Raw genomic sequence first — 142995 nt, forward strand, 5'->3', positions numbered from 1 at the left:
TTAAAATTCTATCAGGCAGCCACAAAACAGTAACTTCTCATGCAAGTTCTCCCATTCATCCTCGATGGACTGAGTAGTGTCCATCTCTAGTCACCAGGAACATTTCGAGCTAGGCCCTCATCAGCCTTTTCCTCCTCAGCTCTGCCCTGTCTGAGGCCTGCTGGATTTCTCTGTCCTGCCAGGTATGTATGTTTTTAATCTGTTATCGAGCCACCTCAGCCATGTAGTCAGATAATTCATTATGGTTCCATTAGGATAACACAAAGCCAAACAAACAAACAAACCAACCCTGTTCAGCCCAGAGAAAAGCAACAAAACCTCTAAACCTCTTCAGCTGACTGCATAGGGCAGGTTGGGCTCACGTGAATGGCACATAAATAGAACTCAGGTGCAACTGAAGCAAACCCAGTGAATTCGGTAACCACTTCTGGGAATATAGGTGGGACAGGGCTGAGCAGCTCCCAGCTGGCACAGGGTCGCCTCTATTCATGCATCTTTGCTGGCAAGGAGATGCTCTTCTCACTGAGTCCTGTCCAGCTGATTCAGCAGCACAAGGTGTCATTTGCCTTTTTTTTTTTTTTTTTTGAGTTAGCAGTGCTTGTTTTACTTCTGTGCAGCTTGTGACAACAGGCTTTTATTCTGCTTCTGCAATGCTTTTTGTAGATAGTTATTTTTAAATACGTGCTTCACTGTTGGACTTCCTGAGTGTTGCACTTTCACTTGCATTTGTTTTTATTTCACTTCCTTGACTTTGGAACATTTGCCCAATTTATCAAAATCAGCTTGAATTCTTATCCCCCAGGGTACATAAAAGCACTGACTGCTTAACGTTATCCACAAACTTTGCAAGCACTCCATCTAGTTTATCCTCCGAGTCATTAATAAAAACAATGATTAGAGCTGCCCTCAGGTCTGGTCCCACAGGACTGCATTTGCAAGGTCCTCCTTATTTGACAGTGAACCCCTGATAATTATTTATGAGTGTCGCCTTTCATCTAGTTGCACACTGCTCTAGGAAGGAAAAAATTCTCTAGCCCCTGCCATGGTTTGCAAATAATATATCAAATAGCTGTGCCAGAAGTTTGACTAAAATGCAAGGTAAATTATATTTCTCGCTTCCCCTTATACAGTAGGCCATTACCCTGTCAAAGAATGAAACTTGTTTTCTTTGACATGATTTATTTTCAGCAAATCCATGCTGACTATTTCTTGTGAACTGAGAAGTTCTATACACATTGGTTGCTTAAAAGCGTGTCCTGCATCTTCTCGGGTGCTAGAGTTAGTCTGGCCAGTCTTGCAGAAGGCTTTTCTTTTCCAGGAATTATATTATTCAAGCACACTAAGTGCAAAGACACATTAAACCTCCCCATACTCTTTTAATTCACTGTGATAGTTGCTAATTATGCAGAGGTGGCTTCGACTTGTTCTTTTGGTACTTGTTTAAGCAGATGTGGTCCGCCTGAAGACATCAAACTTACGTGCTCTTTAACCTGTTCTTTGAATTATTTTTAGACTGTTCTTTAACATTTCTTTCCCTTCTCTGGCCTTGCTGTGGTGAACAAAGGAGAAAGCAGAAAAGCAGCAGGGCTGTCCTCCCCTGTGAACCTGTAGCTTCTTGCTTTTTGTTACTTTTGATGGCATCTGCTGGCGGATATGGGATATGCCACCGCAAGGGAGAGAGAAATTAGTTCACGGGCTGTCAGCAGGAATATTTGCACCCTCAATGGCGGAAAGCAAAGTAAGAAATAACTCTAAGGACAGGGACTGCTTCCTCTGTCCCCCCACCAGGAATAAGCAGGCTAACCCCAAAACAGAGAGATGCTGAACCCACTGGGTAGTTTGGAGAAAAGGCAGCAGGACCAGGAGGCAGAGGTTGGGTTCAGGAAGCCCTGCCTGCCTCCACTTTCCTCTCTCTGCTTGGATGTCTTCCTCCAAGATGTAGGGGCATGAGGAAGGCAGGGAAACTCGAAAACATGGTACCCCTAAGAGGCGATGGATGCTAATATTTTCATTATTTTTATGCTAAGCTCTTAATATTTAAGGTTTGGTCATCTGTACTTATTTTTCAACACTTGGAGAAAAAGCACTGCTACGAACATTGGCTGCTAAGAGCACTTTGTTCCTTGAATTATGTGGCAGATAAAAGAGAGATGTGATTTGCCTCATCAAGTGAAGAGTATGTAGGCACATTATAAAAAAGGCATTGGGAATATGCCTGTCAAAGCAAAGGGTATGGAAAAGCAACACCAACAGAAGCGAATGATATTTGTTTCCAGGAATCGGTGTTCAGAGACAGAGAGACTTGGAGTGTCAGTCCCAAAACGTATGCCACTGTTCTTGCAAAAACTTCCCTGAAAATTATACCTGGAGAAACCACTGGCAATGCTTATGCTGTATTCCCCATCCCACATCAGTCCTCCCAAAGACACAAATTATTTAAACACTCGGGATGAAATGAAAGCAAGTGTAGGTACCATTCTGTGCCTCACCACAAAGGCTAAGGACTGAGGGGCTGTTAATGCTAATGCCAAACATAACTATAAGCCATCTCTGGGATACAAGAGATATCTGAGTATTAAAGTCTGCCCAGGACTTGTACACGAAAGGTGGAGACACTCAGCCAGCTGACAGTAAAAACCCCTGCTCCCTGCTCCTGAGGCTGGCTGGCACGGTATGTCCTTGCCCAAACTTGTCCTCCAAAACTGGGACCATAGTGGAATAGTCTCTGATGTTCATGATTGAACCAGGTTTGGGATTTGTGCTAGGTGTCATAAACCAGCTCAGTGCCATGGACCGTGCTGATGGGTCACCAGTATGAATGACCAAGCAGCTGGGATGTCCCCCGGCACTGTCTGATAGCAGCCAGGGGGAAAGGAGCTCTTAGGTGGAGGCAGCATGGGCATCTCTCCATCTCTGCACTCCACATTTCTAGATTCAAATTTTTTTAGAAACTCCAAGTTTCTAAAATACACAGTTATTCCGAAGCCCTGCATGGAAATGATCAATGAAGCGGTTTCCCTTTCCTCACTTTTTAGCTCTCCTGAACTACCTGGCAAATCCCAATAGAAAATTCTGCCTTAAAAAATCGTGAAGATGTAAAAGTTAGTCCCTGCAGTTGTACTTATGAATGCTGAGCTTTAAAGCTAGACAAATTCAAATGATAAATAGGATGTATTTTTGCCTTAGACTTTATAAAACTGTAAAACACCAGATGGCTTTTCTGTTGGTGTGACCTGCCATGTAAAATATATTTTTAACACTTTCTGATTTCACCACAAATAGGGCACAAAAATGATCTGCAGCTAATTTCAAAGTAATTTTACATGTGAACTTGGCCAGGCTGGACAGAGTTACCAGCAGGCTGGAAGATGCCTTCCCACCACTGGATGGCATTCAAGGGCCATAAATACACTCACATCAGGGTCCGCAGCAAAAGAAAATGCCTCTTAGAAAATTAAATCATAAAACGCCCGAAGCCTTTGGATCCTCAGCAATGCTTCCATAATATATATTCATATTTTCAAAATCCCAAGAAAATAAATCTGGAAAAATGAAAAAAAAAAATATCTGAGGAGAAAGGAGCTTTTCTCTGAGAAACAACTGAATATACATGTAGGACACAGGACTGGAGAGCTGAGGGATCAGCTCTGAAAGCAGTATTTCATTTAGCAGGATTTATGTGGTGAATTCTCCTGACTCCACCTATGTCAGCATCAGTAGGGGTTGGCAGGAGGTAACTGGACAGGGCTTTTCTTCTCTCTTCCAGATATGGACACAACTGGGAGAGAAAAGATGAGATGTTAACCCGATCTCACATGAGCCTGCTGAGAGCAGGAGCCTGAGCTGGGGGCCTCCTGGGGTCCTTCCCACACGAACCACATAGCTCTTCCATGGCTTCATTAAGAATAAAGACACTGTAATTTTTTATAAAACAGCAGAGCACCCACCGAGGTAACAGCATTTGTGCATCTGAGACCATGAGCAAGATCATAACCAGGAGAGAGGGGTAAGTTTGGGAATAGATAAACATTTAGATCCATCACTAACCCATGTCCCTTACTGCCACAGCCACAGGTCTCTGAAATACCTCCAGGCATGGGAACCCCACCACCTCCCCGGGCAGCCTGTTGCAATGCTGGCCACCCTCTCCATGTGGAAATTCTTCCTGATATCCCATCCAGACCTCCTATGGTGCAACTTCAGGCCATTGTTGCCTTGCGTCCTGTCACTTGTCACTTGAGAATAGAGACAGACACCCTCCTTCCTACAACCTCCTTTCAGGTAATTGTAGAGAGCAATGAGGTCTCCCCTCAGCCTCCTCTTCTCCAGACTAAACAACCCCAGTTCCCTCAGCCACTCCTCATAACTCTTGTTTTCTAGTCCCTTCACCAGCTTTGTTGCTCCTTCTCTCCACACACTCGAGCAACAAAATATCCTTCTTGTAGCCAGGGGCCCAAACTGAACACAGTACTCAAGGTGTGGTCTCGCCAGGGCCGAGTACAGGGGGACAATCACCTCCCTCGTCCTGCTGGCCACTCTATTTCTGATGCAGGCCAGGATGCCATTGGCCTTCTTGCCCACCTGGGCACACTGCTGGCTCATGTTCAGCCAGCCGTTGACCAGCACCCCCAGGTCCTTTCCTGCTGGGCAGCTTTCCAGCCACTGTTCCCCAGGCCCGTACCCAGCATGGGGTTGTTATGACCCAAGTGCAGGACCCGGCCCTTAGCCTTGTTGAATGTGGTGCGATTGGCCTCGGCCCATCGGTCCAGGCTATCCAGATCCCTCTGCAGAGCCCTCCTACCCTCAAGGCAGATGGGCAGTCCTGCCTAACTTGGTATCTTCTGCAAACTTACCGAGGGCACACTCGATCCCCTCATCAAGAGCACTGATAAAAATGCTAAACAAAACTGGCCCCAAGACTGAGCCCTAGGGAACACCATGGGTCACCAAGACTTTATGTCTGAAAGAGCACAGCAAACTACACGCTAACCACAGGCAAGGAGTGTTTGCTGAGTTTCATCAAATTAAAGACTGTTAAATAAGAGGATATTTTGCACCTCTGTTAGTACAAAGAAAGGCTCGAATGAGGAGAGGTGACAGTCACAGCTTCTGTGGTGTAAAGACAGGGTCGCAGCAATGAAGTCTCACCAGGGAAAGCCGTGGTATTCTAGGAAAACAGTGTCTCTGCCAAGTCTGTCATTTCTGCTACAGAGCCTAGCTATGAACTTCAGTTCCCACTTCAATTTTTGCAAATCTGCCTTGTCATGGCCCAGGGGATAGCTGCCTCAGGATAAAAAGGGGGAATATGAGGATAAGTAAGTTAAAATGGGATCTTCTCCAGTTATAATATAGGGCACTTTGTAACAAAGAGAAGTGTACAATTGATGGGGCTTCATATTTGCACTGCACTAAATGTGTGGTCAGGCAGTTCATCCATCCCTCTATCTACTTACCTATCTATATTCATGTCCCTGGACATGTCCTTTGCTCAGAGAAGATCCCCAGTGGTGCATGGCATGCTCCCCTCACAACACGCTGATGCTACCTCAAAGCCCAGCAATACACAGCTTTCAGGGGTGTCTGGTTGCTGGTTTTCTGGAGAGGATCATGTTGGTCTTTGATATATGATAGCAAGTAGTTACCTCTCTGATACAGATTATGATGTCTAAAAAGAAGGTGATGGAGTTACAACAGTCCTGCACGTAGTACCTTGTTCTTCTAGCCTTTCCCCTTTTTTTTTTTTTCCACAACAGGGCTTAAGGGTAGGGAAATGACTGCAGGGTACAATCTTTTGGGATTTTACACCATCTGATAAGAGGACTCTATCAGATACAGAACTTGTCCAACCCTCTGTCCCCTAAGGCCGGTTTTATGTCACCTGAAGAGGTAGAAGTGGGTGCTGTAGTTTCTAGCCTTAAGCTACAATCTACCATGCACAAGATTTTTTACCCAGCCCATTGAAATGATGTTTTAAAATAGCAAAAGCAGAAAAACATGCTTATTTCCTGGAAGAAAACAGTAACTATTTTACTTGATATTTTATACTACAGTGTAATATAAAACAGAAGAAATGGGAAATATCAAGGGCAGAGTTTCAACTGTAAGTATCAAAACAATGACTGCAAATTGGGTTTTAGAATCTACAAAGCACAGTCCAAATATACGATTGTTTCCCAACAGACATTATGTATACAACAAAGGCATTATAGTTTAACACATTCCTCATTTAAGATTCCTGGTGTTTTCTTCGCCCCTTAGCCACTCTGTAATCAAGCAGCCCAAAAGGAAAAAAACTTTGTTATTACCTGTGCTGTGTTCATGGCTACATGGACATAGTGAGTCACGTCAGCCACTAGGAAGTGTTGTCCCACGGTCATCAGCTTCTGCCTGCAGCACCCAAACACCCAGTCCAAAAGTCAGGAGCACCAACTCCTTCCTGAGCTGATCCACAACACAACCACGGGCCGACCCATAACATCACCACCCTTCCTGTTTCCAAGCCCTTCAGAGAAATCTATTAGACTCATGACACCAACAAAAATCCAACAGGCTGATGGTGCCCAAGGATGAGGAGCCATCCCGAAGAGCACAGAAAGGCCAGTCATCATGATAAAGCTTAACACTGTCCCCCAGGCTACCTTATTATTGTGAGCGCTCAGCTTTTTTTCCAGTCTCATTTTGCTCCCCGCTACCTGACAATATATCCAGAGTAAGATCATGTTTTCTGCTGTGTTTGGGACAGAAAATATTCAGTAAGACTAAGAAACTAGAAAAGATCCTTGTTAGGAACCCTGTATCACTAGGAACCACTGTATCATCACCCCAGGAATGGATAATATCTCCAAGGAAAGGTAAATAAATAAATAAGTAAATGGCAAAATGAAGAAAAAATGGCCATGAAATAGCATTTGAGCTGACCAAAAAACACACAAAGGAAAACATTGTCGCTAATGCCTACAGGGCCAACTTCCTTCTTGAAGTGCTGGATTTGTTTATGCTTGCCATTATCTTTGCATTCATAGCTGCAAATGTTACTAATGGCCATGCAATTACACATTTCTTTTAAACGTTAAATTAGAGCAGTTTCAGACACCCACCTCCAGCCCTCCACTGTGAGGCCCTGTCAGCTGGAACCCCTTCCCCTGGGCTCCTAAGCTCCCTTTATGTCTTTTCAAAAATACACAGTCCAATGTTTTGCACTTTAATTTATTTGGTGACTTTTTGGAATTGCTTTGTTGTTATATCCTCCTCTGGGAGGATATTTGCATGAAAAGAACACTATGAACCGCTTAGGATAAAGATATAAAACAACTGAAATGACAAACACATGTTAAAACATAACTATTCCAAATCAAGCTAAAGCAAAAGCTTTCAGGGAAAAAAAATAATAATAATTCTCCCTTCGTTCCCTTGCCTGGCCTTATCTTACTTGGCAAATTACTGACTGTACACTCTTGTAAAGGAGTGAGAACAAGGAAGAACAACCTCGAGCCTTGTCTGCTGAGCATGAGAGCTGATGGGCCTCTGCACTCACCAAAGTATCACTATGGAAAAGATGGGCAGAGAATGACAAAAGGGAAAAAATGGAAAAGAAAAAAAAAAAGAGAGAGAGAAAGAGCATGCTGGCTCTTCCTCTTTCAGCACTAGTTAGCTGCGACTGTGCAGTGGAAGTTCTTGTGTTGATATAGGCTAGCAGTAACTTACTATAATCATTTCTGGAAGGAGGAGAAGCAGGGACAGGAGCTGTGGTCGGAGCAGTGGTTTTGTTTCTGGCCCCATTCTTCTCTGGGCTCGCTCCATGCAGAGGTGTTGGAAGTGGAGATGCAGCCAGGAAACTTGGATCCTGCTTTCCCCAAGCCTAATTACAGCTAGGCTTGGTCCAAAAGAACATACCCACACCGATTTTTCAGGAAAGAAAAACGTGCTCCACTGCGAGCAAACCTGACCCCAAACCCAATGGCAGAGTAAAGGCAGCTGTTCAGACTGTATCAAATAGCACTTTGAGGCAGCTTGACCTGGATGCTAAGATGTGGGGTGTTTTACAATCATAACAACACAGAGAATGGAGACATGCCAAAATAATGCTGGAAGAGCATTGTTAAAGAAACTTAGGTTGCCACAGGGTTGGAAGAAAGGCTTCTCTTATGATGTGAAAGCTGGCTAAAGGATGGAAAATGAAGGATAGGGCTTAATGTGGCTTTTCACTTTTCAAGTAAAACGCTGGAACCAGTTTTGTTCAACGTATTCATAGGAGATCTGGTGAAGGAAACCCACAGTCAAATTTCCAGATTATACTAAAGTCTTTCAGGCGGCCAAATGTTATGCTGATGAAAAACTGCAGAAAGACCACACACAGCTAAATGGGCAACCATACAGCAGATTAGCTTTGGAGGAGATAAATGTAAGGTAATGCAAGCAGGGAAAAATAATCAAGGCCACAACTATGTGATGCTGGATATGAAACTAGCAGCAGTATGTCAAAAAAGAAAAAGATCTTAAAAGTCATCGTTAACAGGTCCCTGATCATCAATAAAAGCCAAAACAGTATCAAGAAAAACAGTCGCAAGAACAGGTCTGAGGGCATCATTTTGCTGCTACTTATAACTCTGGATTAACCACCCTCGAGCACAGTTCATGGTCTGCTCTCTGCACTTGAGCAAGGATGCAAGAGAGTTAAAACAGGTACAGAGAAAAACAACTAAAATGATCAAGCAGCTGCCTGACAGCGGAGAACCTAGAAATGCTGGGCTCTCTGTCATGGAGAGGAAAATGCTAAGCAAAGAAACATTTGAGGATTACAAAATCATGAAGGCAATATCTAGGAGATAGTTTAAAACAGATTAAAGTGTGTTTTTGTTTTGCTTTTTACAATTCTGTAACTTGTGACAGGAGGTTATGGAGGCAGATAATAGCAGCAGCTTCAAACAGGACTAGATAAATTCATAGAAAAGAAGTCCACAGGTAGCTACAAAAAGGACAAGGAAGAGAAGTAACCTGTAACACCCCCATAAGACAAATGTGGACACTGGGGGTGACACAAGGGGAACTGACTACAAGAAGTGGCCAGCCTCATGTGCGCCCTTAAGCAGCATCTGATATGGCCAGAGTCAGAAACAGAGTCCTTGGGCTTGATGGATGAAAGCTTTGACTGGAAAGGCATTTCTTATGCTTTTAGAACAACCAAACTGTGGAGAGAGACAGATGTTTTCAAGAACAAATTATCAAATAAATAAAAAACAAATTCCCAAGAAACTGCACTGAGCTGAAACCCTCTCACAAAGTGAATTTGCTGGCTTTTTTTGTTTCCCTCAACCAAATGAAAACTGGTTTCTATCATACCTCAACACGCTGAATGGTCTGGCAAGACAGTGACTGTGACATTTACTGCTCACATGTGTACATATAATGCATAAGCAGAGAAGGAATCTTATTGCAACCTGACTGCGGGCCACTTGGTGGGTTAGCGTGTGCCAGAGACATGGGAAACTGCAGAGCTACAGGGAACCCCTTAGAGGAGGAAATCCTCCAGACACTAATGAATTGTTACTTTTATTCCATCACAAAATGTGTTTACACATTTACTAAAGTTATTTTCAAATCTCTCTTTGTTCACGGCGATGCTCTTTGACATAGCCAAACAGCCTTCTCCCCACTGCAGGAGGCTCCTGCTATATATAAATATATTCAGCTATCTTCCAAACTAGAAAGAGCAGCCTTCTTTCACCCAGCTTGTAGTCTGTACTTAGCCAGCCCAGGTCCTGGGATAAGCTTCTCTTTCCCCCTCACGACTGTTTAAAATCATTGTTTAGACAGGGTGACAGGATGAGGAATGGAAGGCTACTGCTAATTTGCAGCCTCTCAGACTTCCTAAGAGTAAGAACGCCTGTCAGAAATTTCATTTCATTAAAATCCCTACAGCTCGAGAGCTTTATCTTCCTACTGAGAGCTCACCCTTCCTGATCTTGCCAGCTGGGGACTGGAAATTGCAATCTCTCTGAATCATTGGGAGGATTTTTCGCCTGGCACTTTACAGCACGGAGGCACTCACGCCGTCTGTCCATCCACACATCTGCTTCTCAGCAATTGTGTAACCCTTTGCTCAGTTTTGAGCATTTTTCGGTGATGGGTAAATACCTCAGACCTCTGCAGGGAGGCAGGCTTGCTGGAGGACATGACAAAATGGGTCTTCAGTGAGTCTGGGCACAAACCCTCAGGAAACAGAGCTTGGCTGGTTTGCTTCTCTCCACACAGAATGAATTTGTTATTAGGGCGTTGGTGATGTAGGTTTATGTAGGTCACTGTGACAGTAAAAATGTATCATTTATATCTTCAGCCAGTTTGATCTTCAGCATTTTTAATCTGCAGTATTAGCCTGACTGATTTATTGCTACTTATAAACCACACTGACAAGGACTTCATTTTATCTCCATCCTCAAACACCCTGTGCCTGAAATACAGAAATGCACATTGGCTATTGGCGTAAACGAGAGATTAGTCTCTCTTCTGATCTTGTGATGTTGTCTCTCAGCGCCCTCTTGAATATATATGAGTGATCTAGCCTCTGCCCCAGCCATCTTCTAATGTAAGGAAGCTGTATTATACTTTTCCATTCCTCCTGTAAATCTGGTATTTAATCTCTACATGTATGAGTCTAGACTGCCTTCCAGCCTACATTCCTACTCACATCCCAAGCAGCTTCTCAACCACTTATTCTCTATTACAGTCAGCCACATTAGCTTTCTTATGACATGTAGCGTTGTATTTCCTAGCCTGGACTGTGTACGAGTTCACTGACTGAACACAACCACTTTCCTGGCTACGGCCTTGGTTTTCACACTCACATGCGCACATAAACAATTTAATTCTGACCTGATTTGAACAGCTTCAATGTCGAAAAATGTATTTGGATAGGGGGATGTTCAGGGTTGGCTGCTGAATCCTGTGAACCCCAGGATCCCTCCGTGCTGAGCGCTGTGGCCTAGCCGGAGTACCTGGGGACTCAGGGGTCCCTCTGTCCCGGGCAGAGGCACGGACATCCATACACACAGAGGGCACTAACAGACGGCCACACAGAATACCAGCTGGAGCACTGCCATGAAAGCCAACAAACTCACTTGAACCTAGGTACAGACAGCCCAGTCCTGCTCCCCTCTGGCTGATCAGGACAGAAATTTGGGGGGGGGGCGGCGAGGAATAAACACAGCTGGGTATTGACAGGTGCTGGTGTTTAGACCTCTCCCACATAAACACCCACCATGGTCCCTCCAGCTGCTGCCACCCTCACCTCTTGCATTATCGATCTCTCCAGTTGCTGGCACCAAGGCCTGCTTTCTATGGGTCCTTCCTCCAATTGCTAGCACTTAGGCCTTGGAGCACTGACACACAGGACAGTGAGTGAGATTACACAGAAAAAAAAATAGCTAAGTAAAGGATCTAATAGGATAGACTGCAGTGATAAAGCAGAGGGCTCAGTCAGACAAGCATAGTGACTGGCAGCTTGCTTACAGATGACCTGCCCTTTGATACTGCTCTCCTTTCTGTTTTCCCATGCTTGCTCCTCCCCAGTCCACCCTGGACTGACCACCACCCTTCTTCACCTCTAGTCCTTCCTATAAACACCCCACAATAAATTTTGCGCAGTCCCACAAGCCCCTCCTGACACCCCATAGACAGCTTTTCGCCATCAAGCCTCCCTCAGATACCTCCCCGTGCTTAGGTCAGGCTTGTTCCCTCCTCAGCAGTCACAAAGCTCAGACAGCCACCACCACCACCGCCACCACCACCACCCCCTCCACGGCAGAGGCAATGGTCCATCAGTCAGTGGCTGAAAGAGGTCTGGTTTCTGTTATTGTCTCCGTTATCACCTGCTGTTAGGTTTGTGTATCTGCATGTTTAATTTATCACCCTCCTTGTTATGCGGGGTTTCTTTTAAACTGCAGGGCTTTAACCAGATAATGAAGTGGATGCTCGCACATTCCACACGCCCCCACAATAAACACTTTGCCAGCCCTTGATGCATGAGGTCCCTGTAGAGGGGAGAGGGACCCATGAGTTGAGAAGTTCACGAGTAAGTAGTTTTGTACAAGCAGGAGAGAAAGGCCGCCGAGAGTGAAAAATAGAGCAGGCATCCTAGAATGAGACAGGGCTACACCATCTTTTCAGGGCTACATCATCCCGTGTCTTCTCTAAAGTATGGGTCTCACTCTAATTTGTTGCTGTTTCTGAATATTTCTATGGTTTTACAACGAAAAATACGAAAGCTTTTTCAGAACATGCAAACAGAAGTTTATCACATCACCAACCTGCTGTCGTGGACAGCACAGGAATGGATAGACAAGCTAAAAGATGCTGCCAGAGGAGCTCACTTGAGCAAGAGGCCATCCAAGGAGAAGTTTGGCAGGGCAAAAAGGCACATCTCCACCGTGACTTCAGAGAACGTGTTTCCCTGCTCTGCATCTCACTCCTGTCAAAGTTATGAGAAAACGCAATACCATTCCCAAAGGCAGTTGGCTTGCAGCTTCAGATGACTCCTCTCTCGTTGCCTGGAAATCCCAGGCAGGACCTGGCTCCCCTGCAGAAGTATCTGCATCAATCACATTTAATAAAATCGCACAACAGGTTGGAATTGTGAGTCAGCTTTAGCAGCTGCTTGACATGTATTCCCGTAATGTCTTGAGCGATGATCCAGAATGAGAAATTAGACTACTCCATATGAAAACGTATTCTGCTGATGTTATTAAACTCATCCTAAAGACCACCCTACTGGACTACCTCCCCTTTGACCAAAAGTAATATTGAAGCAAACAAGTCATAGATAAAACATTACCAAAAAAAAAAAAAAACTTTCCAGGAGAGGGATATTTTCTGGCATAGCAACAACAGTGAAGCAACAGGGTCAGTTCCTTTGGCAGTTTCAGGAATAACCACTGGAAGTTTGCTCAAGAGCAAGTTAGGCAAAACAGTTCCCAAGAACAGCTCAGTACAGCTGATTCTGTGCTAAGACATGGGACTGGATCAAACTGGTAGTTCTGGGGGTGAGGCTGAATCAGAAGGGGTAAGGCATGGGGATCAGGCTGATGAGATTTACTGAACATAAGCTAAATAATTTTTCTTTGAGATTCAGATCTCCTCGTTCTATGAGAAATCTTCTTTGCCACGAAGCCCTATGATCGTATTAGAAAACAGCAGTGAATTTACACCCTGGTAGACAGACAGGGTGGGTGTATAGTGGATGTAAACCATCATTAGATTCTGCCAGTCCTGGGCTGTTCCAGGGCCCCGTCACAACTCAGCCCTGGAGGTCTGCCTAAATCACTGCAGTCACTTAGGACTGCAGCAGACATCAGCCATGACCATACCCCAGGACAGAGCAGCCACCCTCACAGCCTCACCCCAAGGCAACCTCCCCTTTCTCCATCAGAAACTCTGCGATGGATCCTTACTGCTACCCTCACAGCACCTGCTGCAGGGAAATACCCCACAAATTGATCTGAGGCTTTTTGGGAGAGCATATTTAAATCCTTGCATCCAGCAATCACTGCAGGACTGATGTTCTCATCCCAGATATTTAGTCTAAGAGAAGTGGAATTCATTTACTTCAGTTCCTATGGGCAAGCACCAGACTTGAAAGCAGACGCCCTGCTCCAATCCACTGCAACTGAACAAATGCTATCTCTAAAATCCCTGTCTACGATTTTAAGGTCATGTGTTCTGAATACATATTCTGTGGTCCACTTCTGACCTAACACAGCCTCTTGCCTTCCTATTTGTATATCTCGGTCTGACACATTGCATTTGGGAATTACTAAAGCCCAATACCATGGTGCTCAGCCACACATTAAATAGCTAATACAGTTGCACTATGCCTCTCTTCCACCGTTGCTAAACCAAACTGCACAGTTCTTTCTGACATATCATTCTGCATCTATTTATCTATACAGGAGGAGATTCATTCAAAGAAAAATCAAACATGGCACAGAAAGACAGGGCAAGATACACAGATGAACTACTGTTAAGCTTTCTACCCACAAGGTAAAGAACAAAAACAGAAGAGATACAGCAAAAACAAAATGTTGAGTCTTCCAAAAAAATCCAAACATCACTAAATGAATAAGGGGAAATTACTGTTTCTTTTTCTGCCCACTATTCCATCCCTCTCTTTTCTTCCTTCCTTCCCTCTCCCACAAAAATAAAAAAAAAAAAAATCTAGAAGTTAACTCCAGCAATTCAGCATTTTTTTTTGTTTTAAGCTATTAAATCATCATTTTTCCTCAAGAAACATTGATAATTTAACTGACAGTTTATTTTAAAAATAAATCAAGCCTTTTGTTGTCATGCAAGTGCCATATTTTATCCCTAATAGAAATAGTTAAACTTACTTAAATGCATGAAGAAGCAAAGAGGAAATAAAACAGCCATCCATCTTATTCGAGGGCCTACTCAGTGTCTTGACCAGAAAATATAAGATTTTACACAGCAGTGCTATAAAAGCTGAAAAACAAATATTCCATTCACCGTTGTCCTTGATCATTAACAAAGAGACAGGCTTTAGGATTTATGATAGTAGCAGGTACTGCAGTGACAGTCTGTGTGGTTCTCTATCTTCACATTGTCCTTAAGGGTAATCTTAAAAAAAGAAAACACACACATATGAAAAAATAATTAGGATTAGCTACACAGTTAAAACCACATTCACAAGCAAAAGATTTCTGAAGCCTTTTTCTTAACCCCAAGCAGTACGGAGGCTCTTTGGAGCACATGAATTAGAAGGGCCTCAGAATGCCAATGTGTGAAGCTGCATCATCAGTGGCTTTCGGAGCCGTAATGAGTTGGTTTTCAGTAGCAGCATGCAGCCTGATGTCCTTAATTTGGCACTTCTTCATGTGCCTATTTTTCAAAAAATGTCGAGTAACCAATCTATGAAAAATCAGGAAGTGCCCTTAGAATACTTCACATGGAGAATATAAAAACAGAGACCATAAAACACTGTGAGTTATTTTTAATCTCAACCAAATTCTGCCTGCTGCTTCAGGGCAGGTGTAATGTTGGTGGCCTAGAAAAACATCTGTGCTCTACTCAGATGATGAGGCAGGATGGGTTCAGCTGTAGGGGTGTATAGGTAAGTCAGGTATTTAGCTCTCATTGCAGACAGTGAAGACTTTATCCAGCTGCACACACCAAGAGGTTGATTGACATTTGACATGGGAGAGAGGGTCCCACCAAGCCTCCAGCTGCCACTCCAGAAGGTCTTTTAAGGGTCCTGTGTCTGTCAGCCATACACAGACGTCTCAGGTACCCCAGGGTATCTCAAATAGCACCAAATCTGTGAGTGGGTAACTGGACTGAGCGTCTAGTCAGCACACTCATTGATCCTGAGTCAGATCACCACAATGATAGATACCTTAGCTTCTATCAACTAGCTCACCATCGATTACATCAAATTTAAGGTTTCTTCACCTGGAGCTGAATCACTCCCAAAACAATCAACTTTAGCAGAACCTTCCAGATGGGACTGTTAGATGCTCAAAGTAGTTGCACATGTTTACAGTTCCTGCCTGGTTATACTATTAAAAGTAAACACAATCTCAATTAATCTAATGAGTACAGATGGTTTTGGTCCCTCATTCCCATATATGCAATTGATAGTATTGACCAGCCACCTTCCCAGAGGACTCCTGCCTATGCAGGAAAGAAGCAAGGAAAATGACTAATTAAAATAAAATCCACACTGTATGACATTTAAGGATGGGGTACACATCCAGTAGAGTTAAAAATGAGGGGACAACAAATCTACCACCAGACCTTCACACGTTTTAAGTCACAGTAGTTTCACTTAAGTCAATGGCACTGCACCAGTTTCCACATCCCAGCTGAATATCAGACTTGGTCAACACTTTAATTTCCTCTGTAGAAAAAAAGCATGAACCCAGGCACAAATGATATAAATGCTAAGGATGTTTCCTTCAAATAGCTGTTCAATGTCCTCCAGCAAAAACATATTTATTTCTATTCACTGCTTCAGCTAAACATTGCATCCTAAAACGAGTTTAAATGGTCTCATCTACATCCTCACCTTGGTGAAAGCCTTTGCTACACAGCATGTGGCTTCTGATGTAATGTTCTTTGGCACGAGCATGGTCTTCTTGGACCTCATTGGAGTGGGATAGGCCCGGGAGAAACAGCACCCAGTGCACTGGTAAATGGGTGCTCCTGGTTTTGAAAAGAATCTGTTCTCCCCTAGCTTGCACTCTGGACAACCTGCCATAAAAATATACAGAAAAGACTTTTACTTGATGGCCAGCTGTATTTTCATTTTCAAAAAGAAAGGGAAAGTGCAAGCATTAAGTGGAATTACTGGCTGCATTCTGCGGTTTGATGTGTGCAGAACAGAAAGGCACAGAAACAAAAGCTCTCCTCTTCAGGGTCCTTCAACTCTGCAACATCCACTATTTGTAAAACGAGAGGGTGGCTTTCCAGGTAAGGCACAAGCATTGCTTTTTTTCTATTCTTCTGATTTAATTTTGTTGACAACTCTTTTTTTGGCATTTCTACTACACTAGCTCTCCCTAAAAAAAACTACTAGCTAAGGGTAGTTAGCTAGCAACAGCAGTATTTGTAGTGCTTCTTTAGACATCACTTGTTTTCAGACAAGGCTCTATTATCAAGAATGTTTAAAATACCCAGTGATTCTAAGATTTTTTTAGCTTGCACTTTTCTATATTCAGTTCAAGGCTAATTAAAGAAACCCAACTGGCAGAAGGCAAATGCTCAACACTATTACAAAATTAAATCATTTTAAGTGTGAAAATGTTTTTTATCAAAGTACTTGTATGTTAAATTATGAGACTAAAGGTTGAATACAGAGACTTGGTGATGGAGAGGAACAGGCAGAGGATGGCAGGCAGAGGAACCCCTCCTAACCTAATCATTGAAAATTGAGCACTCAGTTCTCAATACCAGCAAATGAAAAGTCTTAGTCTGATGGCCCTGGTGGGAAGTAGGTTCAGGTGCAACTGGAGGAGACCAAGATCTTGAGACCTGCTACTAGACGGAGGTGAGCTTAGAGCAAGGGTCTAAGCCCAGCTACTGGAGGGACCCATACCGTGTTCATGTGTATGAACACTACAAACCTCAGTCCTGGTCAGCCAGAGAGGATGATCAGGACCAAATTGTGTTGTTTATGTTTGTGTGAGGATTGTTTGTTTCTGAGAGGGTGCTAGTAAAAGCACTCTCTCTCTGTGTTGATCTACAGCACTGGCCTTGTTAGTGAGGAGTGTGCACGTGTCCCTACTGGGAAGAGGCGCTCAGCATATTGTGTGAATTGGAGGCTAGACTGAAGCCTCCATACTGCTGGGAATCTCTGTGGTATACTATTGTACACAATAGCTTTGTCCCAGTAAACCCATCTGGGTCTTTCAGAGCCAAATCTCCTTGCAGCTACAGTCTGTACTAGGTGACTTCTATGACACAGAAGTTTCTGTGGTTGCACCACAGTGTTCCTAACCCTTGAATCCAGTGTGAGGTTCTAGAGAGGGATAAGGGTCATACTTCAATGGTATTTATAAGCTTGAGATCAATTTCACAGAATCATAGAATAATTTGGGTTGGAAGGGATCTTAAAGATCATCTACTTCCAACCACCCATCCATAGGCAGGGACACTTCCCACCAGCCCAGGTTGCCCAAAGCCCCATCCAGCCTGGCCTTGAACACCTCCAGGAATGGGGCACCCACGGCTTCTCTGGGCAGCCTGTGCCAGGGCCTCACCACCCTCTGAGTGAGGAATTTCTTCCTAATGTCTAATCTAAACCCACCTTTTTTTTAGATTAAACCCATTCCCCCTTATCCTACCACTACACCCCCCTGACAAGGAGCCCCTCCCCACCTTTCCTGTAGGCCCCCTTTAGGCACTGGCAGGCCACTATAAGGCCTCCCCAGAGCCTTCTCTTCTCCAGGCTGAACAGCCCCAACTCCCTCAGCCTCTCTTCACAGGAGAGGTGCTCCAGCCCCTTGATCATCTTCCTGGACCTCCTCTGGATTCATTTTAATAGGTCCACATCCTTCTTGTGCTGGGGGCCCCAGAGCTGGACAGAGTGCTATGTGCATTAGCATAGAGCATACAAAGGAAGTGGAAAAAAAAAAACCCTCAGACACTCCAAAATCTTCCTAATATGCCTCTTTTACAGAATGCTACTGTCCCAACACCACATATCCTGGGATCTACTGAGGAAATATATTCCTCTACTGAGGAAATATATGATGAGGAGCTATTGTTTTGCTATTCCTGGTGTTATGTTGCCACTTTGATGTCAGAAGTACAACAAAATGAAACATTCCTATTTACTAATGTTTCAAGGATTAAGATCACACACATCGACATGAGGAAACTCATTTGGGAGACTTGTGACCTGGAGAAGGAAGAGGAAGGATACTTACAGCAAAACTATTTTGATTAATTAAATCTTTGTACCTCAGCATCAATAAATGCAACAGAATGATAAGATTTATGATCACATCTATAAAACAAATTTAATTACTACTCTTCATAATTGTCCTATTTCTGAACACTGAGAGCAGCTTACCATGCATGAGAAACTCTCCATCTGGGAAAGAATGAAGAAGATGCAGAAATACAGATAAAATGGTCAAAGTGACAGCTGCATACTTCCCGTAGCAATCCATGATCTTCCTGGAAATACAAATAAACACATTTTTGAAGGACTGTTTCACACTGGGTATGGTACCAGGATCTAGGCTATGCACTAATACAGCATTCAGTGCAAGTCACAGAGACAATTTAGAAGCAAGATCAGAAACTGAAAACGTACTATACTGATGTGCATTTTATAGCCTCAGAAAATTGATTTCATCACCACCATCATAATAAAAATGTGCCTTTCCTTCTGGCCTTAACAATATTTTCTGAATATTAACATAAACCATATCACATAAACTTCAAATATCACAACTGCCTAATATTTATGGTAGAGTGGAGAAAGACATCAAACACTTATGGAGAAGACAACAGAATCTGCAGCATCTGGGCCATGGAAAGACTAATTTCAGGGAAAATAATTTCACATTAGGTCATAATTTCCTGAGCCAAGAGTCAGATTATTTGTCCAAATACTGACCTCTTCAGTGCCCAAGTCCTCACGAACAGATTTACGGAGTCCTGTCCCTTGGTGGAAGAAAGCTCCTGTGACCTCTGCAATTACAGAAAACTGGAGAGCCCAAGGGGACGTGGTGCCCAGGGAGAGCTCAGAAGGGCTTTCAGTAGCTCCAAGGCCACTTCTGTGGTATAGTGGCCTTGTCAGGAGAGTCTCAGGGAGTTCAGAGTCACCCTCATCTTTGGGACTGAGATTTCTGTCAGGCTTTGTTTTACTGACACGCCAAATTGGGTTTTGAGTTCTGAACAACAGATCAAAAGTACAGAAAGCTAGTTTGGTATAAACACACCCTGCTTGGCTCAAACTTTAAAAAAATTTTTTTCAGTAGATTGATTTTGTGCAAGATGGCAATATATCCTGCACAGCACATCTGTTCTTGTACAGCTAGCACATGAGATGAAGTGTGCATACATATTGTATCACATGTTCTCTAGGTTATTCAAACAGACATGCAGTTGTGTGGCTGTATTTTATTCAGACCAAAGTTATGCCACAGTTATGCATATCTCTGGTATGAATAAATGGGGGAAAATAACATTAAAGATGTAGTGCATATAAGCTATGGCCATATGAATATCACCTCAATTTCTCTGCTCCATTTTTTAAAATGAATTTTTTTGCTTTTTTTTTTTATTATTATTCCCAGTAAGATTTCATGGAGGAGAACACAAAACCTCAGTTCTCTCCCTAACCATACTTCAGGTGCATTACCTAAGTAAAGGTTACACATAGATCAGCAGGATGCTTTTTGCTAACTGCCACAGGACCTTTCTAGTCATTCTCAAATATTTTGTAACAGCCTGGCCAGAGACAAAAAAATAGTTGTAAAGGACAGTGTTTCTTTTCAGCCAGACAAGTGTTATGCGCCTACAGCATGACCTGGGAGGACCTCCCTTACTGAAAGACAGGCAAGATGTGAGTTGGCCTAAAACAAGTGTAAAGATACCATGTGTGTTTTCAAAGCTTCATGTTATAAACATCTGGTCAAGTAACGCCACTTTCAAGAATCGTGCATTCATCTGAACTATGAATACAGAACCTTACTTCTGCTCTCACCAGTATTAAAAAAATAGTATTTTAGGCATGAAGTCTGCAAACTTCCTTCTCAAGCACTAAACCTCCTTATTGTACTGGCAATTTCAGCGTCCAATCAGACTGTTTTTCCCCAGTCTCTCGTTCAGAAAACAGAACTTCCCACTTAAAAATTACTTTTCTTCCAAACCACAGACCTGAGCTCTTCCTGCAGAAATGAGCGGGCATTACTCACATCCCATGATGAAGCAATTGGGTGCACAGAGAAAAGCGCCACAGAAAGGATGCTGCAGTACTCAGTTGCACAGCAGAGAGCAGAGCCAGGCAGCACCCCTTTGTCCAACCAGCCTGCCCTGGGACAGCTTTCTCCTGGAGGATTTAGTTACAGGGTCTTTCAATTGCTGAGACAGAGTGCCTTTCGACAGATCCTGCCCTTGCAGATTATCCCCTGAGGGTCTCTGGGCTCGTCACTCTTTTCATCCACCCTAAAGAGAGGGTGTTCTGCTGTGACCACGCAGCAGTGCGTGCACTTGCTCCTACCTGGCTTCAGCAACGCGCCCCAGGCAGTGATCCCAAGCCTCCTGCAGCACCACGGAGCCCACGGCTCCCAGCCACCGGCCTGTTCACCTGCCTCCTCAGAAATCTTATCTGATCGCGCAGGTCTCTCCGCTCCTGCAGTCACAGCCCCAGGCCGTGCTGGAAGCTAACTGAGTGCTTGTTTGGGCTGTGTCTGAATGGCAGGCTCCGCAGCACCCCGAAAATGAAAAGGACAATAATGCCAGCAACAAAGACATTAATCTTGAGATTTGGTGTAGAGGCTATTTACGCACACCATGCTATTGGAGAAGGCACTGACATCCCTAAGAAGTAAAGAGAGTAGAAAGTCAGGAAGGGAAAGTGTAATTCAAATAATGCCAGCTCATATCTGGAGGGAGATGCAAACCTGAGGTGGTCCAAGGAGTGAAGCTACTTACCTGGTGTGATCACCTAACTGAGTAAGCCTGGAGCACTGGGGTGTGTTCAAAGAGCATATGGATTAACAGGGGGATGCCCCATCACCCCACAAATCCCCAGAGATATATGGCGATGTGAGGCTGCTAGGCACAGGTCAGCATGTCTTGGTTTGTTGAGCAAACAGACTGCAAGATAGTCATCAAAGGAAGCAGTCAGCCTGCAGTGGAGCACTGGTCATAAAATGTAGCTTTGAAGTGAGGACAATGAAGGAAACAAAATCAAGGAGAGCGTCATGTTTCCAGCAGTCAGAGAGAGCTCATGCCCAGGCAGATGAGGCTGAGACCAAAGGCAGGAGGAGAACACAGCCCTTGCCTGACCGGGCTCAGCAAAGTGGTAGGAAACAAAGAAGTTTCCATGGGAAACTGGGAATGCATGTTTAAAAAATAAAAAAAAAAAAAAAAGCCTGCATGACACAGCATTGTATCCCAAGGGCAGGCTAGGGTAAGTGCTCACCAAATCTGTGAGGCAAGAATCTCTGCTTCAGCCTTCCCTCAGGCTCAGCTTTTAATTTAACATATCCAGCACTTGTCCTGCCTTTTGTCCAGGTTTTCTGATGAGACAAGCTTTCCGCTCCCCTTCTTCCTTTCAGTTCCTTAAGGCAGACCCAAACCAGCTTGACCTGACCGTGTTCACCCAACGAATATGAGGTGGCCATGCTGAGAATGTGCAGGACAGTCAAGGGTGGATGATAGGATAGCCTCACAGGAGCTTTCAGCAGCGCTCTCAGGTTTCTGAAAGGCAGCTGCCAGCTCTCTGTGCTTTCCTCCCTGGACAAAAGTCACCTGTGCCCAGACCATAAAGGTGGACCTTCATGCCATTTACATCAACAGACTTGTAGGATCCTGCCAAACATTTTGGGAACTGAACTGAGCTCAGTTGTATTTATGAAGTTGTGCTGAATAAATTGACTGGAGCCTTCCCTCCAGCAAATAGGACCTTTTGTTGAAAGTCATTTACTGTATATGCTCTTTTCAGCACCATAGAGGGGTCATGCCTTCGTGCTCTTTGCTGAAGGCATGGTGGCATTCTTCATCCGCATTTTTCTAAGAATGCATAGCATTATGATTTGGTACATTATAAGGGTTTGAGGCCATCCCAGAGGGAAGTTGTTTAAATTACATTAACCAAAAAGGGAATTGAAATTGCAGTTTTGCACTTCCTCTATTGAGTTAGACTGTCAGGCTCACACTAAAACCAACAAAGATACATGTCAATAAAACCCAGACATGATCTTCTCTGCTCTTCCAATGTAACAGCAATTTTGCCTGATGGTCTTATTCTGCTCTGTGGAATACACTCTTCAACCCATTTGCTTTCCTGACTGTGCCCATGCTGCGAACCCAGTTAACATCCACACCATTTCACCATCAAATCAAAGCAAGCTTTTACTTTGCTCTATTAATTGTCTTTCTTAAGCTATTGGAACGCTATGTAAGGTGTGAATTCTAGCAGCCCTTTGGAAAGATGGTAATTTTAAATGTTTCCCAGCAGTTAGTCTCACCTCACCTTACAATAGCTTGTATTCTTCTGTAAAAAAAGTTATCAAACTGCCATTTATCACAACAAGGACAGCTGATCATCAGTGACTGCAAAGAGGTCTTCTTGTCAAGTGCACTTGGGACTCTGTGGATGTCTTTACAGTTATGTCATGCTCCATATTACCAGAATTCCTACTCAAATTCTGTGGTCCGCATCCTTGCACAAACATGCCAGAGAGCTTTGTTACAAGGGCTTGCTTCGTACTGACTGTATGAAATAATCTCCTCTATGTTTTTCTATATGCTGACTGTGGTGATGTTGTGCCCAACAAGACCTAAACACTCTGCACGTTGTGTTCATTTCTTTCCAAAGTGCTCAGCAGTGACATATTGGTGTGTCACGGCAACACCAAACTATGAAGTGCCAGTGCTTCACTTGTGGCTGCATCTTGTATGCAGCAACCTGCCAGCAAACCACTGAAGACTAAGAAATCTTGACTAACATTTTTTTCTCCATAATGTTTAGTCATGACTAGAAATTCAAAGACTCTAAAAGATGCGTTAGTACCAGAAACTGTATAACATTTGACAGCAATACTGTTGACCAGGGGAAAAACAGGTTATTAATCAAGCATTACCAGACACAATCAGAAATCACAAAAGATCACCATTTAGCTGTCATGCAATCTTACAATCTTGTTTTCTGTTACTTACAAAGTTAGTTTAACCCTAAGTACTGATGTCTTAGCTCCAATACAACCTTTTAAGTTAGTTTTCAGAGCAAAAATATTGACGGAATGGAAGGAGAAGAACAGTTTTGTAGAGAGAGGGAAGAGAATGTCAAAAACATGTAATTGTTCCTCTTTAGCAGAAAATTAAAAATATATTACCTCCCTTGTTCAAAAAGAATAAATCAGCTGAGAAACTGCAGGATGGTGTTCGATGTAAGCTGTCCTTGATATGTGGATGTACCTTCCTGAAACTGATGCATGAAAAAGATGCATCTTTCTTTTATACCAGCGAAGTTAGATCATATTCCTCGCCCACATCTAAGCCATAGGATCAACTGTACATTTTGTCTAATGACTGAACATCACTTTATGTAATTACCAGCCCACCACACTGATCTTATCTTCTACTTGACTTTCATAAAGATCATTATTTCCTTATATAATGAAAGAAAGGCCAGCTTGCAAGCACAAACTCAATGCCACGTAAGTTTCCTGGGGAACACAAATATCCAGCATCTAGGTATTTGCTGCAGTGTTCAGTGAACAGAATCTCATTTTAAAAGAAGGAAGAGTTACTAAGGTTTCCCAATGCTTCTTAAAACAAAGGGGAAAAAATCCACAGTAATGGCATTGTTTTAGCAGAGAATAACAAAGAACAGCAGAGATCCATACAAACATTTAAAAGTATAATCTCTGTTTGAATTTAATGCCCAGAGAACAACTTCATGGATAGATACAGAAAGATTACTTCTTTTAAAGATCAGATGTCAGGCAAGATCTCATCTTGTTTTCAGAGTCAAGCTAGAGCAAAGGAGGCACTTTTGAAGATGGCATCCGGATGCAGATTTTTAAGGCTTAGGGACTCGCAAGTCCCCTTTCCCAAGTGACAGAGCCTATGTCGACGCTGGCTAAACAAGACAGGTCCCACTCTGCCTCCTGGCACCGAGGCCAAGAGGAATGGCAAGCCTTCACCCTCCGACCTCTTCTCTTCCCCATCCCAAAGAGGTGTACATCCAAGCAGCTCCTGGGAACACGTCCCGGCAATGCAGACAGCCCCGGGTCGCATCTCCAAGCCGTTCCTGCAGCCCTATTTTACCTGCTAGTCACGGAGGCTTGAGGCAGATTCACTTCAGATGTCTAAACGTTATCTGCCTAAATCTGAGTTACTCACTCTAGGCTGCCCCTGTAGTCAATGGAGAGAAATAGGCCTTTCCATACACAACTAAGCAGACAGAATAGCCACACCGTGGCCTCTGGAGGCAGCCCAAGTCATGCCAGAAGCAAGGGTCCATGGGGCTGCTGCCTTAGGGTCACCAACCCCATGCTGGGCCTGTTCCTCAGCCTCTGCTTGTCGTAAAACCCTGTGCTGTTTTCATCCCCAGCAACACATCTCCTTCCCCATCCCAAAGGGACTCACCACCTCTACCTCCACTAACATCCTCATCTGCCTCAAGGGGCCTTTTTCCCTTACATTTCCTCAACTGATCACTGTAACAAAGTTAAAGCCAAAACAATTGTCCCCAGCCTATACTTGGCTTGAAATCGGCTTCTGATTCAAAACTGAAGATGGATTACCTGAAAGTTTGCCTGTTTTTATCCAAAAGTGTGAGCTGGTCTAATAAAAGATGGTCTCTCTCCCTACAACCTTGCCTCATTTAATAAAAAAAAGCATAAGGCTGAAATCTGAAAGCTACTGGTAAACATAGTTTACTGAGAAATATTCCCCTGGAAGACAGAAGCTTAATATTTCTTGTCATTCAAAGCAAATTTGATGAAAATTGCTGAAGGTTATAGAGTACCTCTGACTCGGCTCTAACCTGCCCATTTCATACTCCAACTCAGCTTGTAGTCCTATGGGAAGCCCAGCTTTACATGTGATGCTTCAGAAAAAAAGCATAAAACTATCCTTGTCATCAAGAAAATAAATAGTTATTGCATATATTTGGTACTTATTTACCTATGTATTGCAGTATATCATCAAAGTAGGAAAAAAGAAATGTGGTACAAAATAGTGCTTTCATTAGAATGATTTAAGAACACTGATGACGTTACCCTCAAAGCATAAAGAAAAATAAAAGTGCCCACAACCCGGTACTCCTTTCATATCAGAATGTATTAGAAATAAATCTTGTGGAGTCAATGGAATTACACTGGTATAAAAGATAGTTTTAAAAAAGCTCCTATTTTTATTAAGAGGATTTCTTACTTTAGCCGCTCCAAATCTCCAACTAAAAATACTTGGTCAAATCTGTCTTAATGTGCAACTGAATGAGAAATGAGAGAATGTCGCTCATTATTTTAAATGTGTGAGGAAAAGAAACTTTAGTTTATTAAAGAGGGTATTCTTAAATCACTTCGCAATATCATTACAGGTTTTGCTACACTCTGATATTACCATCTTATGGCCTATATAAGTCTATGGATGAAAAGACAGCTAAGTCTATCTGCCAAACTGACCGTCAAATGTGCTTTGCCAAGATCAGTATTTTGTTTTCTATTTTTAGGCGCAGAAAAAGTAATTCTGAGGTGGAAAAAGGCAGCAAACTGCTTAAATTTCCAAGCTTCTTCGAGGCCACTATACTCCTAAATTACACTGGGACTATATTAAAGAGCGTAAGTTAAACTAAACTTAGCACTCGTTAAGACTGAAATCAGTGTGAGCTCAGCACTTAAGTGTTACGGAGTTTCAGAACTTCAGGCTCTTTTTAGGAGCTGGATCCCCACAGCTCCTTCTCGGGCTTTCTCTGGAAAGGAGGGTTCACGTCTCCTCCCTGTCTCTGCCAGATGCTGTCTCAGGGTATCTGTCCTACTTCCCTACTTAGCGATATCTGCTTATCTAGAGGCTGCTTCCTGATGCTGCATTTTCCCCGCTAGAGGAAAGCTTTTCTTCTCTGCCACTCTGTGGAGTTGCAGGGCATCCCCCTGCTCTGTCAGTAAAAGGATGGGAAAGGGCTCCTTTGCTTCACTACAAAAATTATTCCACTCAACAATGACAATCCAGATTATCAATAAATAGACCCTACTCAGCCAAAAAAGTGCGATCAAAGATAAACACTGTTAAACAGAATTGATTTAGTAAGGGCAATACAGGGTTTGCTATACCTTACCCCCAAGCAGAAAGGATGAGGAAAGGAAAGGTCTCTCTTCCAAGAGACCCTGGAGGACAGAAGCTGAAGATGCCCCAAGGCAATGGAAAACACAGATATATGGCATTCTAACACAAAGACCTCCTGTCCGCTGAAATATATCATATAATATTATGCAGAGAGTCAAAGCCAAGTTTTCTGCCATTTTACAGATGTCTTCAGTTGATTATCTAAAATTACCTCTCAAAGCAACATTTTTTCTCTTCTTCCTCCTTCCTTTAAAATCAATAAGAGTTCTGCCATTTTTTCAAATGAAACTGGATCTGGACTTTTAAGATTAGCTATTACTGTTCTCAAGCTTCAGCCAAACATTGATTATTCTGAGATAATAAGGCTTTTAGTATTTATTCCACGTAAATTATTGACTTCAGAGCCTCCTCTATTCTGAAACCATAGTGTAAAGAGTCTTCACTAATATGCATCTTTTTTGTTTTTTAAAGGAATTAATATTGCAGGTGATGGATTTCACCAAAGCTAACTAAGAATTCTGTCTCTGAAGAAAACTGGTAAGATTATAAGGAATACCTACATTTTTTTCTCCTTTCTTCTGTAACTTGTCAAGGTCAAAATGTTTATTCATGTCACCTTATTAGACAACTTATGGTACTAATAGGATGATGGCTTCTGTTTAGCTCTTTTTTCATGCTTCTTTTTGGAATAGGTTTATTTGAAATCCAACTCCTCTGAGCAAAATTAAAATGGATAATATTACAACTGTCACAGTATTGTGGAACAGCAAACAAAATGTCATTAACATGCAGGTTTGACTTCAAGGCCTTTAAAGATTGTATTTCAATATTCTTTTTCTCTACCTTTAATTAATAAAAGTAACTACACCTCATATAATGACTAAACCAGCTTACAAGGTCAGAAAGAACTATTGCTTTTACGTATAATGTTGCTCAGTTGAAGTAACTAGGTTTGTTAGACTTCTGAAACATTAAGTGCTCACTATTAGACAGAGGTAAAACACTAAACTTGACAGACTACTGATCTGATTGTGTCAGTGACTATGCTCCTGCAAAACAAGGGAAGTCCATGAGAGACAGATAATGCAATTTTATTTTAAACACACTTCAGTATTTAGCTTTTTTAAATGAAAACAAAACCAAAACCCTAAACATATGAATGAATCATTGCATGTCAGGTTTAGATCAGATAAGTAGCCGTGTAAAAGGGAAATGTATACTTCCAGTCCAATTAAAAGAAGCCTGATCAATAATGCAGGATGTCTCATTTACACAACTAGTAATTTCAGCAACTCACATCATCTAATACAAAAAATAATTGTTCATACGATTATCTAGTAGCTCTCTGTAGTCCAAAATCTGAACACTCCCAAATGCTCACTGCATCACTTCTTCTACTAGGAGAAATTTCTATTACAAATTGCTTTCCCATTTCATAGAGCTGTATTTCTTGCTTTTTACAGATGAAAGCAAAAAAATGCTTAAGTCCACCAAATTCCAATCAAATTGTGGCAAGCAAGAAGTAGCCTACAGCACTGATAATAATATTAAAAAAAAATGCACTGACATAGAAAACGTAACTTGAAAATAGACTGAAGAAAACAGCTTATTTCTATCACATTACTGAGAGACTTGTTACCAGGTTGCTTAGATCCCTATTCCAGCAGCACTTAAGAAACCCACACCAAGATCTAGCAGTCATGGGCCTGCCCAGCACTGCCTGAGATGGCAGCAGACTGGTCCCAATGATCCAGCCAATCTCATGATGCTCCAGTGCACAAAAGTCAGGAAAAGATGGGCTCCTCCTGGAGAATTCACCACCTCGTTTTATGTTTGGAGGAATAACAGCCATTTCCTCCAACTCCTGTTCCACCCAGGTGCAGGTGATACCTGGGTATTTGCTGAAGACAACAGATCTCAAACATCCTGAAGTCCTGGGCTTCACCAAAATTTCCAGATGAGATTCTAGGTCTACGTAGTGCAGAAAGTCAGTTTCTATACCCACAGTGGTCTCTTCAACATGTCTAAGCAATCCCTTTCTGCAGCCACCAACCCCTCCGGAGGAACTCTGCATTGCATATGTTTCATATTTGTGACAGACTTTCAGAGCAACAAATGAAAGGAATTATATTGGTTATCGGTGTTAGTGATTTAGTGCATGGAAAATGGTCTAGTGCGTTATAATTAAAGCCATACTGGAAAGCAAAGCAGGCCAATATTGCCTGTCTCCATACAGCTACCTTTCAGAAATAAAAAGGGTTTACATTTATATAATAACACTGCAGCAGAGACCTTAAGGTGCATTAATGGTGGATACTTGGCTGTATCTTCAGAAAGCTGCTTTGAAAGTTGATTTTCCATATTGTTGAAATTTAGCTGCTATTAAGAGGCAGAACAGCAGCCATTCTCTGCCTGCAACATTACATGGCTGTCATTGGAGGGACAGCAATGAACCATAGCAATGTCTCATATGTAAACTAAATTTCTATCTAAGTAGACTGGACAGGTCTAAGCTGTACATGTGGGGGGAGAGAGAGGCCAGGGAAGGAGGTCCAAAACCCAGCAAAAAATGTAAAAGATACTATTTTGTGGTCCATCCTATTTCTTAAGCTAAGCTTAGATTATAAATGAAAGAACTGACAAAGGACTAAATAAAATCTCGTAGTTCAAATGGTCTAGATGGTGCAGGTGTCCTCCTTCCAGACACACACAAAAAAAAACAAAACAGTGCAAAATGTTTCAGGAGACCACTCGCTGCTTCAGCACTCAAGAATTATTTCATTCATGCAAACTTCTGTATGTGCTTCAGTAATAAATTTGGTGGTTAGGAAAGCCCAAAACAGACTCTGACTTGAAATAGCCATTTTACTGGGCTAAGGCAGAGCCATGACAAGATTATACCAATGCCCAGCCAGATTCAGCTTTTCAGCTGTTCATCTCTCTCCCAAAAAGGGCTGTTATCATGTGTTTCATTGCATGCAGGTTCAATACGTGCTATCTGTCAAGAAGTAGAGGTCATTTATATTTGATGCTTGCAAAGGTGTGCAGAAGGAGAAAGGATAACACCGTCAGATTCAATTCCTCCAACTTTAGACATCTGTGGTATAGACGGTGAATGTCCAAGCTGGTTGCTCTGACTACCTCCACAGTCAATGGAAAGAAACCGGCATTTTCAGGGTGCAGTTCATCTAATTTATCTTAGCATGAAATGAGTGGTGCCTTACAACTGCCCACAGGGTCAAGAAAACTGGCTTAGATAGTCATACCCACTTTTTAGATGTCCGCGCTTGACCAGATGAATCCATCCCAAGGATTCTTTCATTTTATCGCTAATATACAAGGAATAGAGATAATCATGCTTTTTTCACACTTAGACAATTTGGGGTCCATGCTGTTTCCCAAGTTCTCTGAAACTTCCAACAGCCCAGCCAGGAGGCTAGGAAGGGGAGGAAGTTGAGAATTGATCTTTATCTATTAATTGCTTCCTATGTTCTTTCCCTTTGCCTGTGTTCACTTGTCATCTCTTGTCTTATTTGGCATTTGGTCTGAAAATTCTCTGAAGCAAACGCTATCTTCTCATTCAAACTATCTTCCTCCATAACTACAGCTCCTAGACAATTTAACTATTAAATACCAACACTCAGCTTTTCCTGATACCAAGAAGAGAATGCACCATATGCTTTTAAAGGATGGTGCTGCAAGGGCAGCTTCTGTGATGACAGTAGGCAGACTTTCAGGAGCATAATAGCCTTCCCAGAGCTATTGCTATGTAGGGTTGACTTCCCAGAGACCCAGTAGGCATACAGAAGCCCACAAACACAAAATGCAGTTAACAGTACTTGTTTTAATGTCACAGAAATATGTATTGAGCTCCTTCAGCTTTTAGAGCATTTGGTACAGGCAGATATACTCAGTGACTGGTGAAAACCTAGTCTGCTAAGTGCCACAAAAGCCTCTGCAAACAAACCCTCAGTTCCAGATTCAGGGTGTTGATTCCTTTCTCAGGAGTGTGCTGCACACTATTCCAAGCATGTAGCCAGAGCTTTTGGATTGCAAGCTAATGAAAACATCTTAGTATTTTAACCACCATTCATTAGCTGACTGTATTTTTTCCTGGGATGCCCTTTAGAGTTTTTTCCGTACTTTTTAAACATTTAAAATGCCGTATCTAAATGTTAGATAGGAAATTCAGAGAGAGCATAAGTTTGTCACTCCCACTAGCTATTAACAAGCATTACCAAGTAAAGTATCAGTAGGTAACAAATGTTAATATTTGATATTCCTTACCAAGCTAAAAGTAAAAAAAACATTATTTTTTTTTTACTTTAAATAGAGCTTTACTGCAACACTAAAGCAGGCTGAGCGCACTGGCCATTTAAACCAGATTTGCTGCTCTTTGATATGGTGCATAACATGGCAATACAACTGATTCATTACCGCAAATAAGGTGACAAGTTTGCCATTGATTTATTGGTTTAAAGGGTTGCATGTGTGAAATCAGCTCACTCTGACAGGGAAAAGTAAAGGTCGGTGCCCACGTCTTTGTGTTTTAACAGTTTCCGAACTGCTGTAGCTCTTCCTCCAATGTTGCTTTAATGCGTGGGGAAACAGAGGAAGCAGTGTCCTTGGGAACTTCTCAGCCCTGATACCCATAACAGAGTGCTTTACAAAGCACCAGCGGCTGTACTGAGCAAACTGTGAATTAGGACTCACACGCATAGATACGACCAGTACTCCTCAGAGCACAGCTTACGGAATTGCTCTGCACAGCCTGGCTGGACAGGGAATGTAGCAAACAATGGGTTCAATTTCCTGGGCTGTACCAATGGCCCTGCAAAAGAGCCCTCTGAGCCTGCCTTCAATTTACATCAGAGTTACTTACCCTGCCGTCTGTGAACCACCGGTGGGCCACAAGGCATCTGGATGGTGGTCTAGAAAATGTTTGCAAGAAGTTTCAATGCTGTGCATACGCTTCCCAGCACTCAACCAAATCCTACATACAAAGCTGCAATCAGCACCATCTACAAATGAGGAATGAGCAAGCACTAACCACTGAGAAAGTGATTCATCAGTCTAGCAAATTAAAGCCTAACAAAATCAAATTGGATGCAGATGAAAGAGTAGGGCTCAGAAATGAGAGGGAAAAAAATAAAAAGCAGCCATAGATATGAACAGATACTTTCATGTTTACCATATTTGAGATATATCCTTGAGGGTATGGCTACACATTCTGCAAAACTGACTTGAATGAGGCTGGGATTTGTCTGATCAAATGAGGGCAACTGCAATGTCATAGAGACACCTGAGCTAGCTTTCCAGACTCCCTCGGAATCAAATGAGAAAAAAAAAGGCATTTTTAAACCTCTTTTTGACAGCTCTGTCAGGAAAAGATGAATTGACCACTCTCTTTGGTTATAAGGGGAAACTAGACAAGTAGCTCAGATGTAGGTATCTACAGCTGCACTGCAGATTCTTACATCTGGTCAGACAGAGCTCACAGCAAACCCCAGGAGCCCCCAAACTCATTTTTTAACATCCTGCCTGAATCTTCTTTGTCTATTCCCTCTTTCAACCATAACAACTTTTCTCAGTAAACATACTGAGATTCTGAAAGCAGGTTAAAAAAGGCCAAGGAGTGCATCAGCCCAGGATCTAGACACATCCGGCTAGCACTGAACTGCATCAGTACATCCACTGGAGTGGTGTGCCCATACGAACATGACAGTTTGGTCCCAAAAGAAGCAGGCACAGCAGCATGATGCCCACCTGGAATTACTAAGCTCAGCTGAGACGCAAGGCTTATCATCAGAGGCACAGAGATGTCCTGGTGCACCTATGCTGTGTCTGTACGTGGAGCCAGCGCCATGTCGGTTCCTCTGCACATGCTTCCCCACGCGGCATGGAGCTCGTCACATCCATCTGCACAAGGCCTGAAACACAGATGCAGTGTTTGAGGGTAGGCAGATGCACATCCTAATTTAACACCTCTGCACACAACTGGCTTGCACTCAGCAGGGACTGTGCTCACCTCTGCTCTCTTTGCCCACTGACACACTCTTTCCTTTCATCCGGGCAAGCAGAGAAATAATTTCCAACAAGAAGACATTCAAACATGACCTAGGGCATGGGATCACACCAGGTCCCTAGTTTAGCAGTCTGTGATTGTTTGCAGAGCAGTTACTGGTGTGAAGTCTCATTAACTTCACTAATGTAGTAAGTCCCAGGGATTTCAGCAGCACTTAATCACGTACTTACAAGCCGGCTGAGCAGGGGTGTACATAAGCACACATTACCACAATTTTTTTGACACTAACCGCACACACTCAAGAATCAGGCCAATGGCATCAGAATTGTCAAGTATAAACTTAGGCAGCCCAGCCTTGATCCCATGATGCTGGGTGCTGGAAAAAAAAGGAAAAAAAAAAAAGAAAAAAAAAAAAGTTAGCGGTGTTTAAGTTAGTGGGCTGTGACAAAATTCCCCATAAGTGTTCAGAGAACTATCTGCAGTAATCTTTGCATCGTTAATGATCATTTTCAAGAAATAAGAGTAAGCAAGAAAGGTTCAAACTCTAGAAAAGTATAAAAGCAATACTTACTTTTAAAAGAGAGGATAGAGGACTTCAAGCATTTTATACCTGTCAACCTGACTTTTACCACTTGACACAAAACGAAGTATTAAAAAATTTGTAAATACCTGGAAGATGATGATAATCATTAAAAAAAAAAAAAACTTGAGATGGGTTTGTCAAGAAAAGAATTATATCAGTTGAAGCTAATCTCTTTCTCTGACAGGATAATTGCCCTAGCAAATAAGTGGGAAATAGCAGATATGATGCATCTTGATAATGACGAGCTTTTGACGCTGTTCCACACGGCATCTTCCTAAGTCTGCTAAGGCAGCATATTCAGAGGCAATCAGCAACCTAGTAGGTGCAACATTTAAAAAATCTTCTCCAAGTGCAGTAACAGACAGTTTCCTGTCAATCTGGGAAGGTTTCTCCAGAGGACAACCCCAGGAGTTTGTCCTGGGGCCAGTTTTATTCACCACTTCCATGTACACCTTGGATGACGGAACATGGGTGTGCTTCCGCAGTTTGGTGATGACATCAGGATGGGAAAAGGTGAAAGTGCTTTGAAGGATGGAAAGAGCATTGAAAACAAGCCTCAGAAATTCAAGAAGCAGCTTAAAACCAACCAGACAAGATACAAACCAGGCAATTACGAAGTGGTCCACTCTGCAAAGAGAAATCTAACGAGGAACAAAATTTAAATATAGAATAGGAAATGTCTGTGTAGGCAGAAAACAACGTGGGAGATCACAGACTAAAGCATCGACAATGTAATGTATGACACAAAAAGTAATTACTCCACTTTACTCAGCTCTGGCAAAGTCCCAGCAGGAGTAGTACTTTGTCCAGAACTGGTCACTGCACCCTGAGGAGGATAACGACAACCCACAGGGGGACAACCCACTTCCAAGGAGGGCGTACAACAGCCAGGAAAGTTTAGGAAATACAAACTGCAGGGACAGCTGAAGGAATGAGGTTTAGCTGGCTTAGGAATAAAGCAGTAAACTTAGCAATGATGAGATCAAGGTGGAGCATTGTAGAAGCACTTCAAAGTGTAGATAGCAGCCATAAAAGATTTGGCAGCCATTGTTCCACCATGACAACTAAAGGAAGGACAAATATCAGATCAATTTGCAGCCGAGGTTTAAGTTGGGTATTATGAACACATTCAAACAGAATTGCTAAGCACTAAACCAGGCTACTTCAGAGACTGTGAAAACTTCCTTCCCGAAGTCCTGATCCTAAATCTTCCGAAAGAGCACGTAGCAACCTCGTATGTATGACTACTAAAAATACTAAAGGTGTATTTGTGTACATGGTCATCACTGAGTTTGAAAGATAATTGTTTGGCCTCCGTAAGTAAGTTACTTAACTCCCAATAAGCTCATGTCCCAATCATTCAATGTTTCTGTAAGCATGGGCTTGAGCGGCAACGGGATCAGACCTACATTTTTCCTTCTGCGACTGTGCCTAAGTAATGGAATGCATGTCTCAGATCTTTTAATGTAACATAATTTAATGCAGTTTTTGTATTTGAATAGTATGCATAAATCACTGCAAAAGAACTGCTATCTCCCCGTAAGAAGAGAGCTACTAAACTGTGTGTCCTAGACAAAGGAAATATTTTTCAAGTGGTTTGCCTCAGGGGGGATTTAAAGGAGGAAGTTAATGCATTCCAGCAAGAATCTCCATCACTATAATACCAGTGGATTAATTGTAAGTAAAGCTAAGGCTGTGAGAGGAAAATTTGCAGCATAAGGAATGTTGATGAAAAGTGTGGGATGGCTGTTGAAGATAAATAAATAGTTTGAAATGAATTTTATTTTAAAATGGCTATATTCTTTCAGCATTTTGTTATTCCCATGACTACCTCTCAGCTCTAAGAATGACTTTTTCATTTTATTCCAATAAATCATTTCTGAATCTAGAATTCATTACATTTCCATCTTTTCATTTTCACTGCAGTGGTTTCTTTCTCTGTGCAATGGTTTTATCATCTGATTGCAATCAATATTGCTGTAACAGGCAGTACATGTACTTCATCATCCATAAGAGAATGGTAAGGGATTACAGGGCATTTATACTACCCTTGTTTAAAATCTATCCCTCTGCCTCCTCTTCCTGCCCTTTGCAGGCTGTACCTCTTTTTTCCTTCTGTTGACATTTGGATCTGTATTACACCAGAGACTTTCACTTATTAATTTGCTGGGAAAAAAAAATCAAAGAAATATTCTTCTTTAAAACACAAACGTTGCTGTAAAATGCTCTTTCGAGAAGCGTTTTTATGCTTTATGACAGCAAAGAGCTGTGCGCCACTGCTAGGTAATAAGCTGATTATAAAAGAGCTAAATTGCAAAGTCAGGAATACAGAAAGCAGACCAAAATAAAAAGAAATAAACCTTCTTGTAATTGACCTCACACCTGTTACACCTTTTAATTGACCTCACACCTGCCAGCAAAGGCTTCCTTTACCTTTAGCAGGATATTGGCAGTCATTATTTTAAACTCCCCATTCACTCCTCCTCCCCAAAGTTTTTCACAAGAGCTGCCGCATCCTGATGCTCAGCGAAGCTTTTGTTCCTGTGCTCATGAAAAAGATCCAGTTCTAACAGACAACGATTAAAAAGAAAGAGAAAAAAAAAAAAAAAGCGTTTCTGCGGAGCCCTCCTAATTTAAATGTTTATTTTGCAAAACAAGGAAGGGAACGAAGGAGTGTGCAATGATGGGAGAACACATCAGTCTCCAGGACACGGTTTCTTTCTTTCAGTAATTTCTTCAAGTACAGCTAGAACTCTGTTAGATTCACTAGATCAGCAAGAACCTACTCAGCATGCAGGCAGTGTGCATCGGTTAGTGAACAATGATAAACAGAAAAGACAATGGAAAGCTAGAAAGGCACCATTAATTACAGGTAACAGTACTGCGGTTTCTATTACATTACTTAAAATGAGAACATAACCACTCCCTTTCTTCTCAGACAGCTCCGAAACTATTTTGAGAGGTTCCCTTTTGAGAAAACAGCTCAGTCCAGCTGTGCTTTTACACGCACTGTCCTCTCTCATCAATAATTTGCTCCCTCTGGAAAGTTGGATTCTCCATGCAATCTGAAAGGTTTTGCAACATCCTTTCTCCTTTCTCAGCTCATGCTGGAGACAACCTACAGACCAGACTCTGCACACATTTATTTTCTTCCTCCTGAGGGACTTTTAGACTGCTTTGATCACTGAGAAATACACAAACCTTCACAGGTGATTTTGAATACAGGTGAAAACAGCCCCAGCCAGCAGCAGTAAGGAAGATGTGAATATAAGGGATGAGTTTTGTTCCCCTTTTGGAATTTATTTGCAATCGATTTTCATCATCAGATCCTTTACATTGCTGCCTCGCGCAAATCTGCCTTTTGACTCTTTCACAAAGTTTCTTTTATAACACTGTGGAGGATCACATTAAGCTCCTTGGAAACAGCAGTGTGTATTGTCTAACATGATAGTTATGTCTGTTCCAATGTATTCAGAACTTAACGACAAGTTTTCCTCACCCAGTACCATCCTTTGCTTGAAAAGCCTTTGTCCTAATGGCTTAGTATTCCTAGACTAAAATCATACTTTTCACCTTTTATTTCAGTGATCTAAAAGAACTGTTTTTGTTCTCCTCTCATAAAACATATTCTCCATTCTACTTGTCATGCTTAGAGTCCTTCTCTGCACCTCCTGCAGTGCAACCTAATCTTTTCTGAACAATATTGACCAGAATTCACAAACTGTTTCACATGAGATGAGACCAATGTTTTTGTTTTATTTTTATCTGCACTATCTAATGGAAATATCTGGCCTGTCATCTCGTATGATTTTAGTTTTGGTGGAGGTTTTTTTTTGAGGGGGATTGTTTTCGTTTTCAGATGGATTGTATCTATGACTTAGTCATTCTCAGCTAACACAATGAGCACTTTCTATCCAGTCATTCCCAACTGATGAGTTTCCCCCCATAGCAGAAAGTATTGCTATCAGCCTCCTTGTACTTTGTGTTATTAAAATTAATCCCATACTATTATTTAGGTTTTCAAGGTCATCCAGTCTTGATCGCTCTCTTATTCAAAGTCTCACTATTTCGCGTCATCAGCAAATTTCATTATTACAGCTCGTATTTTTGTACCTACATCATTAATGGAAGTTTCTGGCTGAATAAATATCTTCTGATGTTTCAGATGGGTATGCGATAGGTTTTTTGCTTAAATCTCAAATATGGAAACATTCATTTCCATATCTTCTTTCTCATTAGCTCCTGCTTTAATTTCCTTTGTAAGAAGGGAATTCTGGGCTTCTGACAATTCTCACTTTATTCTTGCCCTTCTTAATATTTTTAAGCAATCATTTTGTTCCATTCCCTTCAAGCTTTTGATTGTTTCCAATAACTCTTTTGAAGTGGCTATTTATCCAGCTGGGACCGGCCATCCCTCTTGTTTGAGATATGAATTGCAGATACTGCTTTGCAGAGACTTGACAGATACCAAGCCTTCTCCACACGCAAGTCCTCAACCACCTAAATGCAGTTGTCATCATTAACTCATTCCCTTAATTTCTCAAAGTCTGACCTTTGAAATTAAGAACTTTAGTTATCAACCTACTTTTGCTCCAGGTAGGTATTTTTCCTAATAATCTTATGAAAACTATTCATCTCCAGACTTGAACCGAAACATCTCTAGCACATCTTCATGCTAACGGAAGGTCTTTGCCATCTTCCCCCAACAGTGACTCAAACAAGTTTATCTTTTTTTTATCACAGCTTCTTTTTTTAACATCTATCACACTGCAAATTCTCACCCCTATCAATTTATTCTACCTCCAAAACATCATGTCTTCTTATTTGTGCTCCTGTCCTAATTTCTATTCTGTCCTATCTTCTGGTATCCCTAAAGGACAAGGTTAGGAATCAGTTTTAATCACTCCGATGTTGTTTCCTGGGCTCCAATGACATACAAACATCATAGTTGTTCCTTGCTAATATGACATTCTCCTTAGAAAAGTTGACAGTCCTCCTCTCAAGTGTCAGCTAAATACAATCTAAGAAGCACTCTCATTGCTATTTTGTATAAAACATTTTCTCTCCTTGCTGTCCATTGTCTTCACCTCTGGTACTCCTGTTCACTTGACTTTCCTCTTCTAGCATCTTAAAACCAATAGTGGGACATTCAGGTTGGAAATTAGGAGACATTTCTTCTCAGGAAGAGCAGTCAGGCATTGGAACGGGTTGCCCAGGGAGGTGGTGGCATCACTGTCCCTGGGGGTGTTCAAGGAAGGTTGGATGTGGTGCTTAGGGACATGGTTCAGTGGGTGACATTGCTGGAAGGGGGATGGTCGGACCAGATGAGCTTGGAGGTCTGTTTCAACCTTAATGATTCTATGATATTACACAACTTGATTCCTTTTTTAAAGCTATTTCAAAACACTGATCAGTAAATAATCCACTCGCAGGAGAGCTTAGATCAGGAGTCCCAAAACATACAACCGAAGTACCTGAAAAGCCATAAGGCATGCCTCCTCTTAATGACGGGTTTATCTGAGACACAATAACTGAAACATGGAGCAAGGAAAACACCACATTGTGCATATATTGACACAGTCAAGGAAGTGGCAAGAGTGGGGAAGAGCGTATCTGAATCCTAAATGAATTTTTGATGATGAAGAATCTTTACAAGTCCTTATTTTAAATCTTTAGTTCTGGCACACCCACGTAATAAGCCTGTCGATTCCTCTTAACAAGAAATTCCATCTTTGTACCGGTGCAAAACTGAGGTCTTTCCCTTTTCAGTATTCCGTCTTTATTCTGTTCTTTCCAACAGTCTCCATCCCTTTTTTCTTCCTTGGACTCTTCTCAACCCACTCCCACATGGGAGTTCATTGTACTTTCCCCCTCCACGGTCTTCTGCCTCTTCCGTTTGTCTCTTCTCTATATTTTAAAGTGTAACAAGTGCCTTCGTTGACCACACTTCCCCTGCAATAGCCAGTCTCCTATGTCTTATATTCCCTCTTTTGTTACTGTCTTGTAGTCTACCCCCCAAGTCTGTGGAGAAAACGAGTACCTGAAAAGCCATTCTTCCCTGTAGAGTCTCTGTCGCTCCTGTCATCTTGAGGCAGCTGCTATTCTCTTCCACAAGCTCTACTTACCACACTGTAGCTTCTGTCAGGATTCAAAGACTGGATGAGTATCACAGCTCTGTACCTGGTCTTTGTACCTCTTCTTCAGGCCACTGCTACACTTGCCTCAGTAGCTGTCATCATATTCTTATTGTTGTCAAACAGCAAAAAAAGAGAATCCCTCCTTTATTCACTGCTGCTTGGGGTCTTTCCTTCTAGTAACTCCTCCTTTGGTCCCTTAGGTGTAAGCTTAGCAATCAACAGCCTCTGAACCATAACTCAAGACAGGAGTCCTCCCTTACATAAGGCCCCTGGAGGCCTTTACGCAAGTCCTCTTCAGAGTAGGACAGCTGAAGGACATGCTCAATTCCACTTGATCCTGATGAGAACAAAACAAACGATGCTTACTCTACCCTCTCTGAGCGCTAATCTTTTGTATAAGCAAGAAACTCATGTTCTCTGTTTCTCCTTCCATCCTGGCCTGGGCTCAATTCAGAAAACCCTCTGGGCAAAGAGGAAACAAGACGGCAAGCTAGAACAATGACAGACTATGAATATGAACTTGGCTACCGTTGTTTACCCGTAAGTGAAAATAACTACAAATAGGGCAATATACAACCGAAAGAGCTATCCAGAAGAGATGCTATTCTAGCTCACACAGATAAATTTAGTGATTTAGAAAGAGTATGTAGGCTTTTGTACAGTTGTTACTAGCATTTGCATCATTCGTTAGTACTGGTGCAATACATAGTTTGACGGTGAGGAATACATACTATCAGATTTTTCTGGTACCACATTAAGTCTAAAATGTAAAAGCTGAAAGTTTTCCCTTCTACTTGGGACTGAATGGCCTTTGTGTATACTAAGCATTCAAGACTTTCAGGCTTACAACCGCAGATAAGATACCTATCTTGGAAATTGGAAACATACCACTTCGGGTTTACTGTTGCGACTTGAGACGGGATCTTTTTTGAGCATGACCCCCAGACCTCTCTCCAAAATTCTGCATATTCAATACCATCACTGTGAACGTCTACGCTTACAATCAGCGTTTCTACAATCTCATACAAACCTCTTTTCTTTCCAGCTCTTAGCGTTCATTCCATCAGACGCCTCAGCTTTCAACAGCATGCAAGAAATAGGTTGTGCTGCTTTCCTTTCACGACTGAAAAAAGAGAACGCAATCACCAAATCAGTGCAGTGGCCATACAAGGGAGGTTAGTAGTGTGTGTAGAAGGCCATAATAAACCGGGGCCCAAGCTAGACTGAACAAAGTACCAAGGGACCCGCTGGTAACAGTCTCTTTCAGACAAAAAATGATAAGCCTGATTTAAGCTAGTACAAAATACCAGAGCATTCCTTGTTTTCCAGGTGAGGTGACATGCCCAGGTTAGCTTGTGCACATTCTCTCACAGCTGGCTGGCTGGGAGAAACCACCCAATTGTGTCAGACTGCGCTCTCCCTGCAGTAACACATTCCTTCCTCCCTTCCTTTATGTAACACCAGCAGTGCGAAGAGCACGAAGCCATCCATCACGCAGTGTCAACCCATGGAGCACGGAACACTGTGAAAGACGTCCTATACAGATGTCCATGGGTGACTAGTGATAGAAGAGGGAATGGCCTCAAGTTGCGCCAGGGGAGGTTCAGGTTGGAAATGAGGAGACATTTCTTCTCAGAAAGAGCAGTCAGGCATTGGAACGGGTTGCCCAGGGAGGTGGTGGCGTCACCATCCCTGGGGGTGTTCAAGGAAAGGTTGGACGTGGTGCTTAGGGACACGTGTTAGTGGGTGACATTGGTGATAAGGGGATGGTTGAACGAGATGATCTTGGAGGTCTCTTCTAACCCTAAAGACTCTATGATTCTATAATACATCTACATGAGCTTGGGGACCATGGATCCATCTTCTTCCCCTTGCGTGACAACACCACTCAAGAGCCAAGGGTGTTCCCTGGGCTGCCAGGGCAGACACAGGACCCTCAACACCACCCGGGGGCTCTGAGGACGCACAAAATGGAGGGCGCAGCCCCACACAGGACCCGGGTGAAAGAGGAGGAGGAGGAGGAGGGGGAAGAGGCGCCGCCATTTGCCGCCCTTTGCCGCCAAAACCCCTCGGCGGCAGGGCGGGGAGCGGCGTCACGTGGCCGCGCGGCCGTTGGGCGCGTGGCGGCGGCGGCTCCACGTGACCGCGCGGAGGCGGGCAGACGGGCGGGCGGGAGCGCGCGCTCCCCCCTCCCCTCCTCTCCCCTCCCCTCCCCTCCCCTCCCCTCCTCCCCTCCCCACCCCTCCCTTCCCCTCTCCCCCCCTCCCCCCTCCCCTCCCGGCACGTGACCCCTCCCCGGAACGTGGCATTGTGTAATCACGTGACGCGGAGCTAGGAGCGGGGGGGGGGGGGGGGAGTTGCGAGGAGGAGGAGGAGGAGGAGGAGGAGGAGGAGGGGGAGCCGGGAAGGCCGAAAGGGGGGGGGGGGGGGAGGCGCGCGCGGGGGGGGGCTGCGTACGCGACGGAGCGGGGTGCGAAGATGGCGGACGAGGAGGCCGAGCAGGAGAGCGGGCGGCGAGGCGGCGCGGGCCTGCCGGAGCTGCGGCGCCTGCGGGAGCGGCTGCTGGAGCTGGAGACCGGGCTGCGGGAGAGCGGCGAGCCCGCCGTGCAGGCGGCCACCGAGTACTGCCAGCAGCTGTGCCAGGTCAGCGGGGGCCGCCTCCCTCCCGCTCCCCTCCGCTGCCAGCACCCCGCCGGCACGGAGACGGGCAGATGGGGGGGCGCCCGGTGGCGGCGGCGGCGGTGGCGGTTGGCCGGGCCGGGGGCGGTTGGCGCTGCGGGACGGGCTCCCCCCGGGGTTCTCTCCCTTTCCCCCCCCCCCTCCCCGTCCCTCGGGTTTTCCCCTTGGCCGCCGCTCCCCCCCTCCCTGCCTCCTTCCCCCTTCCCCCGGCGGTCTGCAGGCCCCTTTGTTGCGCTCCGCGGCTCGGCTTTATCCCAGGGCCCTTTGTTCCCGGCGGCGGACCCAGGGCCCCCCCACTCCCCGCCGCCCTCCTCCTCCTCCTCCTCCCCCTCCCCGGGGGCCCCTTATCCTCCTCCTCCTCCTCCTCCCTGCCCCCTGCTCCCCTCCCCGGGCTGGGCTTTGGGGGTGAGGAGATGAGGGGCGAACCCCCCCCCAGCCTCCTCCTCCTCCTCTCCTTCCCTATCTCGTCCCCCGGCGCGGTGCCACCCTGGGCAGTGGGTGGTGGTGGGCTAAACTTGAGCCTCTGGGGATGGGAAGGGTCTCTTGGGCTGCCTCTCGCCCTGTCAAGGGAGCCAGGTCCCGCCTGGGGGAGAAGGTTCCCGGCTTGGAGTCGGGTGAGCACCATTGTGTGGGTGCCTGGGCTGGGCCAGGCCCGGGGCAGGGTCCTCGGCAGGTGCCTCTCCTGAACTGGTGACCCCGCCGAGCATCCCTCACTGAACAAACTTCATGGCGTTGCCTTCTGTTAGGACAAGCTGCTCCCATTTGGTCATGCGTGTGCTTAAATATCGTCCTCGTTTCTGTTATATATCCTTCTTCAGCCAGCATTGGGTATGGCACAACCTGTACAACAAATTCTCACATATTTTACTCCTGGAGCATTGAAATTTGCAAAAACTGCTTTAGCTTTAATCTCAATTTTAAGAATCAGCGTATCTGATAACAGTGATAACATCTATTTACATGTTGCTGCCAACCCCTCATGGACCATAGACAGCTTTCTAAGAGGTGGAATGGCCAGGAGTCAATTCAAAGATCGGTTTTACTCCTCTCTTATTTGTGATTTTTCATCTCTTCTTTTAAAGAGTTTATTCTTGATGGTAGCCATTGTAGCATGCTCATTTGCATGTCTGTCACTTCTGGATTAAACTGGGCACTACTTTTTGGTAACCAGGGAGATTCACTACTAAATATTTTGAGCATGTACCGTTCTCATATTTTATGTCACACATACAGGAGTTGTGTTTTAGGTTTTCTTTCATCAGAATTTATCACTCTGTAGTTGGGTAGAACGCCTGCGTAGAGGCACGGAAACGAGATTGGTTTACGTTGGCTCAGATCGCCGTGTTCTCAGCCTGTTCAATCTTTGTGACTACTTTCTTAAATTCATACGTGGTGAGGTGGAAATCTGGCTTTCCTGCCTCTGGCCTGCTTCTGACTTTTGAATGAGCTCTTCATGATCTGATGGGGTTGGGTAAGTGGGAATGAAGACACTGTTCGTGATAGCTACTGGGTAGATCACCAGTGTCAGCAGCAGATTTATCACTTAAATTATGCTTGCATGTGCCTAGCGAATGGCATAGTAGTTATTTGATTTTAAAGTTGATCAAAAACTAATATTATGGTTGTAATTTTAATGGCTGTTAATAGAGGTCCATTGTAAGGCCCAAATTCGTTAATTCTTTCTGAAACTCGCACCTTTTCAGAACAAGTCTTGCTGTACCAAAAAGTTACGTAGACATTGACTTAGATAAAAATCTGCGCTATCTGGAGATGTGTTACCGTCACTTCTATACCAAGGTTAGTGGGAAGGCTGTGTCTGTTTCTGCAGTCTGAAGACTGATGTGTAACACTGAGAGTGGAGACGTGCCAGGCAGTATTGAAAGATCCTGCTTTTCACACTTCAAGCTGAGGTCTAAGCAGATGCTCGATGTAACGAGTAGTAATGCTGTTGGGTGGGGGCTTTTCCTGCTGGTTCAACGGAGGTGTTTTTGGTTTTTTTAATCTGTTCACCTGTGCTGGTAGTGCCAAAATACCTCTTCAGTTTCTTCTGTGGTTTTAATCCTTTATTGGGACTAACACAAAATCGCGTTCGTGATCTAGGTAGTAGGCTTAGCCACTGAGCTTGCACTATGTGACAGTGGTTATAGAAAATTCATATAATGGTAAAAACCATCTCGGAAATCTGTGTTTTGAATAAGTTTAAGGGCATCTGCCATGATTTCTATAATCAAGTCTTTAAATATATATGCATAAAATAATAATAATTGGACTGTCCATGTGTACAAAACCGAGCGTCTTTTTAACATCCAAAGTCTGGAAGTGTTGTGCTGAAGAAGTATTTTAGCGTTTATCTCAGTGTGACTTCACCTGCGTGTTTTGGGGTTGTTTTTCTTTCTTTTCATGCTTAGTTTCCAGGCATGAAATAACTACGCAGAACTTGGAAATCTTGTGTCCTTACTTTATTTTGCCAGGTGTTGACGCTGAAGGCCAGCAACCACATAGCTTGTAGCTGTAAATTGATTTTTTTTTATTTTTTTTTTTTTTTTTTAAATAAAGTTGGTAGCATAATGTCTGAGAAATAAGCGTATTTTCATACTGGAGGAAGCTAAAGAATCTGCAGTAGAGCACTGAAAGATACTTGGATTCAAAGGCAAATAAGGGATTTAACTATCCTATTCTCATTAAATGAAGTGGGAGATGTACAGCCAAATCCCTTAACTAGTTTTTAGAAATCTATTTAAACTATTTCAACTATTATAACCCAGCATTGTAGATTAGTTGTTGGAAGCACGGAAAAACAAGACCCTTACACTAGAAAACCTTGCGCCTTGACAGAAAATAATGTTATTCCAGAACATTTTTTTCTCTCATAAGAATAAAGTTTACTTTGATGAATTTTATATGAAGTATTCCATTAGCTATAAATATTTGGTTCTGTCTTCACTGCTGACTGCACAGTGAAACATGACAATTATTCTTAAATTTTAAGTGGATTATAGACTGTACCTTGATCCTCTACCATATCTGCATAATTGTTGTGTTCTCCTTTGTCAGTATGCGGTAGAGAGCATTATTTTTAGTTGTTATCAAGCCAAATTCATTGTTACAGATATATGTAAAATGACTTTTTAATTGTGGTTCATGCTCTTGTGTTGCAATTTCGTAATTAGCAAATTCGTGGCAAACAGTTATGTTGTCAACAAGCAGTGTGTGCTGACGGGGGCAGACAAAACAAGCATCTTCAGCTGTAGCGACTAGAAATTGAGTGTGTGAATTTTGCAAGAATTCAGAATGGTCCAAGAAGGGAGTTGTTCTTGTCGCCATGCCGTAGCTGGTTAGATTCTCTTCAGACTTTGCTCTTCAAGGGTATCTGTTGATTGTATTCAGTTACAGAAGAGCAAAATGATTTTTATCTGTTTTTCCCCTGAGAGCTAGGGGAACGTGATGCCACTGGGCATATTCAGTAAGGGCTGCGCTCCTTTCCATTGCTCGCTGACCATGGTAATCTTTATTTTCTTAAATGCCAAATTGGTAACAAAATTTCTTTCCTAGCTAATTAGTTGTGAGGTCTTTGGGGGTACCTCTGCTTACCCTGAGTATCTTTCTGTAGTTGGCGTGTTACATCTTTGGTATTACCAGTGTTCCCTCTGTTATTATTTTTGACTTCTCATCTGTTTTCTGAATCTGCTTCAGAGTTTCTTTTTTTTGTTTGTTTTTGTTTTTCTCTTGCTGTACTTTGTGGTACAAACTCTCCCAAACTATGAGGTTGTCAGGTTTGTTGTACTGATGCGCAAGTTATCAACAAATAGTGAGCTATATTAAAGCTATGAGAATAATCTGGGCTGTTGTGCTGTCCTTCCTCAAGAACTCTGCCTGTACTTCTTGCCTCATCTGTTGGTTATCTTGTCACTGTTTTCTGCCTATTATGAGGAAATCATGTGTTAAAATATGCTAGCAAGTAAGTTTAGCCCTTAGCACAACACATTAATATCCTTTTAGTGGAGACGGTTTATTCAGTATTGGCTGTTGAGCTAGAATCTCCTTAACACTAGTAGCAACATCAAAATGCTGATGGAGAAATTTGGAGGAAAAAAAGTATTTTGGGCTAAATACTGAAACATTTTTTTAAAAAGCTTGTTTTTACCAACGTGACTGCTCCCTGTAAGCATGCAGTGTTTGTTCCTGCTTCTTTAAGCTCATATTTATTGTGTATTGAGGTACTAATGAAGTATTAGTTAGGGACCACTTACGTATTGGCCTACTATAATACCTTAAGGTCCTACCCTACTTCTCCCCCCCTCCGCTCGTTTCTTAACATGCTAGGTTAGGTCTTGATAATGTTGGGAAATACTAATTTGATAATCATTAGCGAAAACTTTATTACTTTATTGTGTACTGATTACAGGTAATCACCAGTGATTTGTCTGTATTGGAGGTTACTCTGATTTTCTTCTTATGCCTGAATTGTCGTTCAGTTTTTATAGCTCAGACTCTTCACAACGTTATGATGCTGTCATGTTCTTCACTGTTGTCATCTTCCTCGCTTTTAGTGTTTATATTCTCAGCTTTCTCTTCAGACTCAAAATGACTGAAATCATCTTCAGTTTTGTCCATAGAAGTTGGAATTAAAGCCTTTCTTAAATCCTTCAGCTACAACTTTTGGATTTATCCAAACCCAGTCTGTCTTAATCTAATGACAAAAGAGTGCTTCAGTAGGCGTCTTTATTTTTCATGTCAGAGTTAGAGTACGATCCCTTGCAAGGAGTCATTGTATGTATGAAGACCTCAGCAGTCTTTGAAGGACTTGTTAGCTATTTCATCAAGCACCTGCAACTGTGATGTCCTTCCTCCTGATGTGACCGTATGATCAGTATTTACTGGCAGTGAAAAATACCATCAGCAAAATTTCAGGTGCTCTTCTAGTACAAGACGTTTCTTCTTTTTCTTTATAGCGTGCCTGGTTGCTTATTCCAGACAACATTCACCAAACTCTTCATTAAATGCGACATCCCACCTTGATTTTGCTTGGCTCAACAGCTAATCATGGTCTTTACACGATACAGTCACTTTCTGCTGGAATAAAGTGACTTTTCGGTGAAATCAGGTGATGGATGCTGGCAAGGTAAAGCTCTTCACTTGTAGGCGGAAACCATGAAGGTGCATTATTATGCATTAACCATTGGTGGCCTAGAGTATTTTTGGTGGAATGGTTTGTGCTCTTGCTATTTCTTGAGCTTTCAGTTTAATGATTTCCTGCGTAATCGGGTGTCTGTCTCTCCTTTTGAGTATGCACAAATTCTATAGTTTTCTTCCATTTTTTCATGTGAAAAGTATTTTCTTTTGAGTCCAGTGAGTGATTTCTGCACTGAGATAACCCTTAAAGGCTTCTGTTTTGATGTTTCCATCTTTGCGCTTTTGCTTCTACCATGCCGTTTCTTCCTGATCTCACGGTTGATTTTTTTTTTCTTTACGTACAGTACCACTGTGGGTGTAAGATTCACATCATGATTTCTAATACTTTTCTGTATCACAATAGTACCTGTGACCTCTAGGTGATCTGCCATTCAGGAGACACAGCTTCCAGAAATCACAGTGAATCCTCTAACTGGTAGCATATCAGACAGATTCCCAAGTGTGCAAAGAAAAGCAACTGTAAGCGCTGCATCACCTTGTTCAGACTTTGAGCTGCTTCAGGCGTGGTTCTGTGCCTTCATCACTATCGGACCTGCCACGTTAAGTCACATACTACCTTACTGACCTGAAAAAAAGACACCCCCTGGTTTTTACATTAAACTGTAAGAGTCGAGGGAATTGTCATCTTTTCAGATAAATATGGTGTGTGTGCCTATCTGGGCATAATGTGTCCGTGTGCTTAGAAAAAGCACCCTCACAGTTTAGGGTAAGTCTAAGCAATGACCTTAATTGTTCTTAGTTTTTGTCCTCAGTAATGGCAGAACTACTTAGCGTTGTGCCAGATAGGAGCTGTTTTTCATTAGAACTTCTGAGTTCTGTCCAATAAGATGTTTTTTCTAATTAATAAGAAATTAAAGTGTATCAAAGTAAGTGGATGTGATTGAAATAGTTATTTTTTTTTCTACCTGTGAATCTCTTTGAAAATCAGAATCACATTGATATGCTTTTCTACTCATGCTAAGCTTTCTGCTATGCTGTCAGTCCTTTTCTCTATCTTGATAATTTCAGTCAAATATGTTTGAGCATAAAGGTTTGGGATGTGATACGTATGGACTTCTTGGGATAGCTAGCGTGTTCAGGTGGTACGTTCAGTTTAATGTGTATTTCACTCACATCTTATATGTGATATAGCTCACGTCTAATCACCTTATTAAATGTATTTTTCTGTAGTTTATTTGAATTATTACCCAGTTACTTATTAGCTTACTTGGACAGCTAGAACTTGAGCAGTTAGTTTTAGATGTGTGTGTGCTTTATAAACTGTGTATGAAAAAAGCCAAATCTTTAATAACGGCCTTCTAATAGTGTTGTTGGGCAGGTGACAGGGACTCTACCTCAGAACTGCCACTAACATGAGTTTAAGATCTACTGCAATAGGAATTGTATTTTCATTATTGTTTCTTTTAATTGCTGTCAGCGTAAAAATAACAATTTATTCAAAGCCAGGAATAAAAATTTCTTCTTTACTAAAAACTCTTCGAATAAAGGTAGAAGTTGAGTCAAAACGGTCATGATAATGCTGTGTTTCAATTTCAAAAACTTTCCTTTTGAAGTAGCAGGGTTTTGCAATGTATTCCCCATACAGAACATGCATCTGGAAGAGGTCTCAGTCATATAGACTGTGATTCAAAAGCAGGGTTAGTTTTTGGTGTAAATACTATAAATGCTTGTTTAACCTTTTCTTAGAAAATTCTGGTAAGAAAGATTCCCAAAACTCTATAGATGGTATGTTTTGGTTCAGTTATGCTTGTCTGTAAAGGTTTTGTTTCCCTTGCTTCCTAACTTAATCTCTAATCTCTTGGGGGAATTTAAGACTATTATGACTTATCCTATCCCTGATAGACGTGGAAAGTAGCATATTCCTTTCCTGAGGGATGCAGCATTTATGTTTTCAAAGCTATTTCTCAGTCCTTCTCCAGTCATCACAGTTCTGAACAAACAATTCAGTAAGAAGGCGACGATCCATGTAAGGCTGCCTCATAGTTACCCTGATGCAGAATTTTTGCTGGATTAAAGTTACGCAATGTCTTTACTGAAGTTAAGAAAGTCCTTCAGCAAGCTACCACTTCTCTAAGAGGAAATACTTTCAACCAAAAATTAATACTTGCTGGGTATGAAGTGTAGATTAGCTAGTTTTGCTCCATAGTATCCTTGACTCTTGTTGATCCTACAAAGATGGGGAGGTAAAAATTAGGGATCTTGTTTTACCTAACCCTTCAGCTATTTAAAAATAAAATTCTGAAGACCTTACTGTAGACTTCAATTTAACCATAATAGTTGGCAGCATTTGCATATATACTACTATAATTGAACATTAGGTATTTTCTGTACTGGCAAATATATTTCTGCTATTAGTTTTTTTCCCCACAAATCCAAACTTTTTTACCCCACTTTTGAAGCAATATCAATAATGTTTAGGTTGCTTTGTAAAAGGGCAATTATCTAAGCTTCACTGGTTAGAAAACAAAATAGTGAATATGGAATATCTTTATTGTGCAGGACTGCACAAGGAGTATATTTTCGGTAATATTCATGTTCAGTAAGTCATCTCATTGTATCAAAACGTCCATGTTGTGTCTCTTGGTTTCTTGTAAGGAAGGCACGTATCTCTTTGTTCAGGACATTTTCTCTGAAACTTTTTGTTATTTTGTTAGAGAATGAACAGCTCATGACTGTAAAACTTCACGGAAAGCAGCAAAAAATGCTCTTTTGGAGAATCTTTGCTTCCATTGTGACTGAGTAACAAGGAGTTTCATGTGGCCTTCTCCACTTTGCCATTTAAATGATATATATGGTGTGTATATATATATTTACTCAAGACTTTATACATACATGGTCTATATTGTAGGTGATTCTCTATAAGACTTCACTAAATTAGGGATCAAACTGGTACCACTAGTAGGAGGCAGCAAAGTGTTATTTCTTAAGTGTTACACAAGCCATAGATGCTATTTCAAATTTGTGTATGTATGGAGCGTATCGTCAGGAAATAGTGCTCCAGGCATTGATTTTATATCCTTTTTATTATTATTATTATAGTACTGTTTATAAAGGCCTCTGTGTAAATCCTTGAGCAGTTACAGTACAGCATGTTATAATGCTTCAATTTTTGTGAGGGAAGCTGGCATGACGTTCTTGTGTCATCGGCTTCTCTTAAATAGAGGTGTATAATGACTTGGAAATTTAATAGGTAAAAATGTGGCTTAGAACTACCTTGTAAAATAGTGTTCCCTGTTTATTAGGTCTGTGCCTTTGTATATGTTAAGAACTTAATGTGTTTTAAGAAGCATGCAGGTGTTTTTCTGAGGTGGGGAACGCTTTTTCTATTCTATTTGCCTTTCCAAATATGCATTGAAGACAACTCCGTCATATTGCTTCTGGGATCTTTCATCTCTAAGGATGAACTGCACTGCTTTCATTTGGGAAGAGTTAATCTAATGATACCTAGTACTCGGCAGAACAAAGGCATTCGTAAAGAAAGGCATATGTGACATCAAAAAGGTGACGGGACTTTATACAATTATTCCATGACAGTAAGACTGATCCAGTAGGAAATCGGACTAAACCTGCAAAAACACCGTGGCTGTAAATTTTGCGGGTTTATTCCAATCAACTTTTTTCTTCATCTTCTCTTCTATAGCAGTTATGTAGTCTTGTAGTACGTAATATTTCTGGCGTGATGATTCCCTGTCTGCAGGTATTTATTCTGGTGAGCAGGTAAATCACGTTTGATATTTATGCATCCAATGCACTGAATACCACTTTGATGAATCAGTGAAGTACGTTCAGTGACCAGGCATTAAATCAGATTATGAATAAGGAGTTCCTCCGTCCTGTGGTCACTGCTTGCCTCAGGAATTTGTGATAGTACACTATTTTGTAACAGAACAAACACAAGGAAGAGGACAAGAAGAGAAAGTATTTAGAACCCCAGAAGACAAAATCTGAGCTTCTTTCTTTTATCATTGGAGGGCAATAGTTATGAAGAGAACAGCTGGGATAAAAATCCATATGAATACATAATAGTGAAGATGAAAAAACGTACGTCTCCACATCCTGCAGCCCTGGAACTTGTGTACCGATCTAGTTGAAACTGGCATGGCAATTAAATCCTGCTTCTGGATACCCAGGCAGACTTTACAAACCCTATCGGTGTGATGGCAGGAGCTCCCAGTTCTGCTACGGGCTGTTAACAGGGGAGAGCATAATCTTGGCTCCTCTCCTTCCTCACACGTGGACATAGTGGCTGTACCTTGGCACTGCTGTAAGGGCACACTTGGTTATTAGACTCCCTGTGAATCAGGCAGACACTGCCTTGTTCTTGCACAGGAAGTTTAGATCAGATGGAAGCATCCTCTGGGATGCCAGTTGGACTGTACTAAACAGGCAAGCTAAAATAACAAGTAACCTTTCTGCTGAGGAGGAGATCATCAATTAGGTTCTCATCAGAATTAAAAAAAGGTTTGAAATAGTCCTGGAAGAAGTTGCATGCAGCTGATAGACGGCTAATGCAAATATGTTAAGCAGATGAACTACAGAAATATTTGTAGTATCTCGTTTTACTTGACCCAAGAGAACAGGTTCAAGTCATCTATATTCCAGGAAATGCACATATTTTCAGATTAGTAATAGTTATTTTTGGCTGTCTTCCTATTTTTAATCTGCCCATATGCCAGTCTGATAATTAAAAGAATAGGTAAATTACATTTCCTGGCAGTGGATAAAAGTTTACTGTAATGAACATCCCACCACATTCCTGAAATGCCAGTTTAATAGCCAACTGCTGAATATTGTTTTTAACTAAACACACCAAAACATGAAGGTTGGGAGGACAACATTAATCTGAGGCCTGAATGAGAACTCGAGTAGAGAGAAATGTAGCCTGGGACTATTGTAACTTCACTCCTTATGTAAGGACGCAAGAAAAAAATCATAACTGCTGACAAGATCAGAAAGAGCATATTGAATGCAAAACGTTAAAAGATTAAAGGCAAGCTTAAAGAAGGATAATTTCTGCTTTCTGCTACTGTGTGTGACAAAGGATGAGACTTAATGAAGTCATTTCCTGGTATTTTAAGTAATTACCTTTTTTTTGAAACAGTTTATGGATGTAAGCAGAGACCGTCCATTCATTTTGTAGGTAATTCTAGTTCTGTTCTTAAAACTAGCTGGGTTTCAAATCATAATCAAAATAGTGACTAAAAATTAATGGGAAGAAAGGCACCTTTTATTTTGCCTCTCAATAATTAGCAGTCTGAGCTCATGAAGTATATGCAGCATGTCCTGATGCAAAACATACAGCGTGCTTGCTCCTTTGACGTATATCTGGGGAGAAAAGCATCTCTCTATCAATTAACAGCAAGTTCCGTGGTTGCTAATTAACTTTCCAGAGAGAGTCATCTCCGTTCCTCGCTGTCTTTGTGATATTTTCTTGGTGATGGTAGGCGACGTAATTATGGCTCTGAGAGTTGTAGCAGCCTTGAGTCCCTCAAGCCTTTCTTCTGTTTCTGCGTCTGTAGCGGCTGAGGTGCTTCTGTCAGCCCCTGCTCCAGTGCAGACTCTGCCTTAGAAATGTAAATATGTCTTTGGGTGACATTCTTGTGTCTATCTTGGTTTAGCATGGGTAATTTGGGACAGTGGTACTTTGCTGCTATTGAAAGTTGCATGCATTGGAAAACGCACCTGGATATGTTTTCCTTTGTTATGGCTGTTACTTTACCTGCATAGTGAAGTAGAAATAGGTGGGTAAGAGTGTCCTTACATATTGACTTGTAAGAAGAATTTAAAATCTAAGTTAATCTTAGTATGAGTTTCTTTGTCAATCATCGTTACATGGATTCTTCCTGCAATTAGTCTTAAGTCTCTTTAACGTAGATGTGCAACCGTGAGGTGTGAGGTATAATCACGTACTTGTAAAGAACCACCAAGATCATAAATAATGCCTTACATGATGTAAACAAATGTAGGGAAAGGAAGAGGGAGTTCAAATAACCATTGTAGTCCTGCATCTTCAGGAGTAATGAAAGCTGTTTAGTTAGTACATGATCATGGTAACTAGAGCTGTGGTGAGATTTATAAAAGACTTCCACGAACTTCCAAGACTTGCTAAATAGATGCTTATCTGTGAGAATGTTCTTAGGCAAGGGCAAAAAAACAAAAGTAGCTCATGGCAGTTATCATTATTGTGTAGACAACACCAAGCTGCGTGGTGCGGCCAGCACGCAGGAGGGAAGGGATGCCATCCTGAGGGACCTGGACAGGCTTGAGAGGTGGGCCTTCGAGAGTCTCATGAGGTTCAACAAGGTCAGGTGCAAGGTCCTGCACCTGGGCTGGGGCAATCCCAAGCACAAATACAGGCTGGGCAGAGAATGGATTGAGAGCGACTCTGAGGAGAAGAACCTGGGTATGTTGGTTGATGGGGAGCTCTCCATGAGCCGTCAATTTGCGCTTGCAGCCCAGAAAGCCAACCGTATGATGGGCTGCATCAAAAGCAGGGTGGCTAGCTGGGCGAGGGAGGGCCATGAGGGATCAAGGGGCTGGAGCACCTCTCCTATGAGAGGCTGAGGGAGTTGGGGTTGTTCAGCCTGGAGAAGAGAAGGCTCCAGCGAGGCCTATATAAGTAGCTTTCTAGTACGTAAAGGGGGTCCTACAGTAGAGATGGGGAGGGACTCTGTCAGGGCATAGAGTGATAGGTCAAGGGGTAATGGCTTTAAAATAAGAGGGTACGTTTAGATTAGATACAAGGAAGAAGTTCTTTATTGTGAGGGTGGTGAGGCCCTCTCCAGAGAAGCTGTGGATGCCCCATCCCTGGAGGTGTTCAAGGCCAGGCTGGATGGGGCTTTGGGCAACCTGGGCTGGTGGGAGGTGTCCCTGCCCACGGCAGGGGGGTGGAACTGGATGATCCTTAAGGGTCCCTTCCAACCTCATGATGATTTTGTCATTATTCACTTTTTATCTTTTTCCTCAATTTCCATGTTTTTTAATTTTCATGGGATGGTATTCAAGAAACTTATTTTGTATAATAAACGACTACGTATATTGGTTTTATGTATACATTATATACAATACATATTTTGTACAGAAGGATGTATGAACATGTAGGGATTGAACACAATGAGAAGGTGAATCATTCGTTGCAGGGTAATTGATAAACTTTACTGGATTTCAGATATATTCTAATTTTTTTCATTACGTCAAAATTGATTAGAAATTAGTATTAGTTCTTTAGCAGTTACCTTTTCCTGGAAAAGTTATTTCTCTGAACTAACTTACTGTTGTCTTTGAAAATCTCCAGAAGGATAGCTTTCCTTCAGTATGGGTATACAAATGAGTTACTGTGAGATAAGCATACAGGACGTGATTTCCTGCTGTTTCTGTGCATCTCCTTTTCCCTTTATGGTAAGGCTTAAGCATAAACCTTAGGTCTGCGTCTTCATATTTTTGCAGTTCTGCAGCAAGAAAATTGTGCCATTGTAATGCAATGTATTCTTTGTGTTCTGGTGTGATAGACAACATTTCATCTTTACGGGGCTGTTCTGAAAACTCAGACTGAAGAAAAAATGAAGAGGGTGGTGAGAAGAGAATGTTTATTTAAAATGTATATATTGTATATTGCCTGAGGCTTGCAGATGTATGGAATTTTGCAATGCTGTTTTGCAGATTACCTTTAAAACTGTTCAGAAAACTGTAAATAGGAAGTGTTTGAGCTAACACCTGAACATATCAGTTCTTCAGAAGTGATAGTCATTGACAGCAGAGCGTGGATACCTGCGTGTCCGGGTACAGCAGGTACCATAATAAATTTCAGTGCCATCACGCATGTGGTACTTCACACTGAGTACAGAACGGGCTGTTTGTATTCCAGAGGAAGGAGAAACATCAATAGAGGCAAGGTAAATGTATTCATACACCAACAAAAATATTTTTGTGAACATCTGTGTTCAGTAGATGAATGAGAAGGTAAATGGTTGAAAGCACAGTTTTCAGATAACGTAGCATATCCATAAAAGTTGGGTGCACCAAAATACTGAGCGCCTGTACGTTAGTGCTATGGGTCAGACCAGAACTTTTTTTTGAAAGCGGTGGTCTCGTCACCCCTGCTTGCCATACATTATTTCACAATATGGAGCATTTTGGCAGTGTGGAAATCGGCTGCGTTTGGGGTGAAACTAAACCAGGAGCTGTGCCTCAGAAGTGATTGCGGGTGGTCTAATTCAGCCAGTACTAGGTTATCTAGCTACTGGAACCAGCTGAAAGCTAGCCCCAGGTGGGATCTCTGGTGGTGCTGTCAGAGTCCAGTGCTCTCTGACCAGGTTCTTTCAGGTATCCCGTGCATGGAAGGTGTAACGTTTAATATCAGATGTACTTATTGGAAGATATATGATGTTACACGGGATTTTGATTTAGAAAAGCGATACAACAGTGCACTGAAATAACTATACAAACACAGTACAGCAACTGCAGTAGATGGTAGGATCACAATATGAGTGTGCCCGTTACTGGTCTCTCTGTGCTTCACAGTCACAATTCTGGGTGTCTCCAGATGCTGGGGAGGAGCGTGTGGGTTGAAGCCAGCTCAAGCCCACTGCTCTGTTCAGAACTCTTCTGGTTGTTTAGACATTATACTGTACTTTGGGCTGAGTCGTGTATTCTCTCCCCCTGCCACCCTGGCTAACTCAGGGAGACATTCACACTTTCTTAATGAACTTAGGGAGAAAGATTTATTCCACCAGTTGGTCCACTCATCTGTTCATAGCTGTTTATCTAAAACCAAGGCCACTCTCCAGTCCCCCTTGTGCTGAGGTAAAATCAGCTTCTTTGCAGCAGCTGTGGTCAGTCACACCTGGCGTTATTCCCTGAGCTGCACAGGTACATCCTCCTTGCCCATCTCCGCAGAGCCTTTTTCTGTTGTAGGGGTTTATTGGTCAGTCACATTCCACCCCGAGGGGCTTAGGCAGCCACAGGCAGATATGTTGTGGACTCAGCACCAGCTCTTCTGCTGTATGGATCCACCTTTATTGCACTGCATTGTGCTGTAGTCACTGCGAGCTCTTTGTGGACCGGCAGTTACCTGCAAACTCACATGGTGTGTAGTTCTAAACTTTTTGCTGTTAATCTGCATCTCTGAATGAGTCTCTCTTGACTTTGCTGAGTAGTGTTTGGATTCGCTAATTGAGTGCTTAGTAATCTTGACTTTGCTCTGCTTTTAACTGCAGGATAGAGCAGGTGATGGTGTAAGGATGGGGGTGTAGAGCAGATGGAATTTCTTGTTTGAAGGAAAAGGTAAAAACAGGGAGGGTTGGAACTGCTGCCTTTCAGCGGAGAAGAGGAATAGTAATGGGAAAAAATCGGATAGTTCTGCACTCTGCCTGCAGAAACTGAGAATGAAAATAATTGCTTAAATGCAATCTTGTAGTAAGTGATAGAATTGAGAGGCTGGCTTCAGCCCTCCCTTCTGGGCACAAGTCAATATCTCCATCAGAATTAAAGCAACATCAGCTGACTCTTCAGCCAAAGACATCTTGACTTTCTAGAGCTGTGCTGTGCTGAACAACTTCATTGTGAAACAATTCAAAAGAAGCATTCAAAATAAAAATAGTACATCAGCAACTTAATTCTGAAAGGTTTTGAAAACTAAAACTGAGTAAAAAATTGGAACTGATGTTCTTTCATCATGTGTTAATCCTAACCATAATTTAGATAGTACCTGCACAGTAGAAGAGGTGATTGTATTTGATTATGTAATCCTTTATTTTATAAATGCAGTCTTATGTTCCATGCCTGCTGAAGGTTTGTTGTTCTCTTCTGGATTATATGGCATGATAATACCAAACAGGTAAGAGCTAATTCTCTCACAGTGTTTGTGTAGCTACAAAATTAAGATAACAGCGGTAATCATTGGTAAACAAATACAGAATCAGTTAACTGGTATCAGTCTTAATTTCCATAATTAAACTGGTTTGGAAATGAATTAGAAGTACAGCTCTGTGTTGACCTGTTGTAAAAACAACCTCTCCGTGAACAGATCTAAGTAATGAAATTAAAAACTAATTTTGTTGACTTCTTGATATGATCCGGTTCTTTATTTCAGCATATCTGTGAGGGCAGGGTCATATCAGAGGTTTCTGTTCTGTCTGAAGCTTTTGTGAATGTCTATGGCTTTGTCTGATTTTTGTTCTAGGCTTAGAATCCCTTTGCATATAAAGCATGCCAACTGAAAAAGCAAAAGGAGAACAGGCTGTTTGTGTGAGCTTTTGTGTTGGAGGCAAATGTGAAATGAAAGGAAAGGTGGGTTACAGTGGTGGTGGTAGGGGAAAAAATACCTTGATCCTGCGGGTTGATGTGTCACAGATGTGATATGTAGGCAAGATAATGTAGAGGTGTAGCTTGCTCTTTAAAACTCCTTGAAAATCATCTCAGTCACAGTACTTATTTAAATGTCTTCAATACTGAAGTCTCACAGGAAATCTGAGGTAGACTTTGTTTAAGTTAGATATTTTATTAAGTTTTCTTTAACGTGTGGAACTAGTTCAAGAACTATTCAAATTTCTCCTTGAATATTCCGTTTGACTGACACTTCAGTAGTCCATCCTCCTGCAATGTGGACATTAATGCTTGTTGCATCCCAGTTATTCCTTAGCTGCTTCTAGCTTCCTTCTTGTAGCAGCAAACCCAAATGAACGTATGGGATCTGTAACTGAAGAATGCTTTTAAAAGCATCAACTTCTTCTGTTTATCCAAAGTTGCAAATTATAGACAAGTTTAAGCACTTACCAAGACTCCTTATACATGATGAAAGGTTTGTTCTCCATCTTCTGGTAAAACCCTGAACAACAAGGAGAGAAACCAGTTGACAAAAAAGGTGGTCTTCAGCTTTAAGTAGCTGTACATCATTGAGGCTGAGAGTGATGATATTTAAACACCTATAAAGATTGTTCTGTTGTCCCTTTAGGTGTAACTTTGCTGTGGGACTAAACAAAGAGGTCAGCTGGTACAACTGGTGCATCAGTACCAAAGCCTTTTGACTCCAGAGCCTCTGGACTCTTGCCCAAAGTCCAACTTTGTTCATAAACTATGGTAAGCTGCACCTTAAAAGTAGGCTGTTACCAGCTTTCCAGGAACAATGCTGTCTTCATCACATGCTCAGTTCTTTGATGGATGCGGTAGCCAGTGAGGTTGTGCTTCAGTCTAGACCCAGTTTTACTCTGAAGAACACAGCCCTCAAAAAAGATTTTCATTTGAATGGGGTGAATGTCTAGCTTCAGCCCAAGAACCAGCAAGACGATACCAGCCCAAAAAAGTTTTTATCCCGCTGTTGAATTAGACATCAGCGACATCAAGATTGCATACCTACCTACTCGATCAGAATGCGGATCAATTCAGATGCAATTATGCTCCTCATGTTTTATCACCTAGGTTCAGGGGCTCTGTCGGGAATTAGGCTGTCTTGCAATTTGTAGCATTTGATTGCTCTCCGGTACCCCTGCTCTGATGCTGTTCAAGGACTTGTCACCTCTGCTTGCACATTGAGAAATTCCCTCTTGAAGAGGGAAGAAAAAATATCCGTTAAAAGAATAGAGAGCATTTCCTCCTGGTGTATTTATTCCCATAAAAAGGAGTCTTTCTTACAATAAACATTCAGTGTTTTTCCACTCCTTTGATAAAGGCATTTTATTTCTCACCATGTTGCTCTGTCCCTGGTCTAAGCAATAGGTTTGTTGTGTATAATAGCTTTATTTTCATATTGCTGTTCACACGCTATATAATAGTTTGAAATATTCTAACTCATTGATCTGTGAAGTACTTTGGGTTTATGTGGATTTCCTGTAGGTGTTGTGCTGATGAATCTATCAGTATTAAAAAGCACCATTCTATTTATTTTTAAAGAAACGCATTAATCTCATCTTGGAGCAAGCATATAAGCCTGTATATTCATGAGACAGTTTTTGAAGCTTCTCTATATGATGTCCTACCTGCTGAAATTGAAATTCAATTGCCAATTTCTTGAGATCTCAAAATACTTTGGTGTCCACGGAATCACAATACATGCACTGCAATGTTCTCTGTTGTTTGTGCTCAGTTACCCTCTCTGCTTCCTTCTCAGAGTGCTGTACATCTGAGATAGATGCATCAGTATCTTTCATTTAAGGTACTGGTCCCGAATGTAAGAGCTTTCAATGACCATGCGTACCGTGTAAGTGACTGGCAGAGACTTTGAAGTCTGAGCATAGATGTGTGCCTCTATGTGTGTTTCCAGCAGTGGTGAACAGTTCATCTCGCAGAACCGTGGAACTTCATTGGTGTAACAAATGGCTCGTGGTGTCGTCATTCCCTGATGCAGAAACAGCTCACTTCTGGAAGTGTTACTATAAATAAGATCTTCAGAATGGAGTAGTTATTCGGAAGGGACCTACAACAATCACCTACTCCAGATGCCCTGTTTGAAAGACTGTTCTGTTTTCTTTTGAACCACAGTTAAACAGCCAATTAGTTGCAGCTCATAACTGCTGCACCTAAAGAGAAGTCAGCAGTGTGAAACATACGTATAGGAAATACTGTTTCAAAGAGAAGCAGATTTGGGTCTGGGGAATGAAAACTGCCTTAAGGTTACGGCCCCTTGGAGTTGGTATTGGGGGTTTTTAATGTACTAACTGGGCTATTTTTTGTTCTTGAATAGTAGGCAGTTCCTTTGTCAGAGAAGAAATAACATCAGAGAAATGACCTAGTCAGACTTCTAACTCCTTACGTTCTGTTAGTGATCATCTGCAAGGTACAGAGATGGATGAAAAAGGCAATAAAATGAAATACAGATACATGAAGGGGAATAAATTATTTTTATAAAGAGATACGGTAAATCTCACTTGTCTGAGCTTCAGTAAAATTATTCTTGAAGTGTCAAGACCAAAAAGATGGCAGTTAGTGTTAGAATGAGGACAGGTAGGATGCTGGATATTGGGATACAGCGGGTGACACTTGTTATCAGTTGAAGTTTTGGTAGGAGTGTAAAGCTTTCTTTCAGGATTACATTTTAACTTCGTAACCCAAAAGAGTGGGTTGTGCTAGCAATACAGACTTGGATGGCATCGTCTCTTCCTTTCTCCTTTCTTCGGAGGTCAGTATGGCTGCATTGTCGGTGTTTGTCACACCCAGCAGCAGTCATTTAGCACAGGAAGACTCTCAAAAAAGACACGATAAGCATTTTCATGTCCTTAGAGCTGCTATGTCATCTGGCATTGCCTGGTTCACCTGGCACATTGTTGCATGCTTTAGTAACTTGGATACTGACAAGCAGGAGGCATCTTAGCCTCCTTATTGTGCCTTATATTCCTAAAAATGCAGCTGTGTCAATTCAGAAGGCAGTTGTTGCTCAATTAAGGTAGTACACGTGAAATTTAAGGCAGAGAGGTGAAATAATTGCAAGCAGATAGTAATGTGGGGTTCCTGAAGGTCAGGGTATTAAAGTTACTGAAACTCCTTCTGCGTAGTTCAGTAGCTGACCACAGCCAATATATTTCATGACCTGAAAGAAGTAAATACAACAGCCTTTATATTTCCCCAGTTTGTATGGAAAAAGAAAATGACTCGGATGATGAGTACCACTTGAGCAGTACTTAAGTGGAGCAAACAGTTGACAGCACTTCAAATGCTATTCCCGCTCACTTTCGCTGTGCATTTTGAAAAGTCAGTTTCTGCCAACGAACATGAGTTTATAATGAGAGCTAATGTAGAAGACAGCAGTTTCCAAAGAATATGTATTTAAATCATATACATTTGCATATCTTGCTCTGCTGGTCTTATAGTCAGATAATAGTAGCACCACAGTAAGGTGATTTATCCTTCAAATGAAAAGAACTTTTTCAGGGTTCTGACTGATTGTTTACGTGTTTCTGTACGACGTATGTATCCCTGGCACTCCAAGCTAAATAAGGAGGATTGTCTGTTTTTCCCAATATCTGAAATGTAGGATTTTGACAGGAAACTTCTTTTACAAAAAGTACAAAGAAGGATAAAGATTGTGGTGGTTGATGTTTTTGAACTAACTCTAAGGCAAAAATAATTGAGATTTTTTTTCAAAGCAGTCTTGTGAACTCAAAGCCTTACAAAGGCAAACTTCAGAGGTTCAAATACAGAAGGAAAGTCACGGATACGTTGCTTCCCATCTACCTTCCCTTGCATTTTCACTTCTACTACCTAAGTTGTAATCTTCTAGGGAGGAAAAAGAATCCCACGGGTCAACGTTACATATTGTTTCACTAAATCAAGAGTAATGAAAATGTATCAGCGTTCTTCGAATGTAACAGTAGCGGTACACGATTGGATTAAAAATGGAGAAATAAAGCAGGTACAAGAAAGACTACAAAACCAGAATGGACCTGTACAGTGCAATGACAATTAATTCTTTGGGGTTTGTAGCTAGTCTTGCTGCTTTGCAAATAATGCCTGAGAGTGTCGCTCTGGATAGCATGCGGTTTCTGTAAGAGTACAAGCAACTGTTCCTTGTCTTCAGCCAAGCTGCATAGTCACATACTGAGGTGGGAGAAGAATACAGAAGGGAATTAGAAAATTAGTTCAGAAGACTCCTAAAAGAAAGGAAAAGGAGAATTTTAACTCTGGCCAGTAGCTTAATTACTGGTCGCATTCAACTCATTATTAGGTATATGAAGCATACCTAACATACTACAGAAACAGCTGTGGCCAGTTCTTAATTTTAATTTTATTTCAGAGCAAATTCTGGTTGCGCATTTCAGAAAGCGTACAGTGTGCAAGTCTGCAAGGCAGTTAGCATGAAGTTCACTGCTTGTTAGTTGGTATTAGTGTTCTTAAGAGGGGAAATCAGATATATCTGTCCATGTTGTCCTACTGATCTCATGCAGTAGTTTAAGGGTCTTAAGACAACACTTTCCTCCAAAGAAATAATTCTGCATTCTTTGCTTTGTGCTGGCACAAGCACTTGAGTCTACACGCTGAATGTATTTGGGGAGCTGGTAGGAATTAAATTTTGTTCTGTTTCTCGCTGGTTAAGGATTAGCTCTGGTCACAGATTTCCTCAAGGTCCAAACAACCCTTACCCTATAAATGGTTATTTAAAAGATGATACAGAGTGAACATTAGGAAAGTAAAGGGCTACATAGGGCGGAAGTAAAGCTGCTAGTAAGCACAGAATCGCTGCTTGTTTAAACCGTCAGTAGTGTCCGTGATAGTGAAAAAGGGAAAGAAAATGTTGCACTGCTTATTGGAGTTTGTGGACTCTGGTGAAGTTGTGCAGTATTTTGGACTACTGCAACCCATGGGAATAGTGCAAGCCGTTTTCCTCATTGGACACACAGGATAGAATCTTGTTTATTTTTAGTCCTTGTCCTTTAAAGCATATTAAAAACTTGTACTGCAGAGAGACCGAAGAAGCTGTTCCTTCTCAGTTTGTGCTAACCTATGTAAAGCTGTTTGTTCTACCAGTGAATTGCATGTGGAGCAGTGAAAGAATGCAGGTGTTACCACACCCTTAAACTGGAGGAGACGGAGACAGGGCAGTGAATTGGGGTCACCTCTGCTCTGCGTAACTTGGTCTATACTGGGAGCTGGCCGTGGTGGTGGTGATTTTTGGTGGTTTTTGTGTTCACCCCCCACCCCCCCCCCCCAAGAGTTGGAAACTAAGTGAGGAGGACCGTGATGTTCTCCTATGCAAGAAACTGGAATTACTGGCTTAGACCTATACACTGTACTCCTTCCCGCTGCTTCTTGGGCTTTCTATTTTTGAAATCAGAATGACACCTCAGAGCAACGGAGGGGCAATGAGTTCATTGAACTCATAGCATTGCTTCGAGGACCTTGATCAGTATGGGTGTTTTGTGGGGAAGGGCAGCTTGTATGCCATTTGAAGAGTTAAATAGCCATCACTATATCAGCTAACATCAGGAAAAAAAATCAAAGAACTAGAAATGGTTTTCTTTTAAACAAAAGCCAAGACTTTGTGGGCTTACAGCCCACAAATTGGGTTCCAGAGTTAATTTTGTGGGCTGGATCCTTGTATTGAGACCTGGATTTACATATATTTTTTGTGTACGTGCATGTGTGTACATACATGTTAAAAAAAAATTAGCTCTGTTCTACTGATGCCTGTCTTGTTATATACCTCTCTCTGAGATGCACTGTTTTATGTAACCGTGTCTTTTCCAAGTCTAAAGCTTCAAGAAAAATACAAGCAGTGACAAAAAAAAATTCAGAACTTGCTAATCCTTAAATCAAGGCATGCTTTATGATAAACCGTAAGTATTGTAAGATATTGTAGATGTCCCATGAAGCTGGAAATTTATCAAGATACTGAAAGTCCGGGTGACTTCAAGTATAAAGTGCTATGACATCAGAAATTAAGTACTAAATAGTCACATTTTAAGATGATGTGTACCCCACGTTCGTTCAATTGCCAGCTGTATAGTGTAAAAAATCAGAGCTCCTGTAAGTTTTGTGGTGCTGGTACTTATCACATCTGGAAGATCTATTCCTGTACTTAGCTACTTGCTGCTCCTACTGACAGGTGGAAAAATGTAGTTGTTTGTTTTAAATTTTAAAAATTACAGATGAGTTTTGATTTGAGTGGGTTTGAAGTGAAAGTTCGTGAGCTTGGCTTACGTATGTCACAGATCCACTAGGTGTCTGTGTCAGCAAACACCCTAGGGTGCACCCAAGGGTGTCACACCCCCCTTATCTTAATCATTTTTGTAATTATGTAATGTTACTTACCTTAGCTGCTTAGATAATGTGTGGATATGGTGGGGTTTGTGTTTGAGTGGAGGTGTTAACCACTGGTTTCTGTGGTGGTGCCTATAGGTTTGGCCGTGCGCATAAAAGAAGTAGGATTCCTCACATTTATTGTTTTGAGGTTTAAATTGCTTCCTGCCACATCGAGGGCAAGCACAGCAGTCGTACCTGAGAGAGGAGGAGCACTGGCATAGCAGCTTGAAGATGAAGTGTGATTTTTTTTTTATTTGCGTTCATATAATGCTCTGTAAGAATTCCCTAAGTCGCATGACTCTGGAACGTACCAAATTTGATAGGAGTCCATGAGAGAGTTTATAACTTGTAACTTCACTTACGCTCTTATTACAGATACTTTATTCTTACAGTCTTCACCACTAATAAGCATCTCAAGTCCTCTTCATCCGCCAAAAAACTATGCACTGTTTCAAATAATAAATGATTCCCTGTTTAGCTTGGCTTATTCCTGTATTGCTGAACTTAAATTCTTACATACCACAGAGTATGTATCTTGCTGTATAAAATTTTCAGTTGTCAAGTAGTGTAGTTTTGAGCTTTACTCACGTGGTATGTTAGCCAGAAATGTTTAGATGTGGTTGTCTTGGTCTGTCAAAGTAATTGATAAGGTGAGATTTAGAGCAGGAGTATAGTTTGCTTGTAGGGGAGCTCTAAGACTTGAGTCTTTTTGAGTTATTACAGAGATACTTTACAGAAAACACACTTTATGACTTCCATCTTGGAAACTATTCTAATTTCTTAAATTTACTTATACCTTCTGTGGTTGTTTAAGCTTATTTGGCCAATTCATTTTTTTCAGATAACAAACAAAATTGTCTGGTTTGAGAATAGCAGAATTGCTGTAGTCCCAAAGGAAGAAAAATGTAACTGAAAGGCAACTCGCCTTAATACGATCAGCTGTGTATGTATTTGCATGTATGTGAATTTGCATATACGTTCATGGAAGAGAGAAACTTCTTTACCCTTGAAGTGTTGCTGGAGGTTGTTCCCCTGCCACATCCAGTTTGGTATTTGGGTATGTGAAGGAGAATTCGCCAGGCGTTGCGTTTCCTAAGGGATGCATCAAGACAGAGTGTTCCAGAGTCGCTGCTGCAGTGCCTTAGGTTCCCTGCTCAAGCTGCTGCATCTTCTGGCATCGCCGCTGGCCATCTTTGTTGACATTCAGCTCTTGGCATCTTCTTCTAACAAGCCCCACGTGGATCAGCTTTCTGCCCAGCGGTGGGACCTGGCAGGCCTTGACCACATGCTTAAAGCTGCAGCATGCTTCGTTTTAATTCGCTCGCGGTCGGGCTGACGATACAAGCCATGAATGAATGAAGCTTGCCCTATTTCTTGAATCAGCCCCTTGTGATGCTTCTTGTGAAGATAGCTGTGCTTTTGGATCAGCCAGTGACTGACATGTGCTGGAGGAGAGGTTAGTGGTGATTTGCCAGCGAAGGGTGAGCCCTGCCGTGGTGGGAAGGTGTCGGGCATCTCAGGGAGTGCTGCTGTCACCTCTCAGATTGGCTGTTTGCTCGGGCTTGTTCATAACGAAGCAACTGCTCCGTGGCTTGGAGTTGGCTTCACGGGGGCCGTGTTGCTGCTGCTGTCCGTGTGCAGCTCTTTAAGGCTCATCTCTGACTTGACTGTATCACGCTTGTTGCTCGGACTCTTTTCCTGCGTGGATGTGCTGGAGGACAGTCACTGAAATAGAGACTTTGGTGTTTGCTAGATTAGTGTGAAAGGCATGGCTCACCTGTGTCCCCGCTGTCTGTCGCTTTCCCTGTCTGTTAGTCCTCTGGGCATAGGCAGGAATGGAGGCAGCAGTTCCAGGCACGTTCCAGCATACCGAGGCAAGCTTGCCTTTATTCAGCTGTCTACAAGGGTAAAGAATCTGAGCTGAGGAGCTGAAGAAACATGTAGGTGTGGACTGCACATGTGAAGCTCCAGTTAATAGCAAATAATCCCTTCTTTTTGTATGAGACGGATTTTTCACACAGCTTCAGTGTTGTAGGGCTGATCTCAGCAGAGGAGGTTGCCCAGTGTAATGCTTGGGAGTAGAAACACATCCTCGGGTAGGTGCATTGCTACTGCAAGCATTTATGTAAGCATTCTGATAAAGATTGACAAAGATAAAAATGTATTGTCTGAACGTTACCCGTGGCTAAATATTTTCCACAGCTGAAATCACAGAAAATCACAGATATAGTATTTCTGTTTTTTTTTAATTGTACAAATTAAAATGCTTCCATTTTTTGAGCATTCTTGTGTGTAAGCTGCAGCTGAAATAAAATGCAGCCTTGGTCTCACAGAGGAACAAAACTTTGCTGCTGTGCTCTGAATAAAGCACTTGGCTTGATTAACAAGCATGTCCTGACTAGGGAGATAAATAACTTAATGAGGCCCAGGGCTGGGGGTAAAATTCTTTCTTTTTATGGTTGTAAACGGAACACAACAATGATTCATTAGCAAAGCAGAATGTATTTGATTTTCTTTGTACAGTGGCAGTGCTGTATAGTCTGGGGACATGCAGACAAGGAAATCTGTCATCCTGAAGAATACTTTTGAAGGGCGTGGTGGGCGTAAGTGCTTAATATAGTTCATGTAATGGCTTGGAAGTGGTGATCTATATACGCGAGATACAAATAGCACTATTTAATGCTGAAATCGGTGTCACTGTGTTATAGTGCAAGCCTCCCTGCTTGCTTTATGCGGTGTGTTTGCATCTGTACATGCTGCTTTTTAAGAACAGTGGTGGTAGTAACAGATGACCAATATGCCGAATAATTTTTGGAACTTGCCAATTTGTTGATTGTCTACTTTTAATTTAGTTGCTTACTTACAAACTTCATATTTTCAAAACAATTTTATTTCAATTTATTAAGCTAGACTTGGACTGGAATGATGTTGGTAGGACTTTTGTACGTTCTGCAAGTGCTTCAGTAATTCCTACTCAGTCCAGTTTTATGGTATTAATGACTACATGATATTTCTGTAAAGTTCCTGATTACTTGGGAGAATCCCAGCTGGGTTCTGTCATAATGGGCCTGCAGTCTTAAATACTCTCCCTGACTCAGATCAGACTGTGATAGTGCCTACTTGGAGATTTTTCAGCATCCTGATTACCTACAAGCTCTCTTTTTCCTGTCCCATGAAACTTGAGATCTTCTGATCTGGTTGTTACAGGTCTGTGTGAGTGGTCACTTTTCAGGGATTGCTTCAGTTTCTGTCTACCAGGGCTGTTAATTTCTTCTTCTAGGTGTTGCTGTCTCTTTGCAGCAGCTGGCCAGAATCCTCTTCAGTCACGCTTCTCAGATAACCAGTTGCTTAAGTTACATCTCTCTGCTTCCTCACTCCCTTTCTTCTGTCCTCTCCTGCTCAGCTTCGCACTTTGAGGCTTTCGGGATATGCTGTTGTCCTGGTTTGGCAGCTAACTTTGAAATGTTCTTTCCTATGTCAAAGCTTGTGTTAATCTTGTTGCTTGCTGTGGACTTCTGAAGATGCAGATGGGCCATACATTGAAAATCAGATTTATGTTTAGCAGGTAAACCTAGTGTTTCTGATATTAAACAGGATTCCTAACTTGATGTATCAAATGCCTAAACACAAACTTATCTTGCTGGCAGAAACTATTTGGCAGATTTAAGATGGCCAAGTTGGCTGTAAAGGATTTAAACAATCAGCTGAATAAAAGTAAAGGGCAGCGTATGCAACCTGGTACTGCCGTGATCTGATATGTTAATTACTACTAAGTTGCATTTTTTGTTGTTGTTCACTGATAAGTCAAAAAAAAAAACCACCCTGATTCAAATTAATCAAAATGGAATGTAATTCATGATGACAACATTAGCTTTAATAATTCATGCCTAATTATGAAGCTGGCTCACTGTTTTAGCGAGGTAGCATTCCATGCTAATGCAGAGAATTTTCCTGGCTAATTTAAGAATCCGTATGTACAGTAAGCAATGCTGAATGTTTTATTACCACGTTTGTTCCTCGCTTACTCATAATGTCACCAACAACTTTCGCATTTTCACCAGAGAGGAAGAATTGCTTCTTTCAAAAAAGTGTAAAATTAGTTAAGCTATGTTGTTCATTTTTAATGCAAAGTGCTTGCATGTTGCTTTTTCCAGTGCAAAAATAAGTCATAGCTGAGCACTTAAAAGGAAAAGTTTATTCCTTTGCAGAAAAGGATTACAAAGTTATTCTTTTTCTTCTAAATTTTGAGTATTGTGTACTGTAGTGTGTGAAAGGTGCTGCATTGATTTCTCTGCTGTGTTCTTAACGAGAAACAAACAGGTTAACGAGAGAACTTCTTCTTCTGCAAGACTGGCATTCATATAAAGCTTCAGATCTGGTTTGTTCTTTTAATGTGAGTACTTCTGTCAACTCGACTAGGTGGAGAAATTGCTGTGCATACTGTCCAAACAATTGCTTCTTGACCCAAAAAGTGAATGATGTAAAAGATATTCTTATAGTTTTTGTTCTTCAGGTTTGCTATTTTACCACTAGTATCCTTAAACACGTCACCTAGGACAAATCAGTAACTGAAATCGTAGTACGTCTGGCTACGTGAGTATTTGGGAAGAGGGGGACTCCTTGCTGGAGTTTCTTAAAAGATGCAGGTAGAGATGAGTAATGAGTGGTGTTCCTCAGGGGTCAATATAGGGACCAGCACTATTTAACATCTGTCAGTGACGTGGATAGTGATATTGAGTGCACCCTCTGCAAGTTTGCAGATGACACCAAACCGTGCGGAGTGGCTGACAGGCAGGAGGGAAGGGATGCCGCCATCCAGAGGGACCTGGGCAGGCCTGAGAGGTGGGCCTGTGCAGATCTCATGTGGTTCAACAAGGCCAAGTGCAAGGGTTCTGCACCTGAGCTGGGGCAATCCCAAGCACAAATACAGGCTGGGCAGAGAATGGATTGAGAGTGACTCTGAGGAGAAAAACCCGGGTATGTCGGTTGATGAGAAGCTCAACATGAGCTGGCAGTGTGTGCTTGCAGCCCAGAAAGCCAACTGTTTGCTGGGCTGCATCAAAAGCAGCATGGCCAGCAGGGTGAGGGAGGTGATTCTCCCCCTCTGCTCTGCCCTTCTGAGACCCCACCTGGAGCCTGCGTTCAGCTCTGGGGCCCCCAACACAAGAAGGACGTGGACCTATTAAAACAAATCCAGAGGAGGGTTATCAGGGATCAAGGGGCCTGGAGCACCTCTGCTGTGAAGAGAAGGTCAGGGAGTTGGGGTTCTTCAGCCTGGAGAAGAGAAGGCTCCAGGGCAGATGTTTTAGAGGCCTTCCAGTTCCAAAGGGGGGCCTACAGGAAAGCTGGAGACAGACTCTGTCAGGGAGTGTAGTGATAGGACAAGGGGGAATGCATTTAAACTAAAAGGGGAGATTTAGCTTAAATATTAGGAAGAAGCTCTTCACTCAGAGGGTGGTGAGGCCCTGGCACAGGTTTCCCTGAGAAGCTGTGGATGCCCCATCCCTGGAGGTGCTCAAGGCCAGGCTGGATGGGGCTTTGGGCAACCTGTTCTGGTGGGAGGTGTCCCTGGCCGTGGCGGGGGGGGGGGGGGGGGGGGGTGGAAGTAGATGATTTTTAAGGTCCCTTCCAACCCAAACCATTCTGTAATTCTCTGATTCCTTGAAGCTGACTTCTTGTTATGGTCTTGTTATTCTAGTATAATGATCATAATTGCCCAAGGACGCAGAAATAGACATTTGTTAGCACTGGTGACTTGTTTAACCTGGCCTCTTCTGCTGCCGCCTCTTTCTTGCTTCTGCTGTATTTTGCTCTCCCTTGATTGCTCTGCCATGATCTGTGGTGCTTTTTAGCCGCTGTTGTAAGAGGATCGTGTTGTTTGTTATAGTAAAACAGACAATATTCCTGTAGGATCCAGGGTTCCAGCAGGGAGCACTAGATGCTGCAGAAGCTGTCTTCTGCTGCAGCAAAAGGTAGAGTATGTGACTTCTTTTAAAGGTGACTTTGTATTGAGGCTTCCTTTTAAGCTAAAATCAGTTTTAGTGCAGCTGTTTGCCAAAAAATGCAGATTTTTCTCTTATATCCTTGACTGGAATACCCCTGGTCTGTGTTTTGTCTGTGTTGTAACCAGGCGTTGGTATTGTGACTGCAAATAAACACATTACTCAATTTTTTTTTTGGATTGAGTTTAATATAGATGAAGTTTTCATTGAGAGCTTGTTTTGGATACTACCAAATAAGAGAATTTTAAGCATGTTCTGAATAGTACCATTAGCTAACTGAGGGCAGATGTGTAACATAGACAAGGCAATATTGAATTTAACTCATGCTCAATTCAGTAGAGTTGAAGACCGGAATAAGCCTAGTTTTGTTTTGTCTTGTGTTTTAAAGTGACGGACTCGTCTCTCCTGAAGAATTAATGTTCTGTTCTCTTCCTAACACACAAAGCCAGAGACGGCCTGCTCAAAGTTGGATTTTATAGTTTGAATTGCATTATATCCCAGGCATAAAGAGTTCATTAAGATTGTTATATTTGCATAGTAAAATAAAAATGTAATATTTGCATATTTCAAATTAGCTGAGAAACACTTGGTTCCGGTTTTTATTCAGGTATATGGGAGATCCTGTAGCAGAAGAGCTTTGTTTTCCAGAGGGCTCTGACAAGACTGCTGATTTTCTTTGTCAGAAGAAACCTTGTCAGAGTTGAACCAATATTGTCAAGAAAAACTTTAATTACAGCTGACCTTAATAAAAAAGGGAAAGCATGACTTTTGGTAAATGGCCTTGACAGTAGGAGCTATGTAAAATGCTTTCACGTTGGCAAACCTTATTTCTTTCCACGCTGTAGCTGGTCCTGCAGATGAGGGGACAGCAGCAGATGGTTTTTTTTACCTGACATCAGCAATGCCTTGGACTTTGTCTCCCACAGTATCCTTATAAACCATGAAATAGTCCGCTTATCCAGGCAGTATAATGAGGTGGCTGAACTGTGGGTCTCAAAGACTTGTAATTAGTAGTACGAAGTCCAGATGGCAGCAGGCTACTTGTGGTGTCCTTTCAGGGCTCAACACTGGTGAAAATCTTGTCCTGGTGAACTGGCTGAGGGGACAGAGCACACTGTCAGCAGGTTTGCAGATGATGCCAACTAGGTGGGAGCACTCAGTACACTGCATATCAGGGATACTGTTCAAGAGGGACATCATCAGCCTGGAGGATGATCTGGCTGATGCAGAGCCCTGCGTGTGGGAGGGAACAGCCCAGCCCCATGCATCTGCAGCCTGGGGAGCAGTTCTCTGGGAAGGCCCCAGGAGTGGTGGTGCACAAAAAGCTGAACAGCCAGCGGTGTGCCCTCACAGCAGTGCCGCTGTACCCTGAGCTGTGTTAACATGACTGCAGTCAGCATGTTGAGGGAAATAATCCCTTTACTCAGCACTTGTGGGACTGCATCTGGGTACTGGTGGGGAAGAATCACAGTAAACGTTAGGCAAACACAGGAGCAGGTTGCCCACAGAGGCTGTAGGATGTCTGTCCTTCAGGATACTCACAGATCTGTTGGACATTACTCCAGACAGCTTATTCTACTAGCCTGGCTTTGAGCAGGCTGTTAGACAACCTAAATCGTGATTTTTCTACCTGTTATGCCCCTGAGAAGCATACAGCAATATTGATCATCTTAATATAACAGTTTGCAACCTGTAACAGCGTAGGAATTGGCTTGCGGTCAGTTGCACTGCCCTAAGCTTGCATAGTTCTCCAACTTAACGTATGTCTAAGTCCCCCGACGTGTCTGAAACAAATGGAAGCCTTTTGTACTTTTGGTGGTGGTGGTTATTCCATCTCTTGCAGAGTTCAGTATGCATCACTCTAATTAGTTTTATTTCTAAGTCATTCTTTGTAGGTATTCACGTGGCAAGTAGGAAAACAGCTTTTTGACTGAGTTTTGGGTGTGTATGGTGTCTTTAAAATGCTTAGTTTGTAAAAAGCAATATCCTGAAAATAGCTGTATTAAGATGGCAAAAGAGGAAAAAAAAAAAGTAAAACTGTTCCTGAAAGTGTAGAAGTTGAAATAAAGGCTTATTAATGCTCCCAATTTTACTTTAGAAGCTGAACTGTAGAGATGAGAAATGATTTTTTCAGTCCCTCAATTACGAATTTCAAAGAGGATGGGAGGGGAGTATCTTTGTTCCCAGGCATGCTCTTCAGGCTTTATATTTTGAAAACATGAATGTAAGCTGAATTGTTTGGTGATATAACTGGGGGAAGTGTCAGTCATATTATTGTATTATCAGAGAATGATTTTTAGGGGGGTGGAGGTTAAGTTTCAATCTTCAATGAAACAATACATTTTAAGGAAAAGGTACATGTTTTGAGAATATGTAATTCATATTAAGGAGATGGACAACCCTTCTAAATTGGTTGCATCTATTAGTGAGGAGTATAAAATTAAAAATTTGTATTTGTTCCTGAATTTTGTTTGTTTTTCTTTTCCTAAACAGACTTTGCTGGAATATGCAGAAAAATGGAAAACATCAGAAGATCCTCTGCCCCTGTTAGAGGTGTATACAGTGGCTATCCGAAGCTATGTTAAAGCACGACCTTATCTTACCTCTGAGTGTGAGAATGTAGCCTTTGTGCTTGAACGTTTAGCACTGTGAGTATTTTTTTCAGTTACTAATACCAACCTGTACAGTATTAACTTTTCACTGCCTAAATAGTCTCAGTTCAGTTCACAATCTATAAAAATTCTAAACAGGTTGGTGGTGTGGTCTAACCCTGTTGGACAGCTAAGCACCACACAGCTGCTCGCTGACTTTGCCCCACACGCACATTCCCAGTGTAACAGGAGAAGAGGAAAAGAATAAAAGCAAGAAAATTTGTGTGTAAAGATAATAATTGTTTAATAAGCAAAGGAAGAGCCAAAGGGGAGAAAGAAAACAGAAGAAATCAAGTGATGCAAAGGCAGTCACTCATTACTTCCCCCTGGTAGACTGATGCCTAGCCGGTTCCTCAGTAAAAGGCAGCTAACCTCTGTAAATCCCCTTTTTTCCTTTTGTGTTGCTGAGCATGACATTATATGGCATGGAATATTCCATGGGCCTGGCAGTGTCCCCTCTCAACCTTTTGTGCACCCCCCCAGTCTCTTCACGGGAGGCAGAGTGAGAAACAGAGAGGGCCTTGACGCTGTGCAAACATTGTTGAGCAATAGTTAAAACATGGCAGTGTTATCAGCACTGTTTTGGTCACAGCTCTTAAAACACAGCACCATACAAGCAAATATGAAGAAAATTAACTCTATCCCAGCCTGCACAATAACAGTTGGAAAAACATTCCTCATGGTGAATGGTGTATCTGAGAAAGAATGTCTTTCGTTGTTAGAAATGGAGCTGTCTTCAGAAGGACTCCTCTGATCTAGGAAAAGCCAAAATCTCTAGCTTGAAGCATTTTTGTCACTATTGACCCACATGCAGTCTGAAAATGCGTCAATTTACAAAGGTTATTACAGGGTTGGACTTCAGTGACAAATCCATTTTTTGTTGGAATTAGTTTTTTAGAGAACCTGCTTTTATAGGTTTTGTGAGAGCGTGCAGGACCTTCTTCTCTTTATATGTTTAAACAAAAACTCTTTTGGGACTTTGACAGTTTGTATGATCAACAATTCTTTATTTTAGTATCCATTTAAAAAAAAATGCCTCAAATAATATTTACATTTGCATTCCAGAAGCTGTATTGAACTTCTACTGTGTCTGCCTCTTGATTTACCTGAAAATAAATGGGAAGAATTTCAGGCTTTTGTACAGGTGAGTTTGGGTCATGAAATAATATTATGTAATATGGCTGAAGACTTGTTTCCTGTCGGATGATAAAGATCAAGCCCTTCAGCTATAAATTCAATATGCTCTAAAGCAATTGCTGTCAATCATATCACTTGTCTATGTCATAGTTCATGTAGCAACTTTGGAGAAAAAATATTTTTAGATGCTTGAAAGGAAGTCATGTTTTAAAAGATACTTGTCTTTTAACACTGTTAGAAATTGAATATTGTGGAAGTTATTTTTTTACTGTTTGCTCTTGGTTATTTGAGGTTTATTTTATGAATGAAAGATGCTTCAGGATTTTTAGATCTTCCACAGGGCAGTAGTTGGTTAATGATTAGAGCTCTCTTTTCAAAGAAGGGTGTTGAAGCACGTTCTGCTTTTTTGTTGACTGGAAGCTAGCAAATGTTATTCCAATTTTCAAGAAAGGCAAGAAAAATGACCTTGGTAATTATAGGCCTGTCAGTCTCACTTTGGTGCCTGGCAAAATTGTGGGAAAGATTATTCTGGGAGTTAATGAAAATTACTTGGACAACAATGAATTCGTCAGTTAAAGACAACATGGGTTCATGAAGGGAAAGTCATGCCTTACTATCTTACTATCCCACTTAGTGGGCAAAGGGAAGGCAGTGGACTTGGATTTGGGGGGATTTTAGCAAAGCTGCTGATACTGTCTCTCACAGTATCCTTTTGGACAAAATGTCCAATGTATAGCTAGACATGTACGCGATATGATGGGTAAACAATTAGCTCCTAGGTAGGGCTCAAAGAGTTGCAGTAAATGGGGTAAAATCAGGCTTGCAGACAGTCACTACTGTGTTCCCCAGGGCTCAATTTTAGAGCCAGTACTCATCCATGTGTTTATCAGTGACCTGGACACTGGGTTTGAGTGCCTAAATTAGGAGGTACTAAATTAGGAAGAGCTGTTAATTCCCTTGAGGGTAAAGAAGCCTTACAGTGACATCGTGATAGATAAGAGCACTGAGCAATAACAAACTGTATGAAAATTGACAAGAACAAATACCAGGTGGTGCAATCCTGGATGTGTACGTATAAGTTGGGGGTATAACTGGCTGGAGCGCAGCTCCACAGAGAGGGATTTGGGGGTTTTCGTTGATGGTAAACTCCAACAGTGTGCCCTGGCAGCCAAAAGGGCTGAGTGTATCCTGGGATGGGTATATCAAGCATGGTATAGCTACCTGGTCAAAAGAAATGATAGGAATGTAAGTCACTAGTGTGTCCTGGCAGCCAGGGGGGCCAACTGCACCCTGGCGTGCATCAAGCTCGGCATTTCCAGCTGGTCGGGGGGAAGGGATTGACCTGCTCTGTTCTACAGTGGTGTGGCCTCACCTGAGCACTGTATGCAGATTTGGGTGCCACGATGTAACAAGGACATAAAACCATTTCAGAGTGCCTAAAGGAGGGCTATGAAGATGGTGAAGGGTCTAGAGGGCAAGATGTATGAGGAGCAGCTGAGGTCCCTTGGTTTGTTCAGCCCAGAGCAGAGCAGGCTGAGGGGAGGCCTCATGGCGGCCTGCAGCTCCCTCACGAGGGGAGCGGAGGGGCAGGCGCTGAGCTCTGCTCTGTGGGGACAGCGACAGGACCTGAGGGAACGGCATGGAGCTGGGACAGGGGAGGGTCAGGCTGGGTGTTAGGGAAAGGTTCTGCACCCAGAGGGTGGTCGGGCACTGGGACAGGCTCCCCAGGGCAGTGGGCACAGCACCGAGCCTGCTGGTGTTTAAGAAATGTATGGTCAGTGCTTTTAGATGTGTGGTTTAACTCTTGAGTTGTCCTGCGTGGAGCCGAGAGTTGGCCTTGATGATCCTTGTGGGTCCCTTCCAACTCAAGGTATTCTGCAATTTGTCAGAAATATGGGGGCTGGGAGATGTAAGGAGAATGAAATAATGATAGTGAAAAAGATAAGATACAGTTACCTCAGGATTCTCAGCCTAAATAATGCAGAAAAAAATCAAAGTCTGATTTTCAAAATGATTCTTTTTACTAGCATCTGCCTAACGTAAATTAATTCTTAAGAGCTGTGCTTGAGCCCGGAAGCTCTGTAGCTTTCTGATTGGGTTTGAAAGTAAAAGAAAAGTGAAGAGCTTGCAATGAGCCCTTCATTCTAGGACCAGTGTTAGTTGTGCATTTCTATTTAATCCACGGACTATTTAGGCTATTTAGTTTACTCCCAAACACAACTCTGGTTCCAGAATCAATCGTGCTATCTAAGTGAAGTAGAAGGTATTTTGGTTGAATTTAGGAATTCGGTCTGCCTTGTATAGAACCATCGGGTGAGGTCTTACACCTTAAATCTTTGCCTTTACAAAAATACTTTGTTCAGTGTGCCCAGTGCATAAAAACGGTCAAGTGCCGAAGAGTTTAGGCAGCTGATGCCACACAAATATGTGGGCAAGAGATTTCTCATCCTCAGTTTTCAGAAGGGGGGTCATATTTCAAAAGTTAGTTTCAGAAATGTAAGTAGCAGCTCAGTTGATAAATGACAATGTGAGTTTGGGATGCTCCACCTCTTTGGTTTCTCTGCCTAAATCTTAGGAGACGGAGGCAGAAGTAACACCGATATAGGATAAATGTTAAGATAGTTTTGATATACGTTCAACTCTTTATCTGGTGGTTGGGTGGATGTTTTGTTTTCAACATAAGGTATAAAGGAATATTAAAGACATGTTCTTAACTTTTTTTTTAACAATACTTCATTTTGTAAAATGTATCCTTCAGGTGGCTCATAAAAATTTGATGGAAAATGGCAGCCGGGAACTGCATATTTTAACTACACTTACTCAAGAGAAGGGAGTGTGGAAGAACCCAATATTGTGTGGCATTCTTTCCCAGGAACAGTTGGATCCAGATAAAGGTAAAATTTTAAATGATTAGAAAAAAAAATGCCTCGTTATTATAATACTTTGGAATATTATTTTGTTAAATAAGTCTTTTGTTCAACATAGCTTGTGATAATTTATAAGCTTTATCAATAAAATACACTTGTATCACTCTTTGAATTATTAAAACAGTATGTTCCTAAGAATGTACAAATAATTTCATGTTAGTAATTTGCATAAAATGTAATAATAGATGGGTATCCCTTGCCATTTTCTTTATAACTTATGCGAAAGGAAGGTTACATACAGGTTATTCTATGATGGGATTAGTTCAGTATTGGTATACGAAAACTATTTTACATAAAATATATTTAAAATGAGTGGCATTTACTGAGCTATGAAATGCAAAGTGGGACATCACTGAAAATTAATTTACACCACAGTTCTGAGATTGGCTCCCAGCAGTTGAAAAGGGAAAGGTATAGGAACAGTGTTAGGCATACAATGATATTTTCCCAATGTTTTATTTCAGGTGCCAGAGATTTGCAATTCAGAGTTGGTATCCTTGTGTTAATGAGTATTGGCTGATTGTTTTGATTCTTTGAGGCTGCCTAATTGGTTTAGAATCTGTATGAACAAGAGTGTCTGTGGCAGAGTTGCACAGTTCTCACATCAAGTAAAGTAGTTCCTCTTACCGTCAGCCTCCTTTTAGCCCGACACCTGCTTATTTCGTGTGGTATTCTCTACTTACAAAAAAAAAAAGTGAACTGTTCCACAGATCTTTTAACAAATGCATCCTTTTAGTAGGACATGATTCATTAAACTGCTATCATATCCCTGCTTCTGTTTCTTCTGTAGTTTTAGTCTTTCACACTGTCTTCCAGTTCTGCCATCCCATTTCTGAAATGAGACGAGTCAACATGTAGATGTAGCGAATTCCTGCTTTGTTCTGTGTTCCTATCATATTATTTCCTAACTTTAGACTTGCTTTTTGACTGAGGTACAAGAGACCAGTGTTTTCTTAAAACTGAATGGTTTAGTACCACTTTGTTTCTTGAGTATTTAATTCACAGTATTAGAATTTTTCCCTAAGACGCAGCCTATTTTTCTTGATGTAAAGTTATGATTGTGTTTTTTACCCTACAAAAATCACTTTAGCGTTTTATTAACATTTGAATGTTGATAGAACAAGTTGTTAGAACTAGTCCAGAGGAGGGCCACAAGGATGGTCAAGGGGCCTAGAGTACCTCTTCTGTGAAGAGAGGCTGAAGGAGTTGAGGTTGTTAAGCCTGGTGAAGAAAAGGCTTTGGGGAGACCTTATAGTGGCCTTCCAGTATCTAGAGGGGGCCTACAGGAAAGCTGGGGAGGGACTCTTCATCAAAGAGTGTAGTGATAGAACAAGGGGGGATGACTTTAAACTAAAAGAGGTGAGATTTAGCTTAGATATTAGGAAGAAGTTCTTTACTCAGAGGTTGGTGAGGCACTGGCACAGGTTGCCCAGAGAAGCTGTGGATGCCCCATCCCTGGAGGTGCTCAAGGCCAGGCTGGATGGGGCTCTGAGCAACCTGGTCTGGTGAACCTGGTCTGGTGGAAGGTCTCCCTGTCCATGGCATGGGGGATAGAAGTAGATGGTCTTTAAGGTCCTTTCCAACACAAACCATTCTGTGATTCTGTGAATTTTGCATTATGTCACTTAATGGACTATGGTCCTCTGGTCTTTTACAATTGACTTTTTAAGTAAACTTTATCAGCATATTTTTCAGCTTGTACTCTTCCCCCTTTTCCAAATACTTATGACAGTGCTGGACAGTAGAGGTCCTGGTAGAGATCCTCATAGAATCCACTGAGTTTTTCTTTTTTTTTTTTCATTTAACTTATAGTTTATCCATATAACAATCTGGTTTCTAATAACAAGATTGCTTGGTATATTTACAGGTTCTGAGGGACTTCTTTTAATGCCCTTAAAAAATTAATTGGATCTCCCTTATCCACATTCTCATAACTCCCTCAGATAAATTCAATAAATGTATAACATGGTTCTGTTTAAAAAAAAAAGTTTATATTTAGTGTTCTGCAGGATTTGCATTTTGCCACTTTTAATCATTTATTATGTACCTCATACAATTGTTGGATTGTTACGCAGTTCTCAGAATCCCCTAGGATACTGTTTTACTAGCTTCATGTCAAGGGTCTTTTAGCAGCAATAGGGTACTTCTATGAGAGATGTGGAATTAGTGTATAGTTGTCCCATATTTGAGTTCTTTTAGAACTCGCTTGTGAATCTTGTGATGAGTATTAATTTTATCAGTGTTTTCCTATAAAGACTTCTCCTGACATTTCAGGATTCCTTTTAGTCCTGAATGTTTTTTACTCAAGGACGCCTCTTCCTATGACTGACTGCTCTTTTGAGCAACTCCTGTTAGTCATTACTTGTCTTGATGGTAGAAAATGGTACCTACCTAAATTACAAAAGATTACGTGTCATGATAAAATGTCATCAAAAGCAAGAGTTACCCCTTCCGCAAAGAAAGCCAAATACCAGTGTACATGACATTCAGGAGAAGAATTCTGAAGCTACTGATGAGTTTCTTTTTTGTGAATTCTGTTCAGTGTTAAAATTGATTTAAAAAAAAAAAAAGCCATTGATACCAGTGTGCTTGATGCTTATGAGTTTCTCTGACTTCTTTTGTATCGGAAGGTGTTTGCATCCCCATTCAGGTAATGATTCCAATGTGCAAAACATTTTTGACATCTGTACTAGTAGTTTTTGTGGCTTTGAGACTCATTAAGCCTGGATGTTAGTATAACTCACTTAGAATGAATTAGCTACCTAGATGTGCTGTTAATCTCACTTGGATCAGTGCTGACTCCAAGCTGTAGTTACCAGGGCACTTGTGTGAAAGAATTGAAGACAGAAGTACATAGAAGATTTTTTTTGCTTTTTTACAAAAATAAATCTTTCTGCCTTACTTTGCTAAGAGAGGGACGCATGAAGGAACCTTTATCTATTTGAATGAGGATGAGCAATGCTTTAAAGAAGAGTTAGTGGCTTCAAGTTATTTTCATGTTGTAACCTCATTCTGTTCAACTTGAAAGTCCAGGTTGGTAGGTTTTTAGTCTGGTGATTGTCAGTCAGCCTTCCATCGCTTTATACAGTGTTCTCATGCATTTAACCAATGTGAACCATTTGGTTGGAGGTGAGGTGCCATCCTGTGCTATGCTGTTTTTTAATCCCTTCTATCAGTGGCAAGACTGTAATATTACGTATCAACTGAATATCAAGAATATGAATAAGTTCTCTATCTACTGCTGTTCTGTAATACTGCATTGTTTTGTGCCCTCTTGCTAATTTGAAGGATATTTTAGTAATATAAAAACTCGAAAGCACACGGAGTTTGCTTTCTTGTCTGTAATCCAGCACTCCCACTGGTTACCACTTAGCACTCTTTCACTGGACAGCTGTCTCTCAGCAGTTTTCAACATCAACTTCCCTGTAACGATCTTCAGAATATTTGTAAACTTTCTTTACAAGACCTTGTTTTTGTTCTTAATATCAAACAGTAAAGGCAAAGTTACAGAAGTTCTCAAGTGTTGTTACACTGAGATGTTATCATTTGGCAAGTTTGATCAGTTCAGTCTTTAAGTAACAGTTAGTGTAAGCATTTATCTGTTGGGTATTATAGAATCATCTAGGTTGGAAAAGACCTTTTGAGATCATCAAGTCCAACCATGAACCTGACCTACTGAGCCCCATGACCAAACCACATCACTGAGGGTCATGGCCTCACATCTTTTAAATACCTGCAGGCAATGGGACTCTACCGCTTCCCTGAGCAGTCCGTTGCAATGCTTGACCACCTTCTCCATGAAGAAATTCTCCTGGTGTCCAATTCCCTGATAGAATTTGAGACCATTTTCTTATGCCCTATCAGTCGTCACCTGGTAAAAGAGACATGGATACAGATTTGTGTGTATACATGTATAAAATCTTTTCAAACTATAAATATTCTGTAGGTGCTTGATTTGTCACCTGTTTGAGTGACAAACGTTGGAATTGCCCTAATTTATTAGCCCATCGGTGATTACGAATGTTGGCAAATTTGGCTTAAGTTGTCATACTTTGCATGATAGATGTTACCAAATAAAAGAGAATCTCCTCTTCGGGAAGTCTTACAATGCTGAAATCCCACTTGAGTTGTTTCTGAAGAAAATGAATCTCTCCCCCTACAACTGCAACATCAGCATTGTCTTTTTGCTTCCTGTTTATGTCTTTGAGTCCTAGGCTGGAAGTGGGAGTTTGGATTCCTAAGGAGCTGAGGGGTACATTTTTTGTTGTTATTGTTGACCAGTGACTCTAAAGATAACTTATTTTCAGAAACTGAAGTGTCAATAGGGACTTGGGATATCATTTGTGGGGCCCCTTAGGTGGACATTTGAGTTGATAGCACTACTTTTAGCTGCCACCTGAGATTTCCTGCAAGAATCTCCTTTTGAGTTTCCTGAATCTGCTTGGAATGGTCTGTCATGAATCAATCTACAGTCATTTGAAGAATGCCCACACAATCTTCCACTGCCCTCAGAGCAGTTCAGTGCCCAAAAAGATGTCCTCCCATCAGTTCCACAAACTTCTTTCTTCTCTTTCCTGAGCCTTGCCCATATATTTACCCAAAAGGAGGCACGAAATTATGTGACCAGCCCTGCAACTTCTTGGTTCTGATCTTGGTTCCTCAAGAGAATTCTCTCTTAAAAGTGTGCTCGGGATCTGTAAATTCTTCCTGTAAATTTTCTTGTTCTTTTTCTACCTAAACCTGTCTCCTGTGCTTTTAAAGAATGTCTCTCAAATTCTGAGTTTTGGCTATGTAGCACCATACATACATATAATCTCTAAAATGGACGCTTCAGAGATCACCCAGAGTTACATGAACCCATTGGGTCATGATGATAGCGAAGTGCCGGTGTTCTCATACAACATTTCAGAGGTCCCTTGTGAATGTGTTGCTAACATTCTTTACTGTGGACCACCACTCAACCAGTTACCACTGACCTCAGGTAATGGGAGTAACCAGTCCCAGCACCAAAGCAGGAAGAAATTGGGAGATATATACTAGACGTGAAAATATAATCTCATCCACATCATTAAATTCAAGATGACTGGACCTGTCACTACTTCAGGTTTAAACTGCAAGGCTATTTCTTTTTAACTGAGATTGCATCAGAATGCTGATGAACAACCGGTGTTTGTATCTGGAGCGAGGAATTTTTCATGTTTTCCTGCTTCATTATCTTACTAGGTTTCTTTCCCTAACCAGTCCGGTATTAACTCTTCACATGATAGTGGGTCTTTTGTATTACTGCCTCCTGAACTACCGTTTTAATTTAGAATGAACTACTGATTTTAATTTCAGGTCAGTACTGATTTCTGATCTTGAATTGAAACTGATCTGAATTCATGACAACCAGAATTTACCTTTCTTGAAGTTGTATGCCTAATCTGGTCAGTCTTAATGCTTAGTATCCCAAAGACTGAAAACTGAAGTATGGCTAAGTATTTTGAGTTATGTGATAACCTGTACAATGGTAAAAATGCTCTACTATTACACTTCCACTACCAGTTTCTGCCAGTGTGGCTTGTGCTCTTCAGCATGAACCTTTTTCCATCCTAGAGGTTGTCGTTTCCTTGCAGTGATCATGAAATCCTCCAAAACCTAAGCCTGTGCTCTCATTGGTATCGCCTCATCTGGTACAGAGGGTGAGTGGAAGAACTGTCCAGAGGAAAATGATCTGAGATGACAGTACAAGAAATGAGGCGGCTGCATTTATTTTACCTCATTCTGATTATCCTTAGAGATTTAAACCTTGATGTCAAGAATTAAGTTATTGAATTTTTCATAGGTTTAAATGTAGTAGGCAGACTTCTGAAGTATAGCCCACTGAAGAGATGTTCAAGGACACAACCATAACTATTCGGAGAATATCAAGGTGGATAAAGGGCAGGCTAGAATTTAAATAGCCAGCATGGAACTATTTTGAGTAATCAGAGCGCAGCTACCAGAAGTCAAATGATACCAACAGCATCACTTAAAATTAAAAAAAAAAAAAAAGTGTTTTCATCCTGGGTATATGCAAAGCAGCCACCCGGAACTTCTACTGTTTCACCAGTCAGTGTGCCCTCGTAGAGGCATCCTGGATTGGTGCTGCATTCAGCAGAATTGTGCTGAGATGTTGTTTGCAGGAAGGATTCTGAGACTCAGCTCCAGGTAATTAACAAAGTATCAAGTACAGATCAGAGTCACCCACAGTGTGAACACACATATGGACTAACTCTTGAAGATGACTAAAAAGGTTACGTCCTAGTAACTGAAGTTCTTCGAGATGGGTAGTTCTCATGTACATTCACCTCCTGCCTTCATCCTTCTTGGCCAGAGCGAAGTTCAGAAGAAATAAAGGTCTTTGGTAGATCGACTTACATCTACTCAAGAATTGGCAAAGCGTAGGGTAGTAGGATTATGAGTGGTTTGAGTAAGGCAGAAATTCATTGGTTTGTGTTCTACAAGTCTTCCAGTCAGCCAAAATGTGACATACGTGTGGACTGTCCACTGTGGAGAACTTATTACTACAAAACCGTGCTCACAGCTGTCGTGCTCTTGTGTGCTACTAATCTCAGGATTACCTCTTCTCTTTTTTTTAATTTGTGTATGCTATAAGCATTACCTGTAATTAAAGCTCATAGTAGTTCTTGTGGACTTGCTGTAGAATCACTTGGTAGTATGACCTGAGACAGCAACTGTGGGATGCAAGGGAATAATGGGGAAATTGTCTAAAATGTTAGATTCCAGTATCTCCAGGTTTGCCAGAGTTCCCAGATCAGAGTACCATCTGTCAGATGTCACCTGCTCGTCTTTTTTCTTGCGTTAACTGTATATTTTAAATGAATTTTGCATGTGACTTGTACAAACAAGTTTGTGAATTTCACTGAACAGGGCACAGAAACAGCATTTAATAATTCTTCAAAGAATGATGCTATCATTAAACTGTCATTCTTACTAAATACTTCAAGTCTTGTACTCACAAAGATGAACTGCCTTGACCTGTAAAGATGTAAAGCAAAGTGTTTCTATGACGTTATATTTGTTACTAGCAATTTGTCTGCAATAACTTTCAAAAAAGGCGACATACTGTAAAACACATTCATAAAATGCAAACAAATAAATCCGGGAACAAATAAAATCTTACACTTGAGGCTGCTCACCACCATGTACTTATTCCCTCAACCTTGGTACCGTCTTTTGTCTTTAAACACAATATGTAGTTCAGTTACGAAATAAATTTAATTAAAACTTGTATTTTGAGTGAGCTGTCAAACATTAACTGTAATGATTATAATCAGTTGGATTAGAATAAAGACTTAAGAGCTAATATGTAGCTTTAACCCTGAGGTCTTCCTGTATCTTGTTGAGGAGATAACAGAAAATGTTCTTATGTAAGGTAAGCTAACTGAAGCAGTAAACACTAAAGGAAAGGATTACTGAGGATTAGTAGATGGAACAAAGTCTCTAAAATATTAAGTGTAGTAATTAAATCAGAATGAAGCGTCCTGCGTTACCAACGTAGCTTAAAGTCTCTAAGGTCTTCCTGTATTGTGTTACAGAAATAAGGTAAAATGTTCCAGTGTAAAATGTTCCAGTGTTATTCCAAGCAGACTAGCTGACAGTAAACACTGTGGGTGAAAGGATTACTGGTTCTACCTGGTAGGAGGAAGAGCAAAGCTAAACCTATCAGATGTAGTTAATCAGTAGGTCAGGTGTGGGTTGACAAGAGTGTGAACGTTTGTAATAAGGTACTGGAAATGACACTGAAGGAACGTTTCTTGTGCTGTTTAAAACAGAAATGTCCTATAATAAACACAAAAATGGCTACCATCTATCAGTTGTCTGTTGTGTGCTGCGTAGTCTTACTTTGTTCCTGCATGGATTAAAAAACTGGCTATATCTCCATTGACAGAGAGAGGGGAAGAAAGAAGTCTTACTTGATTGAATATTCTTACACATCAGTTAGCCCTGGATGATCATTTGTCATAGTGCGCAGGAATCCTGAACAAATAACTACCAAGTTGGTTGAGATAATTCAACCAGAAATCTTAATGCGTAAAAATAATGATGGGGTGTAACAGGCCTGCTTTTTGCAAAAGGCAGTATTTCCTGCCCTAAAATTCTGTGCGCTAAAATCGTTAAACAAAAAAAAAAATGGTTGACCTAATTTTGATTGCAAGATAGTCTTTTAGTAATATCCTGTATGAGCAGCTAGAAGAAGGAGAAACCATGAGATAAAATGAAAGACGGTCATGAATCAAAAGCTAACTAGGCTGGGAAGAAGTAAAGAATAAAAGATGATCTTTTTTTCCTTTCAGTAAACCTCATGTTCAATATACTAATATTCCAAATTCTAGACTGAGTTAATCGATTTTACAGATGCTGGAATTATTTAATTATTTCATCGAGACCAAACAGGACATTGGAAATCAAGAGAACATAATAAATTAGGTGAATGGGCTACGTGATTCAAGTGAAATTCAATGCAAGTAAATTCAGGAGAATATAATGAATGTTTCTACCAATATGTATCAAAAAATGAGCATTGCAAATGCCCAGAAGGTTTCAGGAAGGGGTGATGCAAATACTCAAAGGCTGGAAAAAATCCCAATTAGTAAAGACCAAGAGTTTACCCCAACATTAAGAGAATATCCTGAATCGTATATTTTTCACAAAAGAGTGGTACAGAGGAGGTATTTAGGGAAAGCATGTATTTATTGTTGTTTAAAAGATTGTTTCATTAAATTAAGATATGGAAAATTGAAAAAAAATGTATGCAGTACATAACTTGCTTGTGGAAATAGTTGTCACAGGGTAGTGGTTGATGTCAAAAGGATTAAATAAAACTGATTGTGTCTATCTAGATTAAATAATTAGTTTTAAAATTTTTGGAAGTAGTATTATATCTCATGCTTCAGAGCTCAAGTAATTTTGATCTTGAAGACCTTGATGGCACCTGAGACGTATTCATAAGAGTTGGAACAACCCGTGCTCTGTGCTCTCCTTTTCTGTAGGATTCTTAAGCCTTCCACAGAAGCACTTAGCTTTGGATTGTATGAACAGCACACTGGAGTTTTAACTCTGGTAGCAGAGTATCTACAGGATATAGCTGCATGAAATCTAGCCCTTTGTGTCTCTTTGAATTTTAACCTATGCACAGTCAAATGTATGCGTCCAAGACATGCCTCTTTTTGTAAGAAACCTGGCTGAAGAACTTAAGAGAATTTGACTGCATTGTGTAAGTGCTTAACATGCAGTATTTAACAGCATTTTAGAGAATTTCAGATAATTTGTCACCTTTATCCTTCTATCAAGGTCTTTAAAAAGCAACTTTTAGCAATGGCATGGCACAAAAGCATGAAGAAGGATGTGAGAGCAGGGACTTCCTGTTGTCTTTCTGTAGAACTATAATTAAATGGTACCTAATCATTTTAATTTTTATACGCTTTCTAAATCTGTTTTGTGTGCAGCTGTTTACTGAGAAATTAGAATGAATTAGAACCTGCAGGTAGATAAAAAGTCTGCTGTAGCAGGGAGTCCTTGTAATAAATAAACAAGTACAGTTCTCAGATTTTCTATTGTCTGTGCTTCGTACCTTTTGTACCTGTTACGATTTGCATAGAATTTCTGGGCTAACCACAAATGAGTAAATGTTATCTGTTAATTCTGTAATCTGCTATGAAACGCGTATGTAACATTCTGGCTTGTTTTTCTTTGAAGTGAATGAATTTTTAGTGTTTGAAGGTCCTGTCCTGCTGGATATGCGTATTAAGCACCTAATGAAAACAAAGCAATTAATGCAAGCTACTGCCCTGGCAAAACTGTGCTCTGATCATCCAGAAATTAGTGCAAAAGGCAATTTCAAGCAAACCTACCTGGTCTGTCTTTGTTCAGGATCACCAAATGAAAAGCTAATGGAAGAAGTAAGTAAAAAAATAAAGAACTTTTTTTTAGACTTATTTCTTTAATAATAATAAAATCACTAGTTATAGTTAGGCTGCTTTTTATGTAGAAGATGTTTTGTTTTAAAATATGATCTAACATACTTTGGATGTTCTGCTTTTCTTTGTGTTTAAGGCACTTCTAAACTGATTAGTAATAATTCTTGATTGGAATACTTGTGGAAGTGCAGTATTAGGTCACTAGAAGGCATTTTCTGCCTCTGCCACAATGTTATGTTTAATTTTGCGTACAGTATTTTAAATCTGTACCTCAGTTCCTGTTACGAAAGTGGAGATAATGATTTTTCTACTCTTATCGATTTAACTGTAACTTTCTGAATAATATCTAGCATGTCGAACGGAGCCCTTTAGGTGCTACTTTACATCCTTTCTCTGAATTGAATGGTTTTGACCCAAGTACCCATGTCAGGAAATCACAATTTACTTCTAATAGGAGGTGAAATTGAAGGTGAAATCAGATATTTGATCTAGTTTGAAATATAAAATTCTTCTCATTTTAAATGCAAAAGTCAAAAAAGAGATGACAGCTTTGCTATTTTGCATCCTTTCAGGTGACATCTCCATTTCTCACTCGACCCCAAAATTTTACTGGAGCTTTTTTTTTTTCCCTTCTTAAAGGAAAACTAACTTCAGTTGTCAGGGTTTTTTTTTTGTCTGTCTGCATCTCTTTGCTGTTTTTTGTCTCTTATCATCTTTTATGTTAATAATAAGTATTAAGCATGTTGAAATTGGTCTTAAAGGGATGAAAATTATGCAATGATTAGAGTTGGAAGAGCTTCCTACCCGAGATATAGACTAAATTCTAAGATGACAGCATCTCCCTGGGCATGTTCTTCTGACGGAGGTAGGATCGGTCTTACACTCCCACCTCTGGCTGCAGGGGGCCATTTCAGAACAGGCTCAGTAATCCCAGCAGGAACTCCATAGGAGAGGCTATGACAGGACTGTACTTGTGTTAGTGTACTAAACTTGGAATGTGTGACCCTGCAAACATGCTTCCTTCATTACTCAGCCCTGCCACGCTCCCAGAGCAGAGTGGGCTCAGTCAGTGAATGAATCGTGTGGATGAACAGAAGGGGTAGCCTTGTTTCTTAGGATGTCATAGCACACAGAAGAGTTAGGCTGAGGTATCCCAGATAACCAACCTAATGCAGGTGTTTCCAAACCTTGGCTTGCTTAGCTTGGATTGCTTTGCTTTGCAGCTTCAGTGGCAGCACTGTTTGCAGTATTACTAATTGTTTTGGGAAGTTCATATGTTACAAACAGAAGGCAGATACACTATTAACGTGTCAAGGTGGGCTTCTGAACTGAAAGGGCTAATGCCCTTCCATAGCGTGAGAATGGTAGAAGAAAATGGAAATTCAAGGTAAATACAAGAAGTACAGATCACTCTGAAACACTATGGAGCTTTTGATATCAACTCAGAATAGGCAGAAAAGTAGCATTTGTAGTCATTTTCATCTTAAATTGCTAAAAAATTGCTTGCTAAAAAATGTGGAGAATTCAAATCTGCAGGACGTTGAAGTGCTTAGACTGACAGACTTGGTGGCTCAATCTGTACAGACTGTTGCTGGAAGCTGGGTCCCATACTAATCATGAGAGGCTGGAAAAACATTTCAGGGAAAAAAAAAACACACATCCTTTTATTTTTAAAACCAGCTTCGTGTGTTCTTCCCTAAGCTTTTAACTGAGGGTCTCTGTCTGAGAGAGGGTGCTGAGCGAAGCAGACCTTCAGTCTGAATTGGTATGACAATTATGTTTATCCATCCTCTCTGAGGTTTTGAGAGAAACAGTTTTCTTTGGAAGATGAATTTGAGATTCTTAAGCCTCAGATGATGTTCAGTGAAGGATTATTAGCAGATTTACAGTGTCCATTTAGAGGAAAAAAATGAGTTGCTGTACTCTTCAGAATTGTAGCTTAATTGCTGGGGAAATAGCTAGATAACCATCATGCCGAACCAAGCTGGGCTGTCACCGTATCCAAAGTACTAAAGTATCTTGTTATTTGGGTTGGGGCTTTTGTTTCTTGCTTTGGGATTTCTTGTGTTTACTCAAAAGAGACTTTCAGTAGTGCTGTTGGAAAGGCCAAGTTGTATTTCAGCTGCCAACATCGAAGAATAAATACCAGCATGTCCTGCCAGATGTGCTAATTGATGTAATCAAATCTGTCTGCTGAGAATCAAAATAGACAGTAGTAGTTACAACAACGATGCTGATTCATTATTGATGCAATTGTCTAGTACTACCGAGCGACTGGTTTTTGCTTTGTTTTGGTATGAAATTGAGTGCTTACATTGTGGTTTAAATTAGATTGCGCAGACTGCAGTATTCTTGCAGGAAAGTGTTCGGTTGATCTGCTTCTTACTGTGTAGCTTCCCTTTTCTTTTTTATCTTTGATTTTTAAAAAATACTGGAATGTTCACGTTAAACTTCATTTATCGACCATGTATTCAAACAGTAGTGACATCAGTGACTGGGTTAGAACTCCAGGTAATAGTAGTCTTTTTGTGTTAGGCTGCGATTTAATGTTCTAAATCTGCTTATTATTACATTTACCGTATGCATGTAGTATGTATGAAAAACTAATGCTGTACTTCAAAAAGTTTAAGTAACTGGGACATTAGACATAAGACTAATGTCTTTGAGAAACAAGTTTGTATTCACTTCAGAAAAAAAAAATGTTTTTCTCTTAGCATAATGAATTTTGATGCTGTCTAGAAACACTCTGATTTGCTTTCAAGCGTATCTCAGTTTGATAGTTAACTGTCCACCAAGTTCTAAATTGTGTTTTTGTAAAGGTTTAGATTCATGTATGTCTAAATGAAACCACTTGCTTAGTCTTGGTCTTGTTTTCTTTCCTCCCAGATTGCAGAAGTAGATTGCAAAGATGCTCTAGAAATGATCTGTAACCTAGAATCTGATGGAGATGAAAAAAGTGCTCTAATTTTATGTGCAGCATTTTTGTCTCGCCAACTGCAGCAAGGAGAGATGTACTGTGCCTGGTGAGTTTGGATATTGTTTTATGTGTAATGCAACAACAACAAAATATTTTGGGAAGATAGAAGTGATGCTTAAGCCATAGGTTAACATTCTTTATCTGATAAAATCTGAGCTAAACAGGAAGGAGATAATGCTGTTGGAAAGTTTAAATTAAAAAAAAAAAAAAAAAAGCTTGGAGAGGAGAAGGCTTCAGGGAGAGCTTATAGCAACTTTGCAATACCTGAAGGGGGCCTACAGGAGGCTGTTGAGGGACTCTTTGTCAGGGAGTGTAAGGAGAGGACAAGGAGTAATGGTTTTAAACTAAAAGAGGGTAGATTTAGATTAGATGTTAGGAAGAATTTTTTTTTCTCAGAGGGTGGTGAGGCCCTGGCACAGGTTGCCCAGAGAAGCTGTGGATGCCCCATCCCTGGAGGTGTTCAAGGCCAGGTTGGATGGGGCTTTGGGCAACCTGGGCTGGTGGGAGGTGTCCCTGCCCATACCAAGGAAGTTGGAATTAAATGACCTCTAAGGTCACTTAAAATCCAATCCAGTCTATGACTAAAGAAAAAAAAAAAAAGATTTTGATAAGATTAGCTTCCATTATGGAAGGTTGAAGGCTGTACTGTATGAGGAGGCATTAACAAATACTAGTAGCTGACTAATCATTTTTCTTGACAATAATCTTGTGTTGTAGAAATGAGGAATTTAATATCTATAGGCAGCTAGTCAGCATTATGATGAATTTAACACATAAGTACTTTTCCCTTCTGTCCTTATTTCATAACACAATATTTCTTCCTCTGTCAAACTTCTGGAAAAGGAGGTGCTGTTCACTCTATAACTGGAGTAAATAGCTAGATGAAAATATTTATTGATATTAGGGCTTGCTTTCAGTGATGTGGGAACAAATAACTGGTCTATGTTGGCAGATACTGGAGCTGCTAGTCTGAGCTCCCATCTGCTAACAGCGTGGTTGTGTTTCCAAACCTGTACAGTTCCTGAAGGATTTGCTATGCTCTGTTTGCGCACCTCTTTTCCTCGTGCAGCAGCAGTAGAGCATCTGTTAATGCAGGATTTTGCATTAACAGATAATACGAAAGTTTTGGGGGTTACACCATTCTATGATACTAAATGCTCTTTGCTATTTGCACCTAAGGAGGGCCTATTATTTAGGAAATGTATAATGTCAGGGGTGAAGTAGTGAGTTAATGTAGATACAGTATTACTGTTTTGTCTTTTCTGACTAATTTCTCACTAAATCACAGTAAATTTCAGCTCTTAGAGCAGATCAAGAAAAATGTTGGTACCACAGAGAAAAGCCATCCTCTTATAGCTGTTAGTTATTACTAAGAATACAGAAGCATAAAATTCCACTTAGTAAAGAATAAACTACTTTGCAAGATGTTTTTCAAGACAACATCATGAGTCTGCAAATTCTGTAGCATGATATGTGGCATTACTGATTTTCTTCTGATCTGTTCTTCTGGAATTGAGTCATTGTGATAGTTTTGAAAGTTAAGTATTAATCATGTGAGTATAAAAGCTTTTCTCTATAAGATAAGGTGTGAATAAATTCATATTTTTATTTTCCCAAACACAAAATAGATACTGTTCTCAACCTTGCATTTCTTCTGATCAGATTAGTGGTTGTGTTGCTGGCCTTGAAATATTGTTCTCTTGTTCTAGGGAACTGACTCTTTTCTGGAGTAAACTGCAGCAAAGGGTAGAGCCTTCTATTCAAGTGTATCTAGAGAGATGTCGTCAACTTTCTGTGTTAACTAAGACTGTTTATCACATTTTCTTCCTGATTAAAGTAATTAATTCAGAGGTAAGGACACTCCTGAAAGAATATTTTGATGGGACTTTAAACGGAACTGTAAGCAGGAAAATTAATGATAGCTGCTTTTAGACATGCAGTGTCTTTGTATAGAATCAGCTGTGGAGCAATCATAATTGGTTTTAGGAAAGACCATAGCAACCTCCATGTGTAGGTAAACTCTGAGTTGATTCATTTTAAATCATTAGAACTCATTGTTCCTTTGGAATGAAAAAAAAAAAAGTGGGGATAAACAAAAGATCTGGATGCCATGACTGAGATGAAGTAAAATGTAAAGGTGAAGTTGTAGAATTCTGCAGTTGTCTGTATTCTCTAAGCTATTTTCTTTTGCCAGGTCCTAATATTCCCCTTCATTATTTTCCATATTTCAAATATTTTAAAAGATGGAGACTAAATGAAGGCTCTATATTAATATATAAGATAATTGTCAAAAAAGGAAAAAAAAATCAGTGTCCCACAAAGAATACAGTTTGTTTGGGTAAATGCAGTACTTACCTTTTGTGGACTTAGATCCAGTGTTGCATTAAAAACTCAGTTCATATATCTCAGTTTTTATCTTATTTTCCTAGTTTCCTATCAGTAGTTGCATTATTTCATGTTTATAGCTAAGTTTAACTCTTCCAAAAGTTTTCAGTTGGGGGATTTCTGTAATTCTATATAGTCTAAGTATGAAAATTGCTTTTTTCCTTCTACAGTGTTCTGGCATGGCTAATCATGGGCTTCTAATCTTAAAGATGATCTTCCTCAAGACCTGAACTAAATTGGAGTGTGGGGAGATGATTTTTGCAAAGGCTTGTGTTATTAAGAGCTGTCTGCTCCATGCCATACTGATTTTTCCCTAGTGAACTGTAGGTTATTTTACCGATGACTGAAATTTGAGACCATATGGGTAGTAGACCTGTGCATTCATAAATTCACTTGACTTTATTCTCATGTATACTGTGGCCTCTCTATGCATCGTTGGCAGCATAGAGGAAGTGTAAAGCGAACATAAATGTAATTTTCTCTGCTGGAGGGTATAAATGAGAACGGGCTATCTACATGAGCTTTGAAACATTTAAATGATGAAACATTTAACTATACTTATTACTTTCAGTTGGAATGAACCCTTGTGTTCAATTACAGTCAGTTGATTTTGAAGTGGTATAATCTTTATAAACAAAAATAAACCCTTACACCTTAAAGGATTTCCAAATTACAGAGCTTTTTGAAAATCTTGCGCTTCTCTTACTGTAGCTGTAGCACTTTTTATCATTTAATTTTACCCAGTCTTAACTTAGTGCTCCATAGAAGCGTATCTCAAATAACTGTATCACAACTGGCAGGTTTTATTTTATGGAAAAGTCTCAGCATTGCTCTAATATAAACTGAACACCTCTACCATACAAGCCAAAAGTCATCAAACTAGGCAGAGCATAAAATTGATAAGTATTTTAGTTGTATGAAAACTTTCACTGTTTATAGCAGCATGAAGACAAATGACATAACTTAAAGAATAGCATCTAAAGATAAACCACTATGTTTCTTAAATTAAAAATTATTCTATAAGCTCCAAGTGTATTTTCCTGACACTGAGGATTGAATAATGATACCTTTTATTTACAAATATAAGAAGAGTTATGATCAGCTGACTTACTAAGTTTAATCTTGCTTTACAGATTGATGGTGCTGGACTTGCAACCTGCATTGAATTGTGCGTGAAAGCCTTGCGCTTGGAATCCAGTGAAAATACAGATGTCAAGATATCTATTTGCAAGACTATCTCCTGTCTGCTTCCAGATGATTTGGAGGTTAAACGTGCTTGTCAGCTGAGTGAATTTCTTCTCGAACCCACTGTGGATGCATATTATGCTGTTGAAATGCTGTATAATCAGCCTGACCAGAAGTACGATGAAGAGAATCTTCCAATACCAAATTCCTTGCGCTGTGAGCTCTTACTTGTACTGAAAACTCAGTGGCCTTTTGATCCTGAATTCTGGGACTGGAAAACTCTAAAGCGTCAGTGTCTGGCATTGATGGGAGAGGAGGCATCGATTGTGTCATCAATAGACGAACTTAACGACAGCGAAGTTTATGAGAAGGTTGAGGATTGCCAAGAAGAGACTAAAGAAACTTCTGTGAATGGGCTTGCTGGCAGTTTTGATGAAGCTACAAGCCTTCTTAAGGGTATCAGAGATGAAAAGCAGAAAAAGAGAGAAATTAAAAAACTCAGAGAGCGGGGGTTCATATCAGCTAGATTTAGGAATTGGCAAGCTTATATGCAGTATTGTGTGTTATGCGACAAAGAATTCCTAGGTCATAGAATAGTTAGGCATGCGCAGAAACATTATAAAGATGGAATTTACAGTTGCCCTATTTGTGCCCAAAATTTTAATTCTAAAGAAAACTTTGTTCCCCATGTAACTTTGCATGTTAAAAAATCCAGCAAAGAGAGACTGGCTGCTATGAAACCACTGAGAAGATTGGGAAGGCCTCCAAAAGTAGCAACTGCCAATGAGAATCAGAAAACTGATTCTGTATCCAAACAGGAGCAGCGACCCATTAAAAAGAACAGTCTCTATTCAACAGACTTCATTGTGTTCAATGATAATGACGGCTCCGATGATGAAAATGATGACAAAGATAAACCGTATGTACCAGAGATAGTGCCAGTTCAAAAGCCACTACCTGTTAATGAATTTACTTGCCCTGTAACATTTTGCAAAAAAGGCTTTAAGTATTTTAAAAATCTAATAGCACATGCAAAGGGGCATAAAGATAATGAGGAAGCGAAGCGTTTTCTTGAAATGCAAAGCAAAAAAGTGATTTGCCAGTACTGTAGGCGACATTTTGTAAGTGTTACTCACCTGAATGATCATTTACAAATGCACTGTGGCAGCAAGCCTTACATCTGCATACAGATGAAATGTAAGGCTGGTTTCAACAGTTACGCTGAGCTGCTGACTCACAGGAAGGAGCATCAAGTCTTCAGAGCAAAGTGTATGTTTCCTAAATGTGGCAGAGTGTTTTCTGAAGCCTATTTACTGTATGATCACGAAGCACAACACTATAATACCTATACCTGCAAATTCACAGGCTGTGGAAAAGTGTACCGTTCCCAGAACGAACTGGAAAAGCACGTTGAAGATCACAACAAACAGCCTGAAAAAGTGCAGCAGCCCGAAGGCCAGACTAATCCATCTGATCTTGGTCAACCTTGTAATGCTAATGAAAGTACTGTTGGAGTTGCTGTTAAAGAGGAGTTGACATCTGCTCCAGCTGACAACCGTAGTGGTTTTACTGAAGGAGAAAACAATGTCTGGAATCCAATCAAAGCAGAACCCATAGGGAATGAAAGTGTAAGTGCACCTGCAAGTGTTCTGCGGCAGAGTGATTCCTTGCCAAATGCTGGTCCAGAGCAGTCTGCTGCAGGTTCAGTGAAGACAGAAGTAACAGCTCCAGCAAGCAGTGTTAAGGTGCCTGCTGTTAACCAGAAGGTCCGAGAAAACTTTGTAAAAAGAGGTAAATTGGCTGCTACTACCAGTAAAGTAGATACCACTAAACCTGGAGCCCAGCAATTGTGCGCACCAGTTGATTCTTGTCTTCCAGTTTTCCAAGAGAGAAAGGAAGAGAATTGTCTCAGTCAGTCCCAGAACATTCAAAATATTTCTGTGAGTTCAGACACACTAAAACCAGAAGCCCTTGAATCCAAAAGCTTAGAAAGGCAAGTGAGCATTGTAAATCCCTTCAGCGTGCAGAATCAGGCAGGATACCGAAACAGTGTACCCATTTCCAAGCTTGAAATTGAAGACAGTATTAAAGCTGCAGCTAATCTATATAACCTGCCTCTAAAAACTTTAGAAAGTATTACGTTTATTCCATCACAGCCTAACATAAATAGTTCTTTAGTTCCAGCTGCGTCACCAGCAGCCCCAGTTCAGAAATTTAATTGTCAGGTCGAGGGGTGCACTCGAACATACAACTCATCACAGAGCATTGGCAAGCATATGAAGGCAGCACACCCCGATCAATACGCTGCTTTTAAAATGCAACGTAAAAATAAGAAACCACGGAAATCCAGCAATTTACCAAATGTGGCAAATGATGGGAAGATCGTCTATCTGATGCCACCACAAGCAGGCAATCCCAGTGGTGCTGCTTTTACTGCACAGAACAAAACCAATTTGAATCCCAGCTGTTCCAGTCAAGTGCAGCATGCCTCAAGTACGCTGTTCCCAACCCACTTAGAAAATCTGGCTAATCCTATGCTGCCTGTAGTGGAAAGCGTCATGAATCCAAGTTTGCCTACTCGTATTAAAAGTGAGCCTGAAAGTGTTTTGTGTTCGCAAATGGAAAATCTGTCTGGTGCAGCTTTACCTTCCCAGTTGGAAGATCTGGCAAAAACAGTTATGCCTCTGAATATTGATGGTGGTTCAGATCCTTTTCTTCCTTTGCCCGCAGAAAATGGTCCTATGTCTCTCTTTCCTTCACCAGCAGAGAATGCCCCAACTTCAGTCTTCTCACAACTGGAAAATAATTCAAGTAACTTTTCGTCTCAACTAGAAGGAAACACTAGTTCTGCTTTCCCAAAAGAAGAAACTGTTGATCAACTGTTTCCCGCGCGAGTGAGTAATGAAAATAATTTTAATGAAACTGGTTCTCAACATCCAGCTTCAGAAAAGGTAAAAAAGGACCGTGGCCGGGGTCCAAATGGGAAAGAAAGGAAGCCAAAACATAATAAGCGGGCAAAATGGCCAGCAATAATTAGGGACGGCAAATTTATCTGTAGTAGGTGCTTCAGAGTTTTTACTAATCCTAGATCACTTGGTGGTCACTTATCCAAAAGGTCTTACTGTAAGCCTCTGGAAGGGTCAGAAATCTCTGCGGAAGCTCTGCAGGCTAATGGACAGTCTTTGCTTGCCAGTATGATTCTTTCTTCAAATTCATTAAGCTTGCAGCAGCCGCAGGAGTCAACCTTCAATCCAGAATCGTGTTTTAAGGATCCATCGTTCCTGCAGTTGCTTGCAGCTGAAAATCGTTCCACAGCCTTATTGCAGACTATGTTTCCACGGGCCAATGTGACTAACTTTAATACCAGTGGAAATGAGGAAGGGAATCAAATTATAAAACAAGCCTTGGAAACTGCAGGCATCTCAAGTACCTTTGATAACACAGAAGTACTTCCACATGTAGTTACAACAAGTTGTGTCACTGGTACAACTCAAATAAATGCAGCTGTTCTCCCCAATTCAACCGCGTCACCTCTGTTGCAGACAGTCTGCAACCCCGGTACCCTGCTAACAGACCAAAACAGGACCCTCAATGCCAAAATACCTTCAATAAATGAGTGCAAGAGTTTGCCTGGTTTTGCAACAGATGACTCAATGCTGAAGACAGTTGAAAATGGCTTATGTTCTAGCTCACTTCCTAATGCTGTTGCAGCAGCACAAACCTTTGCAGGGAACACTTCACGAGTTTCAGTTATAAATAGTCCCAATAATTCAGGATCGAGTAACTCAAATAAGAAGGGAACCAGTGCTTCAAAGAGGAAGAGAAAAGCAACTACACCCTTGCTTGCACCTAACACAGCACAGAAAGTAGCAGTAAATAATGTAACAACAATGGGACTTCTAACCAAAAGCAGTGACGGAAATGTGCAAATACAGGGTGATAATTTTCAGTCCAACTTGCTGGCAAATTGCGACTCTCAAGCAGCAGTGGAAAATCTCACACAGAAACTCGGTAATGCTGACAATCAATTATTCATGGCCAGTATCAAAGAGAACTTCAAAACAAATCTCGATACTCATACAACATTAACAGTAAAAACTGAAAATGGGGATTCCCAAATGGTGGCTGTAAATTCGTGTGCGCAGACAAATTCGGAGGAACAGATTTCAGAAGACAACGTTATCCAGAATTTTGAAAAAACCCTTGAAATAATTAAAACGGCCATGAACTCACAGATACTTGAGGTGAAAACAGAATTTCAGGATACTGGCACTGCTTCGGGACAGAACTTGCAAGTAAGTAATGCACAGACTTCTTCAGGAAATTCTTCAAATAGTGTAATGTTACCCACTCACGCACAGTTTGCAGTGCATGCAGGCAATGCCACTGCTGCAAAGAGCAACTCTACTCAGTCTGAAACATCTCAAAAAGATGATACTCAAATACTGGAAATTTTGGAGGGCTTGCAAAAATTGAAACTAGAAAATGACTCATCCATCCAGGTCTCTGAGAGTGTTTCCCAGTGTCCTCCAGCAGATACACTAGCACCAGCAGTTCCTGTTGTATCAACTGAAAGTAAACCCCTGGTCCAGACAGCTTCAGAAACAAGTCACATTCACTTTAGTGATAAAGTTAATAAGCCTTTTGTGTGTCAGGACCAAGGCTGCAATTACAGCGCTATGACAAAAGATGCATTATTTAAACACTATGGCAAGGTTCATCAGTACACTGCAGAAATGATACTCGAAATTAAGAAACATCAACTGAAGTATGCTCCTTTTAAATGTGTTGTCGCTAGCTGTCCAAAAACATTCACAAGAAACTCTAACCTCCGAGCACACTGCCAGCTTGTACATCATTTTACAACAGAGGAGATGGTAAAATTAAAAATTAAAAGGCCTTATGGCAGAAGACCTCAAAATGAAACTGCAAACGCAGCCCCGCGCTCTGTTGAAATAAAAAATGTGCAGACACTAATAATAGAAAACAAAACTCCAGCTCCGTTGGTCAAAGAAGCTCAGATAAAGGAAGCTGTAGAGCCTGTGAAGGTCTTAGAAAAATTACTACCAGAAAAAAGTATTCCTGAAAGACTGGAAAAACCTCCCCAGGTGGTTTCCGTTCAGCCTGAGCAGCATAACGCAGGTGCTTTTGGTAATACCCAGGCACAGTCAAAAGTACGCAAAGTTAGGAGGCACAGGAAGGAAAAAGAGGAGAGAAAACGTCGGAAGCCCGTAGCAAAGTCTCTGGAGTTTCCTACCAGATACAGTCCTTACAGACCGTACCGATGCGTCCATCAGGGCTGCTTCGCAGCGTTTACGATTCAGCAAAACCTAATTCTTCATTACCAGGCTGTGCACAAGTCAGACCTTCCTGCCTTCTCTGCTGAAGTGGAGGAGGAGAACGAGCCGGGTAAGGAGGACCGCGAAGAGGCTGAAACCAAACCCACTGTCAGGGAATTCAGGTGTGAGGTGAATGACTGCTCTCGAATATTCCAGGAGGTTACAAGCTTGATACAGCATTACATGAAGCTTCATAACATGACCCCTGAGGAAATCAGAAGCATGAAAGCAGCTCCAGAGGCGGGAAGGTTTTCTTGTGATCAGTCCCAATGTAAGTCCTCGTTTACAGCGTATTTTAACTACATTATACATCTTGAGACAGAACATGGTGTTAAGATAAGGCCAAACAAGGTAGAAGATGATGGCGTATTCAAGTGCGACTGTGAAGGCTGCGACCGTATCTATGCTACTAGGTCTAACCTCCTAAGGCATATTTTTAATAAACATAATGATAGGCATAAAGATCACCTAATAAGACCCAGGAGACTGACGCCAGGTCAGGAAAACATCTCCAGCAAAGCAAATCAGGAGAAACCATTGAAGTCCAAACAGAGAGGATTGAAAAACAGATCGGGAAAAGAAAGTAGCAGGCTGTCGGTGAAAACAAAACGAAAGAAAAACGTTAACTTAGAAAACAAAAACTCAAAAGGAATGCAAATTCAAGAAAATAAGGCTTATTCACTGAAACGTGGAAAGCACGTGTATTCAATAAAGGCAAGAAATGATGCCTTATTGGAATGTACGAGCAGGTTTCTAACTCAGTACCCATGTATGATAAAGGGATGTTCATCTGTGGTTACGAGTGAAAGTAACATCATAAGGCATTATAAATGTCACAAATTGTCCAAGGCATTTACTTCACAACACAGAAATCTTCTTATTGTATCTAAAAAGCACTCTGTGTCACCGGTAAAGGAAACACCTTGTGAGCAAGAGGAGACTGATAAAAAAAGCGACGTGAAAGAGGCAGAACCGACTTCGTTAGCAAGCAATAATGATTCAAGCACATCTACGTTACCACAAAATGAAAGTGAAAAAGGTGAGAAGGATGAGGTGGACGAACTGACAGAACTCTTCATTACTAAACTGATTAATGAGGATTGTTCAAGTGCTGAAAACCAAGCAAAAATCTCTTCCAGTGTAAATAGTGACTCGCAGGAGACCAACTCCTGCCCGTCAGAGAAGCAAAAATCAAACAACTTAAAAAGAGCAAGCAAAGAGAAAAATGTGTCTCAGAGTAAGAGGAGGAGAGCCGAAAAAACAGAGGAAGTACCGCCAGTTGAAGTGAGTAGCACGCATAGGGAGGAAGAGACTGCTGTCGCTATTCAAACAGCTGAAGAGCAACCTGCAGCTTTCGACTGGAGTTCATTTAAGCCAATGGGTTTTGAAGTTTCCTTCCTCAAGTTCCTTGAAGAGTCTGCTGTGAAGCAAAAGAAAAACACTGAAAGAGACTACCATGGCAGCGGAACCAAAAAAGGATCTCATTCAAACTTACGAAAATCTAACGAGAAGACCTCCCTAACAAGTAATAATGTCACTTGGTCATGTTCTGAAACTGAAACCCTTGTACAGTTTGCCAATCCATCACAGCTTCAGTGTAGTGAAAATGTAAAAATCGTTTTAGACAAGGCTCTTAAAGACTGCACTGAGCGCGTGTTGAAGCAACTTCAGGAAATGAGACCTACCGTCAGCTTGAGAAAACTTGATGGACATTGGGAGAATAATCCAGACGTTACAGCTGCAAAAGAAACTTCTATGGGTAACGAGGAAGGGGAATCAAAACTGAAAACCTAGTGTGTGTATCCGTGATCTGTAATAAAATTTATTTTGAATAGGAAGCCATCAAGCATGCTAGTAACTGTGGAGCTCTTTTTATTTTGAAGTGATCTAATCTAGCAAAAAACATGGCATCAGTCATGTAAATTTCTTATTTGTTTTTATCCCTATGGGACTTGAAGAACAGACTAATTGCTTCAGCTTTGTAAATACTTGATCAAAACCTCAACTTTCTATCAAATTGTCCTTTCCATGAACTAAATCTTTGTGAATTGTCTGTGATTGGTATCTTTCACCAGGTCACTGCTCATGTATAACAGTACTCTTTATTTGTAGATACATTTTTTTTTGTATATATTTATTATTGTAAATCATTTGCTGCCACCAGCAGTCTGTAAGTCTAAACTATTAAATGACACATTTATATTCGGAATTTTAATTTGTAACTAAGTGATAAAGTTTTTAAAACTGTCCTTTAATCATTTTAAATTAAGACCTTTTGAACTAAAGCTAGGTAAGTCTGCCATATCCAGTTTATTTTGCATAAAGCATTTATTTACAGGAGAGGAGCTGGATAAGATAACATTTCATAGGTTAAACGTACTGACACACTCATTTTTGTAAATTTAACATCCAGTATCTATGGATGATACTCATATGTAGTTAACTCATAAATATAATAGTTTTCTTATAGCTACATTTTTCATTGCTTTTAATTGGATACAAAGCATTTATGATTCCATAATAAAAATGGAAATGTGAATAAAAATAGTTTGCTACATTGGAGATTTAAAACAATATTTGGTATTAAAGAATCCGTTGTGAATGTGATAGAAAATTAGTAGTGTGGAGCAGTGTATATATTTGAGGTGGTGATTTGTGAAGTAGCCCAGTATTGCCTTAAATAAAATCACATTTCATTTCTTGTTTTATACATGTGATCTTATAAAGGTTATTTTTGTTTCTGTAACTTAGATTGGTGTATAGTTTAATTTTTGTTAAAAAAAAAAAAAGAAAAAAGAAAAGAAAGAAGAAAAAAACCTTCAGAAACCGTTTCTGTAAATAGTGGGTTTATAAAACAGATGGTTTATTTTGATAATACCACTTTGGTATCTATCTATAAAATACGTGAGTCCTTATGCCATACCGTTAAAAACTGAATAAACGAGGCACTTTCTGAAAGGGAAGTGAGGTTGTGATCTTACAGATAACCGAGGTGCTTGTGCTCTATTGATGGCACGGGCTCTCCCTGCACTCCTTTTCCTCTCGCTGGCTGCGCTCGGCAGCACTTCTGCCACCTCTGTGTTTTCCACACTGGAAGGAGCCCCGGAAGCAGCGCTGCACGCAGCAGGCACCTGGGTTTGGAGTGATTTCTCTGTTTGCTGCTGACCGAAACGACAGGTGTCCAGTTGGCTGAGTAACCAAAAGAGCGAAGGCGGTAGTGGGAGCTGTCGGTATCCAGGAATCTGCCGTGGTGTTTTTATGACAGGATTATGCTTAACTCCTGTGGGACAAGCCAGCTGGATTGTGCGGTACCAAAAATTTTACTTGGATTATTCTCGTTACTGGATGTGACCTACCTTCAGTAATATAAAATAGTCTCTATCTTGGGAGAGATCGGCTTGCTTTTTTTCTATAAACCTGTCTTGCTGTGTAATGCTTTGCATTAAATGCTACACTTCGTTGCTTTTAAGCTATTCACCTGGATTCCTTGACAGTTGACTTGCATACCAGTTCAGAGGGCACATTCCTACAACAACACGAAGTGACTTGTTTGGAGAGTGAAAATTATGTATGAAAAAGCGGAGGGGCGGCAGCATTTCAGCCTTGGGAGTAGCTCCTGTTTTTCGGTGCTTACTTGCTCGCCCTCCCACAAAGCACAGGCTTCCTTTCGAGCAGGGCCCGTTTACTGCTGCAGCTCTCAGTCCCTCTCGAGTGACTGACCAGCTAGCTCCGTCAAGTCAGTAAATCAGAAGTGCCATCTGAGAACGATAGAGGTGAAACAAATGCTTGGGTTTTCTCTCTAGGAGAGATGGTTGTAGGCACACGGTCTTCTGGAGCGGGCTCCTGCTGGATGGCAGCAGCTGGGTTGTGGAGAGGAGAGGATCTGCAGGGAGGAGAGGGCAGAGCACCTCCAGAGAGGGATCCAGGAGCCTCTCGTGAGACCTGCTGCTGTCAGGTGGTTGGCTGGGCACTGTCGACAGACCTCACAATTGTTAATTTTTTAGATCTGTTAATTCCTTTTTGTGTTATGTAAGTAAAATACTTCCAACCGTAACGTTCCCGGTCATAGTTACTGCATCATTTGCACTTTTTAGCCTGAGAATAGCATAAAACTATTTAGGTACATAGCGTTATACTACAATGCTATTAAAAAACAAAAAAAGGAAAAAAATCCAATGTCATAAACATCCAGGAAGTAATTTCTGATCTGAATTTCTGAGAATTAATTTTTTTACATTTTTAACGTTTAGCTCTTAGCCTGATTAATCCACACTTCTGAGGACCAATGTAGCCAGTTTCAACAGAGCCAGTGCCCTTCGTGGCACGTTCCCTGTTAGACAGGTACTGACAGCCTGTTCAACAGGCTAGTATGGTATTTTTTTCCTTTTTTTTTTTTTTAAATATATATGTATACTTTTAACAGGGACTGAAGGGAGGGTTTGGTTTAAGATGTCAAGGACTGCAGAGGGTACTGTAGTTTGGTAAAGCCACCTGCAAAAGTTCCTGATGAAATAAATTCCTTTGGTGCTTGCATCTAGGCCTTCACCGTGAGTGATGTATCACGCCTCCTGCTCGAGCGTGCTGACTGCCCCTCGGGGCCCCATGGGCCTTACCCCTGCCCGTGGGACAGGACAGGGCTCCGGGGGTGGCTGAGCCCAACCCCACTGACCCCTCATCAGCCTGTGGGGTGCCCAGAACATTCCCTTCTTCCCCCTTGCCTCCTCTCTCCCTCCCCATCTCTCTTCTCCCCTCTCCATCCCTGTTTCTCGCTGCCTCTCTTCTTCCCCTCTCTCTGTCCTTCTCTAACCTCTTCCTCTCTCCTTACCTCTCTTGCTCTCTCCTTCCCCCTTCCTTCTCCTTTCCATCCATCCTCCATGAACTGTGGTATTTGAGCCAAGATACATTCTTTAAAACCTCTTGTCACCAGCCGGCCTGTGCTGACTGAAACAGAAGCTGTTGCCGTTGGGGAAACAACCAAATCAGAGTCTGGATGCAGAGTACGGTCTGTTTTGTGATCTAAAGACATCTTTTAATGGGCAATTAGCCTCTCTTGTGGTTAACTGTGTTCCTAAAAAGAAATTCTTAAACTGTCTGAGCCCTAATCGAGTGCAGTGGGTTGGTCCTCACGTGTTTTGGGACGGCCGTCCTTGACAGGAGAGGACTGTTGGTCCCTGACTGTTCTGCAGGCACGTCCTGCCCATGGCTGTTACATGGTTGGGAAGAGAAGCTTTTAAGAAACACCAAAAGCAGATTTCAGCTCAGGTAAGGAGAAGCAGGTGGCTGTACTCTCACAGATGGTTTCTGTGCCGCAGGAGGCCCCGGGTCAGGATCCCACCTGCATGGGCACCAGGCCCCAGGGGAGCCACGGGGCGTGCGGAGGCTGCGGGTACCAGAGCTGGGCACAGAGGGGGGAATTACCAGCAAATAGGGAAGTATTTTTTTCCCCCATGACTTTTTCTAAATTTTCTAAACTTACTTCTCACAAGACAAGATTTCTTGGGTTTTAAAGAACACCAGGGTTTACTAAAGGTTTGGATCTTTTCAATGTTTGCAGAGAAGTTTTAAAACATGCATGAGGTAAATATTTCTGTATGAATGTGTATGGAGGGGTTGTGGTATTTTTCCATTACAGTAAGGGCTGAGGTCAGCTTCGTACCAGTTGCTGTGTGTTAAAGGAGACAGTTCATCTAGCCTTTAAAAAGAAAGAAATACAGCATTTGAATGGAAAAAAAATAGGCATTTTTATCTGGGTAGCATGGAAGTTTGATATATGAGGGGAAAAAAAGTGCCCTTTTAGTTTAGGCTTCGAGTCTACAAACTCATTTGAACCAAAAATGCAAATATGAATGACTTCAGAGATGGGTAGATGAGGAAGATTTAACCTAGAGAGGAAGCAATGTAAAGGTGATAAAGGTGGGGAAGGGGCTGGGGTAGGAAAGGAACCAGTAAAAGACCAAATGCTGGACAAGAGAGAGGCTTCAGAAAGTAGAGGAGTTCCTGTTCTCGTGTTAAGTAAAATCTGGCAGAGCTGCCTTGTGTGATGCTCGTTTCCTTTACATTAATGGCTCTGCTAAATACTCCTCTAATTTTGCAGCAGATGATGCAAAAGCCACTTGGCTGTTTGCTACCAGGGAGTCAGGGCTTACGCAGTTGGTCCATAATAGTTTTTCAGAATAAAGTGGTTTAGATGAGAAATAATTTCTAGTTGTATCAAACCTGAAATATCTTCTAAGACTTGAAACACTATGATCTGGAATATAATTCATCATTTCATGATTGTTGAGGATAGGAATTAGCAAGAATTAAAAACTTGTATATGCATTAAAAAAAAGTTCTTGTATCACATGAAAATTTTTGGTCTAAGCAGGAAGTTCTGGCCAGCTGCAGAGTTTGGAGGGATGCTCTGAAGCCCTGCAGGCCCTGACTTAACATATTTTTTATATTAGAAGACATGACAAATTTAATCAGGAACCTGTTAGCTAAGCTGCGTTTGCTTCTTTTGCTCTCAAATAAACCCTGCTTTAAAAAGTAAAGAGCTTTTTCATTAATCTGCTATCTTTAAATCTGTCCTTGATAATTACAAAATAGTCTTTATGGCAGCATTTTTCATTTTGATAGTGTTGCCATTGTCTTAAGAAATGATGCACTAGGGTACAAAAAGGATAAGATAATTTTGGTTTCCTTTCTCAGTTACGGAAACGGTGGCAGTACCGGTTACAAGGAGCAGATCAGCAATGGTTTTGCTTCATGCAGTGCTTGATGGGGTTTGTGCAGTAGTTGTAAAAGACATTGTAATTGCATCCCTCTCCTGAGCCATTCTGCGTATGTAGAGACATAACAGAAAGTGTTTGGAGCTGTAAAGCATGTTGTCTCGATAGACACACTGCTACCGCGCCGTGCAAGATGTAAAACTTTAACTGGCCGCAAGCTGGCAAGCTAGTATCTGGCACGCTGCTGTCGGTACGTTCAGCAGAGGCAATTGTATTTTCACCTCTTATAAAAACAAGTTTATCGTAGAAAGAAAAAAAAGAAAGAGCCAACTCACACGAGCTTGAAAATCATCGTCAAAAGTACATAATTTCTTCAATAATTCCTAAAGTTAATTCTGTAACTGCTGCCCCAATACTCATAAAATTAATGCTTTGTAACCACAGCTGGAGTTTCTGGAGTGAAAAAACAGTTAATGTGCTTTCACTACTGTTTTCTCCTCTTTATCCTGGAATGAAATCAGTTCCACATCCTGGCAGCTCTGCTTATTGCAGGCAGCCTTTTCTCTAAAAGCGTGTGTTTTGATCAGACTCAGCACTGATGTCAGGTCTTTGATCACAGCAAAGGAAGGAGAACACTAGCCTGAAATAAGTCTTTTTAGGCATTGATTTCTATCATCTCCAAACCTTGAGTTCAAAAGAAGACTCATTTCTGTCCCTTTCCTGTTAGCCCATGTTATATCCGTAACAAAGAGCAGTGATGCGAAGTGTTCGAGATGTTCTGAAATTTAGGGGGGCAATAAGTCATTATTGTCTACTTTGTTTCCACAGGAGGCGGTGTCTTTAGATTTCCCATGTTCTTCAACAGTAGGTATCTGCTGAAGGAGCGGTGGTATTTTCAGCCCTACCAAAGGGACCAGGTTTCAGGCTACTGAATGCTAAGACCACTGGCCCACGTTTTGTTATATTGCACAGTCTACATTTTTCTGCTTGGATCCTAGAGAACTGTGGAAGATTTTTTTCCCTTACCCACCGCAGCCACTGGGGCAGACGACGTGTGTGGTGGCTGGGGACCTGCTCAGTGTGGGTGACCAGGAGCTAAATCCACATGCCAGTATCTTAATTCCAGGTTCTATAATAATAATGGTATCTTAATTCCAGGTTCTTCCATCTCTGGATATAAAAATCCCCTTTTTGCTTATAACAAAGCAGTTCTGTATAATATGCAAAACACATCACATTTGTTTGAGCAATTGTTTCAGTATGATTTATCATAAACATTTGTGTATATTATTAAAACTCCATGGAATTTTCAGGCCTCTTCACCTTTTGCTTCAACATGAACAGATCTAGGTAATTTTATGCATGACATACATAATGCAAGTGGATTTATTTGCTTGTGTAACGGAGGGAGGGAACTAACAGAGGAAAAACACTTCCTAGATAACTCTCCTTTCACTTCTGTGAAGCACTGATCGGAACAGAGCAATTCACGAGATACAGCTTGTGTAACAGGAAGGTGTTGTCCGATCTTTCACGTCAGTGGGGAGATTTTTTCGTGTCCATCTTCTGCATTCAGAGGCAAGGACAGGGAGCTGTCATGGACTGGTCCTGCAGCTGCTGCTCTCCTGTGACTGATGGTTCCTGATTTGTGGCAATCGCTTGCTGAGCCTCGATGTTTCTTGGTGTACCTCTTCAGATAACACTTCACAGAGTATTTGCAAATGAGGTAACTCAGTTCACTTAAATTTAATACAATGCACAGACATGAAGTTGCCACCAGAAAATAGAGGAAAATCATCTTCTCAGTTGGTTTAGAAATATAGCAGTCAACAGTATTAGGACATGGTCTCACGTCGCATTTGACGAGATGTGGTATTTTGAATCCATTGTACAATTTATAAAACAGAATGAGAAAAACTATTTCAAATCCTGCTTTTAAAACAAGACTGATAAGGTAAGTGCACAGCAATCCACCATCTATCTCACCTGGACTTTTGTAAAGTTTCTGGTTGTGCTTTTTTTCTCTGTTCTCTCGATAAGCAACATGGAAAACAACCAAGAGCGAAGGGGTGGAGACCAGGATTAACTGCAAAGCCCAGAGCCTGATGTGAGAGACAGGGAAAAAATGGTCAAAGCAAACATTTTCACAGCCAGGCTGCTTGATGTTGCATTCAAATTCATCGTGTTCGTATTTCCAGATGTTTTCTGCAGCCGCAACATAAACCAGCAAGCGGAATATGAACACAACTGCTACCCAGATTCTTCCAATTCCTGTTGAATATTTATTCACTCCACTCAGCAGGTCACGCAGGAATGCCCAGCTCATCTTTCTCCTCGGGGAAGGAAGGAAATGCTGTATAAAAGAAGCACAAGGTCAGAGATGCTTCATCTTGGGTGAAGAGAACGGGAAGTATGTTCAAGGTGAAATATAGCCAGTAGTTGAAGCAATTTAAACTGACTAAGCATTTAATAAGGAGGGGGGAAAAAAAAGGAAAAAAAGAAAAAGCAAATCTTCTCTTGGTTCTAATAACTTGTACCTTCTGAGGCTATCATACAGAAACGATTTGCTGTTAAAGTAGGTTTTTGTCAGTTAGGCTGAAGTCTAATTGTTTTGTTAGGCTGTCCTCTCTGCAAGTAGACATGCCTGTTCTTACCGAGGGCCTCCTGAGCACCAGGCAGAGCGTCCCTGGCTGAGTTCAGACGAGTGCTCCACCACCAAGGCACGCTCAACATAGCACCATCGGTTTTGCAAATACTAGGCGTCGTCAAATCCCGTTTCACTTTCAAATTTATGCGTAGGAGCCAAGTATCCCATAATAAATTGACTACCACGATGCAAATTGTTTTCTTTTTGTCTCATCTTGTCAGTATATTTATGCAGTATTTTAAGTCCTATACTGCTGCACTGGTTTTTTTTTGTTATTGTTGTTTTGTTTTGTTTTCAATTTTTTTATCATTTAAGAAATGCACTAAACTTTATTCCCCAAATTTATACATTTTATATATATGTATATTAATAGTTTTTCCACACAAATCTTCCCCTGCCCTAGCTCTGGAGCTTTTCTTTTGCGAAGGGACACTTCAAGGAGCCACTGGCAGCCAGATTCTCCTTAAAGTCAAGCGAGGACCTGAGAGAGGCACCAAGAGCAAGCGCACAGTCCCCCTCCCACCTCTGGGTTCTGCACGGAGGACACCAAGCTCCTGTGTAAGAGCAAGAAGTACGTCCATTCACGGGAGACAGAATGGCTGGGAAGCATCAGGAGGGGAATCTGCGAGGCTTTCAGACCCAAATGTTTGATCTTAATGGCCTCATCCCATCTACTGCTCCTGCTTAGCAAGAGAGAAAATGCACCCACCTGTGGCTGCCCCAGCATTTGGGAATCCCCCTGCCACTGCTGTAGCTGCAGTTAGTGCTGGTCACTGAGCAACTTCATCAGCTGGCATGTTTGACTACCAGCAGTAATTAGGCCACAGCGTCACAAAGCTCAATGCAGCTGGGAAGCTCAGTGCTTCTTTTGCTGTCCCTTGAGCCTGCAGCCCATAAAGACCTCTGCCCATAGCCAGACTTCTACTGGAAAACAAGGTTATTTGCTTATTTGGGTACTCCTATACTGCTACCATTAGAGCTGGTGACTTCCTGGAGGAGCTGAGGAATGAACATACTGCCAGTTCATACTGGGAAGGATGCTGAAAAGATGTTCTCACCAAGACTTGTTACCAGACTACTCTTTTATGCTGTAGGTATAAAGGAGTAACAGGAATACTGTTTGGCTTATGTCCTATCAGACATACGCTTTTAAATATATTTGGCAGACTGGTGACTTCGTTAAAGAGCTATTTCTATCCTTTATGTCTGCAATTAGAGCTCAAGCAGATGTTTAAATCAAGCTTTCTGAGGTATGAGCACTATGCCTTTAACGATTTCTAGATAAGTAATATGCAGCCAATGTATTAGTCTCGAAGGGGCTGAGTAGCAAAGTGTGAAGATGCTACCGATACTGCTATTCGATAAAGCACGGGCAAGGAAACAAAGCGTTCGCACGAGCAAGCACAAGCTGCATTCATACATGTCAATACTCACAAACAAGCTGTCCTCCTGAATAGATTTCTTGCTGAAGGAAGGCCTCAAAGGCCTTTTTCTGGGATTTTGAGATGTGCACAGGCACTACAGAAGGAAGACTGAATTTTATTATTCCGTGGAAAACCAGTGTGGCTGACAGAGGGCTTTGCGAATGGCCAGAAGAACCGTGCCCGTCTTTCCTGACGCAAAAAGCCCAGTGTCACCTACCAACCCATGCTTACGGGCTCCTTAAGAGTGGCTGGAGGTGCACCAGTCCTGAGCTCCGCGCTGAATGAGTAAGCCAGAAGCTGAAGATAGGCTGGGTCTCCCTGCCCAGGGACAGTGGTGGTCAAGGCCTTGACAAAAATCTTGAGCAGGTCTTGAGCAGTGGGCAAATTCCAGCTAGCCAGAAGACTGGATGGGTGGAATTGCTGCAGAGCTATAGTAAAATACAGAAATGCAGGCTGGCACCTAGAAATCTGGCCCTTAGCTGAGTCAAAGTTTCAAGAAAGACAGCAACAAATGGGTCATAGGGGAATCTATTTGGCATAAAGGAAATAAAGACCACCACCAAAAATAGAAAAGCTTCTATTGGAAATTGCAAAGGAGACACCAGAGGGTCTACAACAGTCAGATCATTTGCTCCAAGTGCTCAAGAAGAAGATGAATGTGGCAAGAGGAGCAGGAATTTGAGGTTAGATTTACCTCAAACTCTCCATGCACATACATGCACCCCAGCTTGGACAAAAGCTGAAGGTTAGAGATACCTTGATGTGCTCTGCTCATTTTTTCCTGACGTAGCAATGATGAGAATGAAAAATTCCTGGACTGCTTCTGCTCCCTACCAGGAACCGGAGCAGGTAATCCCCTCTCCTCTTCCCCCTCTTCACACACAAAATTTATCCCCTGGATGTGACTTTGACACTCCCAGTGAGACACAGGTGACCCCGTTTCCGCCAGATACGGACATCATTTCAGTGCTGCCTCAAGCCTGCCCACAAGCTCTGCCAAGCAGACAGAGCAGCCCGAGTGCTCCATCAGCTCCAGGAGTGAGGAATGGAATTCGTCGAGTAAAGTGTTTGGATAACACCACTGTTGCTGAACATACCAAATAATCCTTTCCATCCTTCAGTGAGGTCTACAGAAGGTTGGCTAATGTGCGTGGAGTAATGCATCCGTTGTAGAGCATTCAGAGAATGAGTTCATCTAGATTTCTGTCGGGTCTGCTACTTTAATGATGTTAAAAGCAGAAAAGGTATCTCTGTGTAGACGAAAATGGGGGGAAAAAGTAAGAAAATGCAAAAACAACCTACTCAGAAGAGAGAAAGAGGGGAAAACATCCAAATTGTTAAAGGCACGCAGGGAACAGACAGCTCAGAGCAAGCAGGCAAATTACAGGTCGAAGGTGCTGCATTAGTGGAAATGGAAATGGAAGGGTGAGAAAGAGCAGAAGGGATGTGTGTCTGGGAACTGTGGGTCTAGCGCTCGTGCAGGCGAACACAACTAGCCTTGCAGGCTGAGAGATGGAAAATCAATTTCTTTTCTGGTACAAACATTGCTAATGGGAGCTTTCTGTTGCACCTATGGCTTAACCTTGTCTTTCTTTTCTTATCAAAAAAAAAATCATAAATAGTGTAAAATAGAGAACAGTAGTAGAGGATCACGGAGGAGAGTATAGGATCATAAGAAAGCAGACTTGGTGGCAATCTTGAGAGGTCATCCTCTCCAGCTTTTATATATATATAGGATTTTTATATGTGTGTGTATATATATATATCAAGTTTAAACAAAACATAATCTCAGCCCTTTTCTTTTAAAACAACGGGGATCAGCTCTGTGTTTTGAGGAAAGGAAGAAAAAAGCATTGGCATGATGATTTCTGTAAATGACCAAACAAATAATGAAACTTAACTTCAGATGCTCGTTTTGTAATTTCACTTTCCGTTTATCTTCTTTGTTTGATGATATAAGGAAGTTTTACTGTTGCTGATCCTTTGTGCTTGTTTCATGGACTACCCACTGCTTCCTTACTGCCTGCCACCGGCCTGAGGTCCACAGGCTGAGCAGCACCGATTCACTTCATTCTCTGCCCCTAAGAAGGCTTTGTCATGCTTATAACTCTTGCTGACAGGTGTTTGTTCAGCCTGCTCTGAAATTTATGGAAGCTCCACTCCCACCCTACCGTGGTGCATCTATTCCAGTGCTCTGCTACAGAAGAAGAAGCAGCAGGAAACCTCCTGGGAATGCAGAGGTAGAGTCCAGCTCCAAAGTCACCCCGCTAAGCTGGACCTGCACCAGCTATTCACACTGTTGAGCATCAGCAGAAGGAGCTGAAGAACTACTCCTGCAAGTCACTCACCTTGCAACGCCTTTGCTTCTTGCTCAGTGGTCAGAGTGCTGATATGAGTGGTTTTCCAGGTCCTTACGAAAGAGACAATGAGAAAATATAGAGAGGTCAGAAAACCCAGCCTTGTGTGGTTTGGATAACCCGTCTCTTACCATAAAATGAATAAAGAACATAGTATTGATACTCGTTGCTTTTTCAGGCTCTTCAGAAACAAGTTGGGTAAGGCATTTAATTCTGACAGCCCCAGAGCAGGCAAACGCAGCCCTACTGGTCTGCGGTCTGGGCAGGCTGGTCACTGCCACAGCGGCTGTTGTAGTAGGAATCACAGTGCAGCAGAGCCCGTGGTCCTCAGACTGGTGCAAGCACTGGTTTCCCACCTAATTCATCCTTCAGATGCTTCCAGCGGAATGGCAAATGTAAACCTGCCAGCAACAGCTTGCTTTCCTTTCGCAGATCAACCAAGAGCAATCTGTAGACTGTTTGGACTGAACTTCCCTGGCATAAATCCTTCATTAATGTGTGATAAAAATGGAGTCCTCTCCTCAAAACATCAAGGATCTGGACAAGGAAAACCCGTGCTGTGGAGGAAGAGATGTCCATAAGAGAGGTGATGGGGTTTATCCAACATCACCCGACACATCAGGGGCAGAGCTAAAGAACCAGGGTCTCTCATAGTCTGGTCCGTTGCCTTCATCTTCCTTAGCTTACTGATTTTAGCCTCTCACTATTTCGTGCCTATTATTAACTTTTAACTCCTCAGAACAAGAAATATGCCCCTATGTAAGCCTCTGGGTACTGCAATAAGTTATATTAAATGCAGAATCCCGTAAACAATTAAATACTGCTTAAAATAGACGTGGTGTGTAAAAACATCAGCCTAGATATTTATTTGCCAAGTGACTACAAAAGGAAAAGAAAAGACTAGATGGGAAGAAGTTCATCTGGTTGATCTGAGATTTACATCTGACTTTGGCACAGGCTTTCCGAGTGGCTTGGGACAAATCCCTTTCCTTTCTGGGCTTCGCTACCTTAGCTGCCAAACACTCACTTCTCTGAAAGCGCCACAAATAAGTTACATCTTCAGTAGGCTTCGTAACCTTAAGAACATATGGTATTCTTCTTCACAGCCAGCAGTGGCAAAATCCCATCTTGTTTCGTGTTTGGGAAAACCACAAACTCCGCTTAATAACCCAGCAGCTGCTGAGAGTGCTGCTTTGCCAGCTGCTAATTGCTGTGGTCTCTCCTCCACAGCAGATGAATGGTTTTTGAGAGAGGGCAGACGCAGTTCACTGTTGTCTTTGTTACTTCAGTAAATTATATAATCTAAAAATATAAACTCGGAAGAATCCAAAATGACTTTAAAAGAAATGGCATCCATATTTCACCCAAGCAACTGGTAGAGCATTTTCCATCAACTTCATGCCAAACAGATAACCATCTCTCCCATGCTCTCAAAAAAAGATCCCTTCCTCTGCAGCAAATGATCTTCAGCATTAATAAGTATTATTTCTTCGTTCAGGATACTGTTGTAACGTTTTGGTCAAATCTTATAAAAATGAATTGAGAAAGCCAAAAGATTTCCACTTGAGCAAGCGTTAGAAATGAAGTCATTTGTCCATGGCTACAATGAGTTTGCAACTCTTTAGTAGGTACAAACAAGGCACCGAAAACAGGAGTCAATCCGTGTCTCATGCTGGCAGATGGGACACTGCCACGAGGCTGTTATCAAGCCCGTTCAACCTTAAAAAAAAACAACCTCTTGTGTGGTAAGATTATATTTTATAGCAAGAAACCTGAACTTACCTGTGTGGCTGTGAGCGATTACAGCCGGACCCTCGTTTTCTAGTGGCATTAACCATCAGCGGTTCATTTCCAAGAAAGGGAGTCGCTGCTCTAAGCCTTGAGAATGGAAACTGCCCATCTCCCGGGCAATACAAACTAAACCAGTGAAACGTGATCACCTCTTCCAGCACACCCTTCAACCCAGAACCGTAACGCGTCCGGTATCAGCAGAAAGATACCAGGAAACCGAGGCATTTGTTTAACGTCACGAGGCTTTATTTTCATCCTTTGAGCACTCACCGGCGACCGCTCTCCAGCCGCACACCTCCTGCTTTTACGCTGGCACAGGCAGGAGCTGCGAGCACACACGCGCTGCAGCCTCAAAGCAGAGGGCAGAGACCGACGATAGCCCACGAGATACCACTAGCCCGAGCACAGAAAACCTTAACTCAGTAAATTAATTCTTAAAGCCTGCTAAATGAATTCTTCACAGTACAATTTATGTAGCTTAAACTTACTGGGTCTTGCATTACTGTATGCAACCATTTGAGAGTTTTGTGCAGAGGAGGGTGTCACTAACACACGTGCCTGACTTGGCAGCTCGCTCCTAGCCCCAGAGAAGCCTCTGGGGGGTGATTGAAGGTGCCTGGGCTTGGAGCTCACCTGCTGCTAACACGGGGAGCTGCTGCGGGGCGAGAGCCTTCCTCCGGGCACGCAGCTCAGTGCCCAATAAAAGCCACAGCCAGCCGAGCCAAGTTTCATTCGCATCAGTAATTTAAAGGCCAGAGTGATGGCACGAATATTGTAATTACCTGAAGGGCAATCGCTGCGGGAGCGAGAAAGCTAGAATTTAACTTTACAGCTAGATTTTATTATAGCATTAAAGGCATCTGAGCAATTGCAGAGATGAAAAAGAAAGCTGTAATAGCCCCGGCAGCCCATTCTTTATTAATCAGAAATGCATGGTTATGATCGGGTCACTTAAATGTCAAAGTTGTTTAAGTGTCTTATGACACTGCTGCTGAATCTCCATCCTAACCAGTACATTACTGTTAGGCACTGCTGCTCCCCAATGTATTTTGGTATGCGGTGGTATTTGTATTTAAAAAGACAACTCTAAGGTGCAGAAAGTCAAAAAGCACACGGATTACAGAGACAGATGGATTTTATTCTGTTAAACCTATGAAATTTCTACCCTCCAGGGTCCTGCCAGGAGCTGCGTTCCCTGACTCCAACTTGATGGGTGCCCAGCTCTGAGCAATAGAGAAAACCCACTTCTGTGGATGTTTATCTGCTCCTCCTTTTCAGGAGAAACTGTCTTTCTCCTTCCAGAGGGGATGGTCTGGGTTTTTGTTTTATTCTGTTCCCAACTGGAAACGATTTCCCCACTTCTTAATGAAAGTAGAACCCAACAAAATACATTTTCTCTTCTGTATTGAATTCAGTTCAACAGGCTTATAACCTTGATCAGTAGCTGTAGAATAACAATTGCTTTAATCTTGGCTGGAAAGCATGGCTGGGGGATTTTTCTGTCTCCTAGAGACAAGGCTGGTTAACAAGTGTTCTATAAGACATATACATAATGCTATGAAATGCAAAAGATTTGCTTTAACAGATTCTCATTTTTAAAGTGTTTATTGCCTTAAAACTGTTTTGCATCATCAGTGGTAGGGGCCCAGCAAAGGCATGCTGCTGTCTGAAAACTCTGCTTTCTTTCAGCGAGGATGAGACGAATGAGCAACAGCAGCTGAAAAGCAGCGTAAGGGCTCTTGAGACTGACACGAGCTGAGCAGCGCATACACAGAAAGCTCTCAATGGCACCTCTGTCTATCTGGAGATCTGTTTGTTTCTTCTGCTACATTTATTTCCTTGATATGGCCTGAGTGAAATTACTGTTCCCCTTGCCATTAACTGTGAATTAGGCAGAGGAAGTACCTGTAATTCCTAATTTTTTGCTTTACCTTCTCACCCACTGTCCCTTCCCCCAGACTTGTTTAGCTTCTTCTGCCAAAAAAAAGGTCCCAATTGCCAGCTCTAATTAAAATATAAATTCACAGTGTTTGAAACATTGCAAAAAGCAAGCAAAAAGGTATGCATTTACACAGTACGCATTCATGTATGAAAATCCTAACAAATACATGGTGGAAATTGCCTCTGTCCCTGCAAGTCACACCTGTGCTGAAGTCCCAATGTTTATACAGAAGGAATAATTTTGTGTCCCTGGCAGATCTGTAACAGTGTGTCTCTAAAACAGGGGTAAGCTTATCGGCAGCTTGAGGCATCCTATCTTCATTTCGAAGACAGTGTGAAGCTCTTCCCTTTGTGTGGCACTTGAAACAAGCAGGAACTGTGAGGTGAATCAGCAAAGACGCGGCGGCAGGCCGCTGTGCCGAGTGCTGCATTAGGCTGGCTACTGCATGCTAACGAAGTCTGCGGGTTATGGTATCAGATTCGTTCTGTTCTCCACAGAGACTTCTGCGGCTCAAACGATAAGGGGATGCGAGTCTCGGAAAAGCAGGAGCTGCTATTAAGTTCTGAATGGCCACAACACACAGCACAATAGTGAAAGCAAAATCCCGAAGGAATTCGTTTAAAAGGAAAATATATCTCAGTTACAGCCTTGGGTTTTGAAAAGGAAGATTTTGTGTGTGTGCGTTGACTTTACAGGAGAGATACTCAGATAATAAGATGATGGCTGACTTGTAAAGACTCAGAAATACCACAGATGTTTACAGTTTTACCCTTCAAAGAACACCTTCTATAAAAAGATGCCAGACAACTTTATAAGCATTGATGGACTGAGCTTTTCAACATCCTGTAATGTCATACACCAAAATAATATTCACATTGCAGATAAAATAAAACACTTTCCCACAGCCATGAAGCAAAACTAGAAACAGCAAGCAGTCCGAGCTTCCCTCCACTGCAGAGCTAATTTGGATATTCAGCACCTGCATAATGCATGCTGAGCACCAGCACTCACACCAAAGCCCAAACCCATTTCTAAGCCCCTCTCTTTGTATGCATAATGCCTTATCCCACGACTTTTCCTATGGAGAACATTTTCCCTCCAGCAAGGGGTGTTCTTTGTACAGTGTGTGCTTTTTTCCCCCATCAGTGATGTCTTTGGGTCTTATCTGTCCTTTATAGGAAAGATGGGAAGTGCCAGAGAAGTACCAGCAGCCTAACGATCTCTATCGCTGTCTGCATGGCAAAGTGGCTGCACTTTCTGGCATAAACCCATCCTACCACGACCTGGAAAATGTTATTATGGCCTAGGCTGACTTTAAGGCAGGAGTTTTATCTGTGCGGATGGGGTCAGTTAATGGCATGAACTGCTGCGAAGGGGTGCATGTGCTGATAGAGAGCACATGTCTCAGCATGGTGATGTAAAAGTTTTGTGTCCCCATGTAAAACGTGTCGGTTACTTTGGAGGTATATGCAGAATGTCTCCTGCAGTACTGTAAAAACTCCGCTTTCCCTCAAGAAAACAAGATACCCCCAAAAAAATAAGGGTTACGCTAAAACTTGATATTAGCATCTTTAAATTACACAAGAACCAAAACAAATGAGAGCAATAATCTTCACCCAGAAGTGACTTTTTTTCTACTCAATGGATTCTAAACAAAATCAGCTGTGTGGCATATGCTGCCAAAACAATAGCTATGAGATTAGCAGATGGTATGTTGTGAATTAAATGTTGACAGAAAACACAAATATACCACTCAATTCTCTCCTGATACCAAAACTTATTTCCTTTTTTTTTTCACCTCATGATATTTACACACAGAAAAAAAAAAATCTTTAGATATTCCATCAGAAGGGAGACAAGTTAACCTGTGACATCCTACTCTGCCATCTTTCAGAAGAAAAAATAATAAGAATGCAGTTTGTTTATTGCAGAAGAAAACATGGAGCAAGTGTTTCTGCGAGCCTGGATGCCTTTGCGTTTGTGTTCGTGCCCTGTCCCCCACCAAAGTCCTCTCACACATCCTCCAGAGGTGGAAACGTGTGCTGGGGTGGGTGAGTCCAGACGCAGCTCAGTCTCTAATATTAAGCACCGCACTGCATTTCTGCCTGCCTATTTTCACAATGGAGGACTAATTTGGGTTCTTTTCTATCATCCAGATAACATTTTTTCCCAAAGTTTGAAATTTTCGCCTTTCTTTGTAATGTCACTCAAACTGCCCAGAGGCTTGGACGCCGGTGGATGTGGAAAGGAAGGCACCGGCAGGCAGACGTGCCCCCATGTGCTTCATTTCCCTTGGGCTTTAGGTAAATTCATTAATTTCACTAATTCTGCAATCAGCAGAAAACAAAACAATGCAGTAAAGTGCCACCGCACCACCGAGATGCCCAAAATCTAGATTTCAGATCCAAATAACAGAAAGGGGAAGCTTTAATCAAAACTTTTTTATTATTTTTTCTGCACAGACTGACTGCACTTCCAGAGGCACGTGTGCCTCATGGACACACTAGGGAATTTTGGGAGGGTTTGGGGTTAGTTTTGGTGTTAGTGGCGGCACCCCATAGCCGCCCTGGGCCGCCATTTTGTGTGCCCCACCCCCCGCCAGCGCTCAGGGGACGCGGGGCGGCCTCCGCCCAGCAGGGGGCGCGAGCGCGCATGCGCGCCCCGCTCCCCCCGCCCCGGGAGGCCCCGTCGGCGGCGGGAGGTGAGCGGTGGGGGAAGGGCGGGGGGAGATGGCGCGCGGCGGCAGTTAACGAGCGCCCGCCGCCGTGTGAGGAGGCGCTGAGGGGCGTCGCGCCCGCGCCTCGCTCATTAGGTTCCAAAAGTTTTTTTTTTTTTTTTCTGGGGAAGGCTGCCCCAGCCGACAGCCCCTCTGAGGGAGGGGGTTTCTGCCCTTTTCCTCGCCGTCCTCAGGGTTTTTGGTGCCCTTGGGACGCCTGTGGGGGGAGTGGGGCTGAGCCGCGCCGCAGGCGTGGCGTCGTGACTCCCTAACCCTGAGGGGAATTTTCCCTCACCGCCCTCCGGGCTGCCCTGGCCGAGGGTTTGGCCGTGGAGACGTTTGCTCGGATGGCCGCTCGCGCCTGACGTGCCCTTGTGCGTGAAAATGAAACCCGGGGCTTGGCTCGGTCGCTGCCTCGCTGGGGTGGCCCCACGCAGGCTGTCCTGTCACCCATGAGGTTTAAAAATAAAAATAAAAGAATCTGCCCTGACACTGTTTCTTGTGGCAATGTTCAGTAAAGGTTTTTTCAGACTGTGTTTTTTAGGCTGCTGCTAGGTCTGCAGGTAGCTAACACATTAGCCAAAGGTAAGTAAAAAACAAAAACAAGCCTACGCATACGTTTAGTATTTAAAAATACACGCTTCCAGAAGTGCATTTTAGAATGTGCAAATCTGACAAGATTGAAAATCAGTGTGCTTAAGCAGGGAATCTTAGACCTAACACCAGAAGCAGTCAGTATTATATACACAAATTAAAATTCATGTTGGAAGGAGACAAGCTAAGCAGAGTGTGCAGTCATGCTCAGTGTATTTTTATTATTATTTCTAAAATGCAAATGACGTCTATTCTTCATTCTGTTTTTAGGAAATATTCAACACCAATTACAATGTCTTCCAGCAAACCTCAGAATGAGAATGAAAAACCCAAGGGGAGAAATCCAGGACTGAGGGGTGTACAGACAACTATGTTGTTCAGAGCTGTGAACCCCGAGCTTTTCATTAAACCTGTAAGAGGCTTATTCCGAGAGAAACTAAATATGCTTAGAGAGATGCGTTTGCTTTAAAATAATAATCGCAATTCTGTGTGCATTATATAACTCTCTTGTTATGCAAACCACCCAGTAACATAACTAAAAATATTTTTGCTTTTCTTCCACTCTGATTGTTAAGAGCCCAGAATTTGCATTGTTTATTCCAGCTTTTATTTCACTGTTACATTGTCTGATTATTTTGTACCTAGTTGAGTTACTTCAGGAAGAAAGTAATTTGTAATTACTCGTGATTTGACAGGTTAAGTAACAGGAGTCATCTTTAATATTTGAAAAGGAAGAAATTAGAAAATGCAAACTTTTTGATATGAAAGGAGAGGCTTTGTAGTGGCTTTTCATTATTTCGGATTTTTCTTTTTATCTCTGTTTTTAATATGCCTAAAGTTTCAGGAATCCAAAAATTCTAGTGAGCTTTCTTATATCCTTTATAGAACTCTGTTTCTGTCTATGTTTGTATATGCAGTTTTTCTTTCATTTATTAAATGAGTTAATTTAATTGTCGGTAAAACAGTCAGCTTCATCTTAGTTGATAGGAGGTAGCATAAGTTATTTCACACATTTTGTTGGACTGAGTCACCTGGTTCTGTGCTGTTAGAAAATCTACTAGCATCGTTAGCTCTGGCACCAATAGGCTCGTAACGCTCACAAGGCATTCAGAAAAAAACACCAAAAAGTTAACAGAATGAGGCAATATTTACCTGTTATTCCTGGTGCAGAGTATTTTAAAAGTTGTGATGAAGGTTGGTGACATGGCAGGGTACTTTAAAAAGGCTTTCATAAGGGATAATGATGTGATTTAAGTTTATCAGCCATACTCTTAATTTGTTAGAGTATTTGCTTTTATAATTAAGTTGGTGATACTCTGCCTTTATTTACATTTGCAGAACCCAGTGAAATCAGAAAGACTTATGAAATGTTGTGCACATAATAAAAATAGATTTGGCGATGATAAGTGATCTGTTCTAGAGAAATGTAATCAAGGTTACTTGGCAGGAGCAGGGTGCATTGTCCCGGTAGTATATCCAGATAAATTCTGGTAGAAGTTTGTAGTAGTTACCTTTAGAAATTGGCTGTGGCCAGTTCATCCATGCTCAAGCAGCACTTGGGACCTGTGCGCTGGGCAGTGGGACGTTCTGCCTCCAGAAATGGAGAGCCCTCTTTTTCAGAGGGAATTCCTTGTGCTACCATAAAATCATGTCTCTCTTGCTGCTGGTCAAAGCCATTTGGAGTAGTCTGAAGGTCAGGTCTGAAGTAGTCAGTGGTCATTGTTGCAGATATCACAATAGTTTTCTCTTTGTTTTGTACACTAAGATTGAAGAACGTAATGTTTGCGGTGAATGAAAAACGTTTTGATTAAAAATGCGTGCTAATTCTTTTTTTTTTTTGTCAGAACAAACCTGTGATGGCATTTGGACTCGTAGCAATTACCCTCTGCGTGGCCTACCTTGGGTACTTGCATGCAACAGCAGAGAACAAAAAGGACCTCTATGAAGCAGTCGACAGTGAGGGGTCCAGATACATGAGGAGGAAAACTTCCAAGTGGGACTGACGACGTAAGGAAGGAAATAAGCAAGTCATTTACAGAACTTTTTGAGGCAACTACTGTTTTTTCATCTGCCCACTAAAATAATGCTTAAATATCTCTGTTGCCATTTAATCCAGTTTAGGTGCCATTATAAAATACTGTGCCTGTACGAATAAATTGTAATTATGATATATACAAACATAAAACTGGTTTTAAGAATTGTCATCTGTGATCTCCACAGTATGCTAGAAGAGACACGATTAACTTGGATGTGCAGTCTAGACTGCTGCATGCCTCATAAATTCATATAATGGTTCAAGTCATTTCTCTCTTTCCTTTAAGTGAAAGCGGGGCTCTGTCTTTTATTTTTTAAGCAGGAGTACATAGTGCATTGTGTGAAAAGCAAAAATTGGTCTCTTGAGCTGCTGAAAGTTGATGATTGCAGTGTTGCAACTAAAGTAATTTTAAAGCAAGAAAGATCTGATAAAGATCTTTATCAAATGGTGCCTCTGTGAGCATGGCTGCAGGGCAGGTAGTAGTTGTGGCGTTTCCTTAGCATGTGAGGAGGCCCAGCATGAGCTTTCCTGCTTCCCTTCACCTTGAGCAAACTGTACGGGTGGGTACTTTCCTGCTGCAGTGCTGAGGCCTTCTCCTCTGCTTCTCCAGCAACTTTGGTGTGTCAGACACTTCATCGGTAGAGCACGTGGTGGAGGCTGTGTGCCAGGCCGGGCCCTTTCCACCTCAGACCCTTACTACTGTTCTGGTTGCTTTTTTACCATTCAGCAACTCATGTTTACACTGTCATCATGGGCACCCAAGAACTTGAGAGCCTCTGTGTCGAACCCTTCTGGCCAAGGTGGCTTCTGTCAGGCCAAAGAAGAAAGAAGACGTGAAGGGCATCTGTTTTCCTATTCTGGGAGTTGCTTGTGTTTTGTTTCGTTTTGTTTGTTTGTTTGGAAAGTGTGTTTTCTTTTAATTGAAGATAACAAAAAGGTGACCGACTGCCTTGAGGGACAGCAGTAGCTCTATGGGATTTCTCTATCTCCATCTAACTCCTTTGTTTTGAGCCTCTCTGTTTTTCTTCCTGTCCATGTTTTATAATTACCGGTATCCAAAGTTCAGCTTGGCCTTGGTTTAGCTGCTTCCTTCACAGGAAGGGAAGTGAGCTCTGCCTTTGATGAAGCTATACAAAAGCATTTTACAGCCTTTAAAAGCCCCTCTGTGAGCCTAGAAGGCTCACAACAGCAAGGTTCTGGGGCACATCCAAAAACTTGCAGGTAAGCAGACTACTTGCCTTTTGATGGGTGAAAGAATTTCCTGGTAAATTGATTAAATACTCAGAACCACTGGATGCTCTGCATAGCCTGTAGAGTGTGTTTTGGGGGTAGGATGTGATGGATCATTACAATTAACCTTATAAGAAGGGTTACACAGGATTTTAGCTCCCTTCAGATCATTAAAATTCACGAGTCTTGTATATTTGCATGAATTTAACTAAATCGTTCCAAAAACAATGCTACAAAAAGCATTTTAACAGGTTTTTCTATAAGCTTTTAAAACACATTGATCCTCCTACCTGCAGATGATTCATGGTGAGAAAGCCCAGTCTGTCTCATTTTCATATTTGGGAAAAATGTGGGATTTGGGTTCTTAAATTCCGACTTCTGTGTCATGAAATGACATGGAAGTTGTTGGGGGAAGAAAGGGAAGGGAAGGAGGAAGGCATGAGGATCAAGGTGGCCAGACTGAAGGAGGGATGAATATTGAGACGTGTTCATATTTTTAAGTATCTTCTCTGTATTTATTCGTGTTAGGTATTGTACAGGTGACTCTCTTAATGCTATCTATACACATAAAAACTATGTGTGAATTGGGATTTAAGCAAAAAAAAAAATACACTAAACAAAACTACACCAGTAACAAAATTTGTTCACTTTAAAAGGACAGTTCCCTTTATGCATCTGGAGGATAAGTAAACAGCACCGATACAGCCCCTTTTGCCCTGTTCCTCTGAATTTAGTTTTCAGTATAGCAGTAAATATTTAGAAGGGATGATAGCTGGCCTGACAGGAACTGCAAGAAAATGATTTCCTGGGCAGAGGCTTTTTCAGCTTTTTGGCAGTCCCTCATCATCTGTGCTTTCACATCTTTACCGGTAAGGGCAACAACACGCTGTGATTAAAACATCTGAAGCAGTGGCTATTCTTCTGCTCCTAAAACCTCCTTCGAGTACACGGGTTGCATAGGAATCGTGGAAATTCGACAACAAAAAAAATGCGCTACAAAGCCCGAGCCAGCTGCGCTGCTGCCAAGCCGCGAGCAGTGCGGGAGCTTTGTGAGCACCGAGTCCCGCCTGGTAACAGTTGCTACGTCTCGGGGCTGAAAGGGGTCACCTCATACAAGCCTCCCTCATCATCTGCCTACATCACCCGCGTGTCACCGAGCTCTCAGCATGTGCGAGTCTGAATCTGGAGGCAAACGCTTCAGATAATGTAAAATAGCAGCCGGTGATTTGTCTCCCTTCCCTGGCTTGCATGTTGTCTGTAGCAACAAGAAGCGTTTCGCCTGCAAGCAAGAGATCTCTCTGGAACAGAGTCCTGGCGTTTTAGTGAGTGTATTACAGAAAAATCCTAGAACACCACAATGATCAGAAGTCCAGATCTGGAATCCTTTGTTTGTTGCGCTGTATGTTCAAAAATAATACCACCACCGCCTTCTAATGCTACTTTTGATCGGATCCGGGAGTATAAGCCCTTCAGGACACGGTATTACACTCATCATGATATACTGGGTGAGTTTCTTTCTGAATTCCTTTCCTCGCGAGCTCAGATTTAGGAAAACTCTAAGTGTGGCAGTATCCACGTGTTTTTGAGAGTCATGAAGGCACCCAAATCTTGATAAGGAAACCGCACTGACCTGAATATAAATAAATGCTGCGTGTTCAGAGGGAGGCGGGGTCAGCTGTCATGTGGTGCATGAACGCACTCAGATTTGTGCATAATGAAGTGCAGAACAGAATTCGCTGTAAGACTTAGCAGATGTTTTCCAAAGCTTGCGTACCTGGGAAAGAGCTATGCCTATCTGGCATTTGCAAAGATCATCCTCTCATCCTTCAACAGGACACAGCTGGGATATTTTATCCTGAATCCTAACTTCTTGTACCTGATTCTGGCTGCTGACCATAGCTTGAGCCTATAAAGAGGCCGGGTTCCAACTGTATTTACGTCAACAAAGAGTTTCCCATTGGTATCGATGGAATAATGACCAAAAATATCTTTCGTCCTGCTAGTTTTAGCATAGCTATCGTCCTAAATCTCTGTGTTCGATGTTACACATTGCACAACTTAAACATGAGCACAACTTAAAAAATTATCATAATTACCTAATTATCATAGAGGTTTCTGGTCCCTGGTATAAAGTTTCGAAGGAATTATATTGTGCATTTTAATTAACGTGTGGTGCAAGAGGAGTATGCTTGGTTTGTACTTTAAACAATGCCAAGAAAACATCGATCCATGTACTGAGAGCCCCAGGGACTGGGTGAATGCCGGACATGCCTCAGGAGACAAGGCCTCAGCCCTGTGTTGACATACACAATGTAAAACACGTCCAGAAGGCCACAGAAAGTCTTCTTAGGTTATTTTCTCACTACTGCTTGACGTAATGGACTGGGGCAAAGCGATGCAGCCAGGGCCCAGCATGCTCGTTATGATTTCCGCGTTGTTGGACTTGTTCAGTTTGCTGATTTCAGTCACTTGGCCCCTTTGTCCCATCCGGCTACCATTTTGCGTGTACTTCGTGTGAGCTCCACAAAAGGACTGTGTCCACCCAAGAAGTGGAGTAGGGAAGAAGACTGACGTCAAGACTCAGCCCTCCAGTGGCTGTTTGAGAGCTTGGTCTCATTGTGGCTCTGGCCCTTCTTCATTCTCCTAATAACACAGGGTAAGAATATGTGACTCTTAGCCCCGCCAAGCATGGAGAATGGGATCCAAAGCAGTGCTCAGGCCAAGCACTGAGTAGGAGGGGAGGATCTGAAATCCCACTTTTGGGGAGGGAGTTTGGGGTTGCAGAAAGTCGACTTTATCCACTTCCCCCTGCAGCAGCTTCTCCTCTTGTGGGCAACGACTGGTGCTGAAGATCATTCTTTGAAATGAGTTAGCAGAGCTACCTAGTTTCTTGCATAGCGTGTCCACAGGAAGAGATGGTGGTGCTGGTATTTTACTTAGACTCCGACCATGTTGCTAAAGGAAGCAATCCGTGTCTTGGACCCTGTGAAGCAGCTTGGCACGCTTCCATGCTGCTCCGCTCCCCTTTCCAGAAGGGATTCGCTGTGTTCCCACAGCACTGGCCTGGGCCTTTCTTGGGTCTTGTCTTGGATGAGCACAGCAGCCCCAAAGAGGGAGGGGGAGTTTTGTATTTGCATGCCCTGTTCCAAGCACCTAAAAAACGCCCACCTTGGAGTATTTGTCATGTGCCCCAACGGTGGCATGAAGGCACCTGAGCACCTTCCTCAGCTTTGAGGGGTTCAAATTAGCACCTTCAGAAAAAAGATTGAATTATTCTGAAGGCCTGTGCCAAGGGCCTACGTCTTTTCATGTTTCCTGTCCTAACTCCGTGGGTAAGGCCCTTTGTTAAAACCTAACTTCTATAATTACATTTATGGAACTGCATAAGCAATAATATGTTTTTTACCTCTACTTAAATATGTGTGAAACGGAACTGCGTGTGTTTTAGCCTTTTAGTGTTTATCTGTGGGACCAAAGGGGCCAGGGCAGAGTTTTCAGCATTCATTTGTTCACTGAGCATGATTCGTTTCTGTGGGTTGTACAGAGATTGGAACGAGCATTCAACAAGAGCAGCATGAAAGGAAGGAAGCAGAGATACAAGAGCGCGTAGAAAAAATGAAGGCTGAACTTTGGTCTCAGGTAAATTAAATTGCACTGTTGTCGCTTAAATGACAACTATTCTTTGGAATAATTGCTCTAGCATAAAGACGGTTAATAAAGATCTCTGAGGTCACCCCTACAGAGCTGTCGTTAATTTCTGCTCATCCTTTGCTCACAGATTTCTCTGTGCACATATTTCCCCAGTTTCCGATCCTAACAAAGCCTACTTTGAATCAACACCAAATTTTACATCTGGCCAGAAAATGGCCTTTAAAGAGCACAAAAGTTAATGGTTGGTAACGCTGTTCCCCACGGTGCCGTGTAAGATTCGGAAACTGCCCTTTGTATTATATATAGACGAATGGTGGTAATACTGTGGCAGCTCAATGCTATTGCTATTGAGCACATTTTTAACAAGATGTTAAAATGTTAAATGTGATGCTCTGATTAAACTGCCAGAGGGGCCAAAATGCGTTTTGCTGTCTGGTTTTAAATTTAACTTGCCCTGATTTTTTAAAGAGAAAATACAGAACTATTGATCACATAACCTCTGCTTTATCTTAATAGGACATTAATAGAGCACGAACAGCTATACTTACTTACATAATAACTTCTTTTGAAGGCCGAAATGCACAAAGAAGATGCAGTGGATAAAGCTCTCAAAGAGGCAGCCGCTAACCACAGTACATTTGTACAAGACCTTAAACAAAAACTTGGAAAGGAAATAAGGGTATGAACTGGTTTGCTTTTATTACCTCGGAAATAGCCAGCATGACAAAATCATTTTTTGGACAACCAGGAATGTCATTCCATGTTAAAATATATGTATTTCTTATGCTTGCCGTAACCAAGACCTTCATTCATTTGAACTCCAACGTCAGGTGAAGTGGTTGGCCTGAAAGATGACTGGGTTTCCCTTGTGCCAGATGGGATGTGAGCTTGAGCTAGCTGGATTTTTAGTTCACTTTCAGCATGTTCCACTTTTTTTTTTAATTGAATGAAGTTTGTGGGCCTTGTTGGAAATTCCCCATAAGGCCCTAGCTGCTTAAGCTGATGAGGTGCGTGTTAAAAGGGCAGTTAAATACAGGGTTAACTTTAACTCTGTTCTGAAGCTTTGTGCCCATAAAGCTAGATATTTACCTGATTTACTGAACTTGGAGCCTAAACAGTGTGGAGGAGAAGAAAAACTGCCAGCATATGTATATTTCTAAATTAAGCACACGAAGTGCAGCTTTGTATTTCTATATACACTTAGCACATGCTTTATGTGGCTCTTTGGACATCTGAGAGAAGACCCAAAGACACACACAGCATCCGCGCGCTCCTCGGCCAGGCACTGCTCAGCACCTGCCATCCCGCCAGCGGATGAGGTGCCCCCAGGGAATCGCTCGCTGGAGCGTTTTCCTTCGGAATTTTATCGTATGCAAGTTTCTAAACAGCTAGCTGTTTATGCTGCAGACAGTCAAAGCAGTGTGCTTGGCATTTCAAGAGAAAAAGCAGCGAGGTTTACAGTGGTCTTAAGTTTCTGGCAGAGTTCTTTTTATGGAGCTGCTTTCCAAGGCAGCTCTGTCTTTTGCTGTCACAGCATCTGCCAACAATAGTCGGCACAGGCTCGGTTCCTCGTGTTTAACCGTTCAGTTACTTGCCATAAGCCTATTACATATCTTTGTAGACCTGAGTGCTCAGGGTTTGAACATGTACTATTTGTACAGAAAAAAAATATTAGCTCAAGTGCAGAGCAGAGGCGGAATTCTACATCTGAAACAAAAGAAAAACCAGACATAACTGAAGTAATGACAAGGTGTTTCAGAGTTGGTGGTTTGTCTTTCTTGCAGTTCATTTTAGCTGTGAGCTAACTGCTTGTAGCTCGCAGAGGCGATGGCAGAAAATTTACTCAGCATCCACCTAAGCAAATAGCCAACAACGTGTCTCAAAGTGTGATGGAAGCATTTTTATGTGTAGGCAAGGTCACTTGTGGGTTTGGCACGGCCTATCACGGCAACAGAGGCACACTGAACTAGGCTGAGTAGTCTGAGATTCCCCATGTATGTATGTCCTTCCAGACCACCTAATAGTGTTGTCGCCCCTCTATTTACCAACCCAAGCAGTGTCTTGCTGGCAGGCATACCAAAGGCTGGAATCCTTCTCCATCTCACTCAACCATGTCACCAGCCATGTGAGCTTCTGAAGAAAATACATCAGTGCCTTTTAGTGCCTTAAGCAGAAAGCATGGATGATGTGGAATGATGCTCTGAAGGACAGAGCAAGAGCGTTAGTGTCCTGTTTGCTGGAGATCAAAGATGCAGAGAAGCACTTAGTAATGGCAAGCAAGGTGTTACGCAGATATCCAATGGGACTGATGTGGTGAGCGGGGGCTGCATGGAAGCAGAGGGCATGCAATGGGGAAGTTTTGTAGAAAGCATGGTACTGAAATGGCAGTTTTCACTTCTGGAACTGGCAACAGGCAGTCATAAAGATACCTGAATATTTAAAAACAATTTAAAAATAGCTCCAAAATTTTACTCAGGGTGCACGTATTGCAGTGTGTTAGTTACTGTGGATACCCCCACACAAAACTCCCAGGAGATGGTATCAGTTACCTCTGTTACACCACAGTCCTGAGCTGCTGACTAAGCTCTGGCCACTCTTAAGCTAAGACCCTGCAACAAGTCACTGCAAGTGCCCTGGAATGTTTTCCTGAAGGCTGTTCTGCTGAGCTTTGCTTGAAGACGACTGAACAATCCTGTTGCTCACATCTACTTTTCACTTTGCTCAAGGAAGCGGTGAGGAAGGCGAAGGTAGAGATGCAGCAGTACATGGAGGAGCAGCAGAGGAGGGAGGCTGAAGCTGCAGAGCAGCGCATGGCGCACAGGCTTCGGTGTGCCCTGATGGAATGCGCACAGGAGAAGATTCAAGCAGTGGCAGAAGCCAGGAAGCAGGAGCGGGAGGCGGCACTGAACGAAGCAGCCAGGCAGCACAGGTGCTCTTAGTGTTTCCCCTGACCCGGCTGGTAGATGTGCTAAAGGAAACAACAAAAATTCCATCAGTGTAGTAGGTCTTCTAGGAAAAGATCAATAGACTCCTTAGAAAAAAACTATTTGGAAATATCAAGTGACTAGCAAGAGTCCTAGGCTCCCTCTGCCTCGCTGACTCCATGTACAAGTAAAACATACTTTGTTCCTAAATGCAAGTATCCTAAATCAAATTGAGGACCCAAAAGTTTTGTTTTTTATGGCTGATTTGCAGTCATTGGAAATCAGTCATGGGCCTGTTGTGCCATTCATGACATCTATGCAAAACTGGAGAGAAAAAAGTGTTTATAAGGAGATCTGCAGGGTGGAGCAGAATATACAAATATAGAAAAAGTTATGTGACTCAAACGGTTTTGATTTCATAATAGTAATACACCCCAATACACAAAAATGAATGCATTTCATTTTTGAGAGCACAAATGACAAAATAACTATAGTTTCGTAGTGAAAAGATCGGTTCTTCCAGAGTGTTCCATTTTAAGATGCTTTTTTTTACTTTTTCTGGACATAGTCACACTCAAATTTTGAACCACTACATAGTACCTTCATTTTCACTATTAACACCTGCCCTTCCTGACAGGGATAAATCACATTCTGCATAAACTTAGCGAGCCTCTTTAACTTCTCGTGTTAGTAGAACGCCAGCTCTGGTGAACAGCACCCATAATATTTTGGCTTATACATTCTGCCCTTTATTACTGACCTGCTCATACAAAGATGTTGTCAGTACAACCTAATCAAAGTTATGGACTAATCTGTAGTCTAGAAATCAGCTCTTAGATTTTACTTCAAACAGCATTTTTACCTCGGGGGCAGAATTGCTAAATCTCTGTTTGAAAATTAGTGTGAACTTAAATGCCAGCTCAAAGAGAGACCTGAATGAAGCATGAAATACTAGGCCTTTAAGTTACATTTTTCATTTGGAAGTAATCGTGATTAAAATATCACTGGAGACACTTACAGAAACAGAATCTTCTGCAGCTGGATACCCCGCTACCTTTCTCTATATTACCAGTGTCATTCTTTTACACTGTTTTGTTACACAAGTTCTGATTTCACGTATATTTGTAGTTGAATAAGAAAGGTTTTTGGAATAGACTTAAGTTGTTTTCATTTTAATAATATTTAATAGCAGGTGTTCTTTACCATTTTTCTCTTCCTTTTTTTTTTTAATAGAAAGCACCTAGAGCAACTCAAAGAAGAAAGCATGTTAGCTGAGGCACTATATCGTAAGAGAATAGATCAATTAAACAAAGAAAAATGTAATGAGATGAATATTGCCCTGAGTATCAAACAAAAAGAGAATCAGATTGAGATTGAAAAGCAGCTCAAAGAAGCAGAGATCCTACATCTTGATGAGCTGGAAAAAGTGATGGCTACGCTGAAAGCAGCAGAAGATCAGGTAAAGACTCTCATGCAAAAGCTGGAAAAGATGACAGCGTGGAAGGACAGCCTGGAAAGTGAAATACAAGCAACAAGACAAGCTTTTCAAAAGTATATTGATGCCACATTTCCTGACCTGTCCCCTGGACAAGCGGATTTTATTCTGCCTTTCAGAACAACATTGGAGCAGAGGGACACCCCAGAAGAAACGGAGGGAAGTGACAAGGAATGTGAGCGAAGGAGTACTGGAAGTGTGAGATTCACAGCCATGGGTAAACAGAACTTCAAGTAGGTGATGCTGAAAAATAAAGTTATGTCAGTTCATTGCATTACATGAGTGTGGTTGGAATGATTCAGGGAAAAATAATCAGGAGTGATAAGCCTTAAAAATTATCCATTAATCTCTCATTTACAAATGCTAGGGAAGAGGTTAGAACATGTAGCACCTGAGGAGGTTCCCACTGAATCCTTCCTTCCTGAAGAGAGTCCAGAAAATCTGTCTTGTAGTGAAGCATCAGCACTAGGACTGTGAGGACTGGTGGCTCTGCCCTGAATACTCATGTATGGAGTCACGCAGACAAGCTTTGAACACCTGTGGCATTTGTTATGAGATTTACATGGTGGTTATTCTATGCAATTTCAATGAAAAATGCTCATTATCTCTGTATCCGTTCATGCCTGGTCATTTGGAGGAGTAAAAACGGCCTGAGGCAGTTCAGTGTGAGAATGAGGGTTCACTGGGAGGATCTGATAATTTTCTGTAATTAATTATACAAGATGACCCAACCCATGCTTCTCCTATAAAGTGGATCCTCTTGTCTGTTCAGGTGGATAATTGCACAATTTTTGAACTGTTACTTAGAGGGAAGTGAGGTAGGACAGGTTTGGAACTGGCCTCTGTTGTGTTGATGAATAAAGAGAAGACAGAAGGCTGAAAGTCATTAAAAATACATTAAGAATGTAAGGAGAAACTTTCCATCCGTCCTCTTTGGATGTGAATTTGTGACAGCAGCATTGTGTATCAGCCTATTTTTGCAGATATTTTTCTTCCAATTTTTAAATGAAATAAAATTCTTAACCAGAGCACATAGGATTTTCTATCAGGGATCTACAGATCTCCAGAGCACTCCAGATGTTCTACATTACCAACAGTTCTAGCAGCAGTTTATGCTTATGCATGTGAAATCTTTCTCCACTAAGAGGTTCCACAGACTGTACTTTGTGACAGCCAGTAATGGGGAGAGCTGGTCTCCACCTCCATATAGGACACTGCCACCTCCAGGACGTCCTGGTGCAACCTCAGGAGGAGGAAATAACGGGCAGGGTGAGGAGCAAGGGGCTTCAGAGATGGAAAAAAGCAGTAAGGGGACGCACAAGGGTCTCCAAAATCCTTTGCACGGAGCACTGACCCTCTGGACACCACCGAGGAAGCCCCATAGGCTGGGCTATCTACTAAAGCTTTCTATCTCATGCTACCTGTTCATCTGGAAACATTGTAGAACACCTTGAGAGTGAGCTGAGGAATGAAAACGAGCTGGTCTTTCCCTTTACTGCAGGTGACATAAAGTGTAATACCATGAATTCTGTATGCATCTTGTTTAAGAGAATCTTTAAAAGAGTAATCTGTGCAGCCTTCTTTTCCTTATGCTCAAAAACAACCCCAGAAAACAAAACAAAAACGAACAAAAAAATCTGAATGAAAATCCATCACTCTACCAAACCAAGAAGGAAAGACAAATGAAGTCACTGGTTTGTTGCGGAACAGTTTAATTCACATGAAGTACTTTGAACAGATGTTTGGCATGCTCTGGCACTATTTCTAACCTAACTGCCTATAAAACCTTACCCCACAGAATTGTGGAAGCTCCTTCTGTACAACTAATGCTGGCTGTTCACTTTTCCTCTTACAATCCAGATGAAAAGCATCCAAACTTTGCTTTCACAGTTGTCTAATCAAATGCATAAACTGCACAGAGCCCAAGATAAAACTCCTGTTTACATCTTAAAGTTCTACAACAGCCTGAAACACTCCATAAACTCTCTAAACTGATTTTATAAAACCATTTACATGTGTGGTAAACATAAAAGTCTTTTGAAACTGCACCACTAAAATACTCTAACTGGAGCCCTTGCAGCTGCACCATGAAATAGCTGAAGCTGGGGAATGCTGTTGGGTTAGCTGGCTGAAGGCACATCTCAGCACACACAGTGGATCCTCATGGACCAGGAGTGAGACCTGTAACCTGTGAGTAAATGGGAGAGGCTTTCTGGAGCATCTTGCAGATTGAGGGTGGGTGCTGCCTAGGAGCTATGGGACTCCTCAGGATGTAGGGAAGAGCATCTCGGGATTGTGCAAGGCGTACCATGGCATGCTTAGGGGAAGAAACAAGAGATCAAGTTGTTCTGGAGAATAAAGGGAGTGGGAAAATAGAGAGATAAGGGGAAAAATGAGGCTGATCACATGTAAACAGGGGTTGGTCATGCCTGGCCAAACCCTGCACCTGATGAGTGCAGCCTGCCCTGTCTTCTCATTAAACTCCTTTTCTAACTTTCCCTATGTGCATGTGTGTGTACAGAGGTCTTCTTGGACCTCTGATCACAGGGGCTGTGTGCTAGCAACTGGAGAGACTGGAGTGCATGTTGTGTGGGTACGTATGTCAGTGCGTAATCAGTAGCAAATATCAAGATAGACTAGCCAAAAAACAGGATGAGAGGCACAGGCGCCAAGTGACCAAGTGGCTGCGAGCCTGGGCCAGATACTGAAGAGGAACAGAGGGTCTGAAAGTTGGCTACTGAGGAACCAGGAGATGGAAGCCAGTGATGAAGAAACCATGAGAGGTCTGAGGTTTGGCTGCTGGTACGGTTGTAAGCCTGGTCCAGCTACCAGACGTGCTGGTTGCGTGCATATGTCTGTGCATGAGGCAGCATGAGAGGCAACGCTGCGTCTTGCCTGTCAGATGATGAAGTGCTTCAACTCCCCTTGTACAAACAGTTCAAGTCCTAATACAGCAGCAGTAGATTTTTTTGTTCTTTTCTACTGGGAAGAGTATCATATAATCATCACATACCTAAATAATGCCTTGCTCTTAGTGTTTGTTTCAGGGAGAAAAAAAAAAAATAAATAATAATTAAAAGAAGTTACCCTGTCTTATAGGGTTAGCCCACTTCTGTCTGGGATGCAGTGGTACGTGAACTGACTGATACAGACCACGGCTGTCTACACCATGGGTCAGAGCGCCCTGTGGTGGCCGTTAGTCCTGGGAGCCTCAGCCATCCAGACCGGACCAAGGCCCTGGGGGTGAACTTACTCACAGGTGTCTGTGCAGCATATAACAGCCTGTTGGGCAGTGGTGTTGCTTCTCATTATCTTTTGGGAAATGAAAAATATCGCGTTTTTTTTTTTACTGCTTCTAAACGTTTAGGTGAAATTGTGGTGGCTCTCCTTAGAAGCAACATGTCCTCTTAAGCCTGCATTGTGTGGAGATGAAAAGAACCACAGTTTGGCATGAGTGCATAGCTTTGCAGTATAAACGGACAGACAGGGTAGCTGGCAGAAGGATCAGCGTTGGACCTGGAGAACCATTTTTAATTAACACTATTTGATATTTCACTGAAATATTTTAGAAAATGAAGTATCTTACTAAGCCTGGTTTAGGAGATTTTTTCCCTTCTAGTTGTACTCATTGAACAATATTTATCATGGGTGACTGGTAAACTGGAAAAAAAAAGTCTGTTTTTCATACTCTGTAGGTTTCTGCATGTCAGATACTTACCTAAAGAAATCTGTGAGTACACAAGCTGTTGGTAACTAGTAAAACCTGGGAGTTCAGACACACAGGCAAGCCTTTTACTCTGTGAAGCAGGGAGACCAGATGCTCATTGGCCTGATTTTCTTGCTGCTTGAGAAGGACTAGTGACTGAAAAATCACACTACCCACTTTACTTGCACTCTGAATCAGAGAGAGCATGAATACATGTTTTTTGACTGTCTGAATGATGCAAATAAAGAAGCTTTCAGATAACATCTGGACACTGGGGTACTGGTGATGGCACATATTGATGGCCAAGTGCATGAGACAAAATCTAGAATGGGGAGCTGTAAGGCTGCAATGAATAATACAGAAAGCAGGGTATCTCTATTAGTCATTCAAGCTATGCCTAAAATTGCCAGAAAGTCCCATCGTTTCTGTGTCTCGGGAACAGTGAAACTTTCTGTCTATGGCAGTGCTCTGAAAGACTGAAACGTGGGCTGTCTAATTACTGCAGCTGAGCAGCTGAACTAGTTGGGAGCTGTAGAGTATGGCTGATAAGCAGCTAATTATTAAACTGGAGACATCTTGCTCATTAGTCCCTCAAAGGTCTGCAGAAGAGGTCTGCAGTGTCTTAAAAGGAGGATATGCAGACTGTGAAATCTCCGAATGCTTCGCAGGGAGAAATTAAGTGTGAAGTGAACCAATGATGTGGGCAGTGTTTGCAGTGTGAGCGCACGCTCTCCGTGCACGCCAGGCAATTAAAGGCTGCCGAGCCTCCCAGGCGACAGACCACGGAATGAATGCACCCAGCCTGTGCATACATGCACGGTACACACACACACATAAAAGGGTAACTGTGATTTAAGTTACTGGCGTGATTTCCTTTGTTGTTTTGTTAGCAACAGTTCAGTGTTAGGTTTGCTGCTAGTTAAAATACAGGCTGAGTAAAGGAACTTGAGTGACTAAGCACAAAATGCATCAAGTGACTGTGGGAGATGCAGATGCTGGAAGAACTGGCATTAATGCTAGCCAGTAGGGACATTATATGAGTGTTTTGGGGGTACTTAGAACAGGATTTGGGCTGTGGAAGTGACAACAGTGACCAAAGGACAACTGCTAGAAGGAGAAACGGGCCAACAACGCTGACAGAAACAGCCTGGAGAGTGAGGAAACCTGTGCCTCCTCCAGCGCAGACTGTGGGACTAGCAGTTAACACATCACCTGAGCTTTCTTTGGGCCAATGAGAAAACCAAGAGTCAAATAAACAGCTTGACTAACAAAGGCTAGAGAACTAATTCCATGTAGAAGTGTAAATAAAACTGGTGTACCCCAACTGTGACATGGCCTGCCCAAATCTAGTCTCTTTTTCTAGTTGATCAGCAGCTATTTGTCTTGATCTTTGTTAAACCAGTCTCTAGCACTTTGTTTTGGCTTCTTATGAGAGCACAGCTGCCTTGTGCTTATTACTGGAAGGATTCTTGCCTTTGTTTCATGTACCTGGACTCTTTTAATGCACAGCTACACTTTTCTGTTAGGCTTGTCCTAAAACTTCAACATCTTGAATGACTAGAGAAAAATCCTACACACCAAGGTGCCTGAACACCATGGTTTTCCATTATTTTTCTTGTAAGAGCACATTCTCCCCTCCTCTAATAAACTTTTCAAAAGGCACAAGCACGTTCAGTTTGCTAATTTGAAAACTCAGCATGCTATAAATGGAGTGTTGCTGGCCAAAGCTGAGCTCCACTCCTCTCTGTCTTCTCTCACACTTTCCCAGGAACTCAGACTGCTGGTGCCAGATTAGTTGCATGGCTCTGGGTACCACTGCTGTTAGCCTCTAAAGATGTAGTCCCTTCCTTGTGCTAGCTATGGCATCCCACAGTGGTTCTTGATTTTGCTGTGGTTTTTTGCTTGTTTGGTTGGTTGGTTGGTTTTTTTCTTTTGTTTTCCGTACCTGTCAAGTACTGCAAATAGTCTAACTCTGAGGCTAGCATCTGAGCTACTTTGACTCTGTGTTGACGGTTGTTCTGGTTATCCCTCTTTAGTATGAGGTTTATAATACTGATTTACACCTAGTTCTGATTTTCAATGTGGATTTAAAAGTCAGTGACCTGGACCCTCAACCTGAAACATCACCTAGAAAAATCTTATAATGTCATTATATCTGAAGGACTCTGATAATGAGACTCTTAGCTGTTCCACTGAGCACCTGATGCCCTTCTGTGACATTCCTCTAAGATACTAGGGCTGTCTGTCTGAAAAAAAAAAATGCTTATTTCTGAGTCAACCAACTAGACAGTTCCGTCTCACCCATAAAACATGTCTGCTGCTTTCCTTCTCCTAGCTGAAGGACCTCACCTTTTGGTAGCTTGTTACATCTCATTTCTCAGTTACAAAAGACATTTCTAACAGCAATAATGATCTCTACTGGAATGTATCCTTTCCTATATTTTGAGGAAAATTACTACACATATTGTCATATTATAAAGACCTTCTTTTATATAGGAAGGAAAATTGGAGACTTTTGAAATAGAAGTCACTGTAATAAGAGGAGTTGAATTCTTTGAAAGGTAACCTGGCTAGAGCATCTAATTGCATTAAACCTTTAGAGCTGACTGCCTCAAAGTATTGTTCCTCAGGACACCTATTGTCGTATGTTCCCCGCCTGAGTTGATAAATGATCTGCACAAGCTGTTGTTTACACACACAGCTTTAACTAGCCTTGGAAAGTGTTTCTTGAACGTTCCTCTAAGGTCTAACATTTCTGACTGCCAGATACTTGTTCTTCCTGACTTACGATTTTCCCTGGCTGCAAGGACAGAGGAATTAAGATGCTAGCACTTGATAACTCAGGTAAGCTAGCTAGAAGGTCTCCTTAACCATCTTGTCTAGATTCAAAGCTTAGCTCAGTGGTGTTGAGCAGGTACTCCTAACACACAAAGAGAATGGGTGTGAAGCCAATTTTGCTTTAAGGCAAAGTTGCCCATGAAATGCAATGCACAAGAAAACAGTCCTGTGTAATTTTTGTGTTTGAGGAAGAGGAAGGTACAACACTGAAAAGGTACTGCAAAGATAAATCATAATGCTTCTTTGAGTCCTTTCACTAGCTTATTTGTTAGCGGAACCAAACCATAACACAGAAGTTTTTGTGTAACTGTACTCTCAAAGCCAATGTTTTCTCAATTCTTGTTTAGCTAGATTAAAAAAAAAGGAGCCCTTCTGCTTTTGGGCTTTGCCTCACGATATATTTAAGGCACTCTATGGCTGAAGTAGCTTTGAAGTCCTTACAATAACACAGATGGGGTGCAAGATAATGTGTTAGAAATGAATAATCTACACTGCTCACCTGGTACTTCAGCAGAGAAAGTGTGAAAAATCCATAGCAGAAACTTGTGGAGGTTCTCACCAGGCTACAGTAGGAGTTGTCATGGTTGAACGTGCACGCAAGTTATCTGAAGATGGGCAGTCCTAGAAGAAGGAAAGTGTAGCTCATGGCACTTACAAAGAGTACCTTTATGAAGAGTTGCTAGCAAACACAAGAGGAGAGCGTCAGAAAATCTCTGAGGCCTGCAAACTTGCTGATCCACAAGAGGCAGGGCGCACATGTTCCGGGTACCTCAAACCTCTGACCTGGGCTTGAAACACTCCCAGCACTGGCAAAGCTGGCATCTCAATGCTGGCTTGGGTTGGCACTGAAATTCGGGTGTCAATGTTCTTCAGGGTACTGCAGGGCTACAAGGGAGCATTAAAGGTAGGATCACTGGGGGGTAAGTCTTAGTACAGACTCTCCCCACTTGTACAAAATGGGGTTTCTTCATTAAAACTGGAAAATAACTCTGGTCTTGGAGCTCCATGTATGAAACATTTCTCCCCTTCACTTTCAGAACCAGGTGATAAAAGTACCCTCTCCCTGCTAAACAGACATTAGCATTATCTTCAAGTAAGGCTAAATTTTCACTGAACAAAGCACCCCATGGTAAAACTATTAAATTATTGTTCTCCCCATCCTCTTCTTTTATTTTGGCCCAGCTGTTTGCTGTGGTGCAGTGAACTGAATCAGGGACCCGATTCCTCTTTAGAAGGGGGAGCTGAGAGTTTAGACAACACAGATTTATGTAACATCGTTTGTAATGAAACAGGACCTTTGCTCTTGATTCAACAGAGAACAAGATAAATGCTCACTGGCATGTTTTATGCATTATCGTCAGTCATGTGCAGAATGTAGAAGAGCTGGATGCTGCTGTAATGTTTGTGTTAAGCTCTTCCTAAACTCTTCCATCTCTGGGATTGACTCTTTCTTGTTTTGTTTTGTTTGTTTGTTTTACAAAACTTGTTTCTCCACTAGAAACTATGTCACACCAGTGAACACTCAAGAGTAATAGCATGGATGAGGCTAGATTTAAATGAACTACTTTTAAAGGGCAACTCTTAAATTCCACAGCAGAAAATAAAACAAACTGTTAATGTGTTTGGCTCCTGACTTTGATCTATAAATACATTTAACGCAAACGATGCGGTGTTATGCCAATAACGAGGAAGCAGAAAGTAAAGATGACAGACTCCATCACTGTGATGGGAAAGAGGAGGCTGTTCAAGGAAATGAAAAATAGCTGCCTTTCCCATTCCTCAATGAATTTAATCACTATCAGAAAGCAGCTGCTAAACTATTACTCTACAACCTGCTTATATTAGTTAGCTATTTCATCTGGTGGCTGCTAAAATATAAACAATAATTTTTCTATAGATAATTGAGAGTGGAAATGGAGTAACAATCAAGAACATAAATACATTTAATAATGGCCATCTCTTGGTTATTAAACTGATAGTGCTTTATCCACGACTTGCTTACCTCTCCTGGACAAAGACGGCTAAATGGTTTGGAAAACTATTTGTTGATGAGAAGAACCTAACCCTCACCATGAACTGGACTGAGAAACATGAGCTCTTTCCTCTGCTACACGCCATGTTAGATGAAACTAATTGCTGTAGTGAAGAGCAGAAAATTCCCGTGCCTTCTCACAAACCACGTGAAAGAAACTGCGTTTCACAGCGTGGCTTGATGGAAAAAGCTGCAGCGCCCGGTTCAGTTCAGTAAGCTGAGCTTTGCAAGTGAAAGCTCAGAGTTAGTAATTTTACTGCCAAGGAAAAGGTCTTGTGCCTTTAATTCTGCTGCCAAAAGCGGCTGCGTTGGCGGGGTACTGGAGAGCTCCTGGCTGACTCTGCTGAAAACCCCGCACTGTTACAGAAACCACCAGCCACCCAGTCTGCCGCGAATGGGGCACGACCCGTAATGCACTGACATGATTATTGCTGGTCAATTAGAGACGCAACCCCGTGACTGAGACCTCGAGCCGTGTCTGCGCTGCACAAGCTGACACAAGCTCCTGCAGGCTTGCCAGTCCTGAACTGAGCCCCACGGAGACCGTCCTCTGCCGGGCTTTCACTGAGGACAACGAGGAGCTGGAGCCCTTTCACAGCATGACGTGGGACCACTGTGATCCCTCCAGCGGATTCCTGGAAAGCCGCCAAAAAGACAGCCAAACTTTCTTTTGTTCCATTCAGAAGGAAAATAACCTGGGATTCTCTATGCACACCAGCAGAAATCTTTCAGTACATGCCCCCAGTCTTTGCAGCTTTAAATTCAAGGTTAAGATGCTGGAACGTACGCTGTTCAAAGATTCTCCTGAACAAAAACCTTCTAATGTATTAAAAGCCTGAAAGCCTTAGCTTCATCTGTTCCTGTGCTTGGTTCTGTCTAAGCAGCACTATGCCGAGTGACTTGAAGTGGGGCTTGAAAGTCTGGAAGAGGAAGAGGACATTCATGTTGCTGAAGGACTGCTTGAAAGAACTGGGCTCGTTTGTAAGTGAGTAGTATGGGTTCAGCTCTACAAGCTGTTTCTGAAGTTCCTGCTGCTTGCCTTTTTTTTTTTTTTCCTTCGCTAAAATTGCTTCTCCTCTGCGAATACTAAAACTGCATTTTTTTTTCTAGTAAAAAATTGGCTTTAGAACACCGTAATCCTGAACATAAAATCAGTATACATGTTATTTTAATTGTTTTGCAGCCTTGCATAGGAGAAGAAGATCTGTGCTTCTGCAGTTTACTGATCTGTTCTAGCCCACATACTGGCACAGGATGCGGAATGGAAAACCTGAGAGACACATCATGACCCCCACAGGGGGAATGGCAGCTGGTGTTAGGTGGTGACCTTTCCTTGGATCTCAATATGCTCCTCTCAAACCTCTTTCCTCTTGGATGTCAAGTCTTTTGGTAAAACCAATTTCTGGCATTAAGGCATGTCCAAGTTCAAAGATGCTGTGTGGATTTGTCACTGTGAGCAATACTCCACGTGCGACCACAAATCTCCTTCCAGAACTCCTAGTCCTTATGTTCTCGCAGCACCTTCTCGTGATTTATCCTTTTAAAAGTTGGAATTGTCCATCCTGTAAAAAGCCTTGCAGACGTGATACTAACCATAATGTTCTGGAAAAGCTGGATGTCAGCTGGTATCAGAGTGACTTTATACAGAGGCTGGAAAAACTCTGCCCTTCCCCTTTCCTTGCAAGCTATCTTAATGAATCTGATGTATGTGGACCAGAGAAGTGGTGGATCTGTGGAGACTTTTAAAAGGACTGACAACAGTCTAAGAGCCACCTTCTTTAACGTTCGCTGGAGGCAAGAACTTGAACAATACTTGGCAGTGGTTTCTTTCTCCTTCCTCCTGGAAGTGACCTTGTGGCAATGTCACTGTGTGCACACAGGATTCACACAGAGGGGAGAAAACACAAATTTTTAAATTTCCATGGTTTTGACTGATCCACTGGAGTCAAGGGAAACCAGAACAAGCACAGAGGAGAAGTGTGAAAGCTAACAAACAAGGCTTTTGGAGGAATTACAATATGCATATACAGTCATCTCTTAGCATATTTCACCCCCTCCCCAAGAGGTATGCATAGCCAATTTCTCTTACCTGTTGTATTTTTCTCTTCTCAGCTCCAAAAGGTGGAATTGCTCACTCTGCTGCTGTCAGTATGGATAAGAGGAAAGCATCTTTTCTTGAGGTGCAGGCCTCCTGCTAGACCCAAATCTTTCATGGGATATGGAGAGAGCTTTTTCCTTCACGTGCTGGTCAGAAGCCCCTTCTGCAGCTCATTGCAAGGCTCCTCTGAGCTACCAGGATAGGAAATTTTTTACAAGCAGTGTAGTCCGATGACTGCCTCACCCCCTAGAGAACCACAGATGTGGGTGCTCGGAATATCTGTCTTTATTAGAATTCAGGGGTGTAGTGCAGGAACAAAGCAAGAGGCTATTTCATGCCTTCCCTGAGTACAATAACATTCCAGTCTGGTATCGTGTAAATGTTTGATCTGCTGCTCATATTTTAAGGTGTGGCTTGAGCATGTTCTACCTGACTGAGACATAAACAGATTTACTGCTAGATATGCCCATTGATATGTAGTGATTAACACAAAGTTTTGGGCACAGGCACTTCTACAAATCTGATGTAGAGGGGATACAGATCTTAGCAGGCTGTAAACTTCTATGCTTTCTTTTGGAATTTTGTATTTATTTACCTATTTAGATGTCCATTATCTAGAACACTGGGAAGGAAAATGGGAAGGAAAACACTGGCCAAGGAAATGTCCAGTGATCTTTCAGCAAAATATCCTTCCAGAGTTTCACAGGTACTTCTGAGATCACTTTCTACATTCACGGTTGTCCAAGAAGCTTAAAAATTAGCTACCTTTGATGCCAGTGAGGTCTTCCTTCAAAAACTTGTGGAGAAAGAGGATATTCTTCAGCATAGAGTAAAACAAGATGTTGTTTTGCAGAGCAGTAGAGCTTGCTGGAAGGGCAGAATCTCTTCTGAAGCAAATAATTGCATCAAGTGCAGCCACTAGTGTTGGAATTGGCATGAGAATCCTTTCTCTGCTCAAAGAGCCCATTTTTAGAAATATATAAGCTACTGTGTTGCCGGTCTAGGTCAGGTCCTGAGTTCTGTCTCTGTGAAATACAATTGTGTCAATGTGTGTTGTCTTTCAAACCTCAGCCTGGAGGCTACTTAAATTTTTAATTTTGTCCTATCTTTAATTGAACTTTGAAAAGAAGTTGTGAAACCCTAATCTTCACAGTTATATTTAAATGCTAAATTGTCTTCAGGCTATAGTTTCCAGTGAAGTGGCAGGTAAAATCTCTGGAAGTTCTCAACCTGGTGTGTTCAAGCTTAAAAACAATGAACGAAGATCAAATTAACACAAATGACTCCGTCTTTCAAATGCTATAAAACAAAGCTTGCACCATCAGACTAAGTTGATAATAGGGAGCCTAAAGGAACTATACTCACGGATGGAGAAACTACATGAAATTGAGCCAGGAGCACTATTTCCAGATCACTGCTTAAACTTCAACTGTATGGTGACACACAAGTAGAGAGTAATAAATTACATTCAAAAAGATGAATCAAGCCTGAAGAGAGATAAAGCCCACAGAAAACTAAATTAAAAATACAGAACAGCAAAGCAATGACTTCTTTCTATGGAAGAATGCTACAAAGCTTGTTTTTTTTTTCATATTGGCAGCAATTAAGTATCAAAGAGAAGTCCAAGAGCAATCAAAAGGAACTTTGGGGCTTTGGGACAATTGGGTAAAGGATCAGGCACACAGATACTGTTTTCGTCTGTGCTTCCAGTAGCAGGGAACAAAATTGAAAGGAAGAGGCAGACCCAGCTGATCAATATGTCTTGGCCTTAGTGACTGACCATGAAGTAGTCGATTTAAAAATCTTTGGTGGTAGGAGGAAAACTGCCACCAAAACTGCAACCATGGACACAGGTAGAGCAGACTTCAGGCTGCTCAGGGAACTAGTTGGTAAGGTCTCCTGGAAAACTGCTTTCGAAGACACTGGGGTCTGTCAGCACCGGTTGCTTTTTAAGCACCACCTCTTAAGAGCACAGGACCAGGCAATTCCGAAATGTCAGAAGTCAGGCAGCTGGGGCAGAAAGTCGGCATGGCTGAACAGGGATTTTCTTGTAGAGCTTAGGCGGAAAAAGAAAGAGTACGGCCACTGGAAGCATGGTCAGGCGACATGGTAGGACTACAGAGATGGTGTTCACCATCGTAGGGAGAAAATTCACGCGGCCAAAGCTCAGTTAGAGTTGAATCTGCCCAGTACTCTGTGGGACAACAGAAAAAGTGTTTTTTTAAATATGTTAACAGCAAAAGGAGGACCAGAGATAACATCAGTCCACTACTTGATGAGGTTTGTCACCACACCAATAGGGATGCAGACAAAGCAGAGATGCTTAATGCTTTCTTTGCTTCTGTCTTTAATACTGA

General features: G+C 41.8%; 5 protein-coding genes across 10 annotated transcripts; 3 read left to right on the forward strand and 2 right to left on the reverse strand.

The window, feature by feature from the left end:
* Positions 1–14350: 14350 nt before the first annotated feature.
* On the reverse strand, positions 14351–41888 carry CGA (glycoprotein hormones, alpha polypeptide). 4 transcript variants are annotated; one of them, XM_035559473.2, is made up of 8 exons: positions 41741–41888; positions 40314–40406; positions 32853–32939; positions 32305–32468; positions 31421–31531; positions 18581–18687; positions 16073–16257; positions 14351–14625 (listed from the first exon to the last, which is right to left on the reverse strand). In XM_035559473.2, the coding sequence occupies exons 5-8, from the start codon at positions 31504–31506 to the stop codon at positions 14548–14550; spliced, it is 456 nt and encodes a 151-aa protein (XP_035415366.1). In that variant the 5' UTR covers positions 31507–31531; positions 32305–32468; positions 32853–32939; positions 40314–40406; positions 41741–41888; the 3' UTR covers positions 14351–14547. The 4 variants fall into 4 exon arrangements, with proteins under 4 accessions (XP_035415366.1, XP_035415365.1, XP_035415367.1 ...); XM_035559472.2 differs by lacking the exon at positions 32853–32939; XM_035559474.2 differs by lacking the exons at positions 31421–31531; positions 32853–32939.
* Positions 41742–101793, forward strand: ZNF292 (zinc finger protein 292). Of its 2 annotated transcripts, XM_035559467.2 has the most exons (8): positions 41742–41926; positions 72379–72533; positions 73602–73680; positions 76432–76567; positions 86342–86544; positions 89449–89585; positions 91249–91390; positions 93058–101793. In XM_035559467.2, the coding sequence occupies exons 1-8, from the start codon at positions 41762–41764 to the stop codon at positions 100240–100242; spliced, it is 8202 nt and encodes a 2733-aa protein (XP_035415360.1). In that variant the 5' UTR covers positions 41742–41761; the 3' UTR covers positions 100243–101793. The 2 variants fall into 2 exon arrangements, with proteins under 2 accessions (XP_035415360.1, XP_050565685.1); XM_050709728.1 differs by lacking the exons at positions 41742–41926; positions 72379–72533; positions 73602–73680; positions 76432–76567; positions 91249–91390 and having other exon boundaries at positions 86405–86544.
* On the reverse strand, positions 101361–107484 carry GJB7 (gap junction protein beta 7). Its single transcript, XM_035559471.2, has 2 exons — positions 106791–107484; positions 101361–101497 (listed from the first exon to the last, which is right to left on the reverse strand). Exons 1-2 carry the CDS (start codon positions 107482–107484, stop codon positions 101361–101363), a joined length of 831 nt encoding a protein of 276 aa, XP_035415364.1.
* A 10440-nt stretch (positions 107485–117924) lies between these two features.
* On the forward strand, positions 117925–120814 carry SMIM8 (small integral membrane protein 8). 2 transcript variants are annotated; one of them, XM_035559477.2, is made up of 3 exons: positions 117925–118020; positions 118900–119041; positions 120474–120814. In XM_035559477.2, the coding sequence occupies exons 2-3, from the start codon at positions 118922–118924 to the stop codon at positions 120630–120632; spliced, it is 279 nt and encodes a 92-aa protein (XP_035415370.1). In that variant the 5' UTR covers positions 117925–118020; positions 118900–118921; the 3' UTR covers positions 120633–120814. The 2 variants fall into 2 exon arrangements, with proteins under 2 accessions (XP_035415370.1, XP_035415369.1); XM_035559476.2 differs by lacking the exon at positions 117925–118020 and adding an exon at positions 118438–118620.
* Positions 120815–123251: 2437 nt separating this feature from the next.
* C3H6orf163 (chromosome 3 C6orf163 homolog) lies at positions 123252–130201 on the forward strand. Its single transcript, XM_050709689.1, has 5 exons — positions 123252–123399; positions 125439–125533; positions 126117–126224; positions 128272–128474; positions 129703–130201. Exons 1-5 carry the CDS (start codon positions 123252–123254, stop codon positions 130199–130201), a joined length of 1053 nt encoding a protein of 350 aa, XP_050565646.1.
* Positions 130202–142995: the final 12794 nt, after the last annotated feature.

This window comes from Cygnus atratus, chromosome 3 (assembly GCF_013377495.2).
Source record: "Cygnus atratus isolate AKBS03 ecotype Queensland, Australia chromosome 3, CAtr_DNAZoo_HiC_assembly, whole genome shotgun sequence".
NCBI classification, from domain to species: Eukaryota; Metazoa; Chordata; class Aves; order Anseriformes; family Anatidae; genus Cygnus; species Cygnus atratus.

Excerpts from the sequence above, each read along its gene's own strand:
- GJB7 (XM_035559471.2), bottom strand. The coding sequence starts at position 107,484 with ATGAGCTGGGCATTCCTGCGTGACCTGCTGAGTGGAGTGAATAAATAT. Across the intron at positions 101,498-106,790 it reads CCACAAATCAGGAACCATCA|CCAGCGAGAGGAAAAGGAGT; the intron begins GTCACAGGAGAG and ends TGCCGAGCGCAG.
- SMIM8 (XM_035559477.2), top strand. The coding sequence starts at position 118,922 with ATGTCTTCCAGCAAACCTCAGAATGAGAATGAAAAACCCAAGGGGAGA. Across the intron at positions 119,042-120,473 it reads CCGAGCTTTTCATTAAACCT|AACAAACCTGTGATGGCATT; the intron begins GTAAGAGGCTTA and ends TTTTTTTGTCAG.
- C3H6orf163 (XM_050709689.1), top strand. The coding sequence starts at position 123,252 with ATGATCAGAAGTCCAGATCTGGAATCCTTTGTTTGTTGCGCTGTATGT. Across the intron at positions 126,225-128,271 it reads AACTTGGAAAGGAAATAAGG|GAAGCGGTGAGGAAGGCGAA; the intron begins GTATGAACTGGT and ends ACTTTGCTCAAG. Across the intron at positions 128,475-129,702 it reads GAAGCAGCCAGGCAGCACAG|AAAGCACCTAGAGCAACTCA; the intron begins GTGCTCTTAGTG and ends TTTTTTTAATAG.
- CGA (XM_035559472.2), bottom strand. The coding sequence starts at position 31,506 with ATGCACAGCATTGAAACTTCTTGCAAACATTTTCTAGACCACCATCCA. Across the intron at positions 18,688-31,420 it reads GGTGGTTCACAGACGGCAGG|GAAGATCATGGATTGCTACG; the intron begins GTAAGTAACTCT and ends TTGTATTTCCAG. Across the intron at positions 14,626-16,072 it reads TAGCAAAGGCTTTCACCAAG|ATTACCCTTAAGGACAATGT; the intron begins GTGAGGATGTAG and ends TCTTTTTTTAAG.
- ZNF292 (XM_035559467.2), top strand. The coding sequence starts at position 41,762 with ATGGCGGACGAGGAGGCCGAGCAGGAGAGCGGGCGGCGAGGCGGCGCG. Across the intron at positions 73,681-76,431 it reads AATTTCAGGCTTTTGTACAG|GTGGCTCATAAAAATTTGAT; the intron begins GTGAGTTTGGGT and ends TGTATCCTTCAG. Across the intron at positions 76,568-86,341 it reads ACAGTTGGATCCAGATAAAG|TGAATGAATTTTTAGTGTTT; the intron begins GTAAAATTTTAA and ends TTTTCTTTGAAG.